The sequence below is a fragment of the Entelurus aequoreus genome, linkage group LG03 (assembly GCF_033978785.1).
Source record: "Entelurus aequoreus isolate RoL-2023_Sb linkage group LG03, RoL_Eaeq_v1.1, whole genome shotgun sequence".
Classification (NCBI taxonomy): Eukaryota; Metazoa; Chordata; class Actinopteri; order Syngnathiformes; family Syngnathidae; genus Entelurus; species Entelurus aequoreus.
In genome coordinates this window covers 41544835-41689013 of record NC_084733.1, presented here as the reverse complement: position 1 = coordinate 41689013, position 144179 = coordinate 41544835, and the positions used below count along the sequence as shown (strand labels likewise).

The 144179-nt window shown below is 39.9% G+C and overlaps 9 protein-coding genes across 16 annotated transcripts in view; 2 read left to right on the top strand and 7 right to left on the bottom strand.

The window, feature by feature from the left end:
• The window catches only part of hmgcl (3-hydroxy-3-methylglutaryl-CoA lyase), a 36166-nt gene extending 4614 nt beyond the window's left edge, over positions 1-31552 (top strand). The window contains exons 5-9 of one of the 4 annotated variants that reach the window (XM_062041837.1): positions 1757-1905; positions 1976-2039; positions 4998-5186; positions 5312-5437; positions 31293-31552. In XM_062041837.1, coding sequence (XP_061897821.1) covers positions 1757-1905; positions 1976-2039; positions 4998-5186; positions 5312-5437; positions 31293-31502 — 738 coding nt within the window. In that variant the 3' untranslated portion in view covers positions 31503-31552. Of the gene's footprint in view, positions 1-1756; positions 1906-1975; positions 2040-4997; positions 5187-5311; positions 5438-7688; positions 8729-9396; positions 9951-26802; positions 27312-31292 lie in introns of those variants that run through there. The other 3 variants (XM_062041839.1, XM_062041838.1, XM_062041840.1) reach the window with 3 other exon arrangements.
• gjb3 (gap junction protein beta 3) lies at positions 11829-16821 on the bottom strand. The gene is made up of 2 exons (XM_062041841.1): positions 16626-16821; positions 11829-13804 (listed from the first exon to the last, which is right to left on the bottom strand). The coding sequence occupies exon 2, from the start codon at positions 13758-13760 to the stop codon at positions 12846-12848; it is 915 nt and encodes a 304-aa protein (XP_061897825.1). The 5' UTR covers positions 13761-13804; positions 16626-16821; the 3' UTR covers positions 11829-12845.
• A 9276-nt stretch (positions 31553-40828) lies between the features above and the next one.
• On the bottom strand, positions 40829-44452 carry gjb10 (gap junction protein beta 10). 2 transcript variants are annotated; one of them, XM_062041835.1, is made up of 2 exons: positions 44375-44452; positions 40829-42347 (listed from the first exon to the last, which is right to left on the bottom strand). In XM_062041835.1, the coding sequence occupies exon 2, from the start codon at positions 42325-42327 to the stop codon at positions 41491-41493; it is 837 nt and encodes a 278-aa protein (XP_061897819.1). In that variant the 5' UTR covers positions 42328-42347; positions 44375-44452; the 3' UTR covers positions 40829-41490. The 2 variants fall into 2 exon arrangements, with proteins under 2 accessions (XP_061897819.1, XP_061897820.1); XM_062041836.1 differs by having other exon boundaries at positions 40829-42344; positions 44375-44417.
• A 4105-nt stretch (positions 44453-48557) lies between these two features.
• Positions 48558-59024, bottom strand: ppie (peptidylprolyl isomerase E (cyclophilin E)). The gene is given in 11 exon segments (XM_062041834.1): positions 48558-48770; positions 49100-49242; positions 49314-49397; positions 49400-49498; positions 52785-52908; positions 53000-53100; positions 53184-53265; positions 53362-53388; positions 55357-55400; positions 55479-55577; positions 58903-59024. Coding segments are annotated over 11 exon segments (903 nt in total). The 5' UTR covers positions 58934-59024; the 3' UTR covers positions 48558-48701.
• A 1489-nt stretch (positions 59025-60513) lies between these two features.
• Positions 60514-89678, bottom strand: pabpc4 (poly(A) binding protein, cytoplasmic 4 (inducible form)). Of its 2 annotated transcripts, XM_062041831.1 has the most exons (15): positions 89109-89678; positions 84544-84737; positions 82249-82364; positions 81317-81456; positions 63707-63801; positions 63496-63633; positions 63318-63413; positions 62964-63233; positions 61906-61996; positions 61706-61798; positions 61455-61585; positions 61290-61380; positions 61070-61200; positions 60868-60986; positions 60514-60781 (listed from the first exon to the last, which is right to left on the bottom strand). In XM_062041831.1, exons 1-14 carry the CDS (start codon positions 89299-89301, stop codon positions 60885-60887), a joined length of 1881 nt encoding a protein of 626 aa, XP_061897815.1. In that variant the 5' UTR covers positions 89302-89678; the 3' UTR covers positions 60514-60781; positions 60868-60884. The 2 variants fall into 2 exon arrangements, with proteins under 2 accessions (XP_061897815.1, XP_061897816.1); XM_062041832.1 differs by lacking the exons at positions 60514-60781; positions 60868-60986; positions 61070-61200; ... (2 more) ...; positions 61706-61798; positions 61906-61996 and having other exon boundaries at positions 63000-63175.
• A 1701-nt stretch (positions 89679-91379) lies between these two features.
• Positions 91380-97450, bottom strand: zpcx (zona pellucida protein C). The gene is made up of 9 exons (XM_062041829.1): positions 96998-97450; positions 96829-96923; positions 95280-95356; positions 95043-95214; positions 94870-94975; positions 94723-94808; positions 92351-92436; positions 91690-92272; positions 91380-91451 (listed from the first exon to the last, which is right to left on the bottom strand). The coding sequence occupies exons 1-9, from the start codon at positions 97388-97390 to the stop codon at positions 91430-91432; spliced, it is 1620 nt and encodes a 539-aa protein (XP_061897813.1). The 5' UTR covers positions 97391-97450; the 3' UTR covers positions 91380-91429.
• A 1652-nt stretch (positions 97451-99102) lies between these two features.
• On the bottom strand, positions 99103-110146 carry LOC133646462 (tubulin beta-4B chain-like). The gene is made up of 5 exons (XM_062041830.1): positions 110026-110146; positions 105535-105643; positions 102176-102286; positions 101852-102096; positions 99103-101793 (listed from the first exon to the last, which is right to left on the bottom strand). Exons 1-5 carry the CDS (start codon positions 110080-110082, stop codon positions 100984-100986), a joined length of 1332 nt encoding a protein of 443 aa, XP_061897814.1. The 5' UTR covers positions 110083-110146; the 3' UTR covers positions 99103-100983.
• Positions 110147-112735: 2589 nt separating this feature from the next.
• On the top strand, positions 112736-130456 carry tmem54a (transmembrane protein 54a). 2 transcript variants are annotated; one of them, XM_062041828.1, is made up of 6 exons: positions 112736-112892; positions 117865-118061; positions 126117-126176; positions 127237-127431; positions 127523-127660; positions 130055-130448. In XM_062041828.1, the coding sequence occupies exons 1-6, from the start codon at positions 112880-112882 to the stop codon at positions 130187-130189; spliced, it is 738 nt and encodes a 245-aa protein (XP_061897812.1). In that variant the 5' UTR covers positions 112736-112879; the 3' UTR covers positions 130190-130448. The 2 variants fall into 2 exon arrangements, with proteins under 2 accessions (XP_061897812.1, XP_061897811.1); XM_062041827.1 differs by lacking the exon at positions 112736-112892 and having other exon boundaries at positions 117846-118061; positions 130055-130456.
• A 160-nt stretch (positions 130457-130616) lies between these two features.
• Positions 130617-141396, bottom strand: LOC133646459 (histone deacetylase 1). 2 transcript variants are annotated; one of them, XM_062041826.1, is made up of 14 exons: positions 141223-141396; positions 140512-140624; positions 140310-140427; positions 140165-140239; positions 139936-140074; positions 138888-139029; positions 138720-138812; positions 138533-138641; positions 138322-138462; positions 136926-137034; positions 136628-136758; positions 131617-131769; positions 131143-131194; positions 130617-131070 (listed from the first exon to the last, which is right to left on the bottom strand). In XM_062041826.1, the coding sequence occupies exons 1-14, from the start codon at positions 141269-141271 to the stop codon at positions 131043-131045; spliced, it is 1452 nt and encodes a 483-aa protein (XP_061897810.1). In that variant the 5' UTR covers positions 141272-141396; the 3' UTR covers positions 130617-131042. The 2 variants fall into 2 exon arrangements, with proteins under 2 accessions (XP_061897810.1, XP_061897809.1); XM_062041825.1 differs by having other exon boundaries at positions 130618-131070; positions 131599-131769.
• Between the last annotated feature and the right edge of the window lie 2783 nt (positions 141397-144179).

Sequence of the window (144179 nt, the reverse complement as noted above, 5' to 3'; positions counted from 1 at the left end):
TTTTCATCTGATTCAATGCGTTCCACCATCAAAATGTTCAGCTCATTCACTATCACAATTTTCCCAAAAAATCCCAGAGTTCTGGGACATTTATCCCATTCAAAATGTTTATTTTTTCTTTCAACTACTCACATTTGTCAACTATTCCACCATCAAAACATCCAGGGTATCTATTTTTTCTGTCCCAAAAATGTCTGAAATTTCCCGAATTCCTTCATACCAATTCTCAATGAAAGTGTTACTACAACAACACTGATTCAAAAAATTCTAAACACCAACTCATTCAGAGAAATTGTGCTATTTGCTGTATTTAAAGAAAATTTAGTTTTCCCAACATTCCCAAATTTCCAGGAAATTCCCATTCAAATAAATGGACATTTTTTTCGATGTTAAACAATTCCCAGTTTTTCTCAACCAATTCAAACCATTCCACGATCTACACGTTCCTTTCCTCCTGGACATTCAAACAAAATCTTTCACAATTTACCCCTAAAATTACGTTTTTTTTCCCCGAAATTCAGCAAAATTATTTCTCAATTCAAAAGTTTTACTACTTCCAAGTTCAACATCTCTCGACCAGTTCCAACATCAACCCATTTAACTCTTTCAGGACTTTCATGTTATCACCTTACAAAAAGTTCCACTTTACCCAGAATTCACAAATTTCTAGGAAATAATCCAATAAATGGACGATTTTTTCATCTTCCACAATTCTCACGTTTCTCAGCCATGGCAGTAACTACCATTGAGGACACAGAGGTCATGTCCTCTGTATTTTTTTTAGGTGACAAAAGGATGATAATATCACTGACTGTTAATGTACTTTGTGTAGGACATTGTGTGTGCTGTAAATCACCATGCGGTAGATCATCCTCGGACCCTCTACAACTCCAACAACATAACGCAAAGAAGCATTTTGCGTGAAGAAGCACGTTAAAATGTAAATTATTGAATGAAAAGGCGCTGCATATAACATTTTACCCCAAACGTATTCCTGGCCACGTCATGCTCTGTCATTGATTAAAATATGAAGGCAACATTTCCTCCAGTATTTCCAATGGCTCCATGGCGGACTTTGTTAGTACTTGCAGTGCAAAGCAGAAGTTCGTGGGTTTGAACCCAGGCTGAGGTTGAATATTTTGTATGTTTTTAAAAAAAAATTATAATGATGTTCAAATTGTTTAATATGGTAAACTGCAGCATATTAATAAAAAAGTGGACTGTTACAAAATCATGCTGATTATCAAAGATGTTAGATGAGTGATAAATAGTTATAACTGAATGAAAGATTTTGTTATTCTAGAAATTGATTGTGTTGTTCAAGGTAATATAATTTATATGGTGCTGGGATACACAGGATTTCAGCATTTCAAAGTTTCTCTTGGACAACCAATTTTTGACATCGGCATTTGTCAAATCCTAGTTTTCAAACCCTGTTCTCCACCGATTCAAAACATTCCAACACCAACTCATTCAACTCATTGTTTTCCTTGGCACCAGCATACTAACAATAGCATGCTAATATTTTTCGTCTTAACTATTCCAACATACATTTTAACTTTTCAGGATTTATACTATGTTTCAGTACAGCTTCCACTCTTCAACATTCTAACCATGTATACATTAATTTGACTTAATGTCAACATTTATTCAACTTTTCCCCAGCATTTCGCTCCAGCATTGGAGCATCCTCATTTCTACAGAAATTGCTTTATTCTGTCTTACATTGGTCTTTCCCTTCTCTGACGTCATACAGGTGATGGCAGGAGCCTCAGAGGTTGCCATATTTGGTGCTGCATCAGAGCTGTTCAGTAAAAAAAACTTAAATTGCTCAGTGGACGAGAGTTTGCAGCGCTTTGACGAGGTAATGAAAGCTGCTAAAAAGGAAGGAGTGCCAGTAAGAGGGTAAGCAGATCTTTGACAACCTCACAATATGGCTTAACCATTAACGTTAATACTTTTATTCGCCCTGCAGCTATGTGTCATGTGTTCTTGGCTGCCCATATGAAGGCAAGGTTGCTCCTGCTAAAGTTGCACATGTGAGTACCGGTTTAACAAAATCTTAATGAGTGTTGTTTCTGTATTTGCGTTCTATTTAGGTTGCCAGGCTACACTATCCTAAAACTATACCATACAAATGGAACCCTCTGATATTATGTGTGTCACTGTTGAGAAATGTTACTTCATCAAAAGGCCAAAATAATGTTTAAAACAGGTGGGCAGCTGAACACATGAAGGACTTTAAACATACAGTAATACATAGATTAAATACAATAATTAAATGAAATGGTGATTAAAAGAAAAGTTAGGGTGTACCGATTCAACGTTTTCACTTACCAGTTTTGGAGTATTGACAGATGCCGATATTGATCTTATCCGATATCAGCACAAATAATTCTTGCTTTTATGTTTTTGTTGTGTGAAATGTTAGAAAATGGTTGATTAATTAAAATTACTCAAAAAGAGAACAGTATGAAAAACACTGACCTATTATTTATCATAAACAGTTTGGAATGGACTTATGCTGTCTTCAAGGTTAAGGGAAGTTGTAATTGTTTTTGGCGACACCTAGTGGCCACTGTAGTGAAGTGCATGATGTAGTAAGCTGAATGATGCTGACATGTTTATTACTGGCTACTTTCTGATATGCTTCTTTGTATCTGTAAGTAACATGCAATTGCAGTAAAATAATTGTTGTAATGTAGTGTTTTTAGCTGTTCAATTGAGGGCACTTATGTATGTCCCGCTTGTGTGCTATTGTGTGTTTAGCTGTTGTGTAGCTGCTAGCTCCTAGAAGCCTATAGCCTAGCCCTAGCGTGTTTAACTTTTGTAAATTACTATAGGGCTTGAAAGGGCACTGATTTCGCAATGCGTTGTGGGTGCAGGGTAGCCATTTTTGTTGGACGTAGGTCTCGTTTACATGGCTGTACTGTATCCACGGTAATGTGAGAGAGAGCAACAAAATGGATTGAAATGGACCGTACAAAATAAAATAAAAATCAATGTGACGCACCGAGACACACTGTACACTTCCAATGGCTCGCTACCTCAAAGTGTTTTAAATTGGTTGGAATTGATCCATATGAGCACGTCTAATGGACAACAGATTCAAGTAAGCTGTCGCCATTGTCGAAGACAGTTAGTTTTTATACCAGTGAATAATTTCAGAATGCAAATTCTGTTAAGGCTCATTGTCCTCCATTTAAATTGCTTGTAATCTATGGCTTTCATCTCTTGTGTGTCCGAGATGTAGTGAGTGTGCCAGCTCATTTCATAAGCAGGTTTGCCCGGAAAACATGCTTACTATTACTTTCAAATTCTTTGATCTCTGTGCTACTGCTCTGAAGATAATACTCATTATTTTTTCTGCTTGGCCATGACTAAAAGTAAACAGACATGTTTTTTTCCAAAATACTGTACGTTGTTGGTCACCCGCAGCTAGTTTGGCTAACGATAACAGCCTATTAAGTGCTACATGCGAAACAGAATAAAACATGCTTTGATTCAAACTTATCAGTCTAAAAATGCAGTGAACACACCAACATGTACCAGGTGATGGCGTCAAGTCATGTGTGAACGTCTCAAAGTTGCTATCCAGGCTATTCATCGTCTCTTTATTAGCTTCAAAACCTGACATCCTTGGCTTTGCTTTCACGCTGGTAGTGAAAAAAATCTCCCCAAAACCTTTTTATTTCCCTAAAATAATAATAACATTGGTTGTGGCAGTTAATGATGCCGCACGTTTGCGCCATTTTTTTTTAACTGTTAAAGGAAAAAAACTAAAACTCAAGCACTGTGTCTTGCATTCGGCCATGTAAATTAGGTACTCAATAAGCAAACCCGCAATGCGTTTCTACGTCACAATTTCAATCCCTATAGAAAAACAACAACATTGCCTTCTTATTGTAGGTCATTTGGCTGTTAACTGGTTGTTGAGCTTTGTGCAAGTACACGGACGGACTGCTTTTATCGGAGCATTTGTATCGAGGATTTTACATGCAAGGTGATATAATGTGATACTTGTTTTTTTGCTGATAGCAGATCATAACACCCCGAAAAAAAGAGAACTCCTTATGAAAGCTGCTTTCCTGAAACCAATATTTATATTCAGCTTTAACTTACCATCATACAGTGCTCCAAAACCAACAAACCACTTTGGCCTTAACAGTAAAAGGGCTGCATGCTACATCCTGTCTGACTGCAAGACTAAGACCCTCCGTTACGCTTACTTTTATCCATTCTGGTTGTCTTGCAGACATGTCTAACTTCTTAAAATATTGTCCCAGGTTACTATGGAAAGATAACCTTCTTCTCCCAGATCTCCTTGTAAGATTACAGAATCATGGACACCTTTTATTCTTTAATCATCTTTAAAAAGGGTGGCGAGTCGACAGTCAAGCAGTTGGGAACAAATGTGTGGCCAATATTAGTGATTGTTTGTCCTCTACCTAAGATTGGTATGATTTTCCTTTTCCTTTCGATAGTGATAACTTTCTTCTTTTTTGGTGCACTGCTGCTTGGCTGACATACTGAAGTATAAAAAAAGTGGGAAAAAAATTGCTGTTGTATTCTTCCTCAGTGTGGATTACTGACTTGAAGCAGGCCCATTAAATAAATACTAAGCGCGGTAACTAGTTTTCAAGCGAATCCTTTTTAAATGCCCCAAAATTAGGTTTTTCCTTCTTTTAATCCTAAAATTCAGAATGTCGTTAATAGAGGACAACCTTCACATCAATGCTATTGCAGGTGAAAAGCAAGTTAATATAAACAGCTCTCTGATTAAACAGTAAGTGCTTTGATTTCTTTGCGAAAACAGTGAAATATTTTGGAAACAGTCAGCGTTTAAGCTGAGAAAGGTAATAGCTCACAAAGTAAAATAACACATGACAACAAAGTACGAATGATTGCCTCTTTCTGCATTTAAACAATTATTGTAAGACAGTTATAGTAAATTAATATTTGACCAAGGAATAAGTAGACATTTGTTGTCTGTGCAGGTGGCCAAGCGTTTGTACTCCATGGGCTGCTATGAGATTTCCCTCGGCGACACGATTGGTGTCGGCAATCCAGGAAGCATGCAGACAATGCTTGAGGCGGTGAGCCGAGAAGTTCCAGTCGATGCACTGGCGGTGCACTGTCACGACACGTACGGCCAGGCCCTCGCCAATATCTTTGTAGCCTTGCAGGTGTGTTGTTTCACTCACATTGCAATACATTAAATCATTATAACATGCTTACACGTGCACAGTCCAAAATACAGCCTGTGCAAAGAAAAACATTTCTTTATTCCTGTGTTTCCTTTTGTTTGCAGATGGGTGTCAGTGTGGTGGACTCTTCAATAGCCGGACTGGGAGGTTGCCCGTACGCACAAGGTGCTTCTGGGAATGTTGCAACAGAAGATGTTGTCTACATGCTTCATGGACTTGGGATTCAAACTGTAAGTAGGCCCGCCTTATGTCCATCAGAGTGCAGCAATTGTTCTCTGTTCTGATGTTCGAAGGTGTATACACAACGGGCCGGTTGACTCATAAGACAAGTATGGGCCCGCAGTAATACGTCAAAGTAATGACTTGTTGACTTGTTTTAAACAGAAACTGCACTTTTTGAGGGATTTTGCCTATCATTCACAATCCCTATGTAAGACAAGAACACATGTTTTTCTTTTTTTATGCATTGTAACTCATTAAATATGGCAACTATGAGATGGCTAACAATGCAGCTAATGGGAGTACATTATCCTGCCCATAAAATCCTCTAAAACATCCAAAAAGATCCAACAATACTCCAGTTACATCCTGTGTTCTGAATATTAACCAAGTATTAGCGATATTGTTGTTATAAGCACTAACGCCGACAGACTATTTTTAGCGGCGCATTGATCTAAGAGAGCTTACTACAGAGCTACAATATTGACATATTGAGCGCAAAAGCTGCTGGTGCATCTCGTCTGAGCTTGTGAAAGTTAATTCTAAATTTAAATCATGCCTCTCACTTGTGTAGTAGAAGGTTGTGGCCATAAACTGACAGGTTGGTCAACTTTGACATTCAATTTAGACCCGAATATGGCAAGCGACACGAAAAAGACGCTCGTTGGCTGCACCATTTGTTTCTTAACCCTTCGTGACGATTATGATGAATTCTTCCTCTAATCAGGAGTATATGAACATCCCATCAGTCCCATCATCCCTGTAAGAGCAGATATTGAACAGTAAATATTTGTTATATTATGTTCGTAGTTTGTATATCTTGTTTGGCTGTATGATGCTTAGTGTTTCACTAAAGTTTAATCTGTTCAGCACAAAGCTTTCAAAACTTGTAGCTCATCCTCCTTATATTCAGGCTCAAAAATATAAGGTCCTGGATCATCATTTGTCTCAAAGTAGTTATATGTCACTCTCTCAAAGCCTGCCATAATTAGCAGTATTTTTTTTGTTGAAGGGAAAAGCTGACTTTTTGTAGTGTTTATTTTACAAGTTTGAGTGCATAACAAAAATAAATTGTTTTATTATGTTGTATAAGAATTGTGAACGATAGACAAGGTTTAAAAAAAAAAACATTTTAATTGATGTGGCTATTTCGATTGTATAAGGAGCAAGTAAATACAACACTTATGAGAATAGTCTGTTTTACTATGAATATTGTCAGACTATGTACAGGCTAATTTAATTTAATAGTTAATCTTAAAAAGGGTACAGAAGGTATTGTTAAACAAGAGGGGAACACTATTGCAGTTTATACGTATAAAACCAATAATTACAGAATTATCACATTCAAATAAACCCACCTTATTGCAGAATTATTGGGACCCTGTCCTTGTTTCCCCTCATTTTGCTAGCTTAGCGTAACCGTGCGCAATGATAGAAGCTCAATCAAGTGCAAAGTGTTATTTCAAAATATGACACTCAGAAGACAAAAAATAAAATGGATGTAATTTCAAACAAATTTGTTTGCAGACCGGTTATTTGGCAGTACTGTCCTAATCAATAACTTACATGTTTCTACACAAAACTGTTAATCAAATTAAAGTAAAAATTAAAATACAGCTTGACTGCTTAAGTAATAATTTTTGTGCTTAAGAAACTTATCTATGCTTCTCTAAGCTCCAGACTTCTTCTGTTTGTTTGAGACAGTTGTGTATAGAGAGAATATAATGAGGATTTTCGCAAAATGAAGATAATACGTTTACTTTTGCTCGTTGTTTATTTTCTAACGTACATTTCGCCAGCGGGGAGCATGTTAGAGAGCCGCTGGTCATGAAACACAGCAGGAATATAGCGGTAGAGTGCATCAAATATGTAAGTAACATTTTCCCTAAATAATTATTATATATACTATTTTGACAAAATAAAAGCATGTTTTATCGTAAGTTCATGAGCTGAAGTATATTTAAACTTAGTTTTCCTGATGAAATAAACCAAAATAATAACCTCAGAACAACTAAATTGCATGCATCCGTGCACAGCCGCACACATACTTGGCAGCAGTCCGGGTGCCTGTTGCTTGGTCGACCATACTCTCTGTACATGACTCTGGTTTGAGATCATTACTGCCACATGTGGTGGAAAAGTGTATTACAACTAGCCTATACAAACCACAGCTGAGAAACAGATATTTTTTGTGGCCCTCTAAGAGGCATTGCGGCCCAACAATGGTTAGGTAACACTGATGTTGCTTGTATTCTGTCACAGACTTCTTCCCGCAAGTGAAAAACAGTTGTGGTCAACCAAGCCAAGATAGTTGTTGTGCCGCAAGCAGCACACAGACTATCTGAGTATGCATGGGGCCGAGATCTTCCTGCAAAAAGCAGATACAAGCTTTTTTTCTTCAAAAAAAAGATTTGTCGAGTGATAATTAATAGAATTGTGTGATGAAGTGATTAAATAAGATTATCCGTCGGTGGAAATATCTGGAAAAGCATGGATGTGTACAACTTCTTTGTGTGTGGCTGGATCAAGGAAATCGACATCAAGACTCTTCCAGATAAATATACATAGTTTTTGCTCGGGTAAAGTTGTAATTTATGATTTATCTTGGTGTGTACAGCCATGTTTGTTGTCGTTGTACACGTCATTTATGATCATGCGTGTTTTTCCACTGTTTATGAAAATATAACTATTGATCCCAACATTGTGTATGTGTTGAAAGCTTCATTTATGATTGCTGACCTTAGTAAAAGCTTAACTCTTTTAGGTTTTGTTCACACTCGCCGAGTTGGTGCTTTTTGAATCCCTCGTGGCAAAAATGTGTTTTAAGATGTACAAATAATATCAATATAATACTTAACTGGGAAATACTAAACATTAAAGGTACATCAAACAAACCTTTAACAAAGTTATCATTGCAAACTTGTGCGTTCTTTGACTCTGCTCCCTTTTAAACGGGAGTGCGTGCCCTTTTTTCGTCATCGTTTCCTAAAATCTCGCATTCTTCTGCCATTCTTGAGGACCTCTCGAGGAACTCTGAAGAAACGTTTATCCCTTTTCGCGATTTGAACAGTTCGTACAGCCAAAAACAGTGCAAGCATAAAGCCTTTTCCTTGGACAAATGCTAAATGGCGCCGAGTACCCATTGAGAACGGACACTAGCTTGACCACCATCCATCCATTTTCTACCGTTTGTCCCTCTCTGGGTCGCAGGGGGTGCTGGAGCTTATCTCAGCTGCATATGAGCGGTAGGCGGTGTACACCCTGGACAAGTCGCCACCTCATCGCAGGGCCAACACAGACAGACAACATTCACACACTAGGGCCAATTTAGTGTTGCCAATCAACCTATCCCCAGGTGCATGTCTTTGGAGGTGGGAGGAAGCCGGAGTACCCGGAGTACCCGGAGGGAACCCACGCAGTCACAGGGAGAACATGCAAACTCCACACAGAAAGATCCCGAGCTCAGGATCGAACCCAGGACCTTCTCATAGTGAGGCACACGTACTAACCCCTGTGACACCGTGCTTATTAAATGAGCTGAATGTGTGCCGGACGTGACGTCATGTAAATCCAAGCAATAGGTGATCATTGACTATCTTAAACAGCAAAGGGCTTCTGTTGTATAGACAGAGCTATTTTGTGTCTCCGTATTTTTAACTCCCACAAAATAGACGTAAATCACTGTTCGTTTATTTTGTTTTTGCGTTTTCATTCAAGTAAAAAAGAAAAGTGACTTACTAAAACCAAAAAAGTCAACCAATCACAGCTCTGCAGTCTGCATCATTGCTGTCATGAGGTTAGAATTTTTTTAAGGTGCATGTTTGTCGGAACTGTGGCGCTCTAGCATAGCGACCCCTTAATTAGGACAAGCGGTAAAGAAGGTGGACAGAAATCAATGTAAAATTGTCCAAGGCTCTTTTGGTTAGATGATTGTATTATATCGACTTGAACGTCTGTGTCTTGCTCCTAGGGAGTGGACCTCTCCAAACTGATGAATGCAGGAGCTTTCATCTGTCGAAGCCTCAACAGGAAGACCAGTTCTAAAGTGGCACAGGCCACCTGCAAACTGTAGGAAAGAACCAAACTGTGAAGTGCCTAATGAGCGCACTCAAACCAGACACCATCAAACTGTAGTCAGATACATTATAATTATGATGTCATCACTTTACTGTTTTCTTAACACCACTATTAAATTTGTACGATGGCGTATATGGTAAAACAGTGCCTTAAATGGCTCCGGTCTTTATGTCGATGGGTACTGGGTTCCTATGTGGTAATTTGGTACTGTTTCTTTGGTTTTAGTTCTTGGTTGGACAATTGAGCGAAACCTCAGGTCACTGATGTGAGAAAAGTGATGCTCCTGTGCACTGATCACTGTTCTGAAATATTCCATTATTTCACCTTGCAAGTTAAAGAAGCTAACAAGCGTTTTGATTCCATTTTTTTAAATGTAGAACTTGAAATGTGTTTCTTGTATTTATTTAACAGAAAATGTGTATATACATGTGAAATGAATAAACAAACACTATTTCATCAAAGAGTCTGTTTAGAGATGTAACGATAAACCGCGGTTAAACTTGTATTAGTATTACTGTTTTAAATTAAAATGATGGTTAAGCCGTGATTATAAACATTTTCATACATTTCCGGAATGGTGACCGCTCATTTACTGGAGAAGCAAGCTAGCGCTAGCTCGCTCAGGGTCTCTGCAGGTTTCAGCAAGTCGAACAAGACTCTTTTTAAAAGACCATAATGAATACAATTTAAAACAATTTCACATCCATACTGACAAAAAACTACAAGACATGAAGGAAAACCTTACGCCAGAATGAACTAAGTATAAGAATTCATTCAATGCTCTTTCACATTACAAAACAAAATGTCTAATCTGAATCCTCTCTGTTTGGAATTCTAAAATACATATCGGCAGCCATCGTAACAACCATTTTTATGATTTTCCATGGTATTCCAATGAATTCATGTCCAGTATTTCAAAGTTTTCTTGCGGAGGGTGCAGTGTGCTTCATATAGAGGGTTGTCACGTGACGTCACCAAGGGAGTCTGCCAACTGAAATCTGCATTTGTTTGAATACATATAACGTTTAAATATTTTAAGACACTCAAGTCATACTTGAGACATTCTGTGATTTAAAAAAAATAATAATTTAAGAGATTTTAAATTCTTAAATTAAAATGATTGGATTTAAGACGTCGCGAGTACCCTGTCGCTAACTAGCTTAAATGCTAACATGAATAAAAGGGAAGTTTGTGTTTTCCCATTAAAAAACGACATACCTCAATCTAATCTTATATAAACTAATTGCTGTCTGAACAACTAAACAATTTGTGTACATTGAACCTACAGGCTGTGGACCAAAGTGATCAAGCCATACTGAAAGGAATAACGACAGCAGGAAGTGAACTCAGATGAGGTCACATAAACCGGAAGTGAAGATAAGAAGCCAGAATAATATTTAATGTTTCTTCTGCCATGAAAGTATATTTTGGGTCTATTTTATTTAAAACATTTCATAAAACTTGTTAGAGGGGAACAGCACTTTTTGGGGGGAGTTCTGCCTAGCCAATGGGAGTCGCCCTATTTTGCCTATAAGTCGCTTAAATAAACATGGAAACACCTCCAAGGTTTTTTATACACGCTGTAAGTATATATGTCATGTTTATGTATATGTAATCTTGCTCATTTTAAGCATACGGCGGCGTGTTGATTTAAAAAACGCTTCCCGACAATTGTTTTTCCCCCCCCAACTCTATCACTGATAACTGCTCACTGCAGACTTCACGAGAGCCAACTAACATAAGAAAACATCACTCACTGTACAATGTCTGCTCTGACTGCTAGGATGTTGTTATATTCCTGTTTAAATAAATAATTAATCATAATCCTCGCTAACAAAAAAGGGCGTGTGCAAAAAAGGGTCTTTTCGGGTCTTTTTAGCCAATCCGGGTTTAAATTGGCTGTCAAAGTGGACCAATTTATCTGTTTATGTCCACAACCTTCTACTATCAAGGTAAGAGGTATGATTTATAATCTATAATCTAGAACCAACGTGAGACAGCAGCTCAACAGCTGGTGATGTCAATACAGCAGCATAAGGAAAGTTATCTAAATGTAGGTCCTTAACGTTAGTGCTTCTAATAACAATATCGCTAAAACGGGATTACTATTCAAATCACAAAATGAAAATGAACTATTGTTGGTGCTTTTTGGATGGTTATTGGGTTTGGGAATAGAAGCAATGACGTCATGGCTCCCATTGGCTCCATTGTAAGTTGACTTTTATTTATGATTATTTGAGTTAGAATGCATTAAACAATTGTGTACTTGTCTCTTATGAGGATTGTGAATTATAGAAAAAATTCCAAAAAAGTGACTTTCACCTTTAAAAGTTTTTATAGTGTGTAAAAGTATTTTTTGAGCACATTCATCATTAACCGTGAAATGACATTTTAATATCGTTACATCCCACACTGTTTCATGAGGCGACAAGCACACGGCCTAACTTATCCATATTTGTTCCACCATGTCAGGATTTGCAAACAATCATTTATACGGTTTGTGAAGGAAATCATTTAGAGTGAACGATAACAGTCTTACTGCCGCACCCTGTAAGAACCTGTCGGACGAGCGAGCTGAGATTCTTACTTCTGACTTAAAATTCCAAAGACCTGGTCTTGATTTTCCGGCCATTAAGTGACATCATTTTCTGTTATCACATCTACTGATTGATGCTGGAAGAGTTTGGAGTCACAGTAGTGCGGCGTCTATAAGCAGACCAGAGTCTTTTTTTCAATAAATTTAATATGTATAAAAATAAACAAATACACATAATTGTATGAAGGACTGGGATGGAAACCGCAGCATTCCTTTCTAATGATTTAAATCAGCAGTGGGCAGGTTGTGAAACTAACAGCTAATGAGAGGCTGCATGCTAGAATGTTCTTTACTGAAGAAATGCATTAAGGGGATGCCTTGTATCACCTCTATAGGTCAAGTTATGGTATGGAAAAACAAGTTGGCATACTTTCAAGCACGGTTGTCAGCCATTGTCGTGTGTCCACATTCCACAATCACAACTACTCCTCAGTAAGCTGGGGCCTGCTTGCAGGCATCATGGTCACATCACCGTGAAGCTTGATGACATGTACTGTGTGTGTGTGTGTGCTTGTGACGTTCAAAAGGCAGGTTCCAGAAGAATCTATGTCAAATCGATCCGCTGTAGCTGGTGTGTGTTGTGGATTGCTACTTGCAAGCCAAAGTTCATAAGCTCAGAAAGAGTCCTAAGGTGTGTGCTCAATGACTCAGCTTCCACACACACACAGAAACAATGTGTGTGTTTTCAAAGCCTGCAAAATGCGTCACCGCTCGTGGTTTTCATCTTAACGTCCGCTTTGCTCGGCTCAGTAAGGAATGGACAAGTTCGGTAGTGAAGACCGGAGCTTGTCGTCCAGCTTCAGCTTGGAAAGTCTGTACTCTGGTTTGTTTGCCGAATTGAACGACGGCGGCTTGTCCTCCAGGTCCATATTGGGCGGAAGCTTGTCCTCCAGGTCCATATTGGGCGGAAGCTTGTCCTCCAGGTCCATCTTGGACGAAGGCCGGACGCCATTGTTGAAGGCTTCGTCTTGTGGCCACGTGGGGAAGTTCTGTCTTCCCTTCTTGCGCTTGTTCAGAATCATTACGAGCCGCTTGGCGATGAGGTAAATGATCTCGCAGATGTTGAGGATGATGCAGAGCGCCGAGGCCCCCACCATGAAGTAGGTGAAGACTTTCTTCTCGGTGGGGTGGCCGATGTAGCAGTCCACCGTGTTGGGGCACGGCGACACCTCGCACTTGACCAGCCTGGGCAGGTAGAAGCTGTTGTAGATGTGGTGCAGGATATAAAGGAAGGCGATTTCGATACCCGTCTTGACAAAAAGGCTTATGAGGTACGTCCACCACAAGCCGCCGTGCTTCTGGCCCGTGTTGCTGTACAGCTTAGGGCCCTCGCCGTGCTTGGCTTGGTGCTTGCGCTCGCGTTCTTTGCGGTACGCCACGTGCATCACCACCATGAAGGATGGGCAGGTGATGAAGATGAGCTGCAGCGCCCACAGGCGGATGTGGGAGATGGGGAAGTAGTAGTCGTAGCAGACGTTGGCGCAGCCGGGCTGCTTGGTGTTGCAGTCAAAGTCCTTCTGGTCGTCGCCCCACACCCTCTCAGCCGCCACCACGTACACCATCACCCTGAAGACAAACACCACCGAGAGCCAAACACGGCCGAATGCAGTGGAGTACTTGTTCACCCCGCTTAGGAGGGCTTGGAAGGTCTTCCAGTCCATGTCTTTAGCTGTCTATGTCCTTTTGGGAAATCTTCTTTGCCAGGCTTAAAGTGAACAAAGAGGACATACTTTTCAAATTCACTTAATGAAAACTTTTCATCATTAGTTATGAGTGGCAGGAAACAAATGTGAACATTGAACACAATATTACGACAAAGCCATACAGTAATAGGTGAACTTTAGCCTAGCACACACAAAACTAGGGATGTGCAGATCGATCGGCCACCGTTTTGGTTTGTCTATAGCTTTTGTGTACTATTGACTTTGTTTCTATCAAATAATTGTATATGATGAACTATAATTAAGGAACTAGATTAGATATGTTGATGTTAAACTGTCAGTAGCACTCACCATAAATACATTGACAAATGTACAGTAGGAGACGCACCTTAGTTAATGCACACGCAGCTTTTGGCAAGCGTTTCTTCTGATAACAAACTTAGACCGTTAAGTCGTTAAAAAAAAGAATAAACAAAGTTCCTTTGTGATACGAAAGTCCATTTTAATTACTTCTCAAACAAAGCAAAAATTCTTATAACACAAAAACTCACGCTGCCGTCAGCCTGCGGTCAAAAACAATAAGTCTCTGGTGCGCCACACCTGAGTGCAATCAGTGCACACCTAAATGTCATTGGCTTCTTCTCCACAGCGCCACTCAGGCACCTAGGGATAATGGCTCCACCAATTGGTATCGGCCGCTCTCACTCACGGATGATCGGTATCGGAATCAACAGCATCAAACAGTGATCGGAATGTCCCTACTAAAACTACAATTCGCTTTTCTTCACCATCAAAAATCACACACAGAAATTGTTTCACATGTAAACCTCCCTCCCCGAAGCCGTAAGAGCTGTGCTGGACAATGAGTTGACAAGCTTTTAGCTTATTGGCTAGCTCTGCTACTAGCCCCGAGGCTGGAAACTTGACTTTTCTATTCATATTTATACTCTCATATCATCATTTTTTGTCACATACCTTACAAAATTACATTTAGTCGGGTAAATGTTTTTTTTCATTGGCAGAAACACCCGTTTTCAGCTTATTTGCATAACTTTGAACTATTTTAACAAAGCTTCATGTTCACATCATTTACAGATAAAAATAAATAAAACTCAGTTTACTCTATGCATTTTATTTAAATATTTAAAAGTTAATTAAATTGCAGTCGTCCTTCGCCACATCGCACTTCAAATATTGTGGTTCCAGCACATCACTTATTTTTTTAAATATAAACTTTTTACAACATATTCTAAAATGATATGGTTCCAAATTAAACAGCTAAATGAACTCAAATAATGAATATTACAGTAGGATTAGCCACTAGAGGAGACCAAACCAATCAGAGCGCACTGTTCAGTATCGTGGCCACTGATTGACTCAGCCTCAGGCAACATTACTTCATTGGATTAAAGTAGTGTGAAGGACCAGAGTAGGGGTCTTCAACGTTTTCCAGGCTAAGGACCCCCAAACTGATGGATCAGGGACCCCCTACTTAAATATTCTGTATACCAGTAGTTTTCAAACTTTTCACCAAGTACCACCTCAGAAAACACCTGGCTTTTCATGTACCACCATAATGACCAACATTAAAATACAGTAACGTAGTCTAAGTGTTAATTAAAAACAAGGTGGAGGTTTTATTTAACAAGTATACTTAATTTTTTTGGCCACTAACTTTACACACAGTTTGAACAGACACACTGCGTTTAAATATTTAGTTAGGTGATTATTTGGCGTACCACTAAATGGAGCTTGTACACCACAGTTTGAGAATCACTGCTGTATAAAGTTGTGTTTTAAGTTAAACCGATCCTAAAGGTACCTTGTGCAATACTAAAATATTCCCAAAATACGGTATAGCGCCCCCAATTGCTAGCTGGCAACTACAGCCTTAATCGCTAGCTGGCAGTTAGCACCGCTAATCGCTAGCTTTCAACTTGAGCGCTAGCTTTCTTAAATGTATATATATATATATATATATATATATATATATATATATATATATATATATATATATATATATATATATATATATATATATTGTGTATATATATAATACAGCATATTTATGTATTTTTTATTGCCCCCCTGCATGGTACAGTGAATGGGGCAGCCTTGGCCCTGCCATTTATAAACCAATGTTAATGTGTATTTAAAGACATTGTAGGGCCTTTTCCTTAGTGGGAAAATTGAATTACAAAAAAAAAGAAAAATGTCTAATCACCCAAAAGTTTCACGGCCCACCCTGCAGTACGTCTGCGTACCCTCTAGGGGTCACAGACCACTATTGAAGATCCTGGACTAAAGGGTATTTTTTCATGATGTTTCAAAAATGTTCACAATGTTATACTGTTGAAACAGTATAAACATCTTTTTTTTTTTTTTGCTCTAGCTATGAAAATATTTGAGTGTGTCCTCTCTGGAACCAATTAACCAATAAACTACTGTAGTTTTATGCATATTTATATTATTTTCATATCCACTTTTTTCGGTATGCTTTATATGCTGACACAAACATATATTTCCTAGTCTAAACACAAGAATCAAGCATATTTATTTACACTCGAATATAATTAACAAATAGTTGGACATACTTAACTAAAAGTAGTTCATATTGCCACAAAAAGTAAGAGTTCACGAACAACAAGCCATACAAAACACCACCTGTTACACAAAGCCTTTTACTTATCATTTGATTCGACCCCTAATGGCATATATAATCTAAATAAATGTAGACATTTCGATCCTTACTCGTATTTAGATAATGAAAAATTATAATTAAAGTTTTTAGTTTGTAGTTGGCCGAATGTAGAATTTACGTACTGCACCCAAACGCACCACAGGAGATCAAACATGTCATCTTACCAAAACACGCTAAAAAGTGCTCTTTAGTCCATTTCTAGTCGAGATGGCGATCGATTAAATGATCGTCCGACACATTCTGTCCGTTTCTTTGTGGGAATCCCTTCAGGTCGTGAAAAAGAAGAGTTAGTGCGGACAGGTAGAGAGGAGCGCAGCTTTGAGAAACGTGTGAGTGTGTGGTAGAGTGCGCGCGCGCGCGCGTGGGTGTGGTCAGAATCCAACAAAAAGAAGGCCAGATGTTCCTCCCACGGGGAGACGATACAGCTCATTCCGGTGTCGATCCGATACAGATAAATTCAGGTCCTGTATTAACAATATCATCTGACTTGTTTGTGCATTTCAATTTGTTTATTATGATTATGCATTAAAAATAATAATACAAATAATTAACTAATACAATGAAAGACAGGAAAATGTTTTACCTAAACAATATAGAAATTCAATATCAACAAAATAGTATAATTCCCCTTATTTCATACATTTGTTTAAGCAAACTAAAGTCAGAAGCAAAATAGATCAATAAAAGCACAAACTACTCCAGTTTTCCCTCGCTATATCGTATTTGTAAACATACCACATGCAAATGTCCTAAAGCAGGGGTCCCCAAACTATGGCCCGCCACCGTCCAAAATCTGGCCCGGGGGAAGTCCCAAGTTAAAAAAATAATAATAAAAAATTATTTTGAAATTATTATTTTTTAAATCTGTCCTTTCTAATCCATTTTATACCGCTTGTTACTCTCGGTGTCTCCCAGAAGCTCAGGCAAATCATATTGTCTAAAAATGCATTTTCCCATCAATAACGTGACATCGTCAATTAGTGCGTGAGTAATGTGTATATATATATATATATATATATATATATATATATATATATATATATATATATATATATATATATATATATATATATATATATATATATATATATATATATATATATATATATGAGTCAAAAAGTTTGGTGACCCCTGTTCTAAAGCATATTGTACAATTCTTTACTCCTTTAATTAAGCATTGTCAAGCATAACAATTGCTGAAGAAACTAAAAATATCAATACTACAGTAGTATCGGCCACTAGACGAGGCCAAACCAATCAAACCGTGCTGTTCAGTATTTCTATATTGGACTAAAAGAGTGTAAATGTGACTGAAGTGTGTTTTTTCATGTTTATAGGGCTCTCATAATGTTTTTTTTATTTGTTTTAAGTATTATAAAAGGTACAGTAGTCAACATATTTTGTATGCTTTAGTTATGAAAATATTAGATTTATATTCATGATTCGTACTAAATGTATTTACCGTGGTCATGTCCCGAACCAATAAGCGATAAAGGATGGACAGCTATACATAAATACTAATATTCAAACATGACTCCTGCTGGGAACCAATTGGTGACACATTCCGGAACAAAAATTGTTGTGACAAACATACAACAACAAATACATCAGATGTTTTTCAATATAAACAGAAAAATATCACACTAGTTTTGATTTAATACTGTTACTACTACTATTGATATCGATGTTATCGCTATTTGTATCCACTCCACTGTTGTCCTTTTTTTTTTTCATTTGAAGTATCACACTTCACAGCAACTATGGCATGCTGGGAAAAGATCTGAACGGTCAAACATTTTTTAAAGCTTTGGTGTCTGTGAAGTATTTCCTTGTTGTTTGACTCTCCAGGTTATTGTGGATGTTTGTAAGCAGGTCTTAGTGCTCCATGACAGCAAAGATCTTTTGTCCTGACTTGTTTCCACATGCCTCTCAGACACCGAGACAGGCACACCCTCCACTGAATACATTTTGCACCATCAAAATTGCAACATATTGTTTTCTGGGCCGTGCGTCATTTTAGCCTCTCATCGTATGATTTTGTCACACTATTTCATGTATTGCAATATGGTGACCAACGTGCACAACCTACCAAAGAAAAAGTCACTACCTGAATAAACTATAGGCTCTCATTGGCTAATTACTGCAGTGGTGATTTATTATTTCATCTGGCAACACGTTATTTAACCCTAAATGATGCCGAGTGATACTTGACCTTAAAAGATGCTGATTCAGCCATCTGCAGCAAGTGCTTGAAAGTCGTATTGTACAAGTAACGTCTTATAAGTACACTGATACCTCAACTACAGAATTTATTGACACCATGTTCTCCATGGGCTTATTCCCACTGATCACACAACCCACAAGAATCACAACACACAGCACCACACTTATTGACAACATATTCTGTAACATTGTAGATCAGACTGTAACTGGAGGCTTGTTAGTGAGTGACGTCAGTGATCGTTTACCGGTGTACAATATTAAAAGCAAAACATCCAAACCTGTAAATAGTGACTATTATCGAAGAGCCACAACAGAATGATCATTAACAGCACTTAAGAATGATTTAGCGAAACAAAACTGGGATTCTGTTTCTCAAACGTCAGATATAAATGCAGCTTGTAATTTATTTCATGACATTTTTTTCTCACTTTATGATGCACACTACCCCATCAAAAAATGCACTATAACTAACTCCACAAAAACTCCATGGATAACCAAAGGGCTTGCGAACGCTTGCAAAAAGAAAAATTATTTATATAGGACTTTTTTTAGGCATCAAACCATAGAAACAGAACAAAAGTACAAAACATATGAAAATAAATTAACCAGCATTTTAAGAGCAAGCAGAAAAGAATACACCACCAAACTATTAACCAAAAGAAAAATGATATAAAGGGAATTTGGAAGGTATTAAATACAATTATTGGGCATGGTTCAAACAGTCCTTGTTATCCGGAGTTTTTTGTTGAGAACGACCAAATCATAAGTGACAAGAAGATGATTGCTGACGGCTTCAATATGTTTTTTGTTAATATTGGGCCTGAGCTGGCAAAAAAAATCCCAATTAATGATGAACAGCCCATGGAACTTATTGAAAAAAATCCTTATTCGATGTTCCTTACTCCGACTGTCGAAAAGGATGTCTTAGAGGTTATTCAGAAAAGCAAGAACAAAACATCACGTGACATTTATGATCTCGACATGAGGACTGTCCGGAATGTAGCGGAAGAAATTATCCAACCATTCACATACATCTGCAATTTCTCTTTTCAACTTGGACAATTTCCTTCACAAATGAAACTCTCAAAAGTCATCCCCATCTTCAAATCTGGAGACAAACACCACTTCACAACTTACCGGCCCGTCTCCCTTCTGCCACAGTTGTCAAAAATATTGGAAAAATTATTTGATAATAGACTTCGTGGCTTCATTGAAAAGCACACATAATTATCTGATTGTCAATATGGGTTCCGTCAAAATAGATCAACTTCATTAGCTTTAAGTGATTTAATAGAGAACATTACTAATGGTATGGAGAAGAACTAATTTGTTATAGGAATTTTTATTGACCTGCAAAAGGCTTTCGATACCATTGACCACCAGATTTTGGTAAATAAACTGGAAAACTATGGCATAAGGGGATTGGCAGGGAAATGGCTGAAGAGCTACTTGAATGAGAGACAGCAGATTGTTCAGATCGACCAACCTCAATCTACACTCATAAACATAACCTGTGGAGTCCCCCAGGGGTCCATACTAGGACCCACACTATTTATAATGTATATCAACGAAATATGTAAAGTATCAACACTGCTGAAGTTCATCCTCTTTGCTGACGATACAACCATTACATGTGCAGGTGACGACGTGAAGCAACTTCTGGCCTCTGTAACTGAGGAGATGATCAAGTTAAAAACTTGGTTTAATACCAACAAATTGTCTCTGAATTTAAAGAAGACCAAAATCATGTTCTTAAGCAATCGCAAAAGTAATATACCCATCAGGATTGTTATTGATGATACACCAATAGAATATGTTCAACAAAATTCCTTCTTAGGAGTGGTAATAGATGAAAATATCTCATGGAAGCCTCATATAAGTTACCTGAGGACAAAAGTTGCTAAATGTGTTGGAATGATGAGGAGATCATGTCATTTATTGAACACCAATGCTCTGCTGTTATTGTATCATTCATTTATTATGTCATATTTAAACTATTGTGTTGAAGTCTGGGGAAATTGTTATAAATCCCATCTACAGCCTTTAGTCACTCTGCAGAAAAGGCCTGTCCAATGTTCACTACAGACATCATTCAAATCCACTATTCGTGGAGTTAAAGCAACTTAAACTGCACGATGTGATCAACTTTAAAACTGCTCAAATTATGTTTAGGGCATCCCAAAACTCTCTACCATCCAATATAGAGAACCTATTCCAGGATAGAGATGCTCACCACAGTTTAAGAGGAAACAACAAATTATATTTTCCTAAATTTAGAACAACTTTAAAATCAATGTGCATTTCAGTGCGTGGAGTCAGTCTGTGGAACAGCTTAGGGGAAGAGTTAAAAACGTGTTCTAACATGATTCAATTTAAAAACACTGTTTGAAAAAGAGGTACGAGGAGGAAAGAGAGTGATGACCTCAGCACAGAGCGATGGGAGAGAGGTGTATGGTCAGACAGTGTTTGGGCCTGTGTGTGTGTGTGTGTGTGTGTTTGTGTGTGTGTGTGTGTGTGTGTGTGTGTGTGTGTGTGTGTGTGTGTGTGTGTGTGTGTGTGTGTGTGTGTGTGTGTGTGTGTGTGTGTGTGTGTGTGTGTGTGTGTGTGTTTTGTCTCGTCTTGTCTTGTCTCATAGTAACAGTGATACTATTGTATTGTTAGTGTACAGGAGCGTTTCTTGTTTTTGTTTGTATAGTATTTTTCTTGTATTATATTGTTTATGTTAAATGTGGAATGAGTGAGAGGGGTTGGGATATTATAAGCATCTGCTTCATCCAACCCCTTTTCAGGCCTTGCATAAATATCTCCGGCAAAATGTAAAAAAAAAAGTGTGTTGTTGTACTGTGCAGGTTTGAAATAAATACTTAAATTCAATTCAATTCAAGTGTTTTGAAATAAGAGCTGTCTCTCTGGTAATTGGTATGCTTCAAGTTGCAAGCAGCAATTTGAGTTACAAGCATCCCCGCCATTAGTTGGCGTAGCTAATGTCACAGTGAACCCCGTAATCTGACTGGCGAGCATGAGTTTATTGCGAGAGATCAACATAACTTTGTTAGCATGGTGGAAGAGGGGTTAGTGTGTCTGCCTCACAATACAAAGGTCCTGGGTTCGATCCTGTGCTCGGGATCTTTCTGTGTGAAGTGTGCATGCACCTGGGGATATGTTGATTGGCAACACTAAATTGGCCCTAGTGTGTGAATGTGAGTGTGAATGTTGTCTGTCTATCTGTGTTGGCCCTGTGATGAGGTGGCGACTTGTCCAGGGTGTACCCCGCTTTCCGCCCGAATGCAGCTGGGATAGGCTCCAGCACCCCCCACAACCCCGAGATTGAAAATCAGTAGAAAATGAATGGATGGAAATATCGAACCACTGATGTCTAAACCTAACAGTGGATAGTGCCCGCCCCATTCTGTGATGTGAGGGCACTATCCAACAAGTGGTTTGGACAGCCGAGCTAAAGCACATAACTTTTTTGGAAAAATTCGAAAAAAACATAGAAAATTCAGATTTCCATACAACGCGATCTTGGGGATAATGCGATCGGTATTTTATGGACCCCAACAACTGAATTACATCAAACTTTGGGTGTATTTAGAACGTAGTGAACATTTGTTTTTATGCTCTATGAAAAAAATTGATTTATAATGAATGATTTCTATACTTTGCAGAAATCCATGTATCAGGGTAAATTGGCCCTAGTGTGTGAATGTGAGTGTAAATGTTGTCTGTCTCTCTGTGTTGGCCCTCTGATGAGGTGGCGACTTGTCCAGGGTGTACCCTGCCTTCCACCAGAATGCAGCTGAGATACAAACCTCACAAGGTAATGAGAACAAAGCTGAAACGTGAATGCAAAATTTGAAAAATTGTGCATGGAATATTTTGATTTAAGAAAAAAACGCTACAGACATTATATATCAAAACTTAGAGCCAGCTTTGTTATGAGTGATAAATTGTATTATATGTCTGTCACTGTGTGTCTATTAACTCATCTTCACTTCATCTGGGGCATTTGGGGCGGTATAGCTCGGTTGGTAGAGTGGCCGTGCCAGCAACTTCAGGGTTGCAGGTTCGATCCCTGCTTCCGCCATCCTCGTCACTGCCGTTGTGTCCTTGGGCAAGACACTTTACCCACCTGCTCCCAGTGCCACCACACTGGTTTAAATGTAACTTAGATATTGGGTTTCACTATGTAAAGCGCTTTGAGTCACTAGAGAAAAAGCGCTATATAAATATAATTCACTTCACATCTTTGGTGCTCTGTTCACCACTGCACTATTATTTTAATAGCTTTGCAAATATTAGTTATTCAAGTACTTACTTATAATTAATCGTTAAAATATTTCTTTACATTCCGTGTTAATTTTGTTGACTAAAAATGTTCGTCTTCAATATCGTCAATGATCCATTTTTCCCCTGATGAAATTAGGATGACAACAAATGAAAACAAATGCACCTTGACTAAAACAATGACAACATTAATTAACAATTTAGTCAACAAATTAAAACAAGATGAAAATGTTGAAGGAGACGAAATCCAATCATATTTAATTTCGTCTTTAGGCAGGTGGGAGAAAATATCCAAGTTACACGTGGGAGAGGGGCGGGTGGAAAAACACAAAGTGTTTCTAAACAGAACTAGCGTCTTTGTAAGACACGCTGTTTAGATTTTTCACACGGAAAACCACAATCAATGCAGCACATTAACACCATAAGTCTTCTAAAGAAAGTGAAGAGGAGACATATGAACACACCTCACCTTTGCCGTGATAGACAACAAAACAACGTCTAAACCTCGTGGCTCGAATTTCTTCAGAAAAAATACAACAGACTTGAAGCGTCATGATCTGTTGACAAACCATCAGGACAAATGAGGCAAAACAGTAAGTAGGGCCAAGCTTATATTTGGAAATGACTCACACTGTACTCAATTACTGTTACTATTAAAGACGGTAGAGTAGGAGCAAGACCGGTTACTACACCAAGTAGATGTCCGGAAATAAATACTGACTTAAAAACAAACTATTTTTGTAGTAGACCATGATGCCGCCATCAGCTGAGCCGAGCTTACCCGCCAATACATATACCTGTACAGTGCACTTTGATCCATGTTCAGCTGATATTCTGTTCAGCTATTAATTGAACAATTTGATAACCCAAAAGGACAGATTTGTAATTTTTCAAGCTAACACACAAAAAAGGACAGCTATGTGAGACATATATACGTTATTTTTATTACTCGAGTTGCTGTATTTACACGGGGCATTGGCCAAGACGGCAATAATTATGCACACTCAGTATAGTTATACACAATAAAGAATAAACCTTGTTTGTTTCTTTACTGACCATAAACATTGCCACATATTTTCATGCACTGTACACTGGAGTTCAAAGTGTCTTTTTTATTAATTTTATTTAAAAAAAAAATTTTTAAACAAACTATAGATTAGTGATATTTTAGTTTGGTCATCTTTGTCTAAAATAAATAGTAGACCTACATGATACATTATTCAACATAATAGTTAAAATATGATTTCTCTCAGTTATGCACTCCAAATTGCCAACAGTTCATGTATACAACTTTGTGTATGTAAATAATATAACACTATACTAGTTCTCATTACATTCTTAACGTTAAAAATACATTTTTATGTTCCATTTCCAATATTTGCTGTTAAATAAACGCAAATATTTGAATACAAGTGTACGCACTGCACATCATTTCATTTTAGACTCCGTTCAGAGCAAGTGAATACGTTGTACACCGCCATGCACCTCGCTCTACCCAGCTTGTTTGCTTGTTGACGATCTGCTCTGTTGCGTACTACACTCGATGGAATGCATGTTCGAAAATTCTCTTCTGAGGCTTTATTTAGTCTCTTTAGTCATCTTGGAATCCCACCAACAGCCAGCATGCGCCATCTTCACAATTTCAAGGCAAAGCGTTAATCCTATTTATTCTAATTCTAATTCAATTTATAATTTTTAAGAATCAATTTTTTCAAATCCTTGCGGTTACTTGCCGCGCATATACGTCAGCAGCCAAGAGGCGCTTTTGTAACCAGCAATCTGTTTTTAAAAGGTTTTATTATCATTTTTATACCAAATAATATATTGCAAGAATAAATTTGAATTGAGAATCGTATTGAATCGATTCTGAATCAAATCATCACCCGCTGAATCGGAATCAAACCGTGAGTTGTTGTAAGATTCCCATCCCTAATATTTGGTTATGGTTTTAATTTCCTTCGAACATGCATACAATTTCAGTTTTGTACAAAACACATTTCAAGTTTCTTATTACAAAAAACTCTGAAAAGTAGTAGGAAGAAGCCAAGCTTATTTACCTATTTTTCCATTTCACAGCACTTCTTTCCACATTTGTTTGTTCATTTGGTGTGCTCAATATGTCACTCACACAATTTAAATAATAAATATATCAATCAAATGTTTTTATATTTATTATACTGCTCATGAGTTGATTAAACCAAAGCAACGAGAGACAATAAGATTTATCATCACAAGGCGATGATAATCAAGTAAACAAGGAAGTGTGGCGGTGAGAATTATGAAATTTGCACAATGATGACATTGGAAAATCCTGGAAGCGTTGGCGGTTCCTGGCGTTATGGCCAATGGTTGATGAAGGGGTGCCAGAAAAAAATTAATAAGTCGCTTCATCAAGTCTCTCAAAGGGTGAGAAAGTCTCCTGGGATTTAACTGGTTCAGGGTGACATGGTAGTTAGACTGATGCATTTTAAACCCACAAACACTCTTCAGACGACAGCTGGTCCACACTGAGAAACAAACTCAGTAATGTTGTGTTCATGTGTCAGTGTAGTGAGGAGTGCAAAGACCTTACATTGGAGACCAAACTCTCCTTCCACAAACACATTGCTCAACATAAGAGGGCAGTTTCTTTCGTCTTGAATAGTTAGACATTCCTTTCAAGACATCAATATCCACATTCTGCATAGGGAGGGCTGCTGGTTTGAAAGAGATGTGAAAAATACTGTCTATGTCAAAGTAGAGAGGGCCTCGCTAAACAAAGACGGTCTGCATTATCACCCATCGTCTGCCTATACCAAAACTGGTATCTTTCCCCCAAATATTGTCTCTTTCCACAAGAAGAGTAGCCACTAATTAATTGTTTTGCTACCAGTTTGACCAATGACATCCTCGCTCTCTCATATGTGACAGAGGGCTACCAACTTGTCGTTGGGGAGGGTGCTTGCGTGCTTCCATAACCCGAAAAGCTAACTCTTGGTAGGATCACCCAAGGCGAACAGGTTGACAGGTAGAAGCCAGGCGAAGAGTAGCCCAGATGTTCCTCCAGGTTGGGGGTTGGGCAATAGGCTAATTCCACATTCCTGGAAAAACTGATTTACTAAGGAAACTAGAAGCGCTCATTGAATCAATAAAACATGTTGTCGAAGGATTGACTTGCCAGGTTCCTGAGGATGGAAACACCCATTTCCTCAATGACCAGAGCATGATGGCGTCGGTGGGTCAAAGCCAAAAGGAAGCTCATCGACTGATGGGGTCACTTACCACACCTAAACAAATTGTAAATATAGGTCATTGGAATGTTAGAACAATGTACGCAATTGGGAAGACAGAACAAGTAGCAAAAGTGATGAACGAGTATACGGTTGACGTGCTTGGTATCAGTGAATGTTGGTGGACTGGATTTGTTCAAATGAAACTAAATATTAGTGAAACAGTCATTTTTTCTGGCAGAGAAGATGGAATACATCGCAGTGGGGTATAGCACTAATGATGTCAAAGTTTGCAGAGTTGGCTCTCATGGAATGGAGACCCATAAACGACAGAAGATACTACTGCAAGATACTACTCTAAGTTCATCAAATGAACAATTATTCATGTGTATGCACCAACACTTGACGCAGATGAAGAAGCCAAAGATGATTTTTGAGAACAAGGCCAAAAGTAGTGGAAATGTGAACAAACACGATATGGGGATTGTGGAAGTTGCCTTCCCGTGGGTCCTCCAGAACACCAAGCATTGCCATGCGAGCCCGTTTCATGGTTATAATATAGTTTATTTTGTCCAAATGTCTGCAAGAGGCTTTTCAGCAATTGTCCTTTTCTCTCTGGCAGACTCGCTCTCGCTCTCCCTCCAGCTCCAACCCTGTCTCTCCTCCCGGTTGCTGCTTATACAGAGCGACAGGTGATTAGATAACAAGGCCCAGGTGGGCCATCTACGCACCTGTCGCTGACTTCGAGGCCAGTCCTGGCACACCCCGCTTCGCTGCAGGACAGCAGGCCACGCCCCCCTCCACAGTGATAATTACCGAAGACATGCAATTAACGAAGATAAAGAGAGAATCACAGGAACTCATTGAACCGGTACCATCAATGACAACGGAGAAAGATTGGTAGATTTCTGTGGTATGAACAAGTATGTCATTACAGGAACATTATTTCCACATAAGGAGATCCACAACATTACATGGACTTCACCAAATAAAAAAAATTAACAAATCAAATTAATCATGTGTTTCCAATGGCTCGGTTGGCAGAGGGGCCGTGCCAGCAACCTGAGGGTTCCTGGTTCGATCCCCGGCTTCCGCCATCCTAGTCACGTCCGTTGTGTCCTTGAGCAAAACACTTCACCCTTGCTCCTGATGGGTCGTGGTTAGGGCCTTGCACGACAGCTCCCGCCATCAGTGCGTGACTGCGTGTGAATGTGTGTGTGAATGTGTGTGTGAATGTGGAAATAGTGTCAAAGCGCTTTGAGCAGTGTTGTGCCGTCAGGGCCAGCAAGGCCTTTTCTGCTGGCCTAACATAACCACAAATCATGATCATAATTAAAGATAAAATTATGTTTTTATTTACTTGACCTAAATATCTAAAATTATTCATATTCTCTTCATGTCATATTATGCTCTTTCCAGTGCTGTTGTTTTTAGTTTTAGTTTGTATCCAATCAGAATTCAGCTAGCTTATGTTGCCATGCTGTACCAAATCTGCCAGACGCCTTCAGAATCAACAATGCGGGCGTCCGTGGGGACATACAGGTGATAGACAGTTGCGATAGCCAATCTGATCACGAGTTGTTGTCAGTAAGGCCTTCTAGAAGGCCTCACGTTGAACGTGACATTCACGCGTCCTGTGATTGGATACTCACCGTTAGCAAATTAATTTGAGAACAAATAGAGGTGAGAGACAGTTGCGATAGCCAATCAGATCACAAGTTGTTGACATCTTTGAGAAGTGTGTACTTTGAATCAAACTTTATTGACCGGAAGTTGCATAACCCAAGCAGATAAATTTACGGTATATGTTTTGATTGCTCATGCATTTTAATTAATTTTTAAATGCGCCAGAAAATAACCCGTTTTGTATACTGTTGATGTGATCCAATGCCCAGTAGGGTGTAAATGTGTATATGTATAGTATTTCTCCAGCAATGGTCATGTGGTGACATCAATGATGGTATTTTGAGAGGTAATCTTTGAAGTCAGAGATCACTGAAGGCCTAGGTGGGAAACGCACGACCCGCCACTGGCTTTGAGTACATTGAAGGTAGAAAAATGCTATACAAGTATAACCCATTTACCATTTATCATGTATTAGTAAACCAAAGACACAGATCATCAGGTGCAGATATCAGAGTAATGAGAGTGGTAAATGTTGGCAGCAATCACCAACTTGTTAGAACAAGTAATCAATTGAAATAAATGAGACAAAAAATCAAGTACAAGGACACACTACGATGTCATGAAACTACAGGATTGCTGTCAGAAGCAAGTTTAGCCTGGAACTCGTTTTAGAGGCTGTACCAGAAGAACCGGATATAGAAACGGCAAAATTTACAATCGGACTGCAAAGGAAGTTCTTGAAAGAAAAACAAAGAACCAAAAAACATGGATAATACCTGAATCTTGGAAAAGGGTAGAATAAAGCAAACAACTCAAACTCAAAATTGACAGTATTAAATCCAATAGAATTAACAACTGACACAGGAGGAGTACAGAGCGAAAGACAAAGAAATAAAGAAAAGTGTGAGAAAAGACAAAAGGCAATGGGTAGATAGTCTAACAAGTGATACCCAAAGAGGGGCAGATAAAGGATGTATGAAATCTCTCGATGAAATACCTAAAACTATGCAATGACAAACCATCGAGTGTTAAAGACAAACAACAAAACAAAAAATACGGATGATGATGATGATGGAAGGAAAGAAAGGTGGAAAGAACACTTCAAAGAGATACTTAATAGAGCCATGCCCACAAACCCAGTTGAAATCAGCGAGGGGAACTATCCTGAGATAAATTAACATAAACTCAATAACCAAAGAAGAGATCAACTGTGCAGTCAGAAAGTTGCAAAATGGGAAGGCAGGTGGCTTTGATATGATTTGTTGAAATGTGACATAAAAACATCAGCCAACAAACTTTATAATATCATCCGTGATATTTGGAATATGGAAAAAAAATATATTTTTTATTTTTTAATTTTGTATTTTTTTTTCATTAAGAAATACAATCGTGTGTGCTTACATACTGTATCCCTGCAGACTGTATTGATCTGTATTGATATATAATGTATGTATTGTGTTTTTTATGTTTTGTTTTTTTTTAATTTCTTGTGCGGCCCGGTACCAATCTGTGGTTGAGGACCACTGCCATAAGGCACAAAAAGGAAAGAAAGGTAAGGTAAGGTGACCAATGACCTATTGGCATTAGAGTTGCTGAAAAATAAAGAAAAATCAAATCGCGATTCTTATTTATTCAAATTTTAAATGTATACTTCATGTAAAAAATTATTTAAACAATTAAAACATCTATTAATTGTTTTTTCAAAGAATGGATTTTTTAGAATACGTTTTTGAAGCCATCTGTGCTTATTTGGTGTGCATATGCAGTAGGCAGAGGATTTATATGGCCCCATTCGTCGCGGTTTACCTGACACATGAAACGTGACGAATTTAGCCGCCAGATGGCAGTAGAGTGTTGAATATCTTAAAATGTGTTTTGTGGAAACTTAAACTTTGACCACAGCATCAGTTGCTATGTAGAGTGGCACTTTCCACCATTTTCAGCACTCTTCATTGCAAATCTGGATCTTCCTCTCACGGGAGATCCACCCAGGAATGAATCCCTTCCCTATTGTATGTCAGCAGCCAGTAGGAGCTTTTGTAGCCTCTAACCTGTTTTGAAAAGGTTCTATTATCACCTTCATACCAAATGACATATTGCAAGAACCGTGTTGAATCAAATATTTTACTCCAAGCATCGGACTAAAATTTTGAGTTGTTGTAAGATTCAAATCCCTAATTAGTATACAGGACGGGCGTTCACTTGCTAACCTGGGCCATAGCAACAACCTTATTGTGTGACCACCTCCACGGGGCAGGCTCACTAGAGGCATATTTTGGGAATCTAAACCTTAGCTTTACCAAAAGAAACTCTTCGGATGAAAGGTGTTCATCGAACAAGAGGAGTCCAGTTGCTTTGATTCAACCTTTGCTGAAGAAAGAGAACAAAAGTTTCGGAAAAAGTTATATTGTACATACTTTGTCTCATTTGGCACACTAAAGATCAGCCGTATAAAGTGCAAAATCGTAATGCTCGATGGAAAACTGTGGGCTTTCTAAATAGAAGCATTGTTTTCAGTTAGGTGTGGAATTACTGTTGTAGTGTTGTGTGGACGCCGACTGCCAACAAAGTGCTAAGTGTATACACCAGGGATCCATCCATTTTCTACCGCTTGTCCCTCTTGGGTCACGGGGGTGCTTGAGCCTATCCCAGCTGCCCTCGGGTGGAAGGCGGCGTAGTCAAGTCAAGTCAAGTCAAGTCAACTTTATTTATATAGCACATTTTCAACAACTGTTTAGGTTGCACCAAAGTGCTTTACAGGTTAAAAAAGCATGGAGCAAACAAAAAACAAACAAAAAAAAAACCAACAACAAAAAAAAAACAACAACTAAGCAAAACAGGACAAGTCGCCACCTCATCACAGGGCCAACACAGATAGACAGACAACATTCACACTCACATTCACACACTAGGGTCAATTTAGTGTTGCCAATCAACCTATCCCCAGGTTCATGTCTTTTATTCAACTCAATTGTTTTGAAAGGCCACATTTCCAGAACGCTAAGGACCCTCTGCAAAGTATCTAGTCAAAGATCATCTCAATGACAGCACTCTAGACTTTTTAAGAATCTTCTGCAAAAATTTAAATTATTTGTAAACTAAACTCACAGGCCATCTGTTGATTTGCCCAAATAAAGAAAATGAGAGGACCTAAAATAGACCCATGACAAACACTGCTTGTAACGGCCCGGGCGCACCCTAATGCGCATTCATCTGTGCGCTGCGCCTCCAAGAGCGCGCCAGGCGCGCGCCACTCAGATGCAGCAGGCGGCTGAATTCAATCGGCTCAATCAGCAATCTACACACCTGTCGCTGATAAGCTTCCGTGCCTTCTTAAGCCAGTGGAAACCTGCGTTCCGGGCCAGAACGTAGCAACCTGTTCTCCTTCAGTAAGCGACTCGTATCAAGCCCCATGATCTCTCTCTCTCTGTGTTTTCTCCTCCTCCGTGTTCATTGTGCATTGTCCTGTGTCGTGTCTTCCAGCAGCATTCCTCCGTCCCCTGGTTACGAGCTGTGTGTCTCGTCTCCACGTGTTCCCCTCTTGTTCTCTGGCTGCCCCTCTTTGGATGTCGACCTCCCGCCTGGACACAGACTTTTGACGCCTCGCTATTGTCCCCGACTTCCTGCCTGTTCTCTGGACCTTCAAGCCTGTCTTGCCCCTTTGGACTTCCGCACCTCGCTCAACACTCCCGGTAACATTCAACATTTAATTCCTACACATAGTCGCACACCATACACATTTTGTATTAATTACACGCCTCACTTGCCTAATATATGAATAAATATAGAGTTTAACAATGTCCCTGCTGTCTGTGATGTCTTCTTCCCCTGTACACATAACACTGCTTGTATAACTAAAGAAGTTTAACAAATTATTAGCAGTGTAACGTGTTACTTTGTAACGTACTGTAGTTTCGGCGGTAATTAGTAATCTAACGCGTTATTTTTTATATTCAGTAACTCAGTTACCGTTACTACATGATGCGTTACTGCGTTATTTTTTATGTAGTATCGGCTAGAAACAGAAGATCTGAGTGTGTTTTATTGGAGCGCTGCGGTGTCGTCCTTCTGTGTCGTCCTTCTGTGTCACAAGGAAAAGAAGAGGCGTGCTTTCTGTGGGTAGGGTCGGGGGGGCTCCCATACCGTAGTTGAGGGGCGCAGGGGAGACGTTCCTCCAGGGCCTATGTACTTCTGGACTAACAACCTTCACTTTACCCGGAAGAGGGTCTTTACAGCTGAGGGTGAATGACGAGGCCGGCGGTTTGTTGCAACTTTGTGACTTTATTGGACGCAGCCATCCACCAAGCTAGAGCACCTGCACGCACTCACTGTCGCCGCTCCCTCACCTCTCTCGCCCACTCACTCACTGACGTCACTCACCTCACATTCTGTCATATCTTAAAGGGCCACACACATACACACACACATACGCTACTCTCATAACAACTAACAAGACATCAAGGCGAAGCCAGAAGTCGAGTTTCTAAACATGGAGACATTGTCAATACTTTTCTTTTGTCGAGCACAAAGAAAATAACATTTTAGTTAAATGTAAGTTGTGTCTTGGATCAAAGATCCTATCTACTTAGAGTTAAAGTTAAAGTGCCATTATGTTGCAGCTATTTAAAATAGTTTTGTCAATTTGTTCGGGCCTGAAATAAATTGGCCCTTTGAAACATATCTTTGTCTTTGTGCGTTGTATGTAGACCACATTGTTTGTGTGTTGTATGTAGACCACATTGTTTGTGTGTTGTATGTAGACCACATTGCTTTCTGAGTTCAGTGATGCAAATGCATGTCAAGTTGATCAACAGATTGTATTATTCTCCAGTGCAATAACAGTACTGAAATGAAAGCTAAAAGGCCATTAATGGGAGCCTTAAAAAAAAAAAAAAAGTCACCAAATAGTTACTTTTCACAGTAACGCATTACTTTTGGGTGTAAGTAACTGAGTTAGTAACTGAGTTACTTTTGAAATAAAGTAACTAGTAACTGTAACTAACCCAACACTGATCATTAGTGACTGCATCGGAAGTTAACAAGGTACAACAACACCTTTGATACATACTGTAAATTAGTGTGTAACTGCCAAAAAGGAAAGGACTTAAAGGGGTGCCTTGAGGAACACCTGAGTTATGTGAATAAAGTCTGGACCCCAGTGTTTTATGTGTGCTGGCAGGGTTGAAATGTCAATTCAAGGACTTGCCAATGTGTTTACAGTGGTTCAAGTTCTTCTGTACAACAGAAGCACTCTACAGTTTTTAGGAATTTGCTGCACAAATGTTTGTCTCCCAAGTTTTGATTTGAACTCGGGGGCCGGGCTGGATTTGGCCCCCGGGGCTGCCACTTGAATATTCCTGCTATGCCATGGGGGTCTTGAACATGTTACTTTTTATGCATACTACCAATATTTTGCAAGTAAAGATGTGTGCTAGCAACAAGTCAGTGTTTACAGACCAAACACATGCTGGGAGGCAAACAAATCAAATAGCAACCCGATGAAGCCAGCATGTCAACACCTGAATGCTGCAGAGGAGTTTAATAAAACATTTATTTTCCATTCAAGTCCAGTCTAGCATGTCAATGGGTTGTGACAGTCAATACTAGCTCCCGACCAAGCCCGCAAATTCAAAGGAAGGCTTTTGTGCATGTTGGACATGACAGCAATAAACCACGGAAACAATGACAATGACAATGTTCATAATAAAAATGCCAGGAAGCCTGACGTACAAGTTGGCACTAAAAAAAATTTCTACATCCTCCTGAGAAAGTGTGGCACACTTCCTGTTCATTAGAAACTTTGACAATAGCAGAGATACGTTGACGTTACCAGGAAGACTTTCTTTTCAATCAAACAATCCTCTCTCAAAGTCTTACTCTGAAACACACAGATTATATTCATCAATTCTTAAACGTGCTTGAGCACGAGAGTAAGTTCATTCCAGGTAGAATATCAACAAATATAGAGAGAGGGGAGGGCTGAAACAGCAGCTTGTTGGCTCCAGATGAAAAACAAGTCCAGTCAGTTGTGTTGGGACACACCTGGAGGAATGTACCACTTTTGCTCAACTTCTTCCAGCGTGTTCCGACAAGATCCAGCATAGAGGTGCTGTTGTCAAGGGAAGGAAATGTTCCAGGATGGAGAGAAGATGGGAGATTACTCAGTAATTATAAGTGGGCAATGCAGATGTCGATGTGGTATCAGTATCGCATTGAGACTACTCCTACTTTTTTCTTCTCTTTTGTTTTTATTTTCACTAACAGTGGTGTGTTTTTGTTGCTTATTCAAATTGCTATACTGTAACATTGTTTAAAAGTAAAGGAATAAATTCATGGGGACAAAAGACCTAACGATTTAAATGAGAGTCATTTTTGTTTTTGTTTACTTTTTTGTACTATCAACTTTATGTTGCTCAATAAATTGTAATAAATGTAATCACTATAATGTTGTGTTGTGATCATTCACATGGATGCTGTGGATTAATTTAGATTAATCGCCATTTATCATCACGTGTCATTTATCATCACGTGTCATTTATCATCACGTGTCATTTATCAGCTCCTCCAGGAAGTACATGTAATCACAGGGTTAGGTAGTTTGAATCGCTAGGGTCTGTTTGTTTGTTAGCAACATAGCCAAAATAAAAGTATTTTCTCCACCAACAGAGACAAAGGCAGCGGACGACTGACAAGAGGGTTCATTCTGTTTATTTAATTGTAATTCTTATTTCAGTCACAATACAAACATGCTTATCGATGCAAAAAGTGAAGCTTCTCTTTTTGCAGATTTTTTGGAAGCTACTGACAAACAAAGAAAATATGCAGGCACTTGGCTATTTATTTATTGTTCGAGTCGGTGTGGTTTGTTTGTCTTGTTTGTTCGTTAGCAACATACCTCAAAAAGTTATGGGCGGATAGTAATTAATTTTCAGGAAATGTCAGCAATGAGATAAGGAACACGTGATTTGATTTGATCCAGATCATTTCTACTATGTCATCTTATGTTTACGTTACAAGGGTGAACGTCTGTGTGTGTTTGTATGCTGGCAGCCCCGCCTCCACCCACAGAGACGTTGACAGTGGATGACTGACAAGAGGGTTCACTCCGTTTATTTCATTCTAATTTGTATTTGTTATTTTCATTCACAAAACAAATGCACCCACGGATGCAAAGAGTGAACCTTCTTGCAGACTGTTTGGAAGCGACAGTCGAACAAAGCAAACACGCACAGACATGGACATTTCATTTCTCCTTTGATTAGTTTGTCCATCTGTTTGTTCATTTGCAACATTGCTCTGAGGGTTATGGGTGGATTTTATTTAAACTTTTAGGAAATGTCAGAAATGGAATAAGAAACAAGAGATTCGATTTTGGGCGTGATCCGGATCATTCATACTACTTGAGCTTACAATTACGTTAAGAGCTTCAGCATCTGTGTGTGTCTGCAGGCAACCCCGCCTCCACCCACAGAGACAACATCAGATGATCATTTTGCATAAGCAAAGAGACTGAAGAAAAAAGAGAATGTACTGTATATGCACAATCATTTATTCGTGTGTGCTAACAACCGCACCAAATTACCAAACAGATGCGCACGCACACAGCTTCAAAATTTTATGTACCGTATTTTTTGGACTATAAGGCGCACTTAAAATTCTTTAATTTTCTCAAAACTCGACAGTGCACCATATAACCCGGTGCGCCTAATGTACGGAATCATTTTGGTTGTGCTTACTGACCTCGAAGCTATTTAATTTGGTACATGGTGAAATGATAAGTGTGACCAGCAGATGACAGTCACACATAAGAGATATGTGCAGACTGCGATATGATGACAGTCACACATAAGAGATACGTCTAGACTGCAATATGACTCAAATAAACAACACCAACATTGTATATGTTCCATTGAAAATATAGAACATTACACACGGCGCTAAAAAATCTATCAAAATGTTTTAGTACGACTTTGGTACGCTATGAAGCTGCACCGCTTGATGGATTGTACTGTGCTTCAACATACGAGTATTATGGTGTGTGTATAAGGTAAGATATATTATCTGGCTTTTGTTTCGCAATATTATGCAAAAGCAACTTTTTTTACCTTCTGGTACCTGCTGATCTGTATTTGGGATCTGCATAAGTCCTGAAAATTTGTGCGCGTCCGCCTTTGTAGTCAATAAGCTTCTTTTTTTTCCTCTTCTTGTTATGAGACATTCATCCTCCGCTGTTGCCATTTCTAATATAGAGCAGTGTAAAGTTTTAACTTATATCTTTCAGTAAACTCGCCATGAAAGCGCTAAAACATTTATACGGCTGTAGTTGGTGTGTCTGTGTTCGTATATTACAGCTTGTAATACACAAATGCACATTTTACAGTCACCTATGACGTTATAATAGGGTTAATGTTAGCATATGCACATGCAGCTCAAACATAAAACACATCTACAACTTACTAGTTTACTGTAGTTGCAAGTGGAATTCTTGCAGGCTGAAATGTGACACAGAACACATGATGAGGATATAGTGTTATTTTTCCGAGTTTGTAAGTCAACATTGAAGACTTGTGCTGCCTCGTCTGACGTCACGGAATAAGATTCTCCAACAAGCCACACAACATATTTGCAAGCAGTAATCAATAGATTGTAGATTAATATAATGATGATATAAATTAATGTAGCAATTGGAACGTCGACAAGACCAAGGAGATCATTGTCGACTTCAGGAGGCACAGCCACACTCCACTCTCCGTCAACGGCACAGCAGTGGAGATGGTAAGCAGCACCAAGTTCCTGGGGGTGCAGATAACTGACAATATAACCTGGTCCCTACACACCGGAACTCTTGTAAAAAGAGCTCAGCAGCGCATGCACTTTTTGCGTCGGATGAAAAGAAGCACAGCTCCCTCCCTCCATTCTCACCACATTCTACAGAGGCACTATAGAGAGCCTGCTGACCAACTGCATCTTTGTCTGGACTGGAGCCTGCAGTGCCTCAGACTGGAAGTCTCTCCAGAGAGTGGTGAGGACTGCGGAAAAGATCATCAGGACTCCTCTTCCTCCTATCCAGGAAAACGCAAAAAGCCGCTGCCTGACCAGGCTCAGAAAATCTGTAGAGACTCCTCCCACCCCCACCAAGGACTGTTTTCACTGCTGGACTCTAGAAAGAGGTTCTGCAGCCTCCGTAGCAGAACCTCCAGGTTCTGTAACAGCTTCTTCCCTCAGGCCGTAAGACTCTTTGTTAGGACTTGGCAAGAATGAGGACTCGGTTGCAGACGGGAAACGTTTGACGCAGGCTTTTATTCTGCTGTTTTCTATGATCTCTCTTCAGACAGAGTGAATAAACAATTGGCTACAAACTCTATACTTGATATACTAGAGTAAAAAGGAAACGTAGCACAGGGCATAAAACAATAAACAGAAAATCACTCCAAAGGGAGGAAAAAGGACAATATCAAAATTTACACTGATCTAATAACAAAAGCAACAACCTATGATAAGCTACACAAAAGGAAAAGCGCTCACAAAGAGGAAGAGACAAAACGCTATAAACAGAAACTACTCTATAAAGAGTTAAGAAATATCTACAAATTAAAGCGCTCCAAGAGGAGGGAAAAAAAGGCAGAGCACTATGAAATTAGCTCAAACAAAACTGACCAAAAACTTTAGCAAATCAAAATCACTCTTCAGAGGGAACAGAGAAATCAAAGAATAAATCAAGGCAATACTCAACGACTTGGACGAGACTGTGGAAGACTGCTGGAGGTACACGACGAGACGAAACACTCTGGCACAGGACAGGAGGAGGACGAGACATTTATACACATGAGGGAGGGTGACACAGGTGGGCACAATCAGGCAATCAGGAGAGACATCAGACCAGTGAAACAGGAGGAAGGGCAAGTGATCTGAAATGAGAGGGAGAGTTAACATTTCAAAATAAAACAGGATATGACAAGACCACATGAAACCAGACAAAACTTCACCCAGGTGTGACACTCTTGAACACATCAAAATAATTCCCTCAATTCCCCCCCAAAAATGGATTAACTCGCTGGAATAAAAAAGACAATATAACATACATCCATAAACGTGGATGCATATGAAAAAGTGCAATATATTTATCTGTACAGTAATCTATTTATTTATATCTGCACCTTATTGCTCTTTTATCCTGCACTACAACGATCTATTGCAACAAAATGTTGTTCTTATCTGTACTGTAAAGTTCAAATTTGAATGACAATAAAAGGAAGTCTAACTCTAAGTCTAAGTCTAAATAACGAGTATAATTTTTTTTCTTCACAAAAATACTCATGGAAAAGCAAAAAGTATATTACTTTAAAACTACCCTGACAAGTATATTTTATCCAAAAAGTTACCTAAGTTAGTGTAATGGAGTAAATGTAACGCTTTACTACACACCAGAATTTGGGTTTACTCTTTTGTCTGTATTCACTTGGTATCGGATCGATACTAAAACTAGCAGTATCGCCCACCCTTACCAGAAAGTTCTTATAATAATCAGCTTATAAGGAAACAAGGTAGTTGAAATGATAATGTCACAATTGATCAACAGATACTGGCGCTTGCTTATGTATATTGTTCTACAAAGTACTTCCAGATCAAAGATTCGAGTCCCACGTTGATATCACCATGACAGCTGTATCTTACCTTTTCTCTGGCTCCCTGCTTAAACCAACTTTTCATTGTCAATAAAAGAATAATCTATAGCGAGGCGGCACGGCCACGGAATTTCTGGCGTGGGTGGGCCGTGCACGTCATCACAGATGAATCAAAGCAAGGAGCGCCTTCTTTTCCTCCTCACAGTACCAATCAACACAAACAAGCAAGCTGTGGCCCCTGGCAACATGGCGGAGTACCGACAGATCACTTTTGATAAAGTAGTAGTGGAGGGAAAGTAACACAAGCTCAAGAAGTGGAAAACAATTATTTAATGAAAATATATACAGCCTAAAAACAGTATAAAATTTGCATTTTCATACCAAAGTGGTGATAATTTACGTACAAAATGTAAAACAATGTCAGTAAACATGCACACACACACTATGAACACAAGTATTGGGACACATCTGGAAGCGATCAAGGTGCACTGCCTGGCTGCAACCAGCAGAGGCGCTACTGAGTCATTCTCAAGCGCATGTGATGTCAGGGACGAGATGTTTTATTTCCATGCTGAGGCTTATCCACACAATTTCAACACTGGCATGGAAACAGGAGTTTAGAACATTCAGAGTGAGATTCTCCTGTCCCTTTATTAACGTAATTGAGGGGGTCCCCACAGCTATCTGTACCTAAAGACGGGAGCATGAATCATTATATAATGCCTATTCCAAATAATACACAGTGGTACCTCAACTTAAAGGGGAAATGCAATTTTTGGGGCGTGAATTTTGCCTGTCGTTCACAATCCTTATGAGAGACAAGAACACACTATTTTTTTTTTGCATTCTAATTTGTAGGGACGGTGTGGCGAAGTTGGTAGAGTGGCCGTGCCAGCAATCGGAGAGTTGCTGGTTACTGGGGTTCAATCCCCACCTTCTACCATCCTAGTCACGTCCGTTGTGTCCTTGGGCAAGACACTTCACCCATGCTCCTGATGGCTGCTGGTTAGCGCCTTGCATGGCAGCTCCCGCCATCAGTGTGTGAATGTTTGTGTGAATGGGTGAATGTGGAAATACTGTCAAAGCGCTTTGAGTACCTTGAAGGTAGAAAAGCGCTATACAAGTATAACCCATTTATCATTTATTTAATAATCATCTCGTTCTATGTGGCATTTACACCACCAACTCATGCTGGTCCTAACTCTCTCGGCTTCTGTCTGCTGCAACCTTTCACCCTCTCTTTGTGCTCGCTCAGCTTCTATAACCAGTATTTTATCCTTCGTATATTCAGCTTCAAAAACATAAGATTGTAAATCCTCATTTGTCCGAAAAATAGTTGTCTATTACGAAGTCTGCCATGATCAGAGCACACATGCGTTAGTTGCCGGAAGTAGGAAGTGCGTTGCTATGGGCACTGAAATAAATGCACTGAGGAAATACGTTAGAGTATTGCTTAAAAAGAGCACAATACGGTAAATATTGTACGTAGGTCGGTAGGTCGTGAGTTCAAACCCCGGCCGAGTCATACCAAAGACTATAAAAATGGGACCCATTACTACCCTGCTTGGCACTCAGCATCAAGGGTTGGAATTGGGGGTTAAATCACCAAAATGATTCCTGGGCGCAGCCACCACTGCTGCTCACTGCTCCCCTCACCTCGCAGGGGGTGAACAAGGGGATGGGTCAAATGCAGAGGACAAATTTCACCACACCTAGTGTGTGTGTGACAATAATTGGTATTGTTATGAATGTGTCTGTTACTACATTATATATATATATATATATATATATATATATATATATATATATATATATATATATATATATATATATATATATATATATATATATATATATATATATATATATATATATATATATATATATATATATATATGTATATATATATATGTGTATATATATGTATATATATATATATATATATATATATATATATATATATATATATATATATATATATATGTATATATATATATATATATATATATATATATATATATATATATATATGTATATATATATATATATGTGTATATATATGTATATATATATATATATATATATATATATATATATATATATATATATATATATATATATATATATGTATACATATATATATATGTGTATATATATGTACATATATATATATATATATATATATATATATATATATATATATATATATATATGTATATATATATGTATATATATGTATACATATATATACACACATATATATATACATATATATATATACATATATATATATATATATATATATATATATATATATATATATATATATATATATATATATATATATATATATATATATATATATATATATATATATATATATATATACTTACAGTGTGTATAGTTGATAGAGGGCTTTGAAGGCTACTTTGGGGACTCATGTTAGCAACATCTTGAAAGCGTTTTTTTGTTGTTTTCAGAATCTTAAAAACAAACAAACAACAAAAGACATGCAGTCTTGTCTCTCATAATGATTGTGAATGATAAGGCAATTTCTTTTTTAAAAAGTGCAGTTCCCCTTAAGTGTGTTTTGAGATAAAGCTGTCTCTCGGCTAATTGTTATGCAGTAAAGTTCTTTCACACCAGACTCGTCCAACCATGCATTTATCAGGTTGGGAAGTGGTCAATTCTGAGTGTACTGTTACGTCCTGCTGGAATGTTTCTACGAGTTGACTCGTACAGCTTGAAAGAAAACATTTAGAGGTTTGGCAACAATCAGAGAGGAAAATCTTACACAGAAACAGAGTGCGTATGTGTGTGGGTGTGTGTGAGTGTGTGTGTTTGTGTGTGTGTAGTCTGCAAAGCATGGTGTGACTCATGTAATGATGTCAACACTGCATCGCACTAACTTGCCCTTTTCTTTGTCTGGTAAGGCAAAGATGGATGCTCCTTGTCAGATTATAAGGCAGGAATTCATCACTTCAGTCTCTGCCTCTTCAAGTCTTGACTTAAAACCACAAAGTGGCGGTGAAGGGTGGTTGTGGGCGGGGTTAGTCATCTCAACACACAGCCACGCTGTACGCAGGGGCAGGCGTTTGTGGCGTGCTCTTGTCGGCCATCTTGGCAGCGCTGGCCCCCATCAAGAGGCCTCCGCCGGTGGCCCCCATCAAGGGGCTTCCGCCAGTGGCCCCCATCAAGGGGTCTCCGCCGGTGGCCACCATGTGACGATGGCCACTGCTGTGCACGAATATCTCGCCGCAGCGCTTGCCCACCAGGTAGACGATCTCCATGATGGAGAGAACGATGCACACTATGCTGGTCACCACCATGAAGATGGTGAAGATCTTCTTCTCGGTGGGCCTGGAGATGAAGCAGTCCACCTTGTTGGGACACGGCTTCTGCTCGCACTTGATGAGCAGCGGGAAGTCGTAGCCCTCGTAGATGTGGTAGAGCAGGTAGACAAAGGTGGTGTCCACAAGCACTTTAAAGACCAAGGTGAAGACGTACGTCCACCACAGGCCGCCACGCTTCTTGCCGGTGTTCTTGTAAAGGGGGCGGACGTTCTCGCCGTACTTGTTGCGGTTTTTGCGCTCCCGGTCATCCCTGTAGGCCACGTGCATCACCACCAGGAAGGACGGGCAGGTGACGAAGATGAGCTGCAGGGCCCACAGCCTGACGTGCGACACGGGGAAGAAGTGGTCGTAGCACACGTTGTGGCAGCCCGGTTGGAGCGTGTTGCATTTGAAGTCCTTCTGCTCGTCGCCCCACACTTTCTCGGCCGCCACCACGAATACGAGCACCCTGAAGACGAACACGAGGGAGAGCCACACTCGCCCGAAGGCGGTGGAGTACTTGTTGACCCCGCTGAGGAGGCCCTGGAGGAAAGCCCAGTTCATATCGAAGAACTTTCACGCTGCTGAGGAAAATTCAAAAGATATGATTATTGTCACAGGAACATGACGTTAGATCTTTATTGATGCGATCTGTGTCTGTGAATACAGCCGTAACTCAACTTGAGAGCGTTTTGAGATAAGAGCTGTCCCTCAGCTTATTGTTATGCTTTAAGTTGCAAGAAAAAATTGGAGTTACGAGTATGTGAAGAAAGAAAGTGTGTGTGAAGGACAGTGCTGAGAAGAAGAAGCGGATGGTATAGAGCAGTGGTTCTTAACCTGGGTTTGATCGAACCCTAGGGGTTCGGTGAGTCGGCCTCAGGGCTTCGGCGGATGTCAAAACACACCCGACTCATCGTGTAAATAAAAACTTCTCTATCGGCGTATTACGGATACGGCAACAGCTGACTGATTTGCAGGTGTGTAATTTGTTGTGAGTTTATGCACTGTGTTGGTTTTGTTCTTTGAACAAGGTGATGTTCATGCACGGTTCTTTTTGTGCACCAGTAAAAAAAACATGGTAACACTTTAGTATGGGGAACACATTCACCATTAATTAGTTGCTTATTAACATGCAAATTAGTAACATATTGGCTCTTAACTAGTCATTATTAAGTACTTATTAATGCCTTATTCGGCATGGCCTTATTATAACCCTAAGCCTCTAACCCTAACCCTAACCCTAACCAAATAAGTCAAAATGAAGTCTTTATTACTTAGAATATGTTCCCCTAGTGTCCAAATAACTCTAAATTAAGTCTTTGTTACTTAGAATATGTTCCCCATACTAAAGTGTTACCAAAAACATAACTTTGTCTTGAATTTGAATTTTTTTTTTAAATTTTTCACTAAAGAAGGGTTTGGTGAATGCGCAGATGAAAACCACTGGTTGGTAGGTAGGTAGGTAGGTAGGTAGGTAGGTAGGTAGGTAGGTAGGTAGGTAGGTAGGTAGGTAGGTAGGTAGGTAGGTAGGGATGGATGGATGGATGGATAGATAGACAGATAGACAGATAGACAGATAGACAGATAGTACTTTATTGATTCCTTGGGGAGAGTTCCCTCAGGAAAATAAAAATTCCAGCAGCAGTGTACAGAATTGAGATAGAATTGAAAAAGTAAATAATGGAGGTATAAATGGAAATAAAATAGAAAATATAACAATAAAAATAAAAAGTAACAATAAGAATAAAAATATAAAAGCAAAAATAGGAATATAACAAGAGGAGCTAGGCAGTAGTGATATTCATTGAATAAAGGAATAAATAATTTTAAAAAACATGACCGAAAGTGTTACCAACTTTGTGAAGCAGTTGGAGCATATCACTGCTCGTCTGCACCATACTGAAGCAGAATGAGTGTAACACCAACCAAGAATGTTAAAAAAATATCTAAAACCCAGACGTTTATCCATGAAAATATGGAGAAGCTGCTGAATGTGTTTGACGGAGAAGCAGCTGTAAGGTGATACTATCGAAGCCCACTATCCAAGGTTACATTACGTCATAGAAGCGCTGTAGGAGTTGATACTACGTTTCAATTTATTGTTTTTTAATAATTATACATTTCTTATCCAAAAGTTTTTCTTTTTAAAAGGCACGTTATATATTAAAATGTAGCTGTTTTGGGGGAGGGCAGGCACCGATTAAATTGATTTCAATTCATTTCAATGGGAGGTGTTACTTTGAGTTACGAGTGTTTTGAGTTAAGAGCTCCGTCACAGAACCAATATGTAAAACGTAAGTTGAGGTATTATGGGGTTTTTTTCTAGGTCACTAGTGTGATCTCATTAGAACAACCCGAGTGAAATAAAAGTCAAAAAGGCTAACTCAAAAATCGGATTTGTGTGACTGTGGCGGCAAACACTTCCTTCGATGTTCATGCGTCGTCGTGTTGCGTTCAAGGAACCTCAGTTAAAGTCGACGCTGCTATGTTAAAGTCAACATTCAACTTTTCTACACCAGCATAATCATGGTCGATAGAAGGTGTTTAAAAAGCGACAAAAACAACAAAATCCGCCTGGATTTCGGTATGAAAATACATGTATATTACTCACAGGGATGTAGTTGTATTGGCGGCGGAGCAGCACTCCGAAGAAAGTCAGCGAGGAGAATCAGAGCGGAGTTGAGTAGAGGACGGAGGAGTGAGAAGAGAGGAGGGAGGAGCTGTTGTCTGCCGTCACTTCATAACACGCAGCCCGCACAGGTGAAACATTGCTGCTAAATGCACCGCAAATTTACTTTTTTCCCCACAATTATTTTCTTAACAAGCAAATATGATGCCATTTTATTTCAATGTTAATTTCTCACAAGTATGTTTTTTTTAAACACAACTCGACCAATCGAAGACTGGATTTGTAAAACACATGCAGGACTAATAGTTGGATAAGGAAATTGATGGATGGTCACAGAGGGCAACAATGTATCCCACCTGACAAGTTTCATTCCAATACACAAGAAGATGGAAGTACAGCATAGTTGTGCCATCTACTGGATAATTTTGGTATATAAAAAAAGCTTTATCACAGGACAGGGCTCTTTAAAAAACACTACACACAATTAGCACAGCCATACAAACAATTGGCAGAATAATTCGCAATTTGTTGTAAAAAGTATACACTTCATTAAAATAATATGTCTCATCACCCAACACATCCTTGTATGGCTGCGGCTTAAATTTGATTACAGATCTCCTCCATTCGCTTGTAGACACTGATCATAAATTCTCTTCTTTAAGCACCTTCCTGTCTTTCTCTACTTCTTGCATGACCTCCATCTCCATCTGGTTCTATTGTGGTTGAAGACAGATTAACTTACCTGCTGCTTTTAATACAAACCCCGTTTCCATATGAGTTGGGAAATTGTGTTAAATGTAAATATAAACGGAATACAATTATTTGCGAATCCCTTTCAACCCATATTCAACTGAATGCACTACAAAGACCAGATATTTGATGTTCAAACTCATAAACTTTTTTTTTTTTTGCAAATAATAATTAACTTAGAATTTCATGGCTGCAACACATGCCAAAGCAGTTGGGAAAGGGCATGTTCACCACTGTGTTACATGGCCTTTCCTTTTAACAACACTCAGTAAATGTTTGGGAACTGAGGAGACACATTTTTTTAAGCTTCTCAGGTGGAATTCTTACCCATTCTTGCTTGATGTTCAGCTTAAGTTGTTCAACAGTCCGGGGGTTTACGTTGTGGTATTTTAGGCTTCATAATGTGCCACACATTTTCAATGGGAGACAGGTCTGGACTACAGGCAGGCCAGTCTACCCGCACTCTTTTACTATGAAGCCACGTTGATGTAACATGTGGCTTGGCATTGTCTTGCTGAAATAAGCAGGGGCGTCCATGGTAACATTGCTTGGATGCAGGGCCGGCCCGTGGCATAGGCCGTATAGGCAAATGCTAAGGGCGCCGTCTATCAGGGGGCGCCAAGCCAGTGCCACAAATGTTGGAAAAAAAAAAAGTTGGTACTATTATTTCTAAATACAAAAAATAATCGCACGTTAATTAAAATGCAAAGTAAAGCCTATTTAATAGAAATATTATTTATTAAAACATTACGCCCCCCCCCCCCCCCCCCCCCCGCACGGTGCGCCCCCTCCCTTCCCGTATCATGACTCTTACCACATCAAAAAATCAACACAAGATGTCAAAACGGCCAAAACTGTCAGGTGCCCAGGGAAGTAAAAATAGAAAAGAAGAGGCGGAGAAACAAGAAAAAGACAGAGGTAGCAGGTAGGTAACGTTAGCCTACATGAAATTATTTGTCTGTTACAGAATGTGATAGTAACCTGGCTTTTTAGCATTAAGCTAATGTTACATGATTCGGCAATTGCTAATCATAAATAGCTAGTTCTGTTTTAACGTCGGGTTAATATTGTGGAGGGGGCTAAATTGTTGTGGAAAATAATAATGTAACGTTAGGTAATTACAGTACTCCCACCTTACATTCCTCAGGGACATTTGTATTAGATCTTTTAAGCAGGTGTTTTTTGTTTACATTGTTATTTTCCTTCTGGTTAGCTAATGTTTGCCCTGCAGGTAATAGTCACTTTTCCACCCCTTTATATATTAGGTATAGTTGTAAGCCTAGTTGTTAAAGTGCACATCATTAATGTTAATTAAGCAATATCACATGAGAGGGAATGCTGTTTTTTAATTTGAGCACTGCTGTGATTCGGTTAAAGATAATCATAACATAACATTCTCATATAATATGTTAATTTGCTTTCTTTAAGTAAAAAAAAGGTCAAAGACAAAGCTATTCGGTTTCTTGTGAGTATACACTTCACTGCCGATGTGGGGGGGGGGGGGGGCACCTAAAATCTTGCCTAGGGCGCCAGATTGGTTAGGGCCAGGCCTGCTTGGATGGCAACATATGTTGCTCCAAAACCTGTATGTACCTTTCAGCATTAATGGCGCCTTCACAGATGTGTATGTTACCCATGTCTTGGGCACTAATACAAACCCATACCATCACAGATACTGGCTTTTCAACTTAGCGCCTATAACAATCCGGATGGTTATTTTCCTCTTTGGTCCGGAGGACATGACGTGCACAGTTTCCAAAAACAATTTGAAATGTGGACTCGTCAGACCACAGAACACTTTTCCACTTTGTATCAGTCCATCTTAGATGAGCTCAGGCCCAGCGAAGCCGACAGCGTTTCTGGGTGTTGTTGATAAACGGTTTTCGCCTTGCATAGTAGAGTTTTAACTTGCACTTACAGATTTAGCGACCAACTGTAGTTACTGACAGTGTGTTTCTGAAGTGTTCCTGAGCCCATGTGGTGATATCCTTTACACACTGATGTCGCTTGTTGATGCAGTACAGCCTGAGGGATCGAAGGTCACGGCTTAGCTGCTTACGTGCAGTGATTTCTCCAGATTCTCTGAACCCTTTGATGATATTACGGACCGTAGATGGTGAAATCCCTAAATTCCTTGCAATAGCTGGTTGAGAAATGTTTTTCTTAAACTGTTCAACAATTTGCTCACGCATTTGTTGACAAAGTCGTGACCCTCGCCCCATCCTTGTTTGTGAATGACTGAGCATTTCATGGAATCTACTTTTATACCCAATCATGGCACCCACCTGTTCCCAATTTGCCTGTTCACCTGTGGGATGTTCCAAATAAGTGTTTGATGAGCATTCCTCAACTTTATCAGTATTTATTGCCACCTTTCCCAACTTCTTTGTCACATGTTGCTGACATCAAATTCTAAAGTTAATGATTATTTGCAAAAACAAATTTTTTTATCAGTTAGAACATCAAATATGTTGTCTTTGTAGCGTATTCAACTGAATATGGGTTGAAAATGATCTGCAAATCATTGTATTCCATTTATATTTACATCTAACACAATTTCCCAACTCATATGGAAACGGGGTTTGTAGTTCTTATACACTTGGTGTGTCTACTACAACTAGTATTTGTGATGGTCTAGTACAAGGATTCTAAAACTAGTGATAGGCCAAATAATCACTTGAATAAAGTACTGTGTTTTATTTTCCTATATTACTGTATCTAGTCATTACACAGTGTTACTGTTCAAACTGTTTGAGAAGCACTAGTCCAGTGAATCCAGGAAGTGTTTTGGTATTGCACAGAAGGGACTTTGTGATACGTGTCTGTGTGATTAGTGTATTAGTTTAGCGGTTTGGCAACAATCAAAGAGGAACATCTTACACAGAACAGTGTGTGTGTATTGTTTTGCAAAAAAAGAGTGAGGTGGACAATGGGTTTATAGTTGTGCAAAGGCTTCACTTCTTGAGTGTGAGTTTTTTCTAAAAGTGTGATACTTTTTTTTTTAGTACATAAACAATTCTAAAAAATAAAACCCACTATCTTGAGTAAAATATTTTCCACCGAGGGCCACATACTGAAAAATGCAAAGAATGCTGTGTGACACTTTAATGTTATTATACATTTTTGAGGCAGAGGTTGAGAAGTTTGTATCAAAAGAAAAGTTGCCATAAACGCCATATATAAACAATGTAACATACACAGTGCGTTGTACAGATAAATAATTATGTAGTTGTCAATACTAATTAAATTCAGGGAGGTCACAGGAATTTCTGTGCCCCATAATTGAGAAGCACTGATTTAGAGTGGATCACATTCACTATTTGTGGTGTGTATGTGTGTTAAGTACCAATGACAAAGAAACCAATGTCACTAATGTAAGTAGCTGGTGTCCCACCTCTATAATCACAATTTACACACTATCTACAAATCCAATGGCTGCAGTTTATTTTAAAAAAATGTTTATTAAATATTTACATTGCAAAAGATTTGGGGTGGAAGTGAAGTAAAAGTTGTTGAACATATACAAGATTCATACAAAACGCACAGGGTTGTATTTCATTCATACAAGTTCTCCACAGTCCGAGATGATCACTTTCTGCTTTGGCTTGCCATCTTTCGCTCCTTGAGCCTGAAAAATGAAAGTGGTAGAAGAAGAAAAATGATGATGTAATAGGTTGTGCTGCTTTTATTAAACTTTCAATGGCAATTGCTATAATAATAACAACAATTGTAATAATAAATGAGTTAAAGCGGATTAATCTTTTATTATTAATCTGATTACAAATGTAACTCAATTACCCATCTGCATGATCCGAAGTCCCTGAAATATCTCTGCAATGCATTTTGGGTAGTTCATCCAAGTAGTGTTACCATGTTTGACAGCACTAGTAATATTATAGTCTTAGGTGTGCTCAATTAATAGTATTTTTTGTATTATTTAAGTCATGTAGCCCTCACTTCCATCGCTCGAAGCACATCCATCCCTTCCACCAGTTCTCCAAACACAACATGTTTGCCGTCCAGCCAGTCTGTTTTGTCATTGGTGATGAAGAACTGGGAGCCGTTGGTGTTTGACCCAGAGTTAGCCATGGAGAGCTGCCCTGTGATTGCCACAAGCAAAGTTCAGCATCAACATCAACTTGTACACCGATTCTAAAGGAGAGCCAATCACCTGGAGCCGTGTGTTTGAGGATAAAGTTTTCATCATCAAACTTTCGACCGTAAATGGACTTGCCGCCAGTGCCGTTGTGGTTGTGAAGTCCCCTCCTTGGCACATGAACTGCGGGATGATGCGATGAAAGCTGCTCCCTTTGTAGCCAAATCCTTTTTCATGGGTGCACAAGCAGCGGAAATTATCTGAAAAATAAATCAACCATTGCAGTGTTATTTTGCAGAAATAATGTCAACACCACAGCAATCATCAAGAAGGCTCAGCAGCGGCTACACTTCCTGAGAGTCCTCGGGAAGTACAACCTGAAGCCTGACCTGCTGCTGACCTTCTACCGCTCGTCCATCGAGAGCCTGCTGACCTACTGTATTACAGTATGGTATGGCAGCTGCACTGCAGCAGACAGGGAGAGGCTGCAAAGAGTGGTCAAGACGGCTCAGAAGATCATCGGCCGCCCTCTCCCCTCTCTGATGGAAATCTACACCTCCCGCTGCCTCAACAGAGCCAGTGCCATCATCAAGGACAGCACCCACCCTGGCTCTGACCTGTTCCACCTGCTGCCCTCTGGGAAGCGCTACAGGTGCATTAAAACCAAGACGAACAGGCTAAAGAACAGCTTCTTCCCCAGGGCCATAACCACCCTGAACAGTCTTCCCCATTGACCCTCATAACTGCCTTCTCTTCGGTGCAATAACCCATTCCACCAACCACCCTGTCATGTAGATATTCATGTACATATTCATTTCACCCTCTGTATAGAGTGTACATTTGTTTTTATCGCACTGCATGGAATGGCCTCATTCTCGTTACCCCTGCGTAATGACAATAAAGCTGATTCTGATTCTGAACTCATTTAATAGAAACACCGCTTTATTTCACCTCACCAATTTTTTTTACAGTATAGACCTGTGGTTTTCAACTGCTGTGGTGCCTTTATTCTGATGAAGCCAGTAGATAACTTATTATTAGTAGCAGGAAGGCCATCTCTAAGCCTGGACCAAAAAGTCAGGTATACCGGTAGTCATTAGGGATGGGTACCTGTCATATTCAAACCGATACGGTACCAATTACCGGTACCGGGGAATTGGTACTTTTCGGTACCTCTGTATGTGCTCATGTGTTATTAAATTTTCATCTGTTATAACACCTACTTTATTAACAGATTTCTGATCATGATAACTGTGCTGTTCAGTTGTTATAGCTTTAATTCTTATACATCTGAGTCTCATTTGCAAGTATTATATAGTAGACATAAACTTTGCATGCACTTGCAATTCCAAGACATTGGCAGTAGCGTATAGGCAGTGGCTAGGAAGTAGTCTTTGCCATTAAGCTGAATATGCTAGTCTAGTCCAATGTTTGGTCCTACAAAGTGTTTAAATTGTAAGTATTATACTTATTACACACCAGCTGCTTGCTTGTAACATGCATCTTTGTTGTAGTTTTGATTACCAAATGTGGGGGTGTTGAAATCGTCATGTAAAATCGCTAATGAATAGCATAAATATGACACAGTCAATCTTTCCCTCACAGCAATCCGCCAATTCTTGTCCTCACTATTCAGACAGACAAAATCCCAATTTGTATTGACAGACATTGGATCATAAAATTTTTACAAAGACCCACAACTCGTTTAGTATACAGTATATACAATGGAAAATCTTAGCTGGGACACTGGCCACTCATAGATTTGTTTTTGAAACCATTTCTGTTTCAGATGTCCGTTACATTGTAAAACCTTTATTTAACGTACAGGCGATGATTTAAGTAACCGAGTATGCATCAAGAATTACCTCCATTTACTTTGTGGTAGACATTCCATTCTGTTCCTTTTTCCAATATTGTCCCTTTATTTAACGTACAGGCGATGGTTTAAGTAACCGAGTATGCATGAAGATTTACCTCCAATTACTTTGTGGTAGACATTCCATTCTGTTCCTTTTTCCAATATTGTCAATCTATGAAGTGAAGTTAACCATCTTTTACTTAGCAGCCAGGACAGAAACACATGAAACTTTTTGGTTTAATCCTCTTTTCTTTTTTTACTACAATTTATACAAAAAAGTAAATCATATTTTTGGAGTGTAATTCTTTAAATGCTCACTAAGGTTAGAGTGTTAGAATGCAAAAAAACCCCAACTTCTTGTCTCACATTAGGATTGTGAATGTTAGGCTAAATTTTAAAAAAAGTGCAGTTCCCCTATAAATAAATTCTGCCTGTGTCCAGGGGCTTATTTAATGTGTTTTTGAACACCAAAAACGTCGAAACATTTTGTGATGATATTAAATTTAGATCTAATCACTGTACTTTAAATTACGGACTATAAACCAGTACTTTTTTCCTACACTTTGAACCCTCCGGCTTATAAAATGGTGCGGTTGATTTATGGATTTTTTTTTCTTCGCTGACGGCCATGATGCAAATATTTGGGAGGGATTTTTTGTAGACAGTTACAGTTACCCGCCCGCCTAAAGCTGGGCCGCCCCCAGCCAACGAGATGTTGTCCTGCTACAGTTTGCTTTCTCCATTGGGTGCATGGAGATTAGGAGACATCTGAAAAGCAGACCGCAATCCATGCACCAGGCAATAACAAGAAATAGTCACATCCTAAATAGGGTTGTTGGAATGTCCCGCGCAATGCAGACCGGCCTCTCCAAAGACCTTCTCCAGGACGTCAGTGACTTCAGGACTTCTGCCATCATCAACAACGAGCTCAAGAGGTGCCATGTGGACATTGCCACTTTACAGGAAACACGTCTGGCAGACTCTGGATCGCTGAGGGGGAAGGACTACACACTTTTCTGGCTAGAACAGAACTCAGGCGAACTACGCCCACAAGGAGTGGGCTTTGCATTGAGGTACAGCCTGCTGAATGTGGTACAACCACACAGGAAAGGCTCAGAGCGACTTCTCACTATCCGCCTCAACACAACGGCAGGCAGGCCCCGTCACCCTCATCAGCGTGTTCCAGTATCTGCAGGATTTGCAGTTTGCTGCCACCATCAGCAGTTAAAATTTTCTTGTAATCAGACAATATTTTCAGTATATTAGATGGAATTTTTACCTGACATGTTTCGACTGTGATCTGCAGTCTTCTTCAGAAGGGTCACCTTGACATGTTGCCTATCAGCTGTTCTTATAGGCATGGCCAACCAGGCACGCCTGTCAAGTCTACCTGGTTATCTGCACCCCCCCCCCCCCCCCCACCCGCCGCTTGAAGGTTAATGCTCACGTCAGGTAAAAATTCCATCCAATATACCAAAATATTGTCTGATTACAAGAGAATTTGAAAAATATATGAATAAGAACATAATGAGCCTTTTTGAGCAAGTATTAAAAGCTCTATTGTCAACTAAATGTATATTGTCTATAGTACGCAACCCTACTTTGGGGGCATTCAAGTGTAGAAGTTCCACACTGTAACCATAGTAACAATGTGCAGATGGAAGCCCGGTGCAGAGCAGCATACAGACCCGCTGTCATGGGAACGATGTCAGCCCGAAGGAGGAAGCGAAGTCTCCCTGCAGGCTTGTTACCGATCTTGATGTCCATGTAGACCTGTGGATTAACTCTGCCCTTCTTAGCAGGGGGCTCAGCCTGCATAAACAATAAAATTGTACCTAAATCATGATTGTGTACTTACAGTGTAATCCAATCTGATGTTGTGCAATTCGAAACACACAAATACCTCTTGTGCAGCAATGTTGGGGGTTTCTCCCGCAGCCTCCCCCTCGGCTTCTTCTGCAGTTTTCCCAGAGAACTTCTTCAGCCAGTCATCATCCGACCACACTGAGACAAAAACAGATTCAAGATCAGAACATTGGATTGCATTCCACGAAAAGCTAACTTCTAATCAGGGTTTCCTCAGTCACCTGGTCGAGAAGATCCTTCTTTGATTCTCATTGGCTTGGCAATGTTGACACGGACAGTCCGTCCAAAAAGCTCAGACTCATTCTGACAAATGTGGAAAATTAACAGAACATCAAAACAAAAACAGGAAATAGCGTGTTCGACCTTCACACACATCAGGCAAACAACTGTCCAACTTACCATGTTATCAATAGCTGCTGCTGCATCCTACAGAAAGTACAACAAATATTTTAATGTCAAGTTACACTATGCACAATATGATAGCCAATAGAGGCGACATACAGCAATGTCCAAACCGAAATTATTAAAAATTAAAAAGACATGCGGACGTGGACATTTTGTGAATTAAAAATACTGCAATCACATAGATTTAAATTTAAAATAAATGCAAGAGCAAAATACTGCCAATGCCAAACACACACAAACCCCATAAAAAAATGCAAGAGAAAAATGCGCAGAAGTTTCCCAGGCAACCTAACCTGAGAGATGTTTGTCCTTAAAAAGCCCAGAAGAGTAGTGGCTCAATTTTGAAAACGGAGAAAGAAAATATATTTGTCTTCGTTAAACTGTTGGCCAAAATATTTCACAATTTTATAACCGCATTTACTTAGTTAATGTTAGTATTAGAATGAGACCAATGACACCATGGGCCTTATTTTCCTAAAGGTTTGTGTGAACTAAAGCATGTACAAACTTGACAGTGTGCAAAGTGAGCAGAATAAGGTGTGTGATTCATTTTACATCTTTGTCTTCATTAATATGCAGAGAACATGCTGATCATCAGGAAAAGAAAATGCAATTATTTCAGCGCACGCAATGTGATTTATTAACACTCATCACTGTTTTGCGAGCACTATTTTTGTGTTTTATTTAGGATGTCTGAAAAGTTTGTGCAAACTGACTGTTATGCACACGGCTATGAGAAAGGACCGGTGCTCGCGCTGCAAAGAGACGATGGACAGAGAACCCTCCGTCCTGCGTGTGTGTGTGTCAACAGTAACACTCAACATAACTGGACTGTTAGAAATAAAAAAATGTTACACATATTATATATCCAGCAATATCATTTTATAATTTTGTAGCTGCTGGATGACTTAGGGAAATTCAATTGATGCGTTTTGGTGTCTACTGGCGTTTTTTAATGACGTTATACGTATACGATATATTAACATATTTCCGATGTAAAAAAACTATTTGCAATCTCTTGCCATCCAAATCACTGCCGTTGTGTCCTTGGGCGAGGCACTTCACCCTTGCCCCCAGTGCCACTGACATTGGTGAATCAATGATAGTTGGTGGTCACGAATTGGCAGCCACGCTTCCGTCAGTCTACCCCAGGGCAGCTCTGGCTACAAATGTAGCTTACCACCACCAAAGTGTGAATGTCAGCGCTTTGAGTATCTATTTGATAGAAAAGCGTTATTTAAATCTTATCCATTATAATAATACTTATTATTGAGTAACATTTAACGTGCTTATCATTTAAAGTGCTGAACTTCATTTAAAGTCTGCCGTACTTAAATCCAATGTTTTTCTTCTTCTAGTATTGATCAAATCAATTGATTGGCTTTTAAAACGATGTTGGACCGATACCTAACTTATGGAAGGCCAACTTGCCGAGCACAGATTTGAAGTAGTTAAATCTTAGGAAAATAAATCGGTCTATTAACATATCGATGAAACATTATATCCCTAGTTATTATGAATGGGCCTGTTACTAGATTACATTCTATATACTTACGTGTATATAAAACAAAGGTTTATAGATGTTTTTAAGAGGTCTTTATTGGCAAAATAGAGAAAACCCATTGGCTCCATTGTTAGCTGACGTTTACTTGCATTTATTCCCAGGTTAGAAAGCATAAATAAAGAAACACATGTGTGCTCATCTCACATGTTGATTGTGAATGATAGGCAAAATTCCCCCAAAAAGTGCAGTTTCTCTTTAAGCCCTTTAAGAGAATAGTGAGCTGCCCACAGCGGTGTCGTAATTACGTGACATTAGCTGGATAAAAAAAATACAGATAGCTGTATCATTTATCAAAAATCTTAATGGTACTCCTGTACCGATACAATTAGGAACTGGTATAAGAAAATACCGGTAATCGATATACATCCCAAGTAATAAAACAAAATATACAGTACAACATTCAACACATTGTACTCTTGACTTACCTCTGCCAGTTCAAATTCAACAAATGCAAATCCTCTGTGCTTTTCTGTATATTGAGCAAAAGGTACAACTTTAATACGCAAAGCCGCATACAATTATGATAACATATGCACATAGACTGTACCTGTCTCATAGTCGAGTGGTATTTGGATGTCTGTGATGTCCCCAAACGGAATAAAAGCAGCATGCAACACTTTCTCGTCCACTTCTTCTGCCAGCCCACCTAAAAACAAAGACACAATGAATAGATTTAATAACTTAATAGTGTGAAAACATTCAATACAGACTTTTTTTAAATTTTTTTTATTAGTTTAGTTTATTATTATTCTTCGGTCAATGGTCAACAAACTAAACAAACAGTTGTACATTCATAGATTTAAAAAAAAATAAAATGCTGCAGACCGAAAGGGTTTAGGCTGAAGTTGAACACTTATTGCGCCTAACCCTATAAACAATGTCAAGTACAAGATGAACTTCCGAAAATTATGAAATGTCTTTTGTACGACATATTATAAATACACTTTATACACAACATAAATACAGTTAATATATATATACACAGTAAAGGCATGTGAAATATCCTTGTACACATGTTAAACCTTTGCACCAATTATATACTATATACAAACAATTATACTTCCATTATTATTTATGAATGAATGAATGAATGATCTTTATTGTCATTGTGCATGTACAGGTACAGGTCCAACGAAATTTAGATTGCTTCCCTGAGGTGCTTTGCATTTTTTTTTAAAAAGAAGAAACCACACAATATACAAAAACAACACAATATACACAATATGCAATATACAATGTGGCCTAAGACCACTCTAGGAGGCAATGTGAAAGAAAACGAGACAGTAAAAAGTATAAAGTGACTAGAGAGGAGTAATGCTGAATCCCAGTGTGCTAAGGGGGTGGGAGTCAGCATTTCCTACCTCCTATGTTGTGCAGGCTTTTTATTGTGGATTAATTGTGTGAATAAATATTGTCCAGTTGGCATGTAATCGCTGATTGCACAGTCCCGGATCGTGATTGACCGGTGGCTTCCTCATGTTGCACGTGAGGGAGTTTTTGTTTTTTGTTTTTTTTACAATTTAGCTGCGTTTAGTGCTGTTATGGCCCGGGGGTAGAAACTGTTCCTGAGTCTATTTGTGCGGGTTCGCATGGTTCTGAAACGTCTGCCGGAAGGCAGACTATCGAAGTGGCTGTTGCCGGGGTGGGATGGGTCCTTGAGTATGTTGGCTGCCTTCTTCAGGCAGCGGGAGTTATACAGTTCTTCCAGGGAGGGGAGGGGGCACCCGATGATTTTTTGGGCCGAGTTGACGACCCTCTGGAGAGCTTTCCTCTCTGCTGCTGTGCAGCTGCAGAACCATACGCAGATGCAGTATGTGAGGATGCTCTCCACAGAACAGCGGTAGAAGGACACCAGCAGATCCTGTCTCAGGTGGAGATTCCTGAGTACTCTCAAGAAGTAGAGCCTCTGCTGTGCCCTCTTGACGATGGCCGTGGTGTTGGTCCTCCAGGACAGGTCCTCATCCAGGTGAACTCCCAGGAAGCGTAGGGATGAGACTCTTTCCACACAGCCCCCGTCGATGTACAGGGGCTGTATGGTAGTTTTTCTCCTCCTGCTGTCCAAGATCACTTCCTGGGTCTTGAGCTGGTTCTCACATTATCTCACATTTAGTTTTAAATTAACACTGATCATAGTGTTAACTACTGTGTTGATTCAAGAGTGATATATTTTTTCAAGACATTGGTCTTAAAGTGTTTTTTAAATGTCTGATTGGAACTGGAACATTTTAAGGAATCATCCAAGCTGTTCCACAGTTGAACCCCCCTGACAGAAACACATCTACTTTTTAAGCTCGTTCTTATGTTTGCTTTCTGAAAGACAGCTGAACCTCTGAGGTCATAGTGATTCTCTCTGGGTTTGAACCTCTCCTGTAGACACAGAGGCAGCATGTGGTTATGAGCTCTGTGCGTCACAATAGCAGTGTTGAGGTCAACAAGATTGTGCAGTTTTAATGTTATTTAATAAACAGAGCATTGGTATGGTTATGATAATCCGCATAATTTACAATTTTAATCGCTTTCTTTGAAGTAAGAATATAGAGTTGATGTTTGATTTGTAATTGTTACCCTAGATTTCAACACAATAATTAAGATATGGGAGTACGAAAGAATTATATAACATGTTAAGAGCCTTTTGTTTTACAGTTTTTGATTTTATGTAACATAGCAATAATTTTTGCCATCTTTGTCTTAAGCATATTTATGTACAGTTTCCAATTTAATTTATCATCTATATAGATTCCCAAAAATGTTGTTGAATACACCCTTTCTATCTCCATATCATCAATTCTTATATGACACTGTATGTTATTTTTCCTATTTCCAAAAATTATATATTTTGTTTTATTTAGGTTGATTGATAGTTTATTGGCATCAAACCATTGCTTTAGTGTGTGGAGTTCACTCTCTACAGTCTCTAAGAGCTGGCCAAGGTCTTGCCCAGAACAGTACAGACTTGTATCATCAGCAAAGAGAATACAGTTGAGTTTTTTAAAGATTTTACAGATATCATTGATATACAATAAAAAAAATTTTGGTCCCAGTACAGAACCTTGGGGCACTCCATGTGTTATAATCTTTTTATCTGAATCTACATTGTTCATATGCACATACTGTTCTCTGCCACCAAGATAACTTTTCAACCAATCATGAGCAAGACCTCTGACACCATACCTCTGCATTTTGTTTAAAAGTAATGTGTGATCGATGGCGTCAAAGGCCTTGCTCAGGTCAATAAAAACGCCAACAGAAAACTCCCTCTTATAAATTGCAGTGGTTACCTCCTCAACTAGTTCCATCACTGCCATGGAAGTGGACCCGTTTGATCGAAAACTGTATTGGTGTTCACTTAGCAAGTGATGCTTATCAATAAAACCGTCTAATCTTGACACAAATGATTTTTCAAGGACTTTTGAAAATTGTGAGAGTAGAGAAATAGGCCTATAGTTGGTGAACTGACGCTTATCTCCACTTTTGCCGTTTTCGTTTTCTTTGGGAAGACACCTTTTATGAAATAAATATTGCATATATAAGTGAAGGGAACAGCTATAAAATCAACAATTTATTTGATCAGTGAAAATTCCAAGTCACAGCAGTTTGTTGACTTCTAGTTTTTCTGAGAATTTACAATTTTTGTGATTTCCCTTTCATGAACGGGGGAAATAAAAAACGATTTTAAGTTGCTTTGAATGGTTTGTTCATTAAATTTGACACTGTTTTCGGGTTGTAAAATTTCATGTTTGTGTGTATGAGACTCCTTATAACTTACAATTACATTTTTATTTTACACAACTAAAGACAATGTTTAAAACACTTTCTTCGTGTCAAGCTGGCTGATTCAAACTGGCCAGATTTCAGTACATTGCAAACGTTTCTGCATATTCTATAAACACCAAATGCGCTCACTTAATTTACAAAACTTTGAAAACACAAAATATAACACGTAATTGATCATATCGAACAAAATACCTTACCAACATACAGCACTCGTTTGCTTGCCGCCATATTGAATTGACCGTTCCACTTTGACCCGCGCCTTGATTGGTGGAAAGAAACTCAAGCCCCGCCTCTTCAGTCTACCTGCTCTCGAGCGACATCTATTGACACAAATTGACAACTTCACCTAAACGAGATGCTCTGAAAAATGTTTTGAGTCATCGTTTTGTAGAACAGACTCAAACTGTAGACCATCCTTATAAGTTTATTTATGTATACAAAATGAACTGTTCAGGACGTTTTTATAATTAAACGGCACTGAAAATGATTTGACACAATTTCCTTGTACTCTCTACTACAGGGGTCACCAACCTTTTTGAAACCAAGAGCTACTTTTTGGGTACTGATTAATGCGAAGGGCTACCAGTTTGATACACACTTAAATAAATTGCCAGAAATAGCCAATTTGCTCAATTTACCTTTAACTCTATGTTATTATTAATAATTAATTATATTTATCTTTGTGGAAACACTGATCATCTTAATGATTTCTCACAATATATATATATATATATATATATATATATATATATACATTTTTCAAATTGAACATTTTCAAATGATCACTTAAGACAGTCTTGTGAAATCACAATATCCCATTTTAACTAGCTAGCCACTAACCTTTAAAAAAAAATCATGAATTACTTTGCACCATGTTTGTACAAATAATAACTCATGTAAAATACAAAAGTCAACTCTCAAATTTTTAAATAAATCATGTCACACTTTGAACTGGACACCAAATCTGTTATCTGTTTCTTTTTCAGTAAGAGGGAAGCCTGGCATTGCATAGGTATATGTGTTTAAAAATCCTAAAATCATTTTTAAAGTTGTATTCTTTCTCTAAAATTGTCTTTCTGAAAGTTATAAGAAGCAAAGTAAAAAAATTAATGAATTTATTTAAACAAGTGAAGACCAAGTCTTTAAAATATTTTCTTGGATTTTCAAATTCTATTTGAGTTTTGTCTCTCTTAGAATTAAAAATGTCAAGCAAAGCGAGACCAGCTTGCTAGTAAATAGATACAATTTTAAAAATAGAGGCGGCTCACTGGTAAGTGCTGCTATTTGAGCTATTTTTAGAACAGGCCAGCGGGCTACTCATCTGGTCCTTACGGGCTACCTGGTGCCCGCGGGCATCGCGTTGGTGACCCCTGCTCTACAATGACAGTAAAGATTCTGATAAATGCATGCCTTATTTGTTCCAATCAGTTTTAGGAAGACATTAGACAATTTAATATTTTTTCATTTACTTCTTTCTCCATGTAAAACCATTCTAGTTATGCTTGTTTAATTTGAAATAAGACTCTGTGATAAAATAACCCAACAAGTTGAATTGATGATCTTCACTATGCAATAATTTCCCTATTGGACTGACTTGTCTGATATGTACATTTAAGTGTAGTGCTATGCAATACAAGTACTAAAATATCCAAAGATTCAAATGCATGGTACAAAATAAGAAATATCCTGAGTATGGACTCAACATAAACAATGTTCTACGATGTCCCATTAATGTGCATTTAAAAAAGAAGGAACACAGCAGCAAATAAAACAGGACTGTTCATGTTGATGTATCATTTCTTTATTGGAAATGCTACAATCTCAACAGGATGTAGGAATCCAACATTTTAAATCAAACAATACATTTTCAAGCAAAGAAATAGAACAATTGTCATTTTCCTTGAGGTCTGCATAGTGTTCGGTATGCAGTTATTAGTTTCACTTTTTCCTGAAATATTCAAGTATGTTTTAAATTATATATGTTTTCCTCTTTTTATTAATATTTTGCATAAATGTGCTGAACTTTCTTGGTGTCAGTGGAGCAGGCCATTCTGGATCTTTACTGTGTCTTCCACCCTGGAACATAGTGACAGTGTACTTTGATCATTTGTTATGTACTTGAATGTATTCTGTGTTAATAACTACATATTGTTTTATTATACCAGTTGGAATTCAGTATTCAGGATGTGGCAGCAACACCAGTGCTAGCAATGCTTCCCACTTTCTGGGTGGCATCCTTCTTTGCTTGGTGTGCCTGCAGCACTGCAACGGCTTCTTCCACCTGCACAGGACAAAGCAATGACAGACTGCAGCCTTCCAACAAGAGATAAAAAAACCTCAATGATGTTACAGGAAATGACGCACCTTTGAACGCAATGACTCATGTGACTCCAGCATGTGCAGTAGTTCTGAGTTGTCGATCTCCAGCAGCATGCCCGTGATCTTTCCTGCAAGGTTGGCATGCATGGCCTGAATCAGCGGGAATAGACGTTCCCCTGTACGAAAAACAATGAAATTACAGAAGAATAATCAACACCTAATATAGAAACTATTCCAGCTTGTTTATTGAAGCTAAGGGTTGTACCTAGCATCTGCTTCTGCTCCTGTGGCGGTGCAGAGGCCAGCATGGAAGCTGTGAGCGGCTCCTGGCCCTGAACATGCACAGCTGGTTGTGTCTAGAAAGAAACACACCTACAACTTTACCTAAAATGGACAACAAATGCGATGCTGATTGTTGTTTTGATCATACCTGCTGTAAGGCAATAGGTTGCACCACCTGTGGATTAGGGTTGCGCATACCAGAGGCGTATTTGTAAGGTGGCATGACACGGGGGCCTGGTACCCCCATTGATGGACGAGGAGCAAGATTTTGTCCAGCAGCTTTCCCACCAGAGGGGGAAATAAGTTCACTCATGAATATCTTGCCAAGTATTATCAGTTGTAATTTGGTGCATACGTGGACTCATACTGTTATGCCAGGATCATATATAGAGAACCCACCTCGCGGGCCCTGTGTGCCGCTTGGAGACATGTGCCTCGGGTTGGCACGAGGACCCGGCTGCCGAAGGGAGCTGGGCATCCCTTGGAAACCACCTGGAAATGACAGAAGCACAACAAACATCATTAAAGACTGTAACAGAAAACATTTTTATTGAAACATTTTTTAAAAAGCTTAAAGCTCTATGTTGCTGAATGCGCACCTTGACCTCTACCACTCTGCTGTTGCCACCGGGGGTTGGGTCGCATTTGGGCCATTTGATTCGGTGCATAGTATGTTGTTCTATTCTGGGCCTGGTGAACAAATAAAAGAAAAGCATGCAGCAAAATGACAACTGTGAAAGATGACTTCATTAATTAGATCAAATAAAACACATGAAAACTTAATAGCGCACGCAAAGGTGATCTACTGGGCACGTGCGCAGAGGATTACGTCCCAATCCATGCAATCCATTTAGCATGTCTGTCTTTATGTATATGTAGAATACATGCTCACCAACAATAGTAGGAGGCGATGCGAATACAATCATTTAGCACTGTTGATGTGATTTATCATGCCTGAAACTCTTCTGCGGCCACTATTTTGAGTCTATATTTAGCACGTCTGGAATGTGCGTGCAAATTTGCACAGTTACGCACAAACGGCTGTGGGAAAGTAGGTAATCGTGCTGCAAAGACAGACGATGGAGAGTAAATCCTCCATTCGCGTGTGTATGTCAACATATTTGGACTGTCATGAATAAAAAAATACTACATGTATTGTTTATCGGCAATGACATTTTTTAGTTGCTAGGTGACTTAAGGGGCTGACTAAAACAAATTCAAATAATCTGTTTTGCCGCCTGCTGGCGTTAATTTTAATGGTGTTAGTTTTTTCACATAGGAGATAGACTATTAATGTATCTCCTATATAAAAAAAACGTACCGCAATATGCATTGTCTTGTAGCTGGATGATTGCAGTTAGTGCTAGTCTCTCCCAAAGCGCACCTTCAGCATGCTAAAAAGTGGGTTTGTTTGTAGATCGCAGTGCAGGTCTGCTTCTAAAATGTCCAGAAACATTTGTACCTGTTATAGTTGTCTGCTGCATATTTAAAAACATAGCAAAACGCTAAACATATATCCATAACAAATGTGGAGGGGAAAGATTGGGCGGCCTGCATCACTTTTGTACTTGTTATATAATTATACAGGCAGTACTAATACGGACTATTTTATATGGTTCTATAAACAGTCATCAGACTCTGGCTTTAACACTCATACCTGTGGCACAGCTGGCATAAAGTAGCCACTAGTGGGCTGGAACTGGTTAATGATGGCATTGGCCGGCATGGCTCTCATTCCAGCGATGCGTTGCATGTACTGGTTGGTGAGATGGGCCTTACGCTCCTCTTTGCGCTGGGCGAGGGCCACATAAAGTGGTTTGGAGCCAACAATGCGTCCGTTCATCTCAGTCACTGCCTTGGTGGCCTCTTCTGGGGAAGAGAAGCAAACAAAGCCAAAGCCCTTGGAGCGACCCTCCTCCAACATCACCTGACCAGACAGTGACAATATTTTTTAACTTTACCACAAGTCCAGAGTATTGATGTCTCCTCTATCGTATTTAAAATCCCTCACCTTGGCACTTGTGATGGACCCAAATGGAGAGAATTCTTTACGTAGTTTTTCATCATCTATGGTGTCGTCTAGATTCTTGATGTAAAGATTAACACCCTAAAATAAAAGACATGATCATGAGCAGAGTATATGATTAATGGAACATTAACGGCTTGTTGTATTAACATCTCCTGCCGACCTGATAGCGGCTGATCCTTTCCTGTTTTAGCATCTCAAACTTGCGCTTCAGCTCTGCTTGTCGCTCCATTTTTTTCTGAGCTCTTCCCACAAACACGGTCTTGCCGTTGAGTTCTGTGCCATTCATGTCCTCTACAGCCTGAAAATGAAATTATTATTATCGGAGGGAACTGGACGGTGACAAATGTTTGACACATTTGAGGCCAAAGTACCTTGTTGGCGTCCTCGTGTTTCTCATAACTGACAAAGCCAAAACCTCTTGATTTGCCTGTAGGGTCCATCATCACCTTCACGCTGAGTGTTTTGCCTTCAGAAAACCAATGAAAAGCACGTAAAGCAGGGATATTCAACTAGAGGCACGTGGGCCAAATCCGGCCTGGGAATGACACCATACCAGCCCCCCGAGTTCAGTTCAAAATGTTGGAGACCAACATTTTGCAGAAAATTCCTAAAAACACGAGAGTGCTACTGTTGTATAGAGAAACTTGGACCACTGTAAACACATTGGCAGATCCTTCATTGACATGTGTAAGCTTGCTAGCAAACACTTAAGTTCAAACTTGTGATTTACATAACTGAGGCATCCCTCAAGGCACCATTTTATGATTTAACCCACCTAACCTTATTCCTGTCCACACACACAATGCCATCGTTTAAGACTCCCTCGCCCCTCTGTCGGTGCAACGCGAACTAGTACACATGAGTGGAAAATGGCAGACGCACATATATTAAAGGCCTACTGAAACCCACTACTACCGACCACGCAGTCTGATAGTTTATATATCAATGATGAAATCTTAACATTATAACACATGCCAATACGGCCGGGTTAACTTATAAAGTGACATTTTAAATTTGCCACTAAACTTCCGGTTCGAAACGCCTCTGAGGATGACGTATGCGCGTGACGTAGACCGGCGAACACGGGTATGCCTTCCACATTGAAGCCAATACGAAAAAGCTCTGTTTTCATTTCATAATTCCACAGTATTCTGGACATCTGTGTTCGTGAATCTGTTGCAATCATGTTCATTGCATTATGGAGAAGGAAGCTGAGCAAGCAAAGAAGAAAGTTGTCGGTGCGAAATGGACGTATTTTTCGAACGTAGTCAGCGACAACAGTACACAGCCGGCGCTTCTTTGTTTACATTCCCGGAAGATGCAGTCAAGATGGAAGAACTCGGATAACAGAGACTCTAACCAGGAGGACTTTTGACTTCGATACACAGACGCCTGTAGAGAACTGGGACAACACAGACTCTTACCAGGATTACTTTGATTTGGATGACAAAGACGCAGACGTGCTACTGTGAGTATGCAGCTTTGGCTTCTAAACATTTGATCGCTTGACCGTATGTGCGCAACTTTTTTTTGCGTATGTACGTAACTTTTTAAAAATATATAAGCTTTATGAACCTTGGGTTAGGTGAACGGTCTTTTGGGCTGAGTGATTGTGTGTGTTGATCAGGTGTTTGAATTGTATTGGCGTGTTCTATGGAGCTAGGAGCTAGCAGAGGAGCTAGGAGCTAGCGTAACAAACACGCAGGTGTTTTTATGCAGGATTAATTTGTGGCATATTAAATATAAGCCTGGTTGTGTTGTGGCTAATAGAGTATATATATGTCTTGTGTTTATTTACTGTTGTAGTCATTCCCAGCTGAATATCAGGTACCGTGAGTATGCAGCCTTGGCTGCTAAACATTTGACAGCTTGACCGTATGTGCGCGTCACGTACGTAACTTTTTAAAAATATATAAGCTTTATGAACCTTGGGTTAGGTGAACGGTCTTTTGGGCTGAGTGATTGTGTGTGTTGATCAGGTGTTTGAATTGTATTGGCGTGTTCTATGGAGCTAGGAGCTAGCAGAGGAGCTAGGAGCTAGCGTAACAAACACGCAGGTGTTTTTATGCAGGATTAATTTGTGGCATATTAAATATAAGCCTGGTTGTGTTGTGGCTAATAGAGTATATATATGTCTTGTGTTTATTTACTGTTGTAGTCATTCCCAGCTGAATATCAGGTCACCCACGGCTCTCACAGCATCTTCCCTATCTGAATAGCTTCAACTCCCCACTAGTCCTTCACTTGTACTTTACTCATCCACACATCTTTCATCCTCGCTCAAATTAATGGGGAAATTGTCGCTTTCTCGGTCCGAATCTCTCTCACTTCATGCGGCCATCATTGTAAACAATAGGGAACTTTGCGTATATGTTCAACTGACTACGTCACGCTACTTCCGGTAGGGGCAAGCCTTTTTTTTATCAGATACCAAAAGTTGCAATCTTTATCGTCGTTGTTCTATACTAAATCCTTTCAGCAAAAATATGGCAATATCGCGAAATGATCAAGTATGACACATAGAATAGATCTGCTATCCCCGTTTAAATAAAAAAAATTCATTTCAGTAGGCCTTTAAGTTATAGTCACCTCTGACCTGGAAGTGTATCCTTACCGCATACTTGCCAACCCTCCCGTTTTTAGCGGGAGAATCCCGGTATTCAGCGCCTCTCCCGACAACCTCCCGGCAGAGATTTTCTCCCGACAAACTCCCGGTGTTCAGCCGGAGCTGGAGGCCACGCCCCCTCCAGCTCAATGCGGACCTGAGACTGAGTGGGGACAGCCTGTGCCCTGTTCTCACGTCCGCTTTCCCACAATATAAACAGCTTGCCTGCCCAACGACGTCATAACATCTAGGGCTTTTAGAGTGCACAACTGCGCACACAACAAGGAGACGAAGCAGAAGAACGAGGAAATTACAGACATGGCGACGCCGTCGACGAGCAAGATGAAGAAATACGCTTGCAAGTTCCAAAACGAATGGAAACAAGAATTTCAGTTCATCCAGGACAGTTCGAAGGGGAAGGTGTATGTTGCCTGTAAATTTTGTAGAACAGACTTCTCCATTGAACACGGTGGCCGAAATGATATACTCATCATGAACGGAGAAGTTAAACAGGACAATACTGCCATCTAATGGATAGCCACCGGAACACTGAAATTCAAGTATTTCTTTTATGTAAATAAAATAAATATATATATATGTATATATATATATATATATATATATATATATATATATATATATATATATATATATATATATATATATATAGCTAGAATTCACTGAAAGTCAAGTATTTCATACATATATATATATATATATATATATATATATATATATATATATATATACACATATATATATATATATATATACACACATATATATATATATATATATATATATATATATATATATATATATATATATATATATATATATATATATATATATATATGAAATATATATGAAATACTCGAGTTGGTGAATTCTAGCTGGGAATAACCACACCCCCAACCACGCCCCCCGCCCCCAACAACCCCCCACCCCCTACCCCCCACCTCCCGATATTGGAGGTCTCAAGGTTGGCAAGTATGCCTTACCGGCAGTCACATATGTGAATTATTTCAAATGTAGCCTATTGACACATTTCTTTTAACAGTAAACCTTGCTTGCCTCACCATCAGCAGCTGTTAGACTAGCCCTATTGAAGTGAATCACACCTGAGCCATCATACATGAATCAAATCTTAAATGGACGTCTGAAAGTAAACAATGTGATAAAGAACATTTTACAACAATCAATCTAGGGATCTAGATATCTGGTCAGGACACTCCTCACTCTTTTACTTTCACCTTCATTGTCCATTCTTGCAATCCTGCCTGTGCTTGGAGGCTAAAATTGGCAGTCGTACTCGACGGCCGCAACCACTTCATGACTTCACAGTAGTTATGGAGTACAAAACTAGACGTTGAGTAATCGCTCGAAATACATGGCGGACAATAACTGATAGTCTGCTTTGCCAGACACGGGCAAAGCAGACTATCAGTTGGGCAGCACGGTGGGGAGGGGTTGGTGCATCTGCCTCACAATACGAAGGTCCTGAGTAGTCCTGAGTTCAATCCCGGGCACAGGATCTTTCTGTGTGGAGTTTGCATGTTCTCCTTGTGACTGCGTGGGTTCCCTCCGGGTACTCCGGAGGTTGATTGGCAACACTAAATTGGCCCTAGTGTGTGAATGTGAGTGTGAATGTTGTCTGTCTATCTGTGTTGGCCCTGTGTTGAGGTGGCGACTTGTCCAGGGTGCACCCCACCTTCCGCCCGATTGTAGCTGAGATAGGCTCCAGCACCCCCCGTCACCCCAAAAGAGACATGCGGTAGAAAATGGATGGATGGATGCTTTGCCAGTCCAAATGCATTCGCTTTTTTCCGTAGTCTTCCCTCGTCGGCCAGGTAATACAAAGCACACGCTACCTTTTTTATCACATCCACGGGAGCCCGCATTCTTGTTGTCTCCGCTTCGACAAATGGACAAAGTTTTTTGCTAAGTAGAATCACAGCTGACCTGGACATTCGAAAGTTCTCTTGCCATTCCTCTGGCACAACAACCTCGGTGAAAAACATATCCCACCAGGCTACCGTTCTTCCAGGCCTTATGCAAAACCGTCGCTCAACATTGCTATGTTGAAGTCTGAGAAGTGTTGTATCCGAAATAGCTGCAATCACGCGTTTTCTTCTCTTAAGGTATTAATGTGTGATTTCTACAAGCGCCTGTACATGTAGAAGAAGGACAAACACAGGCATATCTGGATGATTCGCCTCCATCTTTCTAGTGGGGGACATCTCTGCGCTGCTGACCCGTCTCCGCTCGGGATGGTTTCCTGTTGGCCCCGCTGTGGACTGGACTCCCGCTGATGTGTTGGATCCACTGTGGACTGGACTTTCACAATGTTATGTCAGACCCACTCGACATCCGTTGCTTTCGGTCTCCCCTAGAGGGGGGGGGGTTACCCACATATGCGGTCCTCTCCAAGGTTTCTCATAGTCATTCACCGACGTCCCACTGGGGTGAGTTTTTCCTTGCCCGTATGTGGGCTCTGTACCGAGGATGTCGTTGTGGCTTGTACAGCCCTTTGAGACACTTGTGATTTAGGGCTATATAAATAAACATTGATTGACATTGATTGATAGTGGTTACCTCCACCGGTTGTTATGAAGCTGCCTGGGCGCATTCTTTCTGATGTCACTTCCTCTCCGAAGTCAGTTTTTAAACAGTCAATGAGTCAGTGACGTGTTGTCAGGGGAGGCAAGAGAGGTAGTGACTCACCTGGCCTTAACCATGAAATGTTCAAAAACGAAGTAATAAAATAAAATAAGTTTGAATATTTCTCTTTTGGTCTATGCTTTCTATGTGGTTTTTGTGTGGGTCCTGTATATTTTGATAATTTTTATGGTCAAAATTGCGGAAATTCCGTGTTTTCTGATGAAAATAACGCGGCAGAGGAGAAGTGAGGCAGACACAGGTGGTGCCTCCACGGCTACACACAAAGTGTATTGAGGTGTGTGCGCGAGGGGGCGCGTGCTTGTTGCCACGGGGAAAGGCAGGCCATGACGCAGCAAGTACCTCTGCCTAAAGGTAGGGGGCGATATATTGTCAACTTGCAGTTCAATGCCTCTCTACAGTACTCTGACTCGCCACACAGGAAGAAGTGGGGGCGCTCAAGATAGCAGACACATGTTAGTCCAGCGGAAGCCAGCCTTTGTTTTTTTTTAACTGTATTTATAACAAACATGGAATTAAATGAATGGGTCTGGCATATACTTGCCAACCCTCCCGGTTTTACCGGGAGACTCCCGGTATTCAGCGCCTCTCCCGATAACCTCCCGGCAGAAATTTTCTCCCGACAAACTCCCGGAATTCAGCCGAAGCTGGAGGCCACGCCCCCTCCAGCTCCATGCGGACCTGAGTGGGGACAGCCTCTTCTCATGTCCGCTTTCCCACAATATAAACAGCTTGCCTGCCCAATGACGTCATAACATCTACGGCTTTTAGAGTGTAGAGTGCACAACTGCGCACACAACAAGGAGACGAAGCAGAAGAACGAGGAAGTTACAGACATGGCGACGCCGTCGACGAGCAAGATGAAGAAATACGCTTGCAAGTTCCAAAACGAATGGAAACAAGAATTTCAGTTCATCCAGGACAGTTCGAAGGGGAAGAGGTATGTTGCCTGTACATTTTGTAGAACAGACTTCTCCATTGAACACGGTGGCCGAAATGATACTCATTCATGAACGGAGAGTAGATGAGTGTTGTGTGTGTATATGTGTAAATAAATGAACACTAAAATTCAAGTATTTCTTTTATTTATATATATAATAAAATATATATATATATTATATATATAGCTAGAATTCACTGAAAGTCAAGTAGTTTATACATATTATATATATATATATATATATGAAATACTTGAGTTGGGGAATTCTAGCTGTAAATATACTCCCCTCTCAACCACGCCCCCCGCCCCATCCCCCACCTCCCGGTATCGGCGGTCTCAAGATTGGCAAGTATGTACTATATCCAAGATTAAATACTTCTCTAAACTGGACTTTAAGACAACATGAATGTGATCATACAAAGTATGTTTTCACGGAGGATAGCTATTGCTACTTCAGATACAAATACAGAAAGGTAAGATACACTCACAATACTATTTATTTTGTTAAAAGCAAATGGGACCAAAACGTATTTAATAAAAAACTTTATCAAATACTTTTTGGACCCATTTATCATATCATATATAATATCATTATGATAACGTTTTGATGAAAGCGAATAACTCCCTTCTTTTTCCTGTTACTCTAATGTGCAACCTAAATCAACAATAATTAAAGCTGCACATATGAATTTAACTAAAAAAAACTCCAAAAGTATCTATACCTCACCGGGTGTTTAGTCTACCGCACGTCACTGACAGACGGCGCACTTACCTGTGTAAAAAAGTATCCAAAGAGGGTAACCTTAAACGATTGGTTAGTGTGGCTGACACGGGGTTGAGGCTAAATAGTTATTCGTTTAAGGAGTTATCCGGCTTAATGTAGACAGGGCCCAAGTCCTCTCCTTTGTAAGTATCTTCATGGATTAAAATTACTCCCCGGAATGGTGTTTATCTGTTTTGGCCCTGCGATGAGGTGGCGTCTTGTCCAGTTGTCCCGTTTTCACCACAAGTGCAGTAATGCATGGTGACGTCATGCGCGCCCACACGCCCATTCTCAGAAAACGAAACTGGGAATCGGCTCATAACATAACATAACCGGTTTTTGAATACCACCCTTAATATGCACTGTACATAAACTCGGAAAAAGTATACTGTAATAGAAGTAGGATACGTTAATTTAGTAACGCACAGTTCCAAAATGCTATTCAAAAAGCCGCCGGAGGTCAAGGCAAGGGGTTTATACCTCAGGCTGAACAAATGCTCTTGTGATGTCTTTATTGTGCTGTCTCATAAGGTAAGGTACTTATTTTCAATGATGGAAAGCAGGGGCGGATTAAGAAATTTTGGCCCCCTGGGCCTGACATGGTCTTGGCCCCTCAACCCCCCGCGCGTGTGGGCGCACACACACGCACGCACTATGCAAGAAATACTGTATACTGTGAACAGACATGCACACTGTACTGTACAGAAGAGTGCACATACTGCACACACACTATTAGGTATACCACACAGACACTGACAAGCACAGGTTTCACACAGACACAGGGGGAGGGGATAAATGGCCTAAAAATAAACATTTTTGAAAATGATTACGCCCACTTCAGTGATGGTGCATTGGGTCATTTGAGAGATATTATGTATTGGAAGTTGGTAGCTATCATGAAATAAACCCCCCAACCCACCCAAAAAACTAAATCGGACATGATTTTTGCCCCCTTTTCCTCCCTTCTATCATTAAAAATAAAATAATATCTTAGGAAAACACATTGGCATAACGGCAGCTGTGCAGCAAATTGAGGCTCAAAGTCTGTATCTATTTGTGGTTAAGCTTGAGGAGAAGGAGAAAGGTAAAATGATAACATGCATCGGAGAGCACCACAAAGAAAGGTGTAGGCCAGTTCATGGTACAAGGGCTGCATGCAGGTCAAGATAGCCCATTTCCAAGAATGCTATAGTGGCTGGACAGGCACTGGACATGTCCTGAACTCAGTGTCAGACGTGGCTGCCGAATACTTGGATGAAGTGAAGCAGCTGACAGATCTCATGCTGCCCCATCTGAAGACTGTCCTGGCCAGGCAGAGGATGGATGAGGAGACCTTCCCAATGGACCCTGTCAGTGAACAGGCTAGTAACATTGATGGCACCCCTGTGCACAACATTGGGATGGAGAGACAATGTGGCAAGGTGGACTACAAACTGAAGAAGTTGGGCACACTGAACGCAGTCAATAGGTCAATAATTTTACAGAAGAGCCAGGAGCTTCAGAGGTTTCAAGGCAGCAGCACAAGCAAAAAGGGAGGTTGAACTCAACTGGAGTAAATTCATGAAGGCAAAATTCGAGAGTAGGGCAGATGAGAAACAAGAGATGGCTCAAAGAAAGGAGAGTAAGAGACTAGACATGCTGGACACACTGAAATCTTTTGATGGCCCCTTCACGATAGTGGGGAAGTTGAAAAGTTCCTTGTGGATGAAAGTCTGCACAAGAATGCAAAGCTGCAGAGAATGAAGCTTGAGGTTCAGTTTGCCAGAGAAAGCACCAAGCTTCTGCCTAAAGTCAATCCTATCTTCACAATCCAGGTGACACTTCCCAGAAATGGCAAAAGTGCAATTCTCCAAGTCATAATGGATACTTAGAATTTTATGGTGGTGGTAAGTATTCATGAAAACAGGTAGCCTAACATTAGTGAATGGGTGAATTCTGGAAATAACCTAAAAATCTTACACAGTGCACCTTTAAGCAAGGGGTTTCTTTCGTGCTTTCAATTTTGCAAAATCATCCACCACATCATTGAAGTCCAACTCTCTTGTCAGCTCACTCTCAATTGCCATTAGAGATAACGCATTTAATCTTTTCTGAGTCATTCTTGTGCGCAGCTCATTTTTTACTCTTGACAAAAGAGAGAATGAGCGTTCTCCCTCACAGTTACTGACCGGTAGAGTGAGAAAAATCTGTAGCGCAATGTATGTATTAGGAAACGTAGGCTGTAGTCCAAAATGTATTATTGTTTTGAGCAGTCCTGAAGGGGTCCTCTCCTCATCAGTGTTGTTGAGCTGTATAAAAGATTTGAACTGTATAAGCTCCTGTCCAAGACTTTCATTGAGGTCAGATGGGTATGATTCAGTGAGAATCTTGGCCTTGTGAAGGACTGAAGCATTGGACTCTGTATCCAAAGAGAAAAGGACACTGAACAAATTGTTCAGATGTTTGTAGGCCTCCAGACGGTGATTAAGGCTTGAACTCAGTTGATCAATAGAGGCAATAAATGTCTCTATTTGAAACAGTTGCCTTCCCTCAAGCACAACATCTGGGGATGCTGATTCATCAGCAAACTTTTTACGTTTCCTCGTCCGTTCAGCCCTGTAAGATGGGGTGCCACCCAACATGTTTAAGGCTTTCTGCTCAAAATGATCAAATAGATCTCTTTGGGAGAGAACAAAGGTGCGCAGAGATTCCAGCAATCTAACTGCTGTACCAAGGTCCATGTCTGCTTTTTGAAGTTGCAGACTTGTGGCCTGAAATCTGGACAGAACAGTGTCCCAAAAGCCTGCCATGAAGGCCATCTCAAGTGAATCCAGCTTCCGCACTAGACTGTCAGCTTCAGTTCGTGTGTCTCGTTTCTCTGTGTCATCAGTGGAAATAACCTGTAGTGCTGCTTTTATTTTACTGTAGTTCTGCCACAGTGCTTTGGTAGATTCTGCACGGCAACTCCAACGCGTGTTGGATAAAGCTTTAAGTGTGAGATCTATGTTGGAATTGCCAAATACCCTGTCCCATCGGTGTGTGGATGCAGTTGTGAAGTTGTAAATAGACTGAATCAAGTCAAAATACTTAGAGACTTCATTTCCACATCTGTCAATGCTGTTGACTCCCACCAAATTCAAAGAGTGAGCTGCACATGGAATATAGTGTATTAATGGGTTGCTTTTCTTTAAGTGAGCCTGCAACCCATTATACCTCCCTGACATGTTGCTGGCATTATCATAAGCCTGCCCCCTGCAATTTGACAGCTCTAACCCTAGATTTTCCAACACAGACATGACACAGTTAGCCAAACTTTCACCTGTATGGCTAGTAATGGGCTCAAAACCCACAAAGCGTTCAACAACACTGCCCTCTTTGCTAACAAAACGGAATATGAATGTCAATTGGTCCACATGAGATAAATCTGGGGTTGAATCCACAATGATAGAGTAGTATTTGCTTGCTTGCAGTTCATCTGCTATAGCCTGTTTGGTTTTTGCACCCATCAATTCAATGAATTCCTCACAAATGGTGGAGGACAGATATGAGGTATTACCTCGACCCATCTGCCCAAACTTTCTGATGTGATCCTTTAGAAAGGGATCAAATTCAGCCAGGACCTCCAGAATACCAAGGTAGTTCCCATTGAGAGGAGACCCTAACGATTCATTTTTACCCCTAAATGCAAGGCCCCTTTCTGCAAGGAATTTAATGACTGCAACAACTCTTTGTAACACCTGCCTCCAATAGCTGCTCTCTGCCTGAAACTGTTTGAACAGGTCTGCATCAACTGTGGCACCTTTGGCGCGGTTCAAGACTGCTTGCATGCAGGTTATGTGCTCAGCACTTCGCTCATGTTCACCAAATCTTTCTGAGTGTTTCCAATCACAATAGCCTGTCACAAAAGAATGCGTTTTTGGGGAAAACAGTTTGCATGCAAAGCAGTAAACATTACCAGTAGAGGGAGAGTACATCAGCCACTCTCTTTGTACTCGTTGTCCATTGGGCAAGTGTGAAGTAAAATGTTCATTGTTTAGGCATCGGGTTTTGCCTCCTAGCCCACTGTTCCTCACAGAAGCTGGATAATGGCTGTGACGGTTGTGAAATGATTTTGCACCTCTTTGAATAAGAACTTCCTTCATTGACTCAGTGAGGGTCTCAGCCCATTTAGCGGGATCACTAGGTAGAGTTGTCACTGTAGATGGTGTTGAAGAAAGATTCAGCTCATTTTCTATGCTGTCCAGAGGTGCAGTGACCTCACATTCATCCGAGCAACTGGCTACTGCTGAATTGGTTGAATCATAAGCATCAGAAGCATTTGGTTCAGTGTCTACACTTGTAGTGGTCTCAGGATCTTGGGAGCTACATGCTAGCTCAGGTGCATTGCTAACCTTAGCTGAATTTGCAGTAGCATTTATAGAATTGCTTTCAGCAGATGTCTTTGTACTGAAGAAGCTGGAGATATTTGGAACACTCTCAAGTAAAACTGATTCCTTTTTTTTCTTTTCTTGCTGAATTTTTTTTCTAGCTCCTCCACTTAAACGTTTATGATCCATATTTCCCTTCTTTCTTTGCACATTGGCTCTTTGCCTATCACAACAGATAAACCAACTATGTGTGTGTGTGTGTGTGTGTGTGTGTGTGTGTGTGTGTGTGTGAGTTTGTTTGTGTGTTTATGATCGGTGCTGCTTCCTTCAAGTGTGTGAGGTGATTTAGAAAACTAGCAACCCAGCATCAACACTCCAAAGCAGAGAATAACAGCTTACTAGCATAGACAATTGAGAGCAGAGAATCAACTGATTCGTCTGATAGACAGCAGGAGAGCAGAGTGGTCAGTGATGATCGAATCAAGAAAATGTCTAAATGGCAAGGGAACAGACTGATTTGTACTGAGGAGAAAGAGAGAGAGAGCCAATTACAGTGAAATATATTCCAAAAGAGCCAAGTGACTAGCTGAAGGCAGGGACAAATGCCTTGGAGTGACCAACAAGAGTGCAAAGTACCAAATGGCAAAATGTGGAAAGACCAACAGGCAGATCTGCTTTTACCTCTTATCTTCACAACCAAAAAGTTGCTAAATGATGTTTTCAGTCGCTAGCCAGGTATGGCCAAAAGACGCGAAATCTAGCGGCAAAGTCGGTCAATCACACTGACAGTGAAACAAATATTTTGAAAAGATAATAATTGTACACCTTTGTGCACTTTAGTCTTCTATCTAAATATTTTCACAAAGGACACCAAGGCAGCTTGCTAGCTATGATGGGAGCAACAATGTCTGATAGACAACAGGAGAGCAGAGTGGTCAGTGATGATCCAATCAAGAAAATGTCTAAATGGCAAGGGAACAGACTGATTTGTACTGAGGAGAAAGAGAGAGCCAAGTACAGTTAAATATATTCCAGAGCCAAGTGACTAACTGAAGGCAAAGACAACAGCCAGATACCTTAGCAGAGACCAACAAGAATTCAAAGTACCTAATAGCAAGATGGCGAGACCAACACAATAAATTGTATTAGGATTTAATTTATTAACGTTAATCTTAACAGCCAAAAAGTTGCTGAATAATGTTTGTAGTCGCTAGCCAGGTATGCCCAAAACAAGAGTCGCTAAACCTAGCAGCAAAGTTGCTTAATTGCAACACACTCTAGGATTCAGGGGAATTAAGGATAATAAAGATATTAATTGTACAACTTTTTGTACTTTTTTTCTAGTTTTTTGAGTCGCCAGCCATGTATGGCCAAAAGTCGCTAATTGAATGCCAACGTTGCTTAATCGCCAACACACTGGGACTCACTGAAGGACTGACTGAATAAAAAAGATAATTAAGATAATTGTGTACTTTTCTCTTCTGATATTTTCTCTAAGGACCCCAAGCTATCTGCAAGCAGCAATAATGTCTGACAGACAGGAGAGCAGAGTGGTCAGTGATGAATGGCAAGGGAACAGGCTGATTTGTACTGAGGAGAAAGAGAGAGAGAGAGCCAATTACAGTGAAATATATTCCAAAAGAGCCAAGTGACTAGCTGAAGGCAGGGACAAATGCCTTGGAGTGACCAAGAAGAGTGCAAAGTACCAAATGGCAAAATGTGGGAAGACCAACAGGAAGATCTGCTTTTACCACTTATCTTCACAACCAAAAAGTTGCTAAATGATGTTTTCAGTCGCTAGCCAGGTATGGCCAAAAGACGCGAAATCTAGCGGCAAAGTCGGTCAATCACACAGTGAAACAAATAATTTTAAAAAGATAGTAATCGTACAATGTCTTGTACTTTTGTCTTCTTTCTTAATATTTCTCAAAGGACACCAAAATGTCGCTATCTGCAGGCAGCTTGCTAGCTATGATGGCAGCAACAATGTACCTTAGAGTGACTGACCAACAAGAGCTCAAAGTACCTAATGGCAAAATGTGGAGAGACAGACACAATAAATTGCATTAAGATGAAGAGAACTGTTGCTATTATTAATCTTAACATCAACCAGAAAGTCGCTAAATGTCACCAGCCAGGTATGGCCAAAAGTCGCTTAATTGGCCACACACAGTAACAGAGAAACTAACAAAAAAAAAGATCATAAAGATAATAGTTGTACAACTGTGTGTACTTTTGTCTTCTTTCTAAATATTTTCCCAAAGGACACCAAAATGTTGCTATCTGCAGGCGGGAGCGTGCCTATGTTCCCCGGGTCCTATGTTCCCCGGGTCCTATGTTCCCCGGTTGTTCCTGGGTCTTTGTATGCGACCGGGGAACTTAGGACCCTTTTTCTAAAAAAGGGTCCTATGTTCCCTGCATTGTATCTGGCGAAATTGCGAAATTGTGCCCTGACCAAAACCATCCCTAAACCTAACCTGTCACAGGGCGTTGTGGAGCACTTTTTTTTGGCGAAATTGTGCCCTGACCAAAACCATCCCTAAACCTAACCTGTCACAGGGCGTTGTGGAGCACTTTTTTTTGGCGAAATTGTGCCCTGACCAAAACTATCCCTAAACCTAACCTGTCACAGGGCGTTGTGGAGCACTTTTTTGGCGAAATTGTGCCCTGACCAAAACCATCCCTAAACCTAACCTGTCACAGGGCGTGCGGCAGCAGATAGAGCAACTCAAACGCGAACTTCCTTCCTTCGACAACTTAAACGCGTCTCTGTCATGCGTGTCTGCGTGCGTCTTACTTAGTCGCGCATTGGAAGCAGCGGGGAACATAGAACCCTTTTCTGGAAAAAGTGTTGTACGTTCCCCGCAGCGGGGAACATAGAACCCTTTTTTTTAAAAAGGGTCCTTAGTTCCCCGGTAGAGGGGAACATAGGACCCGGGTAACATAGGGACGGGGAACATAGGGATGACCCGCTGCAGGCAGCTTGCTAGCTATGATGGCAGCAACGATGTCTGCCAGACAGGAGAGAGTGGTCAGTGACGATCGAATCGAGAAAATGACAAAATGGGTCAAAGACCAAAAAGTTATTAACTGACAGCAGTGACAAATGTCAGACTGTAAACTTTCTCGAAAGAAAAGGACAAAATGGGAAGATGCTGATAATAACAGCAAAATGGAAAATATAAGAATTTCCAAGTAATGCTCAACTCAAGTGTGTGTGTGTGTGTGTGTGCGCGCGTTAAACTTCTTGTTGAATGATTTCAAATTATCTCTGAGTCTGAACTGAGGGAAAGGAAACCAAATTTTGAGCAGTCTCTCACGAGTTCAAAATACCAAATGAGGAGATTCTAAAAGAACAGACCGGTTTATGAAAGACTTGATGGGGGAGGGGCACAGCTAAGAATACTTGAGTGAGATTCTGTGATCCAAATTCGAGATAGAGCTTTTTGATAATGATAATTTGTCAGAGTAAGGTTGTGTAATCAAAATTTGAGAATGAGCTTTGTCAATCAATCAAGAATATTTGCATTAAGTTCTGTGATCAAAATTCAGAAACAACCTTTAATAATTGATAAAGAATATGTGAGTGAGGTTGTGTGATCCATCCAATTTGAGAATTAGCTTTGATAATAATGATTGAGAGCCTCTGGCCCTCTGTGGATCATGGCCGCGGGGCCAATTTTGCCTGGCCCCTTGGGGCCTCTGTGGGTCGTGGCCGCGGGGCCAAGTTGGCCTGGCCCCTTGGGGCCTCTGACCCTCTATGGATCGGGGCCAAGTTGGCCTGACCCCTCGGGGCCTCTGGCCCTCTATGGATCATGGCCGCGGGGCCAAGTTGGCCTGACCCCTTAGGACCTCAGGCCCTCTGTGGGTCGCGGCCGCGGGGCCAAGTTGACCTGGCCCCTTGGGGCCTCTTACCCTCTATGGATCGTGGCCGCGGGGCCAAGTTGACCTGGCCCCTTGGGGCCTCTGGCCTTCTGTGGCTCGCGGCCGCGGGGCCAAGTTGGCCTGGCCCTTTGGGGCCTCTGGCCTTCTGTGGGTCGTGGCCGCGGGGCCAAGTTGGCCTGGCCCCTTGGGGCCTCTGACCGTCTATGGATCGTGGCCGCGGGGCCAAGTTGACCTGGCCCCCTGGGGCCTCTGACCCTCTATGGATCGTGGCCGCGGGGCCAAGTTGGCCTGGCCCCTTGGGGCCTCTGACCGTCTATGGATCATGGCCGCGGGGCCATGTTGGCCTGGCCCCTTGGGGCCTCTGGCCCTCTGTGGGTCGCGGCCGCGGGGCCAAGTTGACCTGGCCCCTTGGGGCCTCTTACCCTCTATGGATCATGGCCGCGGGGCCAAGTTGGCCTGGCCCCTTGGGGCTTAAGATTATTATTTTTGCAAAAGTAGTTTTGCTTGGGTCGCGGCCGCGGGGCCAAGTTGGCCTGGCCCCTTGGGGCCTCTGGCCCCCTGGGCCTGGGCCCGGTAGGCCCGGTCATTAATCCACCTATGATGGAAAGGGACAAGCGGTCATACTTGCCAACCTTGAGACCTCCGAATTCGGGAGATGGGGGGAGGGGCGGGGGCGTGGTTGGGGGCGTGCTTAAGAGGGGAGGAGTATATTTACAGCTACAATTTACCAAAAGTCAAGTATTTCATATATACAGTATCTAAAAAGAAACACTTGACTTTCAGTGAATTATAGCTATATATACATATTTATTTTACAAACCCCATTTCCATATGAGTTGGGAAATTGTGTTTGATGTAAATATAAACGGAATACAATGATTTGCAAATCATTTTCTACCCATATTCAGTTGAATATGCTACAAAGACAACATATTTGATGTTCAAACTGATAAAAAACATATTTTTTTGCAAATAATCATTAACTTTAGAATTTGATGCCAGCAACACGTGACAAAGAAGTTGGGAAAGGTGGCAATAAATACTGATAAAGTTGAGGAATGCTCATCAAACACTTATTTGGAACATCCCACAGGTGAACAGGCAAATTGGGAACAGGTGGGTGCCATGATTGGGTATAAAAGTAGATTCCATGAAATGCTCAGTCATTCACAAACAAGGATGTGGCGAGGGTCATCACTTTGTCAACAAATGCGTGAGCAAATTGTTGAACAGTTTAAGAAAAACCTTTCTCAACCAGCTATTGCAAGGAATTTAGGGATTTCACCATCTACGGTCCTTAATATCATCAAAGGGTTCAGAGAATCTGGAGAAATCACTGCATGTAAGCAGCTAAGCCCGTGACCTTCGATGCCTAAATAAAATAAATACTTGAATTTCAGTGTTCATTTATTTACACATATACACACACATAACACTCATCTACTCATTGTTGTATTTGAAAGTGCAATGCTTTGCAGCCAGAAGCACAGCTTGCTGCTTACTAAAAAAAAACAACAACACTTACCTTTCACTATTTGAGTAGCCTTTGTTCTGCCATTTGCGTACTGGCGAACGATCTCTGAATCCGGGATCATATCCTTCACGGATTTGTTGAAGACATCCGCAAATGAGAACAGGATGTTGCTTCCAGCTATCAGCATAGCCATCTTTGTCTCGGCATAAGTTACACCCTAGGGTCTCCATTTAGCGAGGTGGCCCATAATACTGGGCTGTGACTGGCTGTGCTGCGCTGCCGCCGCCTTGTGCTTTGCTGACCGTTCATGACTGAGTATATCCTTTCGGCCACCGTGTTCAATGGAGAAGTCTGTTCTACAAAATTTACAGGCAGCATACCCCTTCCCCTTCGAACTGTCCTGGATAAACTGAAATTCTTGTTTCCATTCGTTTTGGAACTTACAAGCGTATTTCTTCATCTTACTCGTCGTCGGCGTCGCCATGGCTGTATCTTCCTCGTTCTTCTGCTTCGTCTCCTTGTTGTGTGCGCAGTTGTGCACTCTCTAAAAGCCGTAGATGTTATAACGTGATTGGGCAGGCACGCTGTTTATAAGAAAGCGGACGTGAAAACAGGCTGTCGACTTGTCACTCAGATCCGCATGGAGCTGGAGGGGGCGTGGCCTCCAGCTACGGCTGGAAATCGGGAGATTTTCGGGAGAATACTTGTCCCGGGAGGTTTTCGGGAGAGGCGCTGAATTTTGGGAGTCTCCCAGAAAATTCGGGAGGGTTGGCAAGTATGCAAGCGGTAGAAAATGGATGGATTTGAGGTTGTGCAAGACAGTGCAGGTCTTTCAGGATTATGATGTACAGATGATCTAAATGAGAACAAGAGTATTGATGATGACAATACTGACAAAATTGACCAATATGCCAAAATGACGGTAATGAACGTTACTGGCTTCTTTTCCAAGCTCACCCCGCCACCATTATCAAGGCCACAGCCGCTTCAGGTAAACCCACCCACTATAATTAAAACACCACATCCACAGTGCATCCCACAACTAACCAGTGCAGTGTTTAGGTGGCCAATCACTTGCATTCACCACTTCAGGTAATAACAAAGCAAGGATGACTTCTACAGTCACTTTAATTTGCTGAATTTACGGAAAAACGTGGTCATATTAGAGTTAACGCATTACCAGCCTCGCCGCTAATAAGCCTGTCCCTGTCTCCCTTGCAATGTGTGCAAGATAAAAGTGAGTTGCGATAACCCAAGGACACCTTCCCTTCTCCATAAACACAACTTACCATATTTGTCAAAAAGCTCTTTGAGATGATCATCATTCATATCGTCCCCAAAGTTCTTTATATAGACATTGGTGAACTCCTTAGCTTTGGCGCCAAGCTCAGCCTCCCGCTCCTTGCGAGATTTGAAGCGACCCACAAACCTATGAATGCAGAAAGAGAAACAATACGCACACTTTTAAAAACAGCCCACATTTTAGACTTATTTTCTTATATCTCCGCTGAAGATCCGCATTGACCGCGTGCTAGTTAGAGAAGATTTACCATTCCCAAATCATAGCTATATTTCATCACCGCTGCAGGAATAAACAATGAAAGAAATACATTACATTTGCTGTTAATATCACCAGAGGCAGGCAGATATGTTTGCATGCTTGACACGACACAGTGACAACCATCAGTACCACCTTGGTCCAAAATGAGGAGGATGATGAGGAAGTGGATGGAGAAGGATGGAGGAACAGTGTCGCACAGTACAAAGGAAAGCTGAGGAGGACCAAATGTTCTTATATATACCTTTCTATGACGACCTCTCCCATTGTGCCATCCAGTATTGCATTCCTGCATTCGATCCATCACTAAAACACACAAGCCTGGTCATACACACACAAACACGCTCAGACGGGGGTGACCAGCGAGTGCAATCAGGCTGCAGGGAATGTTTCTGGTGAACAGACGCGCGTTTTAGTAGGTTATTTTGTCAGTTGAGGCGTTATCTTCACACTGACGAAAGCAACAGAGGAGCCTAGTAGTCACAATATTCAGTCACCAACTGAACAAGAAAAAGTGCACAACAGAAAAGTAAAGGTTGGCAAATAAGAGACAGAAACAGGCTGACACAACAAAGTTATTGACGTTATCACCAAAAGTGCAGCATTTGAACTTTTCTTACGTGGTGGATAAAGTGAACAGTAATTCAATGATCAGACACTCACACCTTGCGGTCATTCAACAGCATGCCGTTCATCTTCTCAATGGCTCGGTCAGCAGCATCCTGGGTCTCAAAGTGGACAAAAGCGTAGCCTTTGGAGCCATTTTCATCACACACAACCTAGAGGACAAGAAGTTAAGTGTGTATATAAGAAACTATGATCTGTAATTTGGCAAATACTTGTGTATTCGTGTATAGTAATGTCTACCTTTACTAGCGTTTCCCTTACATTCATTTACTGGTACATCAAGGGCCGCCAAAAAAAAAATGTGTGATTTTTTTTGCCTTGCAGAACGATTACTTTATTTTTCTACTTGTAACAAACAACAACAATACAGTAAAAACTGATGTTCAGCTTTGAATACTCACGCACGCACGCACACACCCACACACCTCATTCAAAATGAAATTAAAATACGATCGTATAGCAGTACTTTATATTGAAAGTAAACTGGATCATTTATTTTTTGTTTGTGCATGTCCCACACAAGCAGATTTTTTTTTGATATGGCGCTTTGCAATGTCTGGCAAATGTAGACGGGACGCTCTGCGTATATTTAGCGCAGCAATGCGGTACGGCATCGGCATGGCGTCGCTGTGCGCAAGGGGTTAAGTAGCAGTGGAAATTGATACATTGACTTGACTGAAAACTGAAAGAGTCCGCCCCCGTGGCTGCGCCGTTCCGCATCCAGTGGAATATATTGCATATATTGAATGAAACAAAAAAATATATATATATAGCACATATATGTAGTGAAGTGAAGTGAATTACATTTATATAGCGCTTTTTCTCAAGTGACTCAAAACACTTTACATTGTGAAACCCAATATCTAAGTTACATTTAAACCAGTGTGGGTGGCACTGCGAGCAGGTGGGTAAAGTGTCTTGCCCAAGGACACAACAGCAGTGACTAGGATGGCGCAAGCGGGGATCGAACTTGCAACCCTCAAGTTGCTGACACGGCCGCTCTATCAACCGAGCTATACCGTCCCCGTATAATTAATGTAAGTGTGCAAAATGTTTATATGTGTATAGGTGGAAATAGTGGTGTTATATTAATGTATGCACAATCTGCACTGCAACCCCAGAATTTCCCCATTGTGGGATATATAAAGTCTATCCTGTCCTATCCTATCAATATTCGTTTCCATGGTTTGGTGACAATATATTCATATAAGTAGAATGTGTTTGCTGTTTTATGTTTGTCAATTAGTTCCGTTAAAATCTAATTTGTAAAATGTTTGTACAAGTTTAAAACGATCACAATGGTACGTTACGTTAGCCTGTCAATGGGCTTGTTTGTTCTACGTTAGCATTAACCTAGCGGCGTAAGAGACAACCTTTTTCCTGTGTAGTTGTATTGTTTTTTTCAGTTTAAACAAACTGTATTGTTGATCTAACATGATTCCTACATGCATGTGCACTTTACGGGTACAGTATATTAAAGTACTTTGCTCTGTGTGCTTAGTTTTACAGTAACTTCGTTGTGGAGAATATCAAACAACCTCAAGTGGAACATTTTTCATCTCTAATTTAAAGGACTGTTTACCTATCTGCTAAACTAAATCTAAACATTCAGGGTGGGTAGAATAATAATGAAAAAATGTATGCATCACTGCCAATTATGTAAACTATAAGATAACGTCATATTGAGACCGCCCCAGCCACGCACCGAGCAGACACCTTAACCATGCCACCACTGCCACAAGTAGATAGCCAATCTATGGGAAACAATGTTGACCAGGACAAAAAATGGTGTCATAACAGCCAAGGCAAACAGATGACAAACGTCAAAATATATATATTCAGTATTATTATTAATTTATGTCTGATTACACACAAACTCCTTAGCCTAATTACACAAAAAGTATGCTAATATTTCAGTACAGATCTGAATAAGGGTGGCGGTACCTACATTTTTGTTCCTGTAGTTCGGAATTTGGTCGTAAGGCAAAAAAAATCTATATTATCTTGACTGTCAGAGTTATGTTTATTATTGTAGTTGTAGGTTGCAGTGGTGTAGACGTGTATTACACCATACATAGAAGTGTGTCTAATATTTTGGTTGCTTTATTTGCCTGTATAATGTACTGCATTTCAAACACATTACAATAAAACGTTTTGTTAACTGTTATTTCTTATTTTGTCACTGGAAATTCAGCATTATCATCTTGGTAAAGTCAGAATGTTAGACACAGCTCAACAGCAATTTTCACACAATTTATGTGCACAAATACACTTGTTCGTTGAAGTAGTATCTATCTATGTGTACTGTATATTTGTTTGCAGTAACAACACCTTGCAGGAGAGGATGTTTCCAAAGGCAGAGAATGTGTCATATAGGGCTTTGTTATCAATGGACTTGTCAAGGTTCTTGATGAAGACGTTGCCCACTCCGGACTTCCTGAGGGAGGGATCTCTTTGGGACCACATGATTCTGATTGGCCTTCCTTTCACTACATCAAAGTTCATGGTGTCCAAGGCACGCTCGGCTGGTTGGGGAAGAGAAGCACACAGGAGAGATAAGGGTGTTTGTTTACATGTACTCACGTGTTAATATTGTACCTTAAAACAAATACTTTATAGTATGCTAGAAATGCTGTGGAATAAAGAGGTCAGTAAACCTGTTTCTTAAGAATGTTGTCTCTTGAATGGAAATGTTATTCGGTCTGCTACATCAAAAGTAATGGAGGCAAAATTCAGTGCAACAGTTGGCAGCAGACCAGCAGAGGGCAGAGTAAAGTCAATCTCAACTAGCTTGCTAGCTAAAGACTGCTTCCGAAAAGTATCCCTGTTGCACTTTTCTGGGAGCAACAACAAGGGCATGGAAACAGAAGTTCAGAACTTCCCTCATCTACAACACCTTAATAGACCCAGGCTCACAAGCAAAGTTAACACATTGATCACTGTAACCATTTTTAGGGGCTGGACTGACCTTTCAACATCATATTTTAAGATATTTATTTGGCTCATAAAAAGGTTGCATTGCCAGTAATACAGTAAGAGCTAAAAGGCTAGAGTTGCACAATACAGACAATATAAATTATATAAATTTGGCAGACAATAGAGCGTTTAAGTGTTGTCACATCGTAATAATGCATGTTGATGACAAATGGTTGCTGTGTTCCGCAAATTTGACAGCGACTAGCGAATAAATGAGTCCTCAACGCAATATAGCGTCCTTTCTCTTGAGCCAGCGACTAATGTCCCTCCACAGTGTGAAGCTGCTTCTAAATCACTAATTTTTGCCGTTCTGGCGGCAAATAAACAGTTTTTTTTACAAGTATTATTATCACTGGAATACTAGACGACAAGGAATAGCTAAACATGCTACACTACACACAGTGGGAGGTATCAAAAAGCATAGCCAACCACTAAGCTACAATTATTTAATATAAACATAGGTGGACAGATCAAGAGAAACATCGACAGTAATAATATTAGCTAATGATCGATACTAAAGTGATTAGATTTATAGTTTTGCTATAACAAAATCATTGTTTTATTGTTTACAAACTCAGGAAAAAAGAGCCAACAGTAGTTTTTGGTTTGAATTATTTTGCATCACTTTGCTCAAAATATTGTTTATAAGGTAATACGGATAATATTTAAATTACATTATTAGATCGCCCTCCTGTGTTTTTGTCTTATTACAATTGTGCTGAACATCTAATTTCCCTTCTGGGATTAATAAAGTACTTCTGAATCTGAATCTGAATCTGAATTGCGATCAAAAATTAAAATTATAAAGGATGTTGAAAATTTGAAGTATCAGTATCAACATTGGTATGGCCAATACTTTCACTTTAACTACTTGGTATCGGATCAGCCCCAAATTTGTAGAATCATCCAAAAGGAACGTAAAGTATCCAATCAAAAGAAGAATAAGGGCTTATTACATTTTAATAGATTGTAGCTAGAATAGAGTTACAGCAAAACGTAACCAGATATTAACAGTAATTCAGCAAGTAGATTATAGTTATGAGAAAATACAACCTGAAATGATGCCATATGTTCCCAACTTCCTGCATACAAATGGTTATACTACACGAAATAATATATCGTGATATATATCGCTATCGTAGAAGGCTGCAATATTTAACACATTATAGATTTTAAACAATATTGCAGTATTTTTTTGATGATCAAATTTAAACACTTAAATATCTGCTTGTCATCTTGATTTAAGTTTTCAAAGCAAGTTATCCAACAATCCATAAAAAAATATAATCATCAAAAACTGTTGCCATTGCAAATTGTGTAACGAGGCTATTATACATTTATAATCATACATATTCACTGTTATGTGTGGCCATAACTTTGATGTGGCTCTCAATAAAAACATTTTTAAAAAGTTTGACACCCCTGTTTTAAATCTTGCTTTGTCTATTACCAATACATTTTTGTATTTTGTTTTGTTTTGTTTGTCAATGCGTGGTGCAATCATATGTGTGCAATACGTATTATTTATTGCTCTTTTTTTTGTTGATTTTTACTTTTGTAGTTGTATGTAGAAATGGCTCCACTGGTTGCATCAGCTTTGTGCTCTTTGGTGTTCTTTGTTTTCCTTAATGTTCTCTCTTGTTTTAATTGTTTTCTTTAATGTTCTCTCTTGTTTTAATGTGTTTGACCTTATTTTTTGTGGACATCTTGTATCTGCACTGCAACTACATCATTTCCCCATTGTGGGATACATGAAGGTTATCCTATCCAATTCTATTTCGCATTCAAATCCAATTCTATTTCGCATTCAACAATAAGCACCATCCAATAACTAACACATAGATTACAGTTAATGAACAGCAGTGGACCACGTGGTAGACACACTGTCTGTACGGGCAGCTGTGACAAGTGTAGGAGAGGGGGCGGCAGCTGCAGTGGGCAAACTGGGAACAAATGAGCCTCCTCTCTGCCTCAACACCTGTTGTTGGACACATCCCACAGTGGCAGAGTACATGCCCCCCCCCCTTGATAACATTGTGGTGTGACGACAACATCTGTTTACATTCAACACCATTTTCTGTAGCTGAAATCACCCATTGAGGTTCCACTTAGTATGTCACCCTTAAGATATGAGACCATCTAATGTCCATGTGGTTATATAGACCTGACATGCTTTTGTTTGGTCACTTCGCTTTAACACACACACCCACAGAGGCCAAGCTACCCTGCAAAAAAAGTGTCTGGTAAACAAAACAGAGCTCCCCTTGCGTCTGCTGACATCAGCAGTTTGGCTCGCAATTGTACTTCACAAACCGTGTGCTCATGCTGTAGGTTTGTGATCCTTTGATGCTTCCATCTTGGCATTCAAAAGTAAAGTATTTCTTATTCGCTGGTGGGTGCTTATGAGTAACCCTAAAAGTAAATACAATCCAACAGAATCATTATTTGTCTTTTTAACTTGTCATTTCCAAGAAGTCATTAAAGCACAGGCAGGTTTTTCGGCAGCTCATAGAGATGTTCTATATTTAGAGAGGGGTCCTGAGAGGTATGTGCTGGCATGGAGTGAGAGTGGAGAATTATCTACCATTGATGGGGAGAGACACATTCAACAAGAATGCTCGGATGAGCAACACTTCCAGGTCTCGTGAGAGCGTCCAGCCTTGATCCCAGGAACTTACACAACACAGCGAAACATTCCAGGACATCCACTTGTCAACAAACTTTGTCTATTGTCGTTAAGTCATACTTTCAAAAAGCAGCAGTGTCACTCAAAACACGTGCTCGGACTGCATGGAATTGCACAACAACTATCATCTTCTTCCACACACACACACTCACACACACACTCCTGACAACAAATGGTGTCATCTTAACCGTGGCTCTTGTTACAATTTACACCAGCAATACCAATACTTCTGGAAGTACGGCAGTTGTGAGCCATAACTTCAGTGCCTTTTGGTCCTTGCAGAAAAGTTGGAACAGGTGCAAGCCTGATACAAAAAGGGTGAAAAGGCCATGCACATAATGTAAACACCTGACAATATTACTCAAAGCTTGTTCCATAACCAAACAACAAATTTTCAGGATGCTCTGCACATAACTAAACTCCACCTCATTCAGACTTTACCCAAGTGTACACTATAATGTTTATATTTAATTGTTTTTAAGTTTTTTATGACGGCTATTTTACTAGCAATATTCAGTTAAAACCTTGAGCGACCAGGACACACCTAGCGTGTCAAAAAATAAAGTATTTTGGGGACAGAAATGAGCCCATGTACAAGAATGGGGTCATGCCAATCTGTTTCAAACGAGTATTGTCGCTTTAATTTAAAGGTGTCCAATTTTTTTCATACAGGAAACAATTACTTTAATAGTCTTATGATATATTAAGTGCAACAAATATCATTCAGACTTTACCTAAATGTACACTATAATGTTTAATTTTTTAAAGTTTTTTATGACGGCTATTTTACTAGCAATATTCAGTTAAAACCTTGAGCGACCAGAAACCTAGCATTTCAAAAAAGCAATATAGTCTTTTGGGGACAAAACTGAGCCCATGTACAATTAGAATGAGGTCATGCCAATCTGTTTCAAAGGAGTATTGTCGCTTTAATTTGAAGGTGTCCAATTTTTTTCACACAGGAAAAAATGACTTGAATAGTCTTGATATATTAAATGCAACAAAGATCAAAATGTGCTGTTCAATTAAATATATATATAACCCAGAGTGCAAATTGTAATTGTTCTGATCAGGTTTATTTTTTGTGTTGAGAATATTGAGCTGGCCAATAAAAAATAGCCAAGAGACACCTGCGTTCAACAACAATAAGCACGGGTTGTGATTTATATATACTGTATGTATATATATGTAGACAGACATTATGACGTTGACATTAACGACAAATCTTTCTTACCATCCGCAGGCTGGGAGAAGTTGACATAAGCATATCCCAGGGACCGGCGGGTGATCATGTCCCGACAGACCCGAATGGACAGCACCGGTCCAGCTGGACTGAATTTCTCATACAACATGGCCTCCGTGATGTCGGGGTGCAGGTCGCCCACGTAGAGAGAAGCCATCGGATAACTCCCCGTTGCCGTGTTCATATCTCGGCCGACTAACTTAAAGGGAACTTCCCTTTAAAAAATGTAATGGAGGAGCTGTTCTGACCCAAACTCACCCACACGATGACGAGCTGCTACTAAAAAATGGAGTCAACCAGAAAAAAACAAAGTATTTCTTCTTTTTTTTCTAAAGACAGTTAGTCTTTTTTTTTCAATTTTGCTATTTTTTTTAACGCGTATATTTCCTTAATTTTAATACTTCGTTTTTTTTATGTATGTTTTCTAACGTTTTATATTTTTTTAGGTATTTTTAAAAGTTTTTCGAGAACGGTGAGTTGGACACTCACGGTGGTTTAATGGCTGTGGAAAGAGACTGCAGGGGGGGAGCGTGGACACTTTATACACGGTGTGCTGCGCGTGGAGGAAATGTGACAGGGTCAAACATGAGAAACATTTGTCTGCGCATGCGCGTCCTAAAAGAAACAGCGTCCTAAACACTGCCCCGGCCTGGCTCACGACAGTGACATCTAGTGGCCCAAATAGCGCACTGGCGACAAAAAGTGTCTTGAGAACATATATGCAAGACTTAAAAATAGACTTTGTTTATCCCAAAATCGGGAAATTATGTGGTTGAAGTACACAAAAAAGTGAAAACAAGAGGGAAACATTAAAGAACACAAAGGATGTCAGACATCAAAACATCACAAACCGCTGCCTCTTCAGCGGCGCCATTTCTACATACAGTAACAGACCCAACAAAGGAAACCGAGACTGCGCACTAGCTCTCGGCCAATGTTTGGTCCGTGCAGATGAGCGAGAATCTGTTCAGGGAAACTAATCAAAAACTCTCTTTATATTACACAATAGCCTATGTCAAGGGCTTTATGAATAAAGTTGGTATGGCTGTCCAAACCTTTTTGACCAATGGCTGCATGCTGAGAACAAAGTACGCAGGGGGCCATTTTGTACTAACCAATACCATGTACAACGGTAAATGCTAAACCATTTGAAGAAACAAAAATGCATAGCTTTTGTGTTGTAGGTGACAAAGCAAATCCGCATTTAGTAATTTATTTGATTTTCAGAACATGTTGAAGGTCAATAGAAAAACTAGGCATGTGAGAAAACTGGCCCTTGCTACACTTTGGACACAACTGGCCTATGCATTACGTTACATTTGTTTTAATGTTCAACTTGAACATTAAAACAAATATAACCTAAATATGACCATTGGTCAAAAAGGTTTGGACAGCCATACCAACTATATTTATAAAGCCCTCGACAGACTATTGTGTAATATAAGGAGAGTTTTTGATTAGTTTCCCTGAACAGATTCTCGCTCATCTGCACAGACCGGACATTGGCCGAGAGCTAGTGCGCAGTCTCGGTTCTCTTCGTTTTGTTGGGTCTGTTACTGTATGTAGAAATGGCGCCGCTGAAGTGGCAGCTGGTTGCATCAGCGCTGTGCTCTTTTGATGTCTTACATCCTTTGTTCTTTAATGTTTCCCTCTTTTCACCTTTGTGTACTTCAACCACATAATTTCCCCGATTTTGGGATAAACAAAGTCCATTCTATCTTCCTATCCTACTAGGGCTGTCAAAAATGACTTACTGCATGTGATTAATCAAAACATTATGCACATTAACCATGTCTATACACAGATTAATCAAGAAATCCATTTAGCTCCTTTAACTTAATGGTAACCTGAAAAGCGGCGTAGGCCTGCAGTTATCAGGTCAATGTTTAAGTCAGTGCAAAGAGTGAGGAGACCTCGACTGGTGTGTTCACTTGAAAAATTCACTTCACAATAAACCCAGACTTTTACAAAGTTTTGAGCAAATAAATGTAGTGCGTTTGAGTTGAATATTTAAACAAATGTTCCTGTACGACAGACATTTCATTTATGTCCAAATATTGGTGTCTTTCATTTCAATTATGTGAGTAATAGCCTCTGATTAACTATAATTCAAATGTGTCAATAATTTGAAAGCACTCATGTATATACACACCCCCCGTTACAGCAGCCAAAACTGCTATGTGGACCTCAATAAAAATGTCAGACACACCCTTGCTGTAGAGTATACATAAAAAAAGTAAAAAACACTAAAGCTAAACAGGGTGAAGCGTAAATATGTTTATTGTAATATTTATTTGCCTTTGAAGGTGCAGTTACTCTGCTTTATGCATCCGCCTGCAAACAAAAAAATTATATATATTAGTATGATAACTAAAGCATTAGGTACACCAGCAAAATCTTGCACAAGTATGAAAGAAACATTACAAAAGCAGGTGTCCAAAACTACTGAGGGCCACATACTGAAAAATCAAAGACTGATATTTTCAGCTTGTGCTGTAACTAATGGTATTGCCATTAATTCTACACCTTTATTTTTTTTATTTATTAGTATTTTTAAATGGAGGGGTGTTACCTCAACAAATCTCGAAATATAGAAAGCAGTCGCTGGCGTCGTGGCTTCCATTCACTCTCAGCTTCAAGTATTTTGGTTTTACCTCCATCTTGTGCTGTTAGCTCTTCAAAACTCAAAGTCTGGGAGCCGTCTGAGCTTTTGGACAACTGAATTTTGGAGTGAATTATTGGCAGCACGTTGTTGGTTCTCTTTTGGTGTGGAGCATATTTTGCATGGCTCTTGTCCGTTTTCTCAAGCAGCAGAGGTTGGTACAAGGGCCTGTTTGCACTTTGACCTTTCACATTGCTCAGGTTAATCTCCCGCTGTAGTGCATTCAGTGAACTGTCGCCCGCCAGTTGTGAAGCATCATTGCTCTCATGTTGCATCGGTTCAGGCAACACTAATTTCAGGCTGCCGATGGGGTCCTGCCTTACAACCACAACACCAATTGGCGGAGAAGACCACTGGGGTTCAGAGGTCCTTTCTTCCAGTGCTGCAGAGTCAGATTGCATGGAGTTCCAATCTAGTTCCAAGTCTGATGGCGCTGGTTTTTCTTCCATCTCCGCAATGACAAATGGACCAGTGCTGACAACAGCCTTTGCATCTGTTGTGACAAATTGCATTTAAGAATATTGATGCAGAATTGTTCCATTTTGTGTTAGACACGATTTGAAGAACAAACCATGGGGAAGGTGCTTAAATGACAGGCTTTTACACTTAGAGGTACAGCAGCTGCACACCTCCACATTTCCACTAAGTTCTTGCCACCTGAAATAAAGCCAAAATGGACCACATTAAAAAGGGTGCAAAAGCATTCAAATGTGTTTAGTTACTAAACTGCAAAAGTTTATTTGAAGATTCAAGCAGGGGCTGCAGGCTTTTTGTGGGCACAAACTACTGTAGATTGTGGACACCTCAGCCTTCAATTAGAGATGTGGCCGTGAAAATTAAGTCTCTTCCATGTATTTTCACCGTAAGACTAGAGCATGGGTGTCAAACTCATTTTAGCTCAGGGGCTGCATGGAGGAAAATCTATTCCCACGTGGTCCAAATGGGCAAAATAACTTAAAAATACAAGTACAACAACTTCAGATATTTGTCTTTGTTGTACTTCGGCCCAAAATAGAACAAGCACACTTTGAAAATGTACATATCAAATAATCCTTTTGACAAAACCCTTCAAGTTAGTTGAAAATTCTGTGGAAAAAATTGGCAGTTTCAAAACACAATGAAGAACACAATGAACTTAAACTTGATCTCAGTGTTTCTACAAAGCAATTAAACTTTAAGTCACAGCCCGTTTGGATTGAACAAAAAACAAAATAATCATGAATAAAAACACTTCTATGCATAAACAACCTTATTTGTCATTTCCACTGATCTCTTTTTATAAACACTTGCACAAAACCATTTATTTTCACAGAATTATATCATTGTGCAGTGTCTCATGCAGCATTTTAAGTGGAGTTACCAATTGTTTATTTTATGTTGGTCGAGGGGGAGGAGTTGCAGCCCGCTTTACCTCTTGCTTGGTATACTAGCTCGCCCAGATAAAAAACATTTTCTTGCCCAACAGAATTGCTATTGTGACATCCAGTGGACACATTTAGAACAGCAGTTTCTTTAATTGAAAAATGCAGCTCAATTTTACACTTAGCAAAACCTGTCTCACAGGCTGGATTGAACCCGTTTGACATCCCTGGACTAGAGGAAAACAGAGCGGGCGACAAGAATCTAACTGCTAAAGCTTCGAATGTAAAGCAGGGGTGATCGATCCAGATGTCGATACATGGTAGAGTAGGAGTATATAAAAGTAAAAACGATAGTGATTAGATCGATATTCCCGTTATTGCAAAATCTTTTGTTTTGGTCATTTTATAGTTTACAAACTCAGGTTGGAAACCTCAGGATATACAGGACGGCTTTGAGGGCAAAACCCAAATGATTAAAAAAGAAAAGGGAGTCACTCGCAGTCTTTGCTTAGTTATTGTGTTCTAGACACTTTATTTTTAAATTGTATGTAGCATTCAATAGCACACAATACATCTGATTGATATTAGCAAATAAGGCAAGCTTCATGAAAAAGTTATTTTATTTCGGTTAATCGCCATAAATAATTTTTAATTCTACAATCCAGGCATTTTCAAAACTGTGGTATGTGTACAAATAGTGGTACGCCAAAGAATCACTGATTCAAGTACAGTGTTTAGTTTTCCTACATTCAGAGTTACTGTTCAAACTGGGTAATGATAGTGGCCAAATATGTTTGTTAAATAAAAGCTCTGTGTTGTTTTTAAATCAATACTTAGGCCTACAGAGACAGGACCAAACATGGTGAAACTGTGTTTCAGTTCCTAGAATAGTCTTCCTGAAGATGTGAGACAGGCCTCAATGTTGGTAATGTTCAAATCCAGCCGGATAACACTTAAGTGTGCATATGACACTTGAAAGTATTTTATCTAGAGAATTTGACTGATTTTAATAAATTAGGATTGTTTTGATTGCATCTTCTGATTTTAATTTATTTTCCTTTTACATTTTCGGAAAAACACTGGATTGCCCTGTGTACAAATTGTGCTCTATAAAAAATGCTTTACCTTACAATGCAACTGTATTTTAATATTGGTCATTATGGTGGTACTTGGAGAGCCAAGTGTTTTCTGAAGTAGTACTTTGTTAAAAGTTTGAGAACCACTGCTATACTGTCAAAGTATCAGATCGAGACTTAAAATAGGATCAGAGGTCAAAAAACAAATCTGACCAGAATTAGGGGCCAACAATGTTGATTGGGACATCTACCTTTATTACTGGGATTTTATTGTGTATGTTGCTAATCAAATTTAATCGAAGGCTCCAAATGTCATGTGGCTTTTAACACCGGCCCTGTGTTCTTTGTAAAAAATAATAATTTTAGTCAATTATAACTAAAATAATTTATCATCCTCATTATTCCAAACTTGTTTTAGTTTTCCCTTTAGAAAGAGGTTAGCACACCCAAAGAGATTGGAGGCACCACATAAGATTGGACATCAATGTATGCAAATTTGCCAATACCTGGAGTTGACCAAGTCAAAGTTGCAGGATTTAGACCCAGTTGTTATCTTCTGGTCCGACACGAGCACCGTACAGTGAACGTACATCTTCAAAGAGGAGGGGTGAAGGCAGTTGACCGAAGCAGTAAAACATTTTTACCAAACTTACCTCTGAAATTAGATAAGTTGTGTTCAGTGCAAACTTCACCACATTTAAATAATGAGAGTCAATAAATTGTACTGCAGGATAAAGTGAATCCAGTGGGACTGTGCACCTGAAAGGAACATCAATTCATGTAAAAATGTGCATACATTGACATTACAATTATATTGGCTACTCACCCCTTATTGATGATGACTGCATGGCGAGGCTTAGTGTGAGGCTGCGGCGATGAGGAGACAAAGCATGACTTGATGAATAGACGCTGGTGAGGCCTGATTTTAGCAGCCACTTCCATATTGATGACTTGTCCTCGCGTGTAGATGTTGGACTCTGTTGGTCTCGACCACGAAGCTGCAGGATCAACGTTATGTGCTGCAGCTTTTACACCAATAACTTTTTCAGTTTTCTCCACTTACATGTCATTGCTTGTATGCTGACGTGTCTGCCATGATCAGGAAGTACTGCAGAGTCAGGCAGGCTAGGAGCTTTTGGCCTAAAACAAAAAACACTGTCAGATCAAGTTGAAATCTTTTAAGTATAGTAAGGGACAATGGGGTTTGTAATCACGTATCTCACCAGTGGGTGACGTGTCACATTTTGGAATGGAAATTTACAGAATTGGAGTCAGCGCTCACCTACACAGTCTTCTCTAGAGTAGACAACTGAAATATAGGGCCTGTTTTTTTCATATCGAGCTCCTCAGTATTTGTCTTCAAGGTTCTTACACAAAAGGTTTATAACAATTGTTACCCCCTTCCAAACTGTGAAGGAATGGCTATAGTTTACATTAACTAGCCAACTACAGTAGTTAGCCTTGATGCTAGCATAAAAAATTGCTTAGGTTGGGTGTCACGTACTGTATACAAATTTACTGGGTTATTGCATGCGATTAATAAAAATACAGATGGTTACCTGAAAGGCAGCATAGAATGCAATGTTCAAAGATGAGTGAGGAGACTCCAACAAGTGGCAAATTTCTCTTAAAAATACACCCCAAAGGCATTCTCAGATTAAATCTAAGATAATGTGCATATTCCATTTACACAGCACAAGTTTTAATATACCGTCTAAAAAGAAGAACACTTGAGGCAAAAGCTAGCAAGAACACGTAGATCGATAAGACAACGCTGGTGGACTATGTTATCAACTATACCACAGCTAAATTAAGCAACACTTTTTTAGCAACTGCGGTTTGTCCAAATTCAGAACCATTATTAATTTTCCATCCATCTTCTACCGCTTTTACTTTTGGGGTCATGGGGTGTTGAAGCCTATCCGATTTAAAAAAAAAAAGAAAAAAAAAAAAGAATTGACAGCACTAATATTCATACAGATCACATACCATACACAGGCTGGCCCAAATCCATTTCCTGCATGTTCCTTGCTCATTGTGTGAAAATGCATTAAGTTCTGCATTTTTAAATGTCACTTTTTTTTGCCCCCCCCCATTAAAGAACATTGTGACAACCAACCTCCGTTTTACCCCTATATAAAAGGCTTATGCAAACTGTAGAACATGGGATTTCAATCATTTTGAATCAATGAAAATGAATTGCAGGAAGTGGAATTGAATTGCAATTACTTACAGGAAAAATGCCACATTTAACAAAACCGTTTTGGCCTCAATACCAAAAATACTTTACAAACACTAAAATTAAACAAATTTCCTCAATTTCCTACAATATGAAAGTAATAGCCATGAATGTTATGCAGAAATTGGCTAAAATGCTAGCAAGATATTATCCATCACTTATTTTATACCAGGGGTTGATAGATATAACAATTGAAATTTAATGGACAATCAATTCTGCGCCCTTCAACTTGAATTGCAATTGTACTTCGCGTTTGCAACCTTAATTCAACTTCAAATGGAATTCTCCACGTGTGCAGTGTACACAAATGTATAGCTGTAACAAGTCTTTGTGCGCTTGTTACTGTGTATGTGAAATCTGATTTTCCACATACCTATTTGGGACACAGGAAACATGCACAGTAGAAGGTGTGAGCCTCCTGGAATTAAAGTGGAGAGCATTGGAGAGCACGTCCAAGCCATTCTGCATCTGTTAGATAATAAAGACTTAGAAAACATGCATAGAATAGAATCGGCATATGAATCTGGATCTGGTCAACAAACTTCATGACTTGTTCCACACTGATCAAAGCTGTAAGTGAACATCAGCTGGTTTGGTAGCTCGCTGTTACTGTAGCAGCCGTCACCCAACTGGATCTCTCCTCTGCTGAGAGTGACATCACCCACATTTTTGTCCACCAGCAGTATTAGTTCACTTTCGTCACAATAAACTTGCACCTCAGGTACATTCATTAGAGGAGAGAGCTCTGCAAACATTTCAAAGTCCGGAATCGTGGTCCTCCAGGAGCTGAAGATGCTATCAAACGGGCCAAAATCATTGCTTATTTCAAACGGAAAAGGCAGGATGTTTTGGAAAAATCCTTGCACATGCTGTGAAAATACAGTCTCTGCTGAATGAATCCAAAAAAGACAGAAAAAAAACTTCAGACCCTCCATTGCAAAGCTCAAAGTGGATCAACCACTCTGAAGATTGTGAGAACACATGTGTCATTAATAATAAGCATCACCAGGTGCTGCCAATCAAGTCAGGCTAAGCAGAAGTGGGGCATTCAACATAACAATTGTTTCGCAACAGAGTAAGGCCTATATGATTGAAATATTAAACAATACAACTGATGCCAGCAAAATGCTATGCAAGTTGGTCTGATTGCTTATTTAGTACAATTTTAAAATTAATTTAAGCTACAACCATTTAAATAAGGAGGGTGGCCAAGGGACCATTTCCTGTCCCCAGCTCAAGTTTTGTTGGCTCGCAGTAGTAATTGACAGTAAAAATGTAAAAAAAACAAGAAAAAAAAACAGACGTAATGTAATGAGAAAAAGCTGAAACGTGTATACTAATAACTAATAATAATATGCCTTGTCACCTAAAACCAAAGCTGACACAAAGTTTTGTCTTTAAATTATTATGTGTTTTTATGGCTGCTGGATTAAAAAAAAAAAGATTTTAGTTTTTTAAGAATCTATTTTTTGAAAGATGTTTTTTACGCCATCTCAGCGCTTACTCGCTGTGCATATATGTCAGCAGCTTTTATAACCTCTAATCTATTTGAAACAATTGTATCATAATTTTTATATTAAATATATACATATATTTTATATTATATATTGGGGACGGCGTGGTGCGGTTGGGAGAGTGGCCGTGCCAGCAATCTGAGGGTTCCTGGTTCAATCCCCACCTTCTACCAACCTCGTCACGTCCGTTGTGTCCTTGAGCAAGAGACTTCACCCTTGCTCCTGATGGGTCGTGGTTAGGGCCTTGCATGGCAGCTCCCGCCATCAGTGTGTGAATGTGTGTGTGAATGGGTGAATGTGGAAATAGTGTCGAAGCGCTTTTGAGTACCTTGAAGGTAGAAAAGCGCTATACAAGTATAACCCATTTACCATTTAAATAAAACTATTATATATAAATATTGAGAATCGATCAAATTGTCACCCCAAGAATTGGAATCGAATTAAAATATGAAAACCTCCCTTGCATGCTTTGACTTTTCAGTTTGCGGCACAAAAAGTTTGAACACCACTGATTTAAATTCTTCACATATGTTGTAATTTTGTTTTACATATTTGCTACTGTAATCCCAACTATATTTGAGGTAAATTTTCTAAAAAAAAGTTGTTACATTTTTACTCAGTCCTAATACCCTAACACAACACCGCTTTAAACATTTGGAATGTTTCAGTGCAATTCTGTTACCTAAATTCTTTTTTTTATTTTAATTTTTGTTGAATCACTGTAATGTGTTTAGTGTCAACACGCTATGAGATAACATGTTATATTTCATGAATTTTATCACTTTAGATTTTCCAGTATTACTTATTGGCAAATTATTGTTACTTTTAATCCTGTTACTAAAATTGGTCATCTTCGCCCTATGGGCCAATAAACATTATGAGTAGTTGGATATGTGTATTATCAGATTTAGAGAAATTTTAATTTTGTGAGTTGCAACAAGCAAATGGAATGCTTTCAGTGGAATGTCCTTTCAACTCTATAATTTACAATAGGATAGTAATTTCATCCATTTTGTATCGTGATGTTACTTACATTTATTAACTTAATAAACATGAGTCATGATTAAAACAAATCAAAGTTTATTTATATAGCCTTTAAAAAAAAGTGCCTCAAAAGGGCTGCACAAACCACAATGAAATCACTGGTCTGAACACACATCCGGGCAAGGAAAAACTTAAAACCCAAAATGGGAGAACAGAGTCCTTGGGAAGGGGCCGCAGATGTGGGTAGTTATTGCAAATGATTCATGATAATATGAGAGTTCAGTCCATTGGGGGCAAGCAGAGGGTTGTAAGAGGTCTCCGTCAAGGTCATATCAAAACTTAATCGTTTTAATTTCAATATCAAACATTGATGATTGAACTTTTATTGTAATAGTTGATAGCAGGGCTGCCCCTAGGCTAAAAAATATATTTTTCATACTTTTTAATCAAACTTAAATTTAATTTATGCATGTTTTGTGGTAACAAAAATAATGGGGAATAAAAAAAAAATTGTAAGATAAAATACCAATTTTAACATACCGTATGTTTCGGACCATAGAGCGCACTGAATGATAAGGCGCGCTGCCAATGAGCGGGTCTATTCAGATGTATTTCCATACAAAAGGCGCAACAAATTGTAAGACCCATTAAAGGTGTCATATTATGATGCATTTTTCTACATTTAAAACACTTTCTTGTGGTCTACGTAACATGTAATGGTGTTTTTTTGGTCAAAATGTTGCATCTATTATGTTTTAAAGACCATCGTTAAGCCGCTTTTTTCGTCATCAGGATGCGCCATTTTGTGGGCGGTCTTATTTACGTGGTTCCACTTCGACAGCATCTTCTCATTTTTTGTTGTAGTTTTTGGCGCTCCCATAGCGAGTCTACTGACAGATGTCAGAACTACAGTATACACTATTTTATATTAGAAATGACAACAGCGGATGATGCATGCCCCGCAAAAAAGGAGCTTATTGACTACGGCACAGGCTACACAGGCACACATTTTCCGAACTTATGCAGATCCCAAATACACATTAGCAGGTACCAATAGGTAAGAAAAGTTGATTTTGCATAATAAGGCGAAACAAAACGCCACATGTATTCCAATAGGTGCCATTTTGGGGTCCTTATGTACACACACACACACACTCCATAATACCCGTATGTTGAAGCACAGCACGTCTGACTACGGTAGCCGTATTGCGCTGACAATCCATCAAGTGGTGCGGCTCAGTAGCTTACCAAAGTCTACAAATCTCTTATGAGATTGCCATCTACTGGTCACACTTATTACACCATGTATCAAATATAATTGCTTCGAGGTTGGTAAGCACAACCAGAATTCAGTTACACAAGACACTGTCGATTTGAGAAAATTAAAGGATTTTAACAGCGCCTTATAGTCCGAGAAATACGGTAATTAAAAACCTTCCTAAATCAGGTCAGACCAAGATTTGAGCTCAGTACCTGTCTCACAATAAAATGACTAACACTGTACCCCACAGGAGCTAGTTGCATTTGTGTTGGGAAGTTTGACATTATATCTTATCAGTGACGGAGCAGGAAGCGGCTCGAAATGTTTGCGGTAAAATTTCAGATGAAGCGCCCCTTAATTAATTAATTATACACGCAAAACGCCCCTTCATGCCCAATGGCTGGCATGGCGCATGATCAATATGTATAGGGTGGGGCGGCCATGGTTGATACACAAGAGCCTAATTAATAACAATACCAACTAGTTTAAATCAATTTGCATAATTAGCATGACTGAAATCTGGTGAACTTGTTCATCCATCCATCCATTTTCTACCGCTTATTCCCTTTGGGGTCGCTGGAGCCTATCTCAGCTACAATCAGGCGGAAGGCGGGGTACACCCTGGACAAGTCGCCACCTCATCACAGGGCCAACACAGATAGACAGACAACATTCACACTCACATTCACACACTAGGGCCAATTTAGTTTTGCCAATGTGAGACAATATTTAGAACAAAAGGTATAATACTAATAATGTAACAATACGCTTAATCTTCTTCGCCCTCTTCCTCGCCTTCCCCTTCATCCTCCGCACTGGCGTCCTGGTACTGCTGGTACTCGGACACCAGATCATTCATGTTGCTCTCGGCTTCGGTGAACTCCATCTCGTCCATGCCTTCGCCCGTGTACCAGTGCAGGAAGGCCTTCCGACGCAGCATGGCTGTGAACTGCTCAGAGATACGTTTGAACATGTCCTGGATGGCGGTGGTGTTGCCGATGAAGGTGACGGCCATCTTGAGGCCGCGGGGAGGAATGTCGCAGACGGCGGTCTTGACGTTGTTGGGGATCCACTCGACGAAGTAGCTGCTGTTCTTGTTCTGCACGTTGAGCATCTGCTCGTCCACCTCCTTCATGGACATGCGCCCCCGGAAAATGGTGGCCACGGTCAGGTAGCGGCCTTGACGCGGGTCGCACGCCGCCATCATGTTCTTGGCGTCGAACGCTTGCTGGGTGAGTTCGGCAACGGTTAGAGCTCGGTACTGCTGGCTCCCCCTGCTGGTCAGGGGGGCAAAGCCCGGCATGAAGAAGTGTAAACGGGGGAAAGGCACCATGTTGACGGCCAGTTTTCGGAGGTCGGCGTTGAGCTGACCCGGGAAGCGTAGGCAGGTGGTGACGCCGCTCATGGTGGAGGAAACCAGGTGGTTCAGGTCTCCGTAAGTGGGCGTGGTCAGCTTGAGCGTGCGGAAACAGATGTCGTAGAGAGCCTCGTTGTCGATGCAGTAGGTTTCATCTGTGTTCTCAACCAGCTGGTGGATGGACAGGGTGGCGTTGTACGGCTCCACCACCGTGTCGGACACCTGGTGAAAACACACAACTTCAATCATCGCACTCACGCTGTATCACAAAGACGCTCACCTTAGGTGAAGGCACCACGCTGAACGTATTCATGATCCTATCAGGGTATTCCTCACGGATCTTGCTGATGAGCAAGGTTCCCATGCCTGATCCTGTTCCACCGCCGAGGGCATGTGTGAGCTGGTAACCTTGCAGGCAGTCGCAGTTTTCCGACTCTTTGCGCACAACATCCAGGACCGAGTCCACCACCTCAGCTCCCTCGGTGTAATGACCTTTGGCCCAGTTGTTACCAGCACCGCTTTGACCTACGCGGGAGACAGCACTACTTTCGTAAACCAGCCTGACCTAAATGTACGACATTAACATAGCTTTTAATTAACCCACCAAACACAAAATTGTCAGGTCGAAATATCTGGCCAAACGGTCCAGATCTCACAGAGTCCATGGTGCCTGGTTCCAAGTCCACAAGAACAGCACGCGGCACATATTTGCCTCCTTTATCCACAACAATACAAGTCAGAAATGAAGAGAAAGCAATAAAATTCATTAATAGTTAGTCGACGTTGTTGACAAAAATCGTAATTAAATTTGTCACATACAAATTATTTTGTCAGTGACATCATTCGTCGTGTTTTTTTGGACGGAACCGACGACTTAGCATTACCAGTGCTACCAACAAGTAGTGTTGCCAACTCCCAGATTAAAAGACACTTTAAAAGGCTGGTCAACCCCATTTTTTTAGTGTCACTATCAAAGCAGGGCCCACTATTTGTGCTAAGGACTAGGAGACATCAGTACTATACTGACAACAAGAGAGCAGAGTTGCTAAATGACACTTCTAAGAAAAAGTGAGCAAGCACTATTAAAAGGGCTGTTTGCAACATTTATACAGATGTCTAGAAGGCGCCAACTTTTCAGTGTTTTACAGTGTATCTCGGCCTCTATAGCTACTTGTACATAATGACTTAATTTAGGTACGTACAGCCGTGGTCAAACGTTTATATACACTTGTAAAGAACATAATGTCATGGCTGTCTTGAGTTTCCAATAACGTCTACAACTCTTATTTTTTTTGTGATAGAGTGATTGGAGCACATACTTGTTGGTCACAAAAAAACATTCATGAAGTTTGGTCCTTTTAGGAATTTATTATGGGTTTACTGAAAATGTGACCAAATCTGCTGGGTCAAAAGTATACATACAGCAATGTTAATATTTGGTTACATGTCCCTTGGCAAATTTCACTGCAATTAGGCACTTTTGGTAGCCACCCACAAGCTTCTGGCAAGCTTCTGGTTTAATTTTTGACCACTCCTCTTGACAAAATGGTGCAGTTCAGCTAAATGTTGCTTTTCTGACATAGACCTGTTTCTTCAGCATTGTCCACACGTCCCAGTCAGGACTTTGGGAAGGCCATTCTAAAACCTTAATTCTAGCCTGATTTAGCTATTCCTTTACCACTTTTGACGTGTGTTTAGGGTCATTGTCCTGTTGGAACACCCAACTGCACTCAAGACTCAACCTCCGGGCCCATGATTTTAGGTTGTCCTGAAGAATTTAGAGGTAATCCTCCTTTTTCATTGTCCCATTTAAAGCACCAGTTCCATTGGCAGCAAAACTAGGCCCAGAGCATAATACTACCACTACCATGCTTGACGGTAGGTCAGGTTTCATCTGACCACAGAACTTTCCTCCAGAAGGTCTTATCTTTGTCCAGGTGATGTCAGATTTGCTTTAGGTGTTAGCTACTAACAGTCATTGAATGTATATTCTATCATAACATGACTGAAAATTGTTTGTTGCTTCTCTTGGACTGCTTTTGTATTTGTGCATGTGCTACCTGCGCATAAGTGTTGACGATTTTATTTGGGCCGGTACATTTTTTTAAATTTCATATGCTACCCGGTGGTGTTTTTGTTATATTTTTTACTTTGAAAAATTTTGCTGTGAGGAAGTTGCAAACAGCACCATTAAGTTAGCATGTACCTCATTGACGTGATTTCCCCATGTAGCTTAACCAAAACGACCTTTTAACTTTTCCAATCGCTGCCTTTTTTCTTTAAAAGGAAAATTGTCACTGCGGTCGGAAGTCACGTTTGTAGTCTGATTGCCAGAAGTTAGGCTGAGGCAGAGTGTTGCGAAGCTGTCATCTATTGATATTTTACAGACAATTTTTTAATTGTCACGGTAACAAAATACAGGACACAGTGTGTACCTTGACAGCTCAATATGGAACACAAACTTTTGTTTCTAAATATGGGATGATTACATTTTTCCAAGGGACAGTTGGCAAAACTACCGACAAGCATAGGGAATTGATAAATGGCTGTTGGAACCGCAATAACACCGCAAGCGAAACCATCAAAATTATGGGAATAATTCACCCTAAACACATATAAAACAATATATCAACTTGCTCAATTTGCAAAGCGGGCTTTGCTTTTCATGGCAGTGCATCTGTGATGCTGGATCATTTAAAGCGGAAGCATGTCCAATGGGACAGGTGTTAGCTTGTTAGCTAGCTAGCTAAAAGAGAACCTGAGTTATATGTGAAAAATAGTTTTAACTACCATTTTAGCTCAAGTCCACTTGTTAAACTTTGTATTTATTTTTGATGAAGCTAGATAGTGTGTTAGCTAGCCAGCTAACAAGAGAGATGGTGTGAACATTTTACCTAAAGTCTACTAGCTAAACTTTATTTTTGACAAAGCTAGAGAGCTTATTAGCTGCCTAGCTAACAAAAGACAGACAGAGTTGTGTGAAAAATTGTTTTAACTATCATTTTTAGCTAAAGTCCACTAGCTAAACTTGGGCTTTCTTTTTGAGGACGCTGCAATAGCTTCTTAGCTAGCTAGCTAACAACAGAGAGATGTGTATGTGTGGAAAAAATGTTTAATTTTGGCTAATGTCTGCAAACTAAACTGTCTGTATTTTGGAGGAAAATAAATAGCTTGTTAGCTCGCTAACAACAAATAAATGGAGTCATGTGAAAAATAGTTTTATCTATAATTTTATCCCAACATTGTCTTTCTTTTCAGGGAGCTAGATAATGCTGGTGTTTTTTGCTGCTATTCCGACTTTTTCGTTTTTATCAGCACTTTGCCTGTCCTTGCTTTTAAATGGAAACATGTTTAAGTAGGAGCTATTTCTATTGTTGCAGCAGCACAATTCATAAATGAATATTTCTGAATGAAGTACAATAATCTCTCACCACATTACGTTTCAAGTATTGCAGCTTCACCATATCGCAGATTTATTTTGGTTATATTTTTAAAGCATATTTTAGTTTTTTGGTCCTAAATAAAGCAGTTTCAAGCATAAATTGGCGAAACAAAGGACATGTATCAATTGGAGGAGACCAAACCAATCAGAGCGCTCGCTGTTCAGTATCATGTATCATCATTATTTCAAGAGGGCTCAAACAGTTTACAGTCTAGCTATGAATATACTTGATTTATATTAATTATTGCGGGAATTAATTTATGGTGGTCACGTCCAGAATTAATTAACAGTGATAAACTAGGAACAACTGGTATCTTTGTTGTCTATATTGTTAGTTAGCAATGCATAAAGATATCTCAAGCTAGATGTAAAATTGCTACATTAGAGACCGCAAAATGTTGCATAATCCAATAAGTCAACTAAATTGTTTAGATTATCGATGATTAATCAGCTACTAAAATAGTCGTTAGTTGCAGCCCTGATGGACAACAATGTGCTGTTTGGGTGTCAGTAGAGAGTACCTGTCGCTTCATTATAGTAAACGTTGATCCTGTCCAGCTGCAGGTCACTGTCTCCATGGTAGGTCCCCGTGGGATCGATGCCATGCTCGTCACTAATCACTTCCCAGAACTGCGAGATTGAAAAGAAAGCAATCAAAAGAGTACAGTACTATTTGTACAATGTAAGTACAGGATATAAAAGTATGTAAGAACAGGTCAGTTTGCTCTTTGGAATTCGTAGGATTTTCTTCCATTTCTAACCTACAAAACCCAAAACCAGTCAAGTTGGCACGCTGTGTAAATCGTAAATAAAAACAGAATACAATGATTAGCAAATCCTTTTCAGCCTCTATTCAATTGAATACACTGCAAAGACAAGATACTTAATGTTCGAACTGGAAAACATTATTTTTTGCAAATATTAGCTCATTTGGAATTTGCAGCCTGCAACATGTTTCAAAAAAGCAGGCGCAAGTGGCAAAAAGTTAAGGAATGCTCAACAAACACTAATTTGGAACATCCCACAGGTGAACAGGCTAATTAGAAACAGGTGTGTGCCATGATTGGGTATAAAAGCAGCTTCCATGAAATGCTCAGTCATTCACAAACAAGGATGGGCCGTGGGTCACCACTTTGTGAACAAATGCGTGAGCAGGTTGTCGAACAGTTTAAGAACATTTCTTAATGAGCTATTGCAAGGAATTTAGGGATTTCACCATCTAAAGTCTGTGATATCATCGAAAGGTTCAGAGAATCTGGAGAAATCACTGCACAAAAGCGATGATGTTGATCCCTCAGGCGGTACTGCATCAAAAAGCGACATCAGTGTGTAAAGGATATCATCACATGGGCTCAGGAACACTTCAGAAAACCACTGTCACTAAATACAGTTTGTCGCTACATCTGTAAGTGCAAGTCAAAACTCTACTATGCAAAGCGAAAGCCATTTATCAACAACACCCAGAAACTTCGCTGAGCCGGAGCTCATCTAAGAAGGACTGATGCAAAAAGGAAAAGTGTTCTGTGGTCTGACAAGTCCACATTTCAAATTGTTTTTGGAAACTGTGGACGTTGTGTCCTCCGGAACAAAGAGGAAAAGAACCATCTGGATTGTGTTCAAAAGCCAGAATCTGTGATGGAATGGGGGTGTATTAGTGCCCAAAGCATGGGTAAGTTACACATCTGTGAAGGCACCATTGATGCTGAAATGTACATACAGGCTTTGGAGCAACATATGTTGCCATTCAAGCAACGTTATCATGGACGCCCCTGCTTATTTCAGCAAGACAATGCCAAGCCATGTGTTACAACAACTTGGCTTCATATTAAAAGAGTGCAGGTACTAGACTGGCCTGCCTGTAGTCCAGACCTGTCTCCCATTGAAAATGTGTGGCACATTATAAAGTTAAAAAATGCGACAACGGAGACCCCTGTTGAACAACTTAAGCTGTACATCAAGCAAGAATGGGAAAGAATTCCACCTGAAAAGCTTCAAAAATTGGTCTCCTCAGTTCCCAAATGTTTACTGAGTGTTGTTAAAAGGAAAGGCCATGTAACCCAGTGGTAAAAAATGCCCCTGCCAACTTGTTTGCAATGTGTTGCTGCCATTAAATTCTAATGATTATTTGCCCCCCCAAAAAAGAGTTTCTCAATTTGAACATTGAGTATCTTGTCTTTGCAGTCTATTCAATTGAATATAAGTTGAAAAACATTTGCAAATCATTGTATTCTGTTTTTATTTACGAATTACACAACGTGCCAACTTCACTGGTTTTGAGTTTTGTAAATCTTCTGCAAGTATTAAATAAGTAAAAATGCCAAAATATCCGTTCTCGTTCACCCAAAAGGTAGTTGATGGGGTTGAGGTCGGTGATCTCAAGTTCATACACCACTCACCCAACTGTGTTTGACAGACAAAAAAACGCCAAAAAAAGTATTCCCCTCAATGGAATTATTGTCCACAATCTGGGTCGACCCTCCATATACGCAGATCACGCGTGTATGTGCATGAGGCCGCGATCCTATTGCATGTCAGATGTTAATGAATGACAGTGCGTTTCATTTAAAATTTTACCACACGTCTAACTAGTCACTGCTAGGAATATAATAAAAACATGTCTCCTTGTAGTAGAACTGTCTCCTGTGGCGCACAGCATTAGTGCATGTCTTTCCAGCCTGAAATAGGCTAGGATGGTTTATACATTTCAGGTTTTTTTTATGTTATTTTGCACACAAAAGCATTTCCCCTTAATTTAATGTGCTACAAAATAATGCATCAAATTGAATTAAAGTTGGATTAAAAGAAGATAAACGTTGTTTTACATAAATACAAAAGTGAAAATTTTTTTGTAACCGGGTGGATGCTTCAAATATATAAATGTATAATATACAATTGAAAAAGTTACTAGTAAATTCTGCTTAGGATTTCAATTTAGCCTGGAGCAGTCCATGTCCCCTGGCACGCTGTGTTAGTGCTGCAGGGCACTGGGTTCAAATCTTATTTTGCCCTAAATAAAATCATTATTGAAACATTTAGTTTTAGTACAAAACATGCATGAAATTAATTTAAAGTTGATTAAAAAAGTATAACAATATTTTCACACAAAATTAAAGTCTGCTTTGGGCCTCAATGTTGCCAGGGACGACCCTGTGCACCTTTTTTGATTGATTGAAACTTTTATTAGTAGATTGCACCAGGGGCGTCACTAGCTTTTAAGGACAGGGGGGGCTTAGCCCCCAGGAGATGCACAGGATGTGAGCGAACGTAGCGCACGAGCACAAAACTTCACAAACGGCTTACAAAGATTTAGAAATTAATCATTGTTATTATTATTATTTCAGTGGGTTTATTTTCAATGTGTGTTCAGTACAACAACAAACATGGGTTTGCACAGTGACATTTTGTTTACAGCATCAACAAGAAACAATTACTTGCATGATCCTTCAAGACACACTGAAACACAATGAAAGTCATGGCATTAGCCTCTATGTTATTCATTCACAAATTAGAGGCTAATGCCACGACTTTAGCTCACAATACAATAATTGTTTGTTCCCAAATATTTTGAAGTTGCACAGATTACATTTTGGGCACATATGTGACTAAAATGGTTGTAAATTCAAGCCCTGGAAATATTACTTAATTACTTGAATTAAAGTAATATCTGGATCGGGATAATTTGGCTTGTATATATATATATATATATATATATATATATATATATATATATATATATATATATATATATATATATATATATATATATATATATATTATGGCAAGCCGTTAAGGAAATTAAATATATATGGAAGTCTGAATAGAAATGAGAAACTTTTATATATACTGTAAATAAGAAAGACTTAGAGTCCGACTGTCTGCTGATCTGAAAAAGAGCCAAAGCTGTCAAAGAGCTGAGGGACCATCTTCAAAGTGCAATGCTGAAACAAATAATGCAAACAATAAAATGTAACTTCCAGGGCTTGAGATCAACGTAGTCCTGTTGTCACGGGGACGGTAAAAAAAATGCACGGGACGAAATTAAATGCTCCCCGGGACGATGGCTTTTAACCATTTTCTTTCTTTTTCTTTTTATGTATTTATTCATTTTACATTTTATATTAAATGTCTTGGTTTTTCCACCCTCTGAAAATCCTATGAAATGTTTAACAAGCCATCCTATAATAATACAACAGCTATTAATGTAACAATACAATAAAACAAATATATTTAATGATGTTCTTTTCATTATTTTAACTGTATATCGATTCTACAAGAAACACAAAACTTAAAAACTAAATTATTTACAATTGCAGACACAAGGTTCTTGTTCTGCAGTGCTGTGTGCTAATGTGCTTCGTACACCTGCAGGACCGCAAGGAAGGTCGCAGAGAAAATGCGGATTGGATTTTGAGTGATGTGGGCATTTTCTCTATGAACAAGTGGAATGGATTGGATACCGACGCACTAAAGGGGCTCTCTATCTTACGCTATGAAGTGAGGGGAAACTGAGTAAATAATGACAGGTTATATGATTATTTATTTAAACTCATATTCGGGCCACTTTATAAGAAATATGTCGGCATGTATTTGTTTTTTTTTAACACCAAATTATTTAGGGGGGCTTAAGAACATTTTAGGGGGGCTTGAGCCCCCCTAAAATAGGCCTAACAACGCCAATGGATTGCACAGTGAAGTACATATTCCGTACAATTGACCACTAAATGGTAACACCCGAATAAGTGTTTCAACTTGTTAGTCGGGGTCCACTTAAATTGATTCATGATACAGATATATACTATTTTCATAATACAGTCATCACACAAGATAATCATCAGAGTATATACAATGAATTATTTACATTATTTACATACATTACTAAATACAACACAGGGGTGATTTTAAGGTGTCTCAGTACTTTTGTTTTGAGTCTTTCTTCATGCCCTCAATGAGAATAATGTATAAAATGAATGTATAAATAGTCATATTTGCAAATAAATTGTTAACTGACTTACTTTGGCACCAATCTGGTTTCCACACTGGCCAGCCTGAATATGAACAATTTCTCTCATTGTGCACGCAAAGGATGGAACAATAAAATAAGTTTGGGAACGTTGGAGATCTTCTTGCTTCCTCTTCTTGAGATGTTTGTACAGTGCCTGCGCTGTAGCGCCGCAGCCCAAGGAGAGCGTGGCCCTGTGGCCCCACCACCACACAGAGCACCTCCCTCTGTCACAGAGATGCACGCTGGCCACAAGTAGACGGGAACGTAGGAGCGCGCACACTGGTGACGCGTGCACGTCGACTTTTCTGCCTGGCGTCTGACAGAGGGCGCTGTCTCTACATTACAGCTGTATAATGGCAATGTTTGTCTATGTATACCAACTTGAATCATTTATAACATGCCTTTAATCGTAAGCGGTATATTTACAAACGGCATTTTATTTTGGTAGTGTCACGTGAGCTTTTACGTCTAAAGGGCCCATACAGGAAGTGTTTACTCAAACCGCAGCTTGAGGGCGTGTTTTCCTCCGTAAAATGTGCTTTGAAATAATGAAACCCATGGTATTTTATTGTATCATAACATTAATAACACATAAAGTATGAAGAAATAATGACATTGCTTTGAAAGTGTGATACATATGTAAGCTTACTCAATGGAGTGTTTCATAATGAGCTACTTTGTCTACTTATTAAATCATACGTTTTAGTTGAACAGAATTCAGTGCAAATACTTATGCATTCAAGTATCATGTGTACAATTGTAGGTGTACAGGACAAAACAACTATTTCAATCATACTGAGACTGGCTTTTTTGTAACTTTTTTGGCGCATGGTGCCTCTATTTCCCACGATGCATTGCGTGTTCGTCAAGGCGTCTGGCGAGCTCCATAGACATCTTATAAGTAGACGCAGCATTGGCTGCTGTGACGCGAGAAATTCGGCCGCCATCTTGAAGTGGTGATGAGGAGCCGGCGAGCAGCCTAAACTGACAGTTGACAGGTAGAAAACAAAGACGCCGGGCTGGTGTTCAGCGTTTTCCTGCTCAAATGAGCGGACTGTTGAAAATAGTAATCGGGAGATTAATTTTCACAAGTAAGATTTAATTAACATACTTTTGGTTGTATTTTGTGAAAATACTATTACCACAGAGTTGAGAAAGAGCAAAGATCTTCAATAGTACTGAAATCGTAGCCGCTAGCAAACAAGAGTATGACCATAATAGAATTGCTTGTCAATGAAATTAATTAAATTTAAAAAATGTCATACTTGAATACAGAATTTGGTTTTATTCTGAATCCAGTGAAACAGATTGGTTGTTTTAGATGATATAAAGACTTTCAGGTGTTTATATATGTTTATGTATTTGGCAGACGCTTTTATCCAAAGAGACATACATAAAAAATACATATAAAACAATCACTGTAAACATGATCATTTAAGGGAAGAATGTAATACAAAATATCAATACAAAGTGTCAAGACAGAATAAACTAAACCTATACAGTCTACAGGTCCCTAAGATATATAAATATCTAATGTATTCATACATTGTTTATGTAGGATATATGCATGTATATATAACCTAATCATATTGTTTCTTGAATTTAAAAATAGCTGACCGTTTTTTCCCCCCCTCTCTGGGATTACATTCCCAGTTTTGATCTCGGACGTCTGGTCACTTACAGCAGTGGTTCTCAAATGGGGGTACGTACGCGTACCCCTGGGGGTACTTGAAGGTATGCCAAGGGGTACGTGAGATTTTTTTTAACTATTCTAAAAATAGCAACAATTTAAAAATCCTTTATAAACATATTTATTGAATAATACTTCAACAAAATAAATGTTTAGAATTAAGTTCATGAATCCAGATGGATCTCTATTACAATCCCCAAAGAGGGCACTTTAAGTTGATGATTACTTCTATGTGTAGGAAATCTTTATTTATAATTGAATCACTTGTTTATTTTTCAACAAGTTTTTAGTTATTTTTATGTCTTTTTTCCAAATAGTTCAAGAAAGACCACTACAAATGAGCAATATTTTGCACTGTTACACAATTTAATAAATCAAAAACTGATGACATAGTGCTGTATTTTACTTTTTTTTCTCTGTTTTTCAACCAAAAATGCTTTGCTTTGATTAGGGGGTACTTGAATTAAAAAAATGTTCACAGGGGGTACATCACTGAAAAAAGGTTGAGAACCACTGACTTACAGCATATAAGAATATTATATTACTGTTAAGCAAACTATGAATAATAAAACACGCCAAAACATGTGTCCTTTATCATAGCTACACGTATGACAAAAAAAACGCGTGAAAATCAGTGGTATTCAGTGAGGTAAGATGAATTAAATGCGCTGACAGTTCATTGCTCCTGCCAAATGAATTGCACTGAGTGGAGCGGATCACCACTCCAAGATGGCGGCCCCGCGTCTCGTCAGCGCCAGTAGGCAGTAGCGGTCGATGCTGCGTCTACTTATAAGATGTCTATGGTCTGGCGAGCTCTATATGACCGTCTTTCTTTTCCCCCCGAGGCTTGCCGTAGCTAGAGAGCGCGTGCACGTCTCTTTAGCTCACATGCATATGCAAATTGATATATAAAGTACAGCTCGTCGTAAAAATGTTGATGTTCTATGTCAGGAAATCGAATATCTTCCGCCAAAAAAGTGCAGTCAGTGTCACGTGAACGCGCAGAGGGGCGGCGCTTCCGTTCAGGTACGGAAGTAGGAGGAGTCTGGCGTGTCCACAGGTGAGCGACAGTCGAAAAGAACACACATTATGACAACTGTTGTCTAAATGCTGTTATAAATAATAGCGGAGCGACTTGTAGTGTAAAATGATATAAAAGAAGAGGACGTCAATCATGGCGACTTTGGGTATGTTTTATTTTGAACAACTACTTTTTTTATTTTTAGGTGTGGTCTTCAGATTACATGGCGGAAGTCCAGTAGACGTCTGACTTGTTTATACCTGTTTTATTCATCATATTATTCGACATGTGATACCTTAAAATATATTGAACTTGTTCAGTTCTATGCTGTGAAATGATTTGGCAAGCTGGACAAATGCACAATATGTACCATACATTGAAATTGGTATGAATTTGAATGCTCATGTACTAGAATTAGAAACGAGACAACTATTAGAATTGTATTCATACACCAGTGGCACTTAAGTAGTACTTTATGATTTCAAACTACACTAAACACAATAGGAAAAAAATAGTATTTGGTCACCTGCTGATTGATGTTTACATCCTTACAAAAATATAACAAGTTCAGAATTTAAAAGGTGTGTTTATTGTAACAGAGAGACAATGTAAAAAAAAAAATTTAAATCCAGAAATGTGTATTTGCTTTTAACAACAGGTTGATATGTGGCATATTTTTCAAAATAAAATTTAAATACTTTTAAGGCCTCTGTATTTCATTATTTTAATTTAGAGCAAGGGAATTATTATTTAGTATTTAATAACCAAACACTGGTTTATTTGCTGGTGGAGGTAACTAGATTGTCATGATGTTATGAAGTGACTATTTTAGCTCAATAATTTGTCTCACTGTGTTTTGTGGCTATGCAAAACATTTTAGTTAGCCTTACCGCAAAGAAAGGTGCACAGACATGTCCTATATTTTATTTCAATTTTTTTATGTACATTTAATTTTTATTTTCAATATTGTTTCTGTGCTGTTAACATGGTTTAACCCAGAAGATATCCAGAGCCTTGCGTCGTTTGTATTTTAGAAGCCATATTAAGCCGTTTCCCAGACAGCAGCAGTTGTTCGATCTGCTACAACTAATAAAATACCCGAATACGATGGAAACCTTTCACTGGCTCGGTCCCATAAAATGTAATACCTTTAAAATATTTAAATATTCCAGACATTCCGAACTATGTAAAACATTTTTAGGCCTTGAAAATCAAAAGTTGTATTTAAGATGTTTTAATGTATTTATAATAATCCAAAAAGAGGGCACCTTGATCTGCAATTATTATTATTATTATTTTTTTTAAATTGAAGTTATTGCATCTGTATTTTGATTTCTAAATGTTTCAAACATAGCCACTGCACAAGAGCCCTCTGTAGAGTAATTAATCAGAAGTGGTGCTACAGTGCTTTTCTCTGGTTAAAGGGTACCAAATAAATACATGTAATATATTACACTGATACCAAACTGATGGTGTAGTCTCTGTAATCATCTTGTGCATTAGATTATACAGGTGTACCTAATGTTTTAGCCTGCAGTATTTTTTACTTTATAAGTGTGAATGGCAACAAACATGACACTAATAATATTATGACCCCAAACACTCTTAGTGTGTCTGCACAGCTGAACAAGCAGCAAACAAAAAATACAACCTGACCCCTCAGTGAAAACCACACCCAAACCTGTTGTTCACTTTGTAGAGAGAGAGAGAGAGAGAGAGTGAGATGAGAGAGAGAGAGAGTGAGACGAGAGACAGACAGACAGACAGACAGACAGAGAGAGAGAGAATTGGGGTTACATGTCATCTCTGATTGATTGATACTTTTACCGGTATTTGTAGGTTGCACAGTGAAGTACATATTCCGTACAATTGACCACTAAATGGTAACACCCGAAAAAGTTTTTCAACTTGTTTAAGTCGGGGTCCACTTAAATTGATTCATGATACAGATATATACTATCTTCATAATACAGTCATCACACAAGATAATCACATTGAATTATTTACATTATTTACAATCCGGGGTGTGGAGGGGGGGGGGATTAGGTTTGGTTGTTATCATCAGTCATCAACAATTGAGAACAGAGAAATGGATATTGGAACAGTGTAGGTCTGACTTGGTAGGATATGGACAGCAAGTAGTGGACAGAGAGAGAGAGAGAGAGAGAGAGAGAGAGAGAGAGAGAGAGAGAGAGAGAGAGAGAGAGAGATGAAAAAACAACCAAGAAACAAAATATAATATTGTGCATACGTATGTCTTGCCTGGTTCTATGGTGTTGCATTTGAATGGATCGCCCACTTCCTGGCAGAACTGTAACTGTTGAAACCACAAACCTTCTCTGACATTTTCCCAGGGTGCTGCTCGCTGTTAGCGCTTGATTTCCAAATGTCGAAAAGCTGTTATGTGAACTGTGCGCAGCTGTTGTTAAAACTGAAATATGGACAACTGTGTACAGGATTTTTTGTGGTTGTTTTGGCCTAAAATACTCATTCGCAGCAGCGTTCCTTAAAAAAAAAAGTTTGAGAACCACTGATCTAGACAATTAGTTATTAAACTTTTTTTTTACACCAATACTAACTCAGAAAACACTTGGCTCTCCGATTGCCACCAAGTATTCACTAAAATCAAGGCAGAGGTTTTATTTAACAGGTATATTTAATTTTTTTGGCCACTGTAACATTACACACAGTTAGAATATAGGAAAATAAAACACTGTACTTTAATAAAGTAATTTTTTTGCATACCACTAGATCAGGGGTCGGCAAACCAACATGTTGAAAGAGCCATATTGGACCAAAAATAAGAAAAATATCTGTCTGGAGCCACAAAAAATGAAAAGCCTTATATAAGTGTTATAATGAAGGCTACACATGATGTAAGTGTCTATATTAGCCTACTATCAAAATAATTTAAAAGTCTTATATAAGTGTTATAATGAAGGCAACAAATTATGTAAGTGTCTATATTAGCCTAGTATCAAAGGCTTACGCAAATCTGAATGTTGTATTTTAATATTTACTCTACACATTTTTGCAACATTGGAAATCATTAGTAAAATGAAGGCTTCTCCCAGGATGAGATAACTTCTGGAAATGACTGGCTCAGAATGGTCAAAGGTATAAATGTGTGTGTCCAAGTTTAAGGAAACGACAGGCTGTCTTCTTCTAATGGATTTATTACAATATTTGCAAGCTGGGTAATGTTTGCTGTGGTCTGGAACAACATGGCACACAAACAACTATGAGAAATGCAGCCAATGTTACATACAGATAACGTGTCATAAAAAATGTAAATATAAATTAAATACCCAGAGGACATAAGTAAAGGAAATTAAATGAGCTCAAATATACCTACAAACGAGGCATAGTGATGCAATATGTACATACAGCTAGCCTAAATAGCATGTTAGCATCGATTAGCTTGCAGTCATGGATTGACCAAATATGCCTGATAAGCACTCCAGCATATCAATAAAATCAACAAAGTTCACCTTTGTGCATTCACGCACAGCATAAAACATTTGGTGGACAAAATGAGACCAAGAAAGAGTGGCATAAAACACGTCTTTCTGTGGCAGCATCGGAGAAAGTTGTACATGTAAACAAACTACAATCAGTTCAAGGATCGCTGAAATTAGTAGGACAAAACGATGCTTGCCAAATACTCTCATCAGGGAAGCATGTTTAATATAAACAGTGGGATTTCTAACAATTAAGAAGGTTTGTGTCATGTTGTCCTACAGAAAATATATTGAAACAATTATTTATTTTTTTCTCCTCATTTTTTTCCATTTTCACACGTCTCTAAAAGAGGTCCAGGGATAGGGGTGTGGGAAAAAAATCGATTCGAATTTGAATCGCGATTCTCACGTTGTGCGATTCAGAATCGATTCTCATTTTTAAAAATTCGATTTGTTTTTTTCAAAAAATTTATTTATTTATTTTTTTTTTAATTAATCAATCCAACAAAACAATACACAGCAATACCATTACAATGCAATCCAATTCCAAAACCAAAACCGACCCAGCAACACTCAGAACTGCAATAAACAGAGCAATTGAGAGGAGACACAAACACGACACAGAACAAACCAAAAGTAGTGAAACAAAAATGAATATTATCAACAACAGTATCAATATTAGTTACAATTTCAACATAGCAGTGATTAAAAATCCCTCATTGACATTATCATTAGACATTTATAAAAATAAAATAAAAAAGAACAATAGTGTCACAGTGGCTTACACTTGCATCGCATCTCATAAGCTTGACAACACACTGTCCAATATTTTTACAAAGATAAAATAAGTCATATTTTTGGTTCATTTAATAGTTAAAACAAATTTACATTATTGCAATCAGTTGATAAAACATTGTCCTTTACAATTATAAAAGCTTTTTACAAAAATCTACTACTCTGCTTGCATGTCAGCAGACTGGGGTAGATCCTGCTGAAATCCTATGTATTGAATGAATACAGAATCGTTTTGAATCGGGAAAATATCGTTTTTGAATCGAGAATCGCGTTGAATCGAATTTTTTTTCAATTTTGAATCGAATCGTGACCCCAATAATCAATATTGAATCGAATCGTGGGACACCCAAAGATTCGCAGCCCTATCCAGGGAGCGACTAGGGCGGGGCGAAAGAGCCGCGTGTTGCTAACCCCCCCACTAAATGGACACAGTTTGAGAATGATAGCCATCAGAGCAGACGTGAGGGCATGAAACAAGCCGGAATAACAGCAGAAGGGGAGAAAACTGGCTGACAGCACAAACTAAAATGCCCACATAAGTACATCCATTAATCTATGATGTCACAAATGGTTCACTGTTAAAAAAAACCCTGTAAAACACAGCATTTAGAGGCCCAAATGCACGAATCTTATAATTTTACACTTTGGCATTGTTTAACACGATTATCCAATATTGTAATAACGTAAGTCAGCGCAGAGGAACATCATCGTAACTGAATAAAACATCCACATCTTAGCTTTGAGGTTTCGGTGACAAAGCAATTATTAGTGTAATATATAATAAATTCACTACATTTTCGGAAGATGCAGAAGAAGCACTATAGACACCCCTGCTTTGTTGTGTTATCACTGTACAATGAAAGATGTATTTCTGTTGTGCAGGAGTATGCTGCGCCAACCTCAAAGACAGCAAATCCCTGATGAAGATGGGCTTGAGTCTGGTGCTGGTGGGCCACATACATTTCCTGCTCGGAGCTCTGGTGCACGGTGTTGTGCTCAGGCACATCAACGTGCACAGCGAGGCCCGCATTATGGTGTACGCCATCGCTAATGTCATTGCCATTGTGGCGGGCCTCATGGTGAGATACTGATGGAGTGGAGAAGTTACACTATGTAGTGCAGACACATCTGTCTTTGTTTTTATAGGACCCAGATATGAACTCCCTAACTTAGGAGCGCGCCCAATGCATTTAAAAAAAAAAGTGCCCCTGTCTGTCATGACAAGGCACACAAAAAAGCCTCAAGAACCCATGTTTGCAAATAAACAGGAAGTTGGTTTAAACTACGGCTGCACGATTAATCGATTACAAATCGTTATCTGATCAATTAACTACGACTAAGGATGTAACGATAATGGGTATTAATTTCAACCGGGGTAAAACTCTTGACGGTTAGTATTACCGTTTTAAATTAAAATGTTTGAAAAACCTTGACTGATAGCCGCAGTGCGATAAACTCACGGATGGACTGGTGCTAGCTTAAATGCTAACATGAATACAGGAGACATTAACGTCTTTCCCCATTAGAAAAGACATACGCCAATCTAAACTTACTATAGATGAACACATTGCTGTCTGAGCAACTAAGCTATTCAATTGTGCTCATTGGACAGACAAGCTGTGCTTTCTTTTTGTGCCTCTCAGCGTGATCCTTCTGTACTCAGAGGAAGAGACAAGAGGTGTTTCTACGGCATGTTCAAAGACTGCTGAACAGAGTAGGAAGCCACAAAGGCAGCCAGAACACTTATCAGTGAAGCATAGGAAACACAAAACATGCAAACTAGTGGGCTTTTTAACAGTCAGTCTATTTTACTTATTTATAAAATATATATAAATTCCTTTTTGTAAAAGCACACCGCATAAAAATCACAATAATCGTGATATGAAATTTTCATATCGTTACATCCCCAATTATGACGATGTTAAAAAAAAAAGAAAATCATTAAATCGATGTTCCTGGATCGTGTCTTGCTCCTCTAAGCCAGGCACGCTCCCCACACACACATTCAGTCATTTATGTGTGTCCACAAATAAACTTACAACACATATCACACACCTGCGTTGCCAGAGAAGACACAGCAGAAGGGGTATTTTACCATTTAACCTCTTATTTTGCGAGAAAATCAATGCATTCAAAGTAAAACAGAAGCGTGTCTTGCGTTGTGCATTTATTTGGTAATCAATTAGAAGCAGTCACGGAAGGCAAAGTATTTGTCGCATGAGCGCAGATCTGCCTCCACAAGCCCAGAGAGCATGCATACAACCACGTGCAGAATGTTTATTGCTTGTTTAAATAATGCAGAAACAGCAACTTTCAGCAACACACGCTTGTTTTCAACTCTGTAAGATACGTGTACATCTTCTTTGCTTGCATCTCCACTTGTACTTTTGTCTATAATTCCGGTTCCGCCCTACCCCAATGACTTCTGGGTAATGTAGATACTCTAGAAGTACCAACACAACCCAACCTTTATCACTTCCATAAGTGCTAAGAATTTCAAGACACGGCTTGGAGACACTTTTTTATCATTTGGCAACGCTTCATGTTACAGGTGAATTATGTAAACCAGACGTTGTTGTTGTTGTTGGTGTTTTGTTATTGGACTTTTGTGCCCGTCACAGATTGTCCATAACGAACACCATGTTCAAACATAAGGGTGTCCATATGTGCACTTGGCACCAGGACACCCTAGGCCGCAGTTCCATGATCGACTTTGTAGTTGTGTCGTCGGATTTGCGGCCTCATGTTTTGGACACTCGGGTGAAGAGAGGGGCGGAGCTTTCTACCGATCACCACCTGGTGGTGAGTTGGCTGCAATGGTGGTGGAGGATGCCGGACCGACCTGGCAGGCCCAAACGCATTGTGAGGGTTTGCTGGGAACGTCTGGCAGAGTCTCCTGTCAGAGAGAGTTTCAATTCCCACCTCCGGAAGAACTTTGAACATGTCACAAGGGAGGTGCTGGACATTGAGTCCGAATGGACCATGTTCCGCGCCTCTATTGTTGAGGCGGCTGATTGGAGCTGTGGCCGCAAGGTAGTTGGTGCCTGTCGTGGCGGTAATCCTAGAACCCGTTGGTGGACACCGGCGGTGAGGGATGACGTCAAGCTGAAGAAGGAGTCCTATCGGGTTCTTTTGGCTCATAGGACTCCTGAGGCAGCGGACAGGTACCGACAGGCCAAGCGGTGTGCGGCTTCAGCGGTCGCGGAGGCAAAAACTCGGACATGGGAGGAGTTCGGGGAAGCCATGGAAAACGACTTCCGGACGGCTTCGATGCGATTCTGGACCACCATCCGCCGCCTCAGGAAGGGGAAGCAGTGCACTATCAACACCGTGTATGGTGAGGATGGTGTTCTGCTGACCTCGACTGCGGATGTTGTGGATCGGTGGAGGGAATACTTCGAAGACCTCCTCAATCCCACCAACACGTCTTCCTATGAGGAAGCAGTGCCTGTGGAATCTGTGGTGGGCTCTCCTATTTCTGGGGCTGAGGTTGCTGAGGTAGTTAAAAAGCTCCTCGGTGGCAAGGCCCCGGGGGTGGATGAGATCCGCCCGGAGTTCCTTAATTAAGGCTCTGGATGCTGTGGGGCTGTCTTGGTTGACAAGACTCTGCAGCATCGCGTGGACATCGGGGGCGGTACCTCTAGGGATGATGTTTGATAATAAATTATCGAGTTCGAGCCTATTATCGAATCCTCTTATCGAACCGATTCCTTATCGATTCTCTTATCGAGTCCAGATAGGGTGTTGTATATGGAAAAAAACACACAATATTTGGTTTAACAAAAGCTCACTTTTATTATATAAGAAAACAATTTAATCTAATAAATAAATAAATATTGACTGTTACCCCCCTAAAAAAAATAAATAAAATAAATAAATATCGACTGTTGTTACCCAAAGTATATTAAGTGGGATTTTTCAGAAAAACAAATATATACAGTAACACAAAAACAACCTGTCTCTGTAATCACTATAGGTGTATAAATAATAATAAAAAAATAAAAATTAAATAAATAAATATTGACTGTTGTTACCCAACGTATATTAAGTGGGATTTTTCAGAAAAACAAATATATACAGTAACACAAAAACAACCTGTCTCTGTAATCACTATAGGTGTATAAAAAATAATAGTGTTAAATAAAATCAGTCCCTTGGGCACAAAACTGAAAATAATACAGCTCTCCAAAAAGTGCAATTCTGCTGCTATTTGACATAACTGTTTGTTATGATGCTTTGACATTTTTGCACTTTATTTCTTTATTGAAAGAAAATTCTATGAAGAGATAAGTTCTTTGCAAATGTGGTTACAATGCTAAAAAATGAAAAGTTAAAGCTAAAAAAAGAAATACACTTTATTGAGTTAACATTATTTCTGTATAGGGGGAAAGATGTTATAAGCTAGGGAATATAACAACTACACTACCCAGCATGCAACAGGAGTGACGAGCATGCGCGGTAGCCCCGAAAAGTGTTATTGCATATCGTCACCCGGCAGCTAAGAATGAGGTTATGTTAAGACATACTTGCTAACCTTGAGACCTCCAATATCGGGAGGTGGGGGGTAGAGGGTGGGGGGGTGGGGGACTTGGTCGGGGGTGGGTGGGAGGGGGGGTGGTCGGGGGCGTAGTTGGGGGTGTGGTTATTTACAGCTAGAATTCACCAACTCGAGTATTTCATATATATTTCATATATATATATGATATATATATGTATGAAATACGTGACTTTCAGTGAATTCTAGCTATATATATATATATATATATATATATATATATATATATATATATATATATATATATATATATATATATATATTTTATTTACATAGAAAAAAAAATTAAAAAATACTTGAATTTCAGTCTTCCGTTGGCTATCCATTAGATGGTAGTATTGTCCTGTTTAACTTCTCCGTTCATTGGGCAGGCAAAGCCTCTATTGTGGGAAAGCGGACGTGAGAACAGGCTGTCCCCACTCAGTCTCAGGTCCGCATTGAGCTGGAGGGGGCGTGGCCTCCAGCTCCGGCTGAATACCGGGAGTTTGTCGGGAGAAAATCTCTGCCGGGAGGTTGTCGGGAGAGGCGCTGAATACTGGGATTCTCCCGCTAAAAACGGGAGGGTCGGTAAGTATGTGTTACGAGCACGCTGTGGAAGTAAACGTCAAGAACTCAGCCAACACGCCTCGTCTGCATTATTTATAATTAGATAGACAACACATATACAGTGTGATTTTGTTTTGTTTACAAGGAAAGAAAAACAAAAGTTAAAAAAGGGAAATGTCATATACAGGTATGTATGTGCTGCGGTTGCTTTAAGAACGTTGCGAAAGCTGCCGTAAAGGAGGTGCGTTGCTAGCCTGGTTGCTATGTTTCCGGTTGGTCGTAAAAGTGTTCGTCATGTGTTTGTAGTCTGCTCAAATCTCCCAGTAAAGTTATTCATTGGATTATACCTTTTGTTTTGAACTTTATTACACCTTGGAGCGCTTTTTCCCGTCCATTTTTTTCCTGCTTTTGCTATCTGCGCCTAATGATTGAGCTACGTGACGCCATTTCTTGTGATGTCACACGGGGAATTTCTGGTCGGGACGGGATTCGTTCCGAGGGATTCGAATAAAGAACCAACTCTTTTTCTTTACTATAGTGGTCTCGATAACGGGTACCGGTTCTCAAAAAGGGATTCGAGTCCGAGGACTCGGTTCTTTTCTTATCGAACAACCGGGAAAACCGGTTTCGAGTATCATCCCTAGGTACCTCTGGATTGGCAGACCGGGGTGGTGGTTCCTCTCTTTAAGAAGGGGAACCGGAGGGTGTGTTCTAACTATCGTGGGATCATACTTCTCAGCCTTCCCGGTAAGGTCTATTCGGGTGTGCTGGAGAGGAGGCTATGCCGGATAGTCGAACCTCGTATTCAGGAGGAACAGTGTGGTTTTCGTCCTGGTCGTGGGACTGTGGACCAGCTCTATACTCTCGGCAGGGTCCTTGAGGGTGCATGGGAGTTTGCCCAACCAGTCTACATGTGTTTTGTGAACTTGGAGAAGGCATTCGACCGTGTCCCTCGGGAAGTCCTGTGGGGAGTGCTCAGAGAGTATGGGGTATTGGACTGTCTGATTGTGGCGGTCCGCTCCCTGTATGATCAGTGCCAGAGTTTGGTCCGCATTGCCGGCAGTAAGTCGGACACGTTTCCAGTGAGGGTTGGACTCCGCCAAGGCTGCCCTTTGTCACCGATTCTGTTCATAACTTTTATGGACAGAATTTCTAGGCGCAGTCAAGGCGTTGAGGGGATCTGGTTTGGTGGCTGCAGGATTAGGTCTCTGCTTTTTGCAGATGATGTGGTCCTGATGGCTTCATCTGGCCAGGATCTTCAGCTCTCGCTGGATCGGTTCGCAGCTGAGTGTGAAGCGACTGGGATGAGAATCAGCACCTCCAAGTCCGAGTCCATGGTTCTCGCCCGGAAAAGGGTGAAGTGCCATCTCCGGGTTGCGGAGGAGACCCTGCCCCAAGTGGAGGAGTTCAAGTACCTTGGAGTCTTGTTCACGAGTGAGGGAAGAGTGGATCGTGAGATCGACAGGCGGATCGGTGCGGCGTCTTCAGTAATGCGGACGCTGTATCGATCCGTTGTGGTGAAGAAGGAGCTTAGCCGGAAGGCAAAGCTCTCAATTTAACGGTCGATCAACGTTCCCATCCTCACCTATGGTCATGAGCTTTGGGTTATGACCGAAAGGACAAGATCACGGGTACAAGCGGCCGAAATGAGTTTCCTCCGCCAGGTGGCGGGGCTCTCCTTTAGAGATAGGGTGAGAAGCTCTGCCATCCGGGGGGAGCTCAAAGTAAAGCCGCTGCTCCTCCACATCGAGAGGAGCCAGTTGAGGTGGTTCGGGCATCTGGTCAGGATGCCACCCGAACGTCTCCCTAGGAAGGTGTTTAGGGCACGTCCGACCGGTAGGAGGCCACGGGGAAGACCCAGGACACGTTGAGAAGACTATGTCTCCCGGCTGGCCTGGGAACGCCTTGGGATCCCCCGGGAAGAGCTGGACGAAGTGGCTGGGGAGAGGGAAGTCTGCGTTTCCCTGCTTAGGCTGCTGCCCCCGCGACCCCCGACCTCGGATAAGTGGAAGAAGATGGATGGATGGAGACGTTGTTCAAAGTGTGGGCCAGAGGCCATTTGTGGAACGCTGACTGTTAATGGACCTGTAGCACATTTAAGAAATTAAAAACAAAACAATGCAATGACAAAAAGCTAAACTGTTGCTAAAAAAGTAATGAATAAAGACACAAATATTTATCTTTAAATATATGTACAATGTTTCTTAGCCTTTTTATTACAAAAAAAATGATGTCAGCAACCCCCATCCGTCTGTTGTCTTAAGTGTTATGTTTTTACCAAAAAATCGTGCAGCCCCAGTCCAGACAGACCAGTTTAGGTCCAAGTCATGTGTTGTATTTTAAAGACCTTCTCCTTGGGACTTTGACCAAGTGAGCCCGAATCCAAGTTACACATACTAAACAGATGGACGATGATTAACTACAAATCATTTTCGCCTACCTTACTCCATTGGATGCGGCGGGTATGGCGAAAAACTTGTCTGACAAGCCGTCACAAAATATGCAAATGGTAATCAAAATAAAATTTTGTGAAGCGAGAGTTCCCTGAAGTTATACATAGATTACTTTATGAATTAATCACAGTGTCACTCAATGGCAACAACATATTTTAAAAAATCCATCTTTTTTATCTTTAATGTTTAATATTATTTTATTAGCAGTTTTTCCCGTTCTTAAGTTAATGATTGATATATATATATTTTTGTATATTCTTAAAAATTGTACATATATTTCTCATTGACTTTATAAGATTTGATATTGTAAAATGTATTTGAGTTTTTGGAAAAGTGCTTCTAAACATCCATCCATCCATCCATTTTCTACCGCTTGTCCCATTTGGGGTCGTGGGGGTGCTGGAGCCTATCTCAGCTGCATTCGGGTGGAAGGCGGGCTTCTAAACAAAATATCATTATTAAACCAAACAAAAAACATTTACTCAACATGCATAAACCCAAAGACAGCTTTTGTTTTAAATGACATTTGAATAGAATAATTAAATTTAGGACTAACTGCATTTTTGGAATTTTGCCTGTCATTCACAATCATTATGTAAGAACAGTACACGTTTTTCAATTTTTTTAATGCATTCTAAATATTAAATAAATGCGTTAAGAAGTCCGCTTACAATGCAACCTTTGGGAGTTGCTCTATTCTGCCTACAAAGCCCTTAAAAAAACATCCAACCACCTCCATTAAGGTTTTATATACATGATGTAAGTATAAATGTAATGTAGTAACAGACATATTTATAATAACATGACGTATTTTGCTTATTTTAAGCATTCGCGAAGCATTCATTTAAAAAAATGCGTCACAACTTTCATTTTTTTCTTCGACAACATCACTGATTATTGCTCACTGCAGACTTTATGAAAGCCAACAAACAGAATAGAACATCACTTACTCTCCAAGGTCTGCTGTTATTAGGATGCCGACTGATAGAATATTGGCATACTCCCATTTTAGGTGAATGTCTCATAATCCTAACAAGGAAAAGTGGGGTGGGACCAAACGTCTTTGAGTCTTTCTCACCATTCTGGGTCTAAGTTAGCTGTCAAAGTGTACCAACTTGTCGGATTACGTCCTCACCCTTATACAATCAAGGTGAGAGGCATGATTTATGATCTGGAATAAACTTTCACCAGCACTGAGGAGAGGAAGCAGCTTACCAGCAGGTGATGTCAGTGTTAGGACACAAGCTGGGGGTCACGACGCCGCTATAAATAGTTTGTCTGTGTTAGTGCTTATAATAACAATATCACTCATACTTGGTTAATACACAAAATGTAAATGGAGTATTATTAGTGGGTTTGGATGGTTATTTTATGGGTTTTATGGGCGGTATGGAGGACCTCCCATTGGCTCCTCTGTAAACCAAATTTTCTTTACAAGTTAGAATGCATAAAAAAACCCCACATCTGTCGTCATGTCTTCCATAAGGATTGTGAACAACAGGCAAAATAAAAAGTACATCTTGAAGCTATGGTAATTTATGAATATTTCTAATACTGCCAGTGACTCTTCTGCTCTACAGGGAATTATTGGAGGAATAATTGCCATTGTCCTTTCTAAAAACAAGAAGAGCAGGATTCTGGTGAGTGAAATTTATACATCACTTTTAGAAAATCTGTTATTTGCATACTCTTGTCACGCAATAGAAAGTGGATGTACTTTGCATGTGCAGAAGAACCTCCAAAGTCATGTTTTTGACATTTTCACCCATAGCAAATTATGTTAATTAGATTTAATTGTGGAAAAATACATACAGTTGAGTACCATGTCAAATATTTTCATGACAGTCTATCTTCTTCAATACTACCATAAAAAAATGTTTTAATATTCTTAACCCACAGGGGACAAAGGTGGACTTTTTTTGTCCTTTCCGTACATTTAAGGCCATATTTTTTGTTGTCTTACTCAAACTACATGATTTTCCCAAGAGGAATTTCATGTAAAAGTTTAAAGTGTCGATGTCCAGTTGTTTCGCAGGCAATTAGACAATACCCCACAGTCAAACAGGACATAAAAACATTGATTCATATTTTTTTCTTATTTTTCCTTAAATACCTCAATCAACTTCAGTCGTAAACAAAATATGACATATGTAATGTTTAACATGAGATACATTTTTACACCTTTCAGAAAATTAATTGTATATTCTGTTTGCCTTTGAATTACAATTGAATGTCACCAGAGGTTTAAAAATATGTTCATCCCTGACTAAATAATTGAAATATAGTATAATTACTCACCCTTTGAGTATGCATGACATGGAAGTGAAAAGAGGTAACTGTGGAAAGAGAGTCATGTCAGGTGTAAAACTATGTATAATACTATAAAAATGTACTGTACTTACCATTCATGTTCCTGGGAGGCGAGTCACACTATCACACCACAGCTAATTTTGCCATGTACATTCCATTTTGATGTTCATTGGTTCAACTATTCAGAATTATACACAGCAGCAGTGGCAGAGAGTGAGAAATCAAATTTTCTGCTCTATGGTTATCACACTTTTCCTCTCGCTGGTACCCGTTTTTTTGGTTGCATTGTGATTTGCAGAGGTTACTGTGTGACTTATGATGCATATTTTTTCCAGAGGGAAAAAAAAGTCCTTCCAATTCTGCTCTATATTGCTGACTCTTGTGTTGCAGAAGTGGGTCTTGTTGGTGTTCAGCTTCCTGGCAGGTCTTTTGGCCGTCGCCTCCACTTTGGGCCTGCTGGCTTCCGTAGTGACCGCTATTCTTCATAAAGGACAGAGCTTGATGACACACTGCACTCTGCTCAAGAATGATGTTGGGTCTTCCAGGGTCACCTACGAATGCCCTTTTGACCCTACCCGCATCTATGTGAGTACAGCATCTAGGTTATTTAATTTTATTTTTTGATAAAAAAACACGAGTTGCCTGATTAATCTGCTTATCTTTCTTTCCCTATCAGAGCACCACAATAATCCTTTGGGTGCCGCTCATCTTGACATCCGTGTTGGAAATGGTGTTCTCCTTCCGCTGCTTCGCTGCGTGTACGTCCTTCCTGTACCTGTGTCCATGCAGACGAAGGCGGCCTTTGGCAAAGAGGGTAATCTTCTATCTCACATCATAACACAGGTGCAATATTTACCTGTCGTAACCTCAAATTAAATATTCAGCAACTTTTAGCGTTGATGCAAGCTAAATATTTTCTTTTTTCTGCAATCCAATTCTGAAATATAACTTTAATCTCCTTGCTCCTATGCCTTAGGCTAAATTGGGGCCCCAAGCAGAGTTTCATTTGGAGGCCCTTCCACCGTTATTTTTTTCCACACTTTGTGCAACTATTTGTATACTTTTTAAAATTTTAATTATATGCATGTTTGCAACAAAAAAAAATTAAACATTTTTTTTTGTGGAAAATACATCTTATACCTTCACAACTTTTTTTGAGCTTGGTGTGGTTCACAGTACCATTGCACTTTGTGACCGTGTGCCATGGGAGCCAGTGTGTCTACATCTGGAATTTTGTCATTATATTCTAATCAGTTACAGAGCAGGAAGCAGTTAGGAATACGTTTGTGGTAATATTTAATTCAAAGCGCTCAATCATTCATAAATTTACACCTTAAAAAAGCTTTTACGCATAAAACGGGGTCCCCCATGCACATCGTGTGATCTGCATTTAGGGAGAAGGTGGTCCTGCTCATATGAATGACATGTCAAATGTTAATGTCAGTAATGTACAAAACCCAAAACCAGTGAAGTTGGCACGTAGTGTAAATCGTAAATAAAAAACAGAATACAATGATTTGCAAATCCTTTTCAACCTATATTCAATTGAATGCACTGCAAAGACAAGATACTTAACGTCAAAACTGGTAAGCTTGTCATCAAACACTTATTTGGAACATCCCACAGGTAAACAGGCTAATTGGGAACAGGTGGGTGCCATGATTGGGTATAAACGCAGCAGTTTCAATGAAATGCTCAGTCTTCACAAACAAGGATGGTGCGAGGGTCACCACTTTGCGAACAAATGCGTGAGCAAATTGTCGAACAGTTTAAGAACAACATTTCTCAACAAGCTATTTCAAGGAATTTAGGAATTTCGCCATCTACGGTCCGTAGTAATATCAAAAGGTTCAGATAATCTGGAGAAATCATTGCACTTAAGTGGCAAGGCCGAAAACCAACATTGAATGCCCGTGACCTTCGATCCCTCAGGCGGTACTGCATCAAAAAGCGACATCAGTGTGTAAAGGGTATCACCACATGGGCTCAGGAACACTTCAGAAAACCACTGTCAGTAACTACAGTTTGTCGCTACATCTGTAAGTGCAATTTAAAAAACTCTACTATGCAAAGCCAAAGCCATTTATCAACAACACCCAGAAGCGCCGCCGGCTTCGCTTGGCCCAAGCTCATCTAAGATGAACTGATGCAAAGTGGAAAAGTGTTCTGTGGTCTGACGAGTCCAGATTTCATATTGATTTTGGAAACTGTGGGCATCATGTCCTCCGGACCAAAGAGGAAAATAATTATCCGGACTGTTCTAGGCGCAAAGTTCAAAAGCCAGCATCTGTGATGGTATGGGAGTGTATTAGTGCCCAAGACATGGGTAACTTACACACCTGTGAAGGCACCATTACACAATTAATGCTGAAAGGTACATACAGGTTTTGGAGCAACATATGTTACCAGCCAAGCAATGTCTTTTTCATGGATGCACGCCCCTGCTTATTTCAGCAAGACAATGCCAAGCCACATTCTGCACGTGTTACAACAGCGTGGCTTCATAGTAAAAGAGTTCGGGTACTAGACTGGCCTGCCTGTAGTCCAGACCTGTCTCCCATTGAAAATGTGCTGGGCATTATGAATCGTAAAATACTACAACGGAGACCCCGGACTGTTGAACAACTTAAGCTGTACATCAAGCAAGAATGGAACATAATTACACCTGAAAAGCTTCAGCAACTGGTCTCCTCAGTTCCCAAATAGTGTAGAGTGTTGTTAAAAGTAAAGGCGATGTAACACAGTGGTAAAAATGCCCCTGTGCCAACTTTTTTGCAATGTGTTGCTGCCATTAAATTCTAAGTTAATGATTATTTTCAAAAAAAATTACGTTTCTCAGTTCGAACATTAAATATCTTGTCTTTGCAGTCTATTCAATTGAATATAAGTTGAAAAGGATTTGCAAATCATTGTGTTTCTATTTACAATGTACACAACATGCCAACTTCACTGGTTTTGTAAATGGAAAACCTTGAACTGACTGCTCACAGTGAATTCATTCATAAACCTGGATTTTAAAAAAATACATACCTGTACGTATATTTTGAGTTTAATCCACACCTGATTCAGGTGCATTTTTACAGAGCTGGTCATTGTGCATTTATAGAATTTGACCACATTTTAAACTAAGGGCCATTTACTCATTGATTCCAAAGTCACACAGGCAGGTTTTGGAGGAAGTGTGTTTAGGACCTTTATCATGTTTCAGGTCCGCATCCATAAGCATGCTGTAATTCCCCAATCGCCTCCATCTGAGCAGCCGACCGAGCTCGAGACTGCAGCAGCGGAACAAGATGAGCTGCTGGATAGCGGCGCAGCACCGGAGCAGAGCCACTGGCTGTGAGGACGTTAGGTTGGAAACTACTGGACTCATTACTTCATTTTGAGTGATGACATTTGTGGGACTTGAGCCACCAACTGCAATGTCTTACATATTTTTCTATACATGCAGTAGTTGTTTTTTTGTACTTGTTAAAGCACTGCTTTTTTACTATACCTACCACTTATGTATTAAATTTGTTACAACAGAACAGTCACTTTTTTGACAGTCTGCTCCAACATTAGCTTCATAGGGATCATATTGGTATTTTTCGAGTTTCTGATTTAAATGACATTTAAAAGCATTTTTTGCAGATGTTCAGGAGTGCAAATATTTGAATTCAACATTGAATGGAATAAAATATTTTGCAGTAGTTTCTAATAACTGGAAATGCTTAAATACTCAAACCATTTAAGGAGACTTAAGCAAAAAAGACAACTGATACAAAAGTATTATAGAAAAGGATCTATTATACAAACATGCATGAACTATACTCTCAAAGTCACAGAAACAAAGTAGGCGTGAAAGAAAATGATATATATAAAAAAACAAAGGATTTGCCACAGTATCTGATTTAAATAAATTAAATCCATCAGATGTAAAACCATAAGTGTGCTATAAGCCATTTGAACATTGTTGCCGGACAAAAGAAAATTAAGGAATTGGAGCATCAAAAGGTTTGTAGATGAAGATAAGCTTACAAAAACAATATTCAAAACATTTATTCTGTTGGACAGTAATAGTGGAAAGGTATCTGAGAAAAAAAAGTTTCCTATCCCATCCTTCTCCACATAAGCAATCCCCCCTCCCGCCCCCATCCCCAAAATAAAAGATCATCTTGCTAAAAGAGCATTTTCATCGTTAGGTGCTGGGGGTCTTAAGGTGTCTTCGACTCCTCTTTTGGCCTAAAGGAGCAGTATGTGGCATAAATAACTATTTCTTGTACAACATGGGTGTTAAAGTGTGTTTTTGCTCACTTTGATGTGTCCATTTTCTCCTCCTCTGGGGCCTTCTCTTCATCTTTCACATCTGTATAAAACAGTATAATGTCAAAATTCCAACAATTATTTAAAAAAAAAAGCTGTTCATAAGCAGGGATAACACATATGGTCATACCAAAGATAAGTTATCAGCCAATGTTTGTAAAGATGCATTTTAAAATTAGATTGTAAACATGTGGATACTCCAAAATGACACTGGCACTTTTAACTGTATACAAATGTAAGCAAAACTAAATAGAATATGTTAAAATACATGTATTGTACATACATTAGTCACCTTTACTGCCCTATAATGGCCACCAATATTATGAGTGTTTCATGCCAAGTCAGCAATCCGCAGTTGTAGTGTTGAACGTGAGAATTAAAGCAGATGGTGTATGAACTGAAACATTCATTGAGTGTGAGATGAGAACAAAAAAAATGAATAAATACCTTTTGTTTCCTCCTCACCTTTCTTCTCCTTTTCTTCAGCCTCCTTCTCTCCCTCAGTCTTGGCTCGCTTGGCCTTCTTAAAGTTGGCTGTGTTTCGGCGGCCTCCTTCACCTTCGTCCTCGGAGTCGGAGAATTCCTCTTCACAAGCTATCCTCTTGTCGTGAGCGCGAACTGAGCATGAACAGGGCGGAGTTTTAGTAAAATACTGCTTATGAACAACTGATGATTATTAGCTGAATTGATTCATGTTCTGAACGCTAATTAAAAAACTGGGCTGTGTCAAGAGGGCGCTAACTGTAGCTGCCTCTCCATTACCCCAAGAAATGTGCAAAACCTAATTATCACATTAAGAATCTGGTAATGGAAACATCCATATTTCGAAAAACCTCTCAAATACTGCAAAAAAATGTTTACCGTATTTTTCGGACTATAAGTCGCTCCGGAGTATAAGTCGCTCCGGAGTATAAGTCGCACTGGCCGAAAATGCATAATAAAGAAGGGAAAAAACATAAGTCGCACTGGAGTATAAGCCGCATTTTTTGGGGAAATTTATTTGATAAAACCCAACACCAAGAATAGACATTTGAAAGGCAATTTAAAATAAATAAAGAAGAGTGAACAACAGGCTGAATAAGTGTACGTTATATGACGCATAAATAACCAACTGAAAACGTGCCTGGTATGTTAACGTAACATTATGGTAAGAGTCATTCAGAAAACTATAACATATAGAACATGCTATACGTTTAACAAACAATCTGTCACTCCTAATTAGGGTTGGGTATCGTTTGAATTCGAACGATTCTGATTCCGATTCTCGATTCCGATTCTTTTAAGAGGCAGGGTCAAAAAAAAGTTTAGGATATTTTAAATGAGCTAGCTAACCTACAGTCTTTCTGAATTAAATAGTCTGACATTCTCCATCAATTTTAATTCTATTAACTTTTTATGAACTTTACTATAAATTCCTCACAGGGCTGTTTTCAACTAGAATATAAATATCAAATCTATGAACTTGAATATAAATATTATAAATTATGAATACATTTTCCCAGGGGTACACTTTCCTCAAGAGAGCTTTATTTTTGAAAACCTCATGAAAACACATTTACACACACAAGTGTATGATGCTGCAGGTACTTAAACATGTTACCGTGCTCCCACTGATGGGCTAACCTGGTGCAGAAAAGCAAATAAACAATAAGAAACAACTTGCAAAACCCAGTCCAGATTAGCAGCAGGTACAGTATAAAATCAGAGACAGTTCTTGTTTAGGAAAATGACCATATCCGCCTTCTCAGGCAGGATGCGTGAGCGTTCTGGACAGATAGTGTCTCCTGCTGTGGAAAATACACGTTCGCTGGGTGTGGAAGAAGCTTGAACGCATAAATAGGAGAAAGCTAGATCTGACAGCAAAGGATAAGTCTTTTGTTGGTTCCACCGGACCACCACCATGCAGCAGGGTCGTCAGACATAAGTATCGGTGGAACGTCCTGGTTAGGGTTGGGTATCGAGTATCGATTGGAACCGGGACTAACTTTCCGATTCTCCCGGTATCGTTCAAAAGTTTAAATTTCGATTCCTATTTTCGATACCCAGTCCGCCGACCGGAAAAAAAAAAAAAAAAAAAAGCCTGCCGAACCGGAAGAAGAAGCCGCTGAGCACCAACGAAGAAGCGCCCACCGCCGGAAGTGTTAGCATAGCCGAGCGAGTCAGTCAAGCTCAAGCATGGATAGCGGGCGTCGGCGGTCGAAAGTGTGGCTTTACTTTACAAAAAAAAGGAAATAACCGCGAAATAACAGAGCTCCATGTCCATCAAGAAACGAGTGGAGAGAGAGCTGCAGATGTACCAGGACGTTCCACCGATACTTATGTCTGACGACCCTGCTGCATGGTGGGAGCACGGTAACATGTTTAAGTACCTGCAGCATCATACACTTGTGTGTGTAAATGTGTTTTCATGAGGTTTTCAAAAATAAAGCTCTCTTGAGGAAAGTGTACCCCTGGGAAAATGTATTCATAATTTATAATATTTATATTCAAGTTCATAGATTTGATATTTATATTCTAGTTGAAAACAGCCCTGAGGAATTTATAGTAAAGTTCATAAAAAGTTAATAGAATTAAAATTGATGGAGAATGTCAGACTATTTCATTCAGAAAGACTGTAGGTTAGCTAGCTCATTTAAAATATCCTAAACTTTTTTTTGACCCTGCCTCTTAAAAGAATCGGAATCGAGAATAGTCAGGAATCGGAATCGTTCGAATTCAAACGATACCCAACCCTAGTCCTGGTACATCTGCAGCTCTCTCTCCACTCGTTTCTTGATGGACATGGAGCTCTGTTATTTCGCGGTTATTTCAATTTTTTTTGTAAAGTGAAGCCACACTTTCGAACGCCGACGCCCGCTATCCATGCTTGAGCTTGACTGACTCGCTCGGCTATACTAACACTTCCGGGGGTGGGCGCTTCTTTGTTGGTGTTCAGCTGCTTCTTCTTCCGGTTCGGCGGACCTTTTTTTTCCGGTTGGCGGACTAAATTGGCGTGACAGCATCGAAAACAGGAATCGAAATTTAAACTTTTGAACGATTCCGGGAGAATCAGAAAGTTAGTCCTGGTTCCAATCCATACTCGATACCCAACCCTACTCCTAATCGCTAAATCCGATGAAATCTTATACGTCTAGTCTCTTATGTGAATGAGCTAAATAATATTATTTGATATTTTACGCTAATGTGTTAATCATTTCACACACAAGTCGCACCCCCGGCAAAACTATGAAAAAACTGCGACTTAAAGTCCAAAAAATACGGTATGCTCTTATGACATGTTTTGATATTGAAATGTGTTGCAAAAGCATAATAGAAACACTTTTTCCGCATTTAAAGGGCACCTAAACACTAAACCGGCAGGGTGCCGATACAGGACAATTACGGCAAATGGGTCGTCTTGATCTCGCTTCCGATCGGTCAGCCTGGGGGAGCGAGGTGGCACCAGGCCCTCTCGCAGGTCCCTTCTCGGAAATAAAGGTCGGACCGAAGGCTCGGAGAGACCCACATGGCCAAACTAAGTCGAGGAAGCCCTTGAATCCACAATTGGTCCGTGAATTCCTTGTTCCAAATTCCAAAAATCCCTTATCCGTGTCCGCTGCCATACATAAGGATGTTGCCTTTGAGCGATCACCCACCCACTGCCTTCGTCTCCAAAACCATGGAATCGCAAAGCGTCCATCTTGCTCAAAGTGAAGTCTCGCGGGACGAGATTTTGCGAGAATTACGGCTCATGACGCAAAACACCCTTTAATGGGAAGACCTACAAGTCGCAAATGAACTTTGTCGAGTGACGTAACGAGATTATGTCAAATGTCTGAGCATGTAAGCTACACCACACATTATGTTGATTGCTAGATAATGATAGCGAGTTGACAAAGTTCAACTGCCATTGAGTATAGCCTAATGCAGGGGTGGGCAATTAATTTTTACCGGGGGCCGCATGAGCAACCCGAGCACTGCTGGAGGGCCACACCGACAATATTTCAATTAAATTTTGCTCAAATTATTTTTGATATACCGTAAGATAGATAATAATAATATTTTCATTTAACCTAACTTATCTTTATACAAAAGCAGATGGCTTTTGATGGTTTTATTTTTAACACTTTCTTACACAACACTTCCTGATGTATATTACAATACAAAAATTTCAATTTCTGTCACTTCATCCTGCATCCTCTTTGTTGTGAACGTAGCCCGCCTGTAAGGTGATTGGCGAAGAAGGAAGAAGCGTTGCTGTTGCGGAAATGAGGAGTAAGGATTGGTTTTCCTTTTGGAAAGAACGAGATAAGTTGAGCTGTGTTAGTATAGGTTGCTCAATAAAAGTTTAAAAAGAGCGTCAGACTTGGTGTGCACTTCTTCTGGACGCTACAATTGATGTCAGTGGGATGAAATGCCTCCCAGTTCGCCTTGCCATCAAACCTGGGAGTCTTCATTGAGGGCGGAATTCCCCCTGTGGCAAGCAGCGTGGCTGCACCTGTAAACGCTCTCTCTCTATCTCTTTGCGGCGAGCTCCTCACGTGGCACGTACCTCCCGATGACGTAGCACACAAACAGTGCAGTATGCGCAAAGTTTTACTTCTGACACCAATTGTAGCGTCCAGAAGAAGTGCACACGAAGTCTGACGCTCTTTTTAAACTTTTATTGAGCAAGCTATACTAACACAGCTCAACATATCTCGTTCCTTCCACACGCACGTCTCCTCACTTCTCATTTACGCAACTCAAGAAGACAACATCTACTTCAGCAGGTCGTTACACTATATTCTTTAAAGACAGCAACGTGTGTACCACAAATAAGCACACGGCTTTACCTTTACTTGGCAGTCCATGTCTTTTTTAAAACACGCCATTCGTCATCAACTTTTCTCTTTTTAGCGTCTCGGGGATAACCGGGCATCACTTGTCGCTGTGCGCCTTCCCTCACAGGACATACGCACATATAACACTTTTCAAAATAAAAGCAGCACAGTTGTATTGCACGCACGACAAAGATGTTTTTTTTAAATTTATTTTGTATTTGTGATTGCCGCTGCGCGCATGAGCATACGTCCGCACGGAAGTAATACAAATAACGCTTTTCAAAACAAAAGCAGCACCGTTGTATTGCACACTCGAAATAGATACTTTTTAAAATTTATTTTGTAATTTATAATTGGCCTCACGCGGGCCGGACAGGGACGTACAAAGGGCCGGATGCGGCCCGCGGGCCGCAGAATGCCCAGGTCTGGCCTAATGTAACAACAACATGACTACATATAGTTAGTTGCTCCTCAGGGAACGACAGCCATGAACAGCAATAATCTTGTCGGGCCAAACGACAACTTCTATTCAGTTTGTAATTGTGAGAAATGTGTATGTTTTTTATTTTTCAGACTGTTATTTTAATCCAACTATACGGTTTTTCTTATATGTCTTGGTAAAAAAAGAACGCTTGAAGTCTTTGTTATGTCAATGAAGCCTGAAAAGTTCTTACTGGATATGCGTTTGTTGGGGTCCTCCTCTTCCTCGTCTCCACTGTCTTCCTGTACGGCGTCTTCTGGAATGGCCTGCATTTGTACCCCTGGAGCGTGGGGCAGCATGCGCAAGTTCTCAAACAAACGCTGTCTACCAGGGACAACAGATGTCACAAGTTCATTTAATAGATTGTACGGCCTCTCACTTGTATGCTAATTTAGCTGCAAAGAACGACAGTCTTTCCTAATAAAAAGATAGGAAATAGAATGCTACACCCCAAAGAACTAACAAAGAATGCAGCAGTTTCGCAGACATACTTAATCTTCTCCAGGTAGTCGTTGGTGTTCTGGTTGGTCATATTGGAGGGGCTGATGTGCAGCTTAAAGTCTGGTCCGAAGTACTCAAAGTAGTCATTGTATGGGAGTTCTAGAAAAAAAGGGTGAGCAGTCATACAAAATATTTATCAGCACATTGCATTTTTTGTATAAGGCAGCAGAAAACTTAATGTTTACAAATGTGACAATAAGACATTTGAGCCCCACCCCCTCCCAGATATTACAAAGCATGTGTTGAAAAACACAAAAGCAGGTCACAACTCACAAAATCTTAAAGGGGCCGTTTTCTGCTCAAAGTTAAATCCAACAAAAATTTGATAACAGCACCACCTGCTAGCTTATATCACCATGAGTGGTTAACTTTGTTTTTACACATGTCGAGATCTTGCATGATAACTAATTATAATGAATAAGAATTGCTCATCGGCCCAAGGTAATAGTCTGGCGTTCAGGTTTGTCACTCAACACTGTCTTGGACACAGGCACACGCAGGGAACATGTGGAGTAAGGATACAATGACAACAACATTTCATATCAAAGTTTACCTCACCAAAATTATCAGGATTATCATTATTGCAGTATTGTTGAATGTGCTTAAAAAGTATTTATACACGCTGAAATCCTTTTGATCAAGTTATTTTTTTAAATACCTCAAATATATGGACACAATTTTAGACAACCCACTATTTTGCATGTTTTGTGTTTCTTATGCTTAACTGATAGTGTATTAGTCTTAGTATTTTATCTGTTTTAATGACTAAGCTTTTAATGATTTAAACACTGGTTTGAACTGTAACATTTGAAAAGAAAAATGCATAGCAAATCAAATCAGTTATTTATCTCTGGCAGGTATTCTACTGTTCAGCGGTCCTTGAACGCACCGTAAAAACACCTCTGTCTCGTATTCCTCTGAACGATCACTCTGTTCTAAAACAGCAGTTTGTAGATTCAATGTGTACAATAAAATATCTTGGTTTCTCAGACAGCTATGTGTTTGTGTAAATTGAGATTGGAGTATGTAGTTTCTTAATGTGGAAAGACGTAATTGTCTTTTGTGTAATGTTAGCATTTAAGCTAGTGAGCTGGCGCGAGTCAGTCCGAGAGTTTATCAAAGCGCAGTTATCAATCACGGTTTTTCAATTTAAAATGGCCAGCCAAATTGCTATTATTGGCTGACACCAAACAAAGCTAATGCGCGCGTGTTACGTGAGGCATAGTTTACGTGTGCAAAGTTGGAAGAGGGCAGGATAAAATGTTTAAAAGACTTCTAAAAGTGTAAAGGTTGCAAACATCCACATTAACACGGGATGTATGTGCTTGATTTGCACCACAAATAAATGTAAATCCTATCTCACAATAAAACACCTCAAAGACTCACCATTAGGGATGGATGTATCAAGTGCGACGGCGGTCTCATACGTCCAGCAGCGCGCGACGTTTCGGATAGTGTAGCCGCCACCTCCCAGCATTAGCAGCGGCAGGTTGAAGCTCTTCATGTACTCCACACACTTGGCGTGTCCTGAGCATACGTCACATGGCTGCTAGAGAAATTGCTTGATTGATGCATTGTGTAAGGAGTGTTCACTTACCTTTAATAGTGAGGTTGAAGCAGCCCAGTCTGTCCCCTGACAGAGAGTCTGCGCCACACTGCAGAACCACTGCACTGGGCTGGTACATCTCCATCACCTTGGCCATGATCTATACAGGAGAATAACACTAGGTTGAAAAAGCTTCTTTTACTCAAACTACAACAACTCAAAAGTCTGTTCAACTCACAGGCTTGAATATGGCTTCATAAGACTCATCATCAATTCCATCTCTCAAAGGGTAATTCACAGCATAATATTTGCCCTTCCCAGCCCCAATGTCCTGCAGAAAGGAGGGGAGAAAGTGTCACTAAATAAGAGTTTCGACTGAACTACATTTTACTTGTAAACAACATACTCTGAGGTCGCCGGTGCCAGGGAAGTACTCTCCATACTTGTGGAAAGACACGGTCATGACACGGTCTGTGGTGTAGAAGGCTTCTTCCACACCGTCTCCATGATGGATGTCAATGTCTATGTACAGAACTCTCTGGTGGTACCTAAAGAAAGAGGCGTATACTTCAAATGAACAAATATTAACCTTCTTACAGGCATGTTTGTACCATGTACAAATGTGCAGCTTTTGAAATTGCTAGGTGCCAGCCTTATTTATAAATAAATGATAAATGGGTTATACTTGTATAGCGCTTTTCTACCTTCAAGGTACTCAAAGCGCTTTGACAGTATTTCCACATTCACACACTGATGGCGGGAGCTGCCATGCAAGGCGCTAACCAGCAGCCATCAGGAGCAAGGGTGAAGTGTCTTGCCCAAGGACACAACGGACGTGACTAGGGTGGTAGAAGGTGGGGATTGAACCCCAGTAACCAGCAACACTCCGATTGCTGGTACAGCCACTCTACCAACTTCGCCACGCCGCCCCATATTTAATTGGATTCCATTTTGTTCATGTGTTCAAAATACATGTTTTACTTTTTTAAATGACTATTTTTGCTTAGGCAAAATGTAAAAAAATATGGCACTTTCTATTAACTTGCATTGCAGTATTTGTTGTATTTCCCACAGTATTAATATAATGCATGCAGCGTTATAACAGTAAAAAAAAGAAGTCTTCATTACACGAGATTAGTTTTTAGGCAAGAGCTGCTGCCTTCATCGCTATAAGTTGATCTTGGTATCTGAAAGCCAACATAAATCAGCTGCAGTTATAATTTATGTTATAATTATTTTTGTAGAGCCGTTTTATTTATTTTGGTCTCAATATTCAGCAGTACGAAAAACAATATTTTGGAAGATTTACCACCTGATTGCTGACCCAATACAGTGTTATCTCGACTTCTATCTTAAAATCTGATTTTATATACACTATAATTAACTCTCGAAATCCCCAATTTTAAATTGAAACAAGCAGACCATAAGAAAAGTATTTAAGCGTGTGTGCTCACTTCAGTAATTCAAGTATGGCCAGCACAATGTCGTTGACATAGCAAAACCCAGAGGCCTCTGACTTTTTGGCGTGATGGAGGCCCCCCGCCCAGTTGATGGCTATGTCCGTCTGCTGTTTGTTCAACTTCACAGCACCAGCTAAAACAGAAACAGGCAGTGAAAATTAGCAGCCTGATTCGACCAACATCAATTATAACTATTGCAGTTTAGAAGGACTTCACATCTTACCGACAGAACCGCCACCTGAGAGCTGGCAGAACTCAAATAAACCATCAAACACTGGACAATCTTCTCCTACATTAACTGAAAGAAATGAGCAGTCGTTTACAATATTGATTGAGGATGTCTTCATAGACTGTGTAACCCATCTTACATCGCTGCATTTGTTTGCTGTACTCTGACATGTTGTCTGGACGGATGGAGCGCAGAAATTTGATGTAATCATCACTGTGGTACTTGGTCATCTCCTCGCCGCTGGCTTTGTGTGGACGCTGCAATGTGGAATAGAATTAGCTCAACGCCGGCAAGTGCAAGTATTTCAATAAGCAGCAACGGTCGATTGAATCAAAACATACATATATCTCCATTTTCCTGTAGAGGCCATAGTTGAGCAACAAGTTATGTGTCATACGAATACGGTGTGGCTTCATGGGGTGGCCCTGGCCATAGTAATAATTTCCAACATCACCTGAAATGGAGACACAGACAACACAGTTGAAACAATTTCATCGTTAAGTCCAAACTGCAAGCACTTTCACATTCCTGTGCCCTTTGGACGAAAATGAGTAAAATCCACGCACTTCAGTCGGCTTTTGCAGTTTCACGTTCAAATACTTTCAGGGCAAATCGAAAGCGTAAGTAAATATGAGACGGAGGGAGAAGCAGATGTGTGCAAGTAGATTTTTTAAATTTTGACCAGAAATGTGCTTCCCTGCCTGCTAGCATGAGGTGCTAATGCTAGCTACATGTTTAATTGTGTTGACATCGACCCACACTTATAGTTATTGTTAGCTCACAAGCAGTCACGTTTGCTAGCAAAGGAGATACGACGCCTACAACTCATAGAATAAAATCATATTTAATAAAGCTACTTTAGGACAACTCGGTAAGTGTTATAGTGTGTATCTGGACACAATGGAACGGCTGTAGCTTGAAGCTAGCTACGCTAGCTAGCGTGTGCGATTAGCGAGTGGAGAAATGACTGAAACCTTTGTTGGCAACAAAACAGCCAATTTCGTTCCTCACTGCAGCCGCTGCTCAAAACACACACACAACTTTAAACTTACCGTCATAATAGTAGCAAACTTTTTTCTTTGTTCCTTGACTAAGCGCCATTTTAGTCCTATTTGGTTGGTTTCAAGCGCTCACCCGCGGGAGGCTACACAGCTACAAGAGGCGGACCGTTCGTAATCTGTATGGCGTTGAAATGGATGGGCTGCAACGACAGCAGACCCCACCAGGGGGCGACAATTTCACACTTTTTCTTCTTCGTCATTGCTTTTTGCTTTGAAAAACAATTCAACACAGGAAGTACACGTTGCAAGTATACAAGCAAATTAAGGCACTTCCAATACATTACAATATTTCAAACATTTACGAGGTTGAGCGATCAACATTTTTATGTCAACATTTTTTTTTTAAAGTAAGAGACAATACAAATAGATAAAACATAATAATACTTTTTGTCTGTATCTGTTAATATTAACCATTGGCAAGTAAGCCTGTATGCTGGGCATTGACTATTGTTGAGTGTTTTTTATTCATTTTATTTCTGCTTTTATTTCTTTTATTTGGGTTTTATTGTTGTATAGATAATTTTTCTGTGATATGGATCCCCCTGGATCTGAAATAAAATGACTACTAATAATAAGATAAAATAAATCCATCCATCCATCCATCTTCTTCCGCTTATCCGAGGTCGGGTCGCGGGGGCAGCAGCCTAAGCAGGGAAGCCCAGACTTCCCTCTCCCCAGCCACTTTGTCCAGCTCCCGGGGGATCCCGTGGCGTTCCCAGGCCAGCCGGGAGAGATAGTCTTTCCAACGTGTCCTGGGTCTTCCCCGTGGCCTCCTACCGGTCGGACGTGCCCGAAACACCTCCCTAGGGAGGCGTTCGGTTGACATCCTGACCAGATGCCCAAACCACCTCATCTGGCTCCTCTCGATGTGGAGGAGCAGCGGCTTTACTTTGAGCTCCTCCCGGATGACAGAGCTTCTCACCCTATCTCTAAGGGAGAACCCCGCCACCCGGCGGAGGAAGCTAATTTCGGCCGCTTGTACCCGTTATCTTGTCCTTTCGGTCATAACCCAAAGCTCATGATCTTAGGTGAGGATGGGAACGTAGATCGACCGGTAAATTGAGAGTCTTGCCTTCCGGCTCAGGTCCTTCTTCACCACAACGGATCGATACAGCGTCCACATTACTGAAGACGGCGCACCGATCCGCCTGTCGATCTTACAATCCACTCTTTCTTCACTCGTGAACAAGACTCCGCGGTACTTGAACTCCTCCACTTGGGGCAAGATCTCCTCCCCAACCCGGAGATGGCACTCCACTCTTTTCCGGGCAAGAACCATGGACTCAGACTTGGAGGTGCTGATTCCCATCCCAGTCGCTTCACACTCGGCTGCGAACCGATCCAGTGAGAGCTGAAGATCTTGGCCAGATGAAGCCATCAGGACCACATAAACTGCAAAAAGCAGAGACCTGATCCTGCGGCCACCAAACCAGATACCCTCAACGCCCTGACTGCGCCTAGAAATTCTGTCCATAAAAGTTATGAACAGAATCGGTGACAAAGGGCAGCCTTGGCGGAATCCAACCCTCACTGGAAATAGGTCCGACTTACTGCCGGCAATGCGGACCAAGCTCTGACACTGATCATATAGGGAGCGGACCGCCACAATCAGACCGTCCGTTACCCCATACTCTCTGAGCACTCCCCACAGGACTTCCCGGGGTAGACGGTCGAATGCCTTCTCCAAGTCCACAAAGCACATGTAGACTGGTTGGGCAAACTCCCATGCACCCTCAAGGACCCTGGCAAGAGTATAGAGCTGGTACACAGTTCCACGACCAGGACAAAAACCGCACTGTTCCTCCTGAATCTGAGGTTCGACAATACGGCGTAGCCTCCTCTGCAGTACACCTGAACAGACCTTACCGGGAAGGCTGAGGAGTGTGGTCCCACGATAGTTGGAACACATCCTCCGGTTCCCCTTCTTAAAGAGAGGAACCACCACCCCGGTCTGCCAATCCAGAGGTACCTCCCCCGATGTCCACGCAATGTTGCAGAGTCTTGTCAACCAAGACAGCCCCACAGCATCCAGAGTCTAAAGGAACTCCGGGCGGATCTCATCCACCCCCGGGGCCTTGCCACCGAGGAGCTTTTTAACTACCTCGGCAACCTCAGCCCCAGAAATAGGAGAGCCAACCACAGATTCCCCAGGCACTGCTTCCTCATAGGAAGTCGTGTTGGTAGGATTGAGGAGGTCTTCGAAGTATTCCCTCCACCGATCCACAACATCCACAGTCGAGGTCAGCAGAACACCATCCTCACCATACATGGTGTTGACAGTGCACTGCTTCCCCTTCCTGAGGCTTCGGATGGTGGTCCAGAATCGCTTCGGAACCGTCTGGAAGTCGTTTTCCATGGCTTCCCCGAACTCCTTCCATGTTCGAGTTTTTGCCTCTGCGACCGCTGAAGCTGCACACCGCTTGGCCTGTCGGTACCTGTCTTTAACAAGATAAAATAAAATGAAGACAAATTAAAAAAGGCTTATCCAAAACAACTGAAATTCCTTGAATAAGGATAATAATATAAGGGCTTATTTTTCTTCCAAACTATCTTCCGAAATTGTATTAATCATTTGAAATCATTAAACCAGTGTGAGAATTTCGGTTTTAGTTTAAGGAATCAACGTTTATGTATGAAACATTTAGCTTGCGACATAATGATATTAATAATAATTTATTTGTCGAGGTTGGATAAATATCATCGTTGGTTTTTACACAAAAGAAACCACCCAGAAAATGTGATGTGTAGCCACCAGCGGAACAAATAGATACATTATTTTTCATATAATATATTAAATACTTATTATGTTAAACTCACAAGATCAGGAACAGTTTTTTTCTTGATCCCATCAGAACACTAAACTCTGAACACTGCCCCTCATTTAAAAAAGTATTCCAATGTTGTATATTTATTGATCCTAAAAGGTATCCATTCATAATAGTTGTATT

Excerpts from the sequence above, each read along its gene's own strand:
- LOC133646462 (XM_062041830.1), bottom strand. The coding sequence starts at position 110,082 with ATGAGAGAAATTGTTCATATTCAGGCTGGCCAGTGTGGAAACCAGATT. Across the intron at positions 102,287-105,534 it reads TTACTATAATGAAGCGACAG|GAGGCAAATATGTGCCGCGT; the intron begins GTACTCTCTACT and ends TTGTGGATAAAG. Across the intron at positions 102,097-102,175 it reads ACCTGACAATTTTGTGTTTG|GTCAAAGCGGTGCTGGTAAC; the intron begins GTGGGTTAATTA and ends TCTCCCGCGTAG.
- gjb10 (XM_062041835.1), bottom strand. The coding sequence starts at position 42,327 with ATGAACTGGGCTTTCCTCCAGGGCCTCCTCAGCGGGGTCAACAAGTAC.
- gjb3 (XM_062041841.1), bottom strand. The coding sequence starts at position 13,760 with ATGGACTGGAAGACCTTCCAAGCCCTCCTAAGCGGGGTGAACAAGTAC.
- zpcx (XM_062041829.1), bottom strand. The coding sequence starts at position 97,390 with ATGGAGGGTCTGAAGTTTTTTTTCTGTCTTTTTTGGATTCATTCAGCA. Across the intron at positions 95,357-96,828 it reads GTTTCCTGTGTCCCAAATAG|GCCAAAAGCTCCTAGCCTGC; the intron begins GTATGTGGAAAA and ends TTTTTGTTTTAG. Across the intron at positions 95,215-95,279 it reads CAGCATACAAGCAATGACAT|CTTCGTGGTCGAGACCAACA; the intron begins GTAAGTGGAGAA and ends TTGATCCTGCAG.
- LOC133646459 (XM_062041825.1), bottom strand. The coding sequence starts at position 141,271 with ATGGCGCTTAGTCAAGGAACAAAGAAAAAAGTTTGCTACTATTATGAC. Across the intron at positions 140,075-140,164 it reads CTCAGGTGGCGGTTCTGTCG|CTGGTGCTGTGAAGTTGAAC; the intron begins GTAAGATGTGAA and ends TTTCTGTTTTAG. Across the intron at positions 136,759-136,925 it reads GACTACCTGGAGAAGATTAA|ACAGCGTTTGTTTGAGAACT; the intron begins GTATGTCTGCGA and ends TGTCCCTGGTAG.
- pabpc4 (XM_062041831.1), bottom strand. The coding sequence starts at position 89,301 with ATGAACACGGCAACGGGGAGTTATCCGATGGCTTCTCTCTACGTGGGC. Across the intron at positions 61,997-62,963 it reads TTATGCCAGCTGTGCCACAG|GCCCAGAATAGAACAACATA; the intron begins GTATGAGTGTTA and ends TTTGTTCACCAG. Across the intron at positions 61,381-61,454 it reads AACCTATTGCCTTACAGCAG|ACACAACCAGCTGTGCATGT; the intron begins GTATGATCAAAA and ends GTTTCTTTCTAG.
- tmem54a (XM_062041827.1), top strand. The coding sequence starts at position 117,846 with ATGTATTTCTGTTGTGCAGGAGTATGCTGCGCCAACCTCAAAGACAGC. Across the intron at positions 126,177-127,236 it reads ACAAGAAGAGCAGGATTCTG|AAGTGGGTCTTGTTGGTGTT; the intron begins GTGAGTGAAATT and ends CTTGTGTTGCAG. Across the intron at positions 127,432-127,522 it reads TTGACCCTACCCGCATCTAT|AGCACCACAATAATCCTTTG; the intron begins GTGAGTACAGCA and ends TTTCCCTATCAG.